We start from the raw sequence: 124,386 nt of genomic DNA, 5'->3' as shown, positions 1-124,386 counted from the left end.
CAAATGCTTGCAAAGTTGGCACTGTGGCCATCTTTAAAGGTGAGCTCTCTGAAAGCACACCAATGAAAAACACAGTCCTCGAAGACACGCCCCTTACTTAATGAATCTACTTAAATTAAAGCCCTGAACACACACGTGTGTCTAAAAACACACTGATTCCAGTTACGATGATAAGCGGTCTCATATATTTTATTTTATGCACAACGTGCTGCATCGGTGTGTGTGCATTTGTGTGTGTAAAGTATTACTATATGTGAAAATCAATAACGCAAATGTAATTGAGAACAAAGGAAGCTCATATTTTTGATTCTATAATCGAGAGTACCTATTGTAACTGTTGTCTGTGAGTGACCATAGTAGGTACTGTACGTGTAAAAAATAAAACTATTTTGTTCAAAGTTTGATTGTTTGCGCTTTTGTAAAGCAGACGGCCAACAAAAGGAGTCAGAGGATTAAAATCTGATTGCTTGCTCCTGTAGAAATGCAGCAGCTGGTCGACAAAAGGCCGGCCGAAGCCCCTCTTCAGGCACCGGCTTCAGATAAAACAAAGATTCTCTGAACATGACATCCTAACGTCCAAATGAGGATGTTTCTCAAAATAGCGTTATCATCTCAGCCATCAAATGTTTGGTAGTGCTCTGTGTCACATGCACATTGCTTCTTGTTTGTCCTGTCTTGTTTGTTGGCTCTCAGACAATGACGCTGCCGACCCGCTGTGCTGTCAGGGGACTTCATATCCGTCTGAAGAGGAAATGAGACGGCCCGATGGCTGCTGATGGAGCTCTTATCAGAGCTGCTGGACACAATATTAGTGATGGGGGATTGGACAGGCAAGGAGCCGATGAATGCGCAAGTCACATCTACAAATACAGAGTATTTTGATATATTAAGTGAAGATGGAAGTGGGGAAAGGGTTCAAAGCATTTTCAGAAGATGTGGTGAAGTCGAGGTGTTAGTGTATTCTTTGTCTTGAAGACAGTGTGGGTAAAATCAGTTTTTTTTAAAAAATATGTATATAATATTATACAATTAGTTTAGATTACAGAAAGCCGACTATTGCAAATGTTTTTGTTATAACATATGATCATTTTACAGCTTCTAAAAACAAAAAAACTTTCATCTGCTTTTGGCATCAACATTAGGGCTGTGTATCCAACACTAGATTTCACCAGCAGGTGGCGATAGAGGCCCATCAATAGAAAAATGATGGCGAATCACTGAAAGGAAACTGCCGAACTACGGTAATCACCCACGCAATAAAACAACAAAACATATTAAATTTAGAACATCTGCCTTTGAAACTGTGCAAACCTTATTATTAACATTACTAATCTCTACGTTTCCGTTCACAAATTATTAAATTAGTCTAACAAATGCTAGTTTACCTGTATTTTAGCAGAGTATTTTTCCTAAGACGAACATGCTGCAGATGAAGATGAGCCATGGGTGAGGGTTGCTCAAGGGCACAACTGAAGAGGGAATGATAGTGAAGCCTTTGATATCCTTTATCACTGTTAAAACATATCAGCGTCCCACTTTTAGGAATCTGATTTACTATAATTAAAGTATCTTTCTATTTTGAGGGTTTAGGGCAAGGATGTCAAACTCATTTTATATTTTGGTACAACCCATTTTGATCCTAAGTGGGACAGACCAGTGAAACTCTCCTGGCTGTTAGCGTAAAGAAGCTTAACTACACATTTAATCCCAGAGACATTTTAATATAAGAACACGAAACTCAGTTTGAGCAGTACATCTCAGTTTGTCTGCATGTGAAATAACTGTTGCTCTGGACCTAAACTGCAAGAAATAAATGTTCTGTTAGCTTATTGCACAAACTGTCATATAGTTATAAAACAGAACATTTGTAATAATTGACAGAATGACGTTTTTTAAACATGATTTTTTACAGTAAACCTACCGTAAAAACCAAACATTTCTATAGCACCTGGCGAAAAAAAACAGGCACTCTGTTATTTCATTGTATATCTATTACTTGTTTACTCTGACTTGTCATGGGGGAGCGCTTTATCAGTAGAAAAAGCCATAAAACTTATGAAATTATAAGCTTGTAAACATTTTTTATATTTTTGTTCTTTACATTTTCGAAAGCCGTGTGATGCATCAGATTGGAGTCTCTGACAGGCCCATTCTGGCCCCCGGGCGCTATGATAGACACTCGCTTTAGGGGAACTAACAAACTGGGAGGTTATAGTTTTGTGAATCGGCTCTAGGGGGCACTGCGCCATCACCACGATGGAAAGAGAGAGCAAGAGGGCAAAAGAGAGAGGGAGAGGGGGAGTAGAAAGGGTAGAGAAAGCGCTGATGCGAAAGGCTGATAGATTCCATTTCTATTTTACCTTTAATCCAACTGTGAAATTCATAACTAAAAGGCAGATTTTGTTCTTCTTCTCAGGTAGTTCTCTGAAAGGCCGTGTACTGCTGCATCAACTCTGAGTTTCATCATGGCACCTTTTAGCAAAAAAAACATGGCCAGGGGGCAGGAAAAAAATGTTGCTTGGTGTTTTATATTGATCTAGTCTGGATTTTATGGGGTGGGGAAGAAAAAAATAGAAACAGCGAAAAGGTTAAAAGCACGTTAAATGAAGTTACACTATCAAGCCTTAACTTTTCACCTAATGAGCCATGTGACAGCAGCTACATCAACTCCTGCTACATCAAAGGTAATTCTCCTAATTAACCCCAGACACATGCAGGGGGAATGCAAAGTTGCGTTTACAGGTTGCTGCAGCGATCAGGCAGAGCTCATCAAAAACACTAATGAATCTGTTAAGACTTAATGACAGCCATGCAGTCAAAAACAAGCAGAGACGCACACCTTTTTTTGTTTTGTTTTTCACTTTAAACATTTTATTACAGACAAAAGAAAACAAAGGAAGTAATTGTGACACAAAAAAGAAAAGAAAAAAGAATCTAATGCTGGTACATTAGCACCAACAGCAGTTTTTGAAAAAATATTATTCTAATAATCATGTAGTTTGATCATTAATAGTAATAATAATAATAATAATGATAATAATAATAATGCACCCTGATGAAAATAAGCCAAAATTTTACTTCATTTCATTTATAAATAGATGTGGAACCTGCAACCAAATTAAATAGAATGACCATATGATATTTAACAAAAACATAATGGGTTCTCTCATCACTGGCTTTAAAACTTTAAAAGAAGTATGTTTGGCAGGTTTATACACAAAATTAAAATATCTGTCCTGACGAGCAATCCTCTGAAACAAAATCCTGCTACAGTGAAAAAAAAAAGAAAATCTTAAAGAATTATTTTTCTTTACAGAAAAAAAAGATAAAGATGAGTTCAACACAATTCTAAAACACCTAATAAAACTAGTCAAAAACTTTAAAACCCACTGTTATGTTTTTTTTTCTTTTTTAACCTTTAGTAACATTTCACATTTAGCAACTTTTTTTTTTTTTTTTTGTTATTCACCTGTACAAGTGGTGCTGGGACTAAGGGGTGGCTGGGCGGGGTCACAGGTGTAGGGGAGGAGGGTGTGGTCTTTACTGACCTAGTAAGTAGGAGGAGCTAAAAGGAGAGGTTTCAATCTTTGACCTCTACAGTTCTGCAGCGTCCTGAGGCCATGTGAAGAGAGTGCGACACTCTCTACCGGAGCTCTGCCAGCTGTGGAGGAAATTGAGCATTTTGCAGTCTTTGCATTTCCCTCTTTATTTTGGAGAGATTTGAGACTGGTGAACACAGTTTCAACACGAGTTTTAGTGTGTGTATTCCCTCACTGAATCCGCCTGCACAGAAAAAAAAAAACAATTGGAAAAAAAAAGAAAAAGAAAAAGGCAAGGGACTGCAGCTAAATACACACATAAGAGGAATCCATTTTGGTGATATTTACAATCACGCTGTGATAAATAAAGGAAAGGATGAAGTCCTCTACTGAGGGCAAGGATGATTTACAAATGCGTTTGTGACTATACCTTCATTTTAAATGTCGCTTTGCTTTCACTCACTTCGGGTGTTTCAGTCTGTCCCGAAGAACATCCACCCCGATGGGGTGACTATATTCTATTTTCCTGCGTTAGCTTTTCTACCCAAGACCCTACACTTGGAGTATGCTTTGAGCATTTTAACTCCCCAAAACAAGGGCAGTCCATGGCAAACAGCGTAATGGAGCAAAGAGGAGTGGAATCATCTTTTAAAAAAAAATCTAGACAAAATGAGAAGATGTTTTTTTTCTTTCTTTTTCTTTTCTTTTTTTTTTTTGGTCTTCATTTCCAGTATGTTGGCATGAGCTTAAAACTCACTGCCCCCTCAAAAAATGGAAAGTTCACTGATAAGGAAAAAAAAAAAAAGCAAGAGAAGTGCCTCGGGCTTCTGGCCGATCTAAGTGCTTGGCAAATAGGTGAAGTTACTGTAGCAGTCTTTGGGATTTTCGAAATCCATCAGGAAAAAAAAGAGAGAGAGAGAGAAAGAGAAAAAAAATGGTGTAGAAGCAGATACATCGATGATGTTGTTGTTATGTTAGAAAGCTCCCTGGAGTCTGACATTTGGAGGTCTTTCAACTTCAAGTGAGGTAGAGAGGCTTGTCTCGAGCTCCCATGCCGCTGCTGCTGAGGAAAGAAAGAAAAACGGCGTTAATGTATGGCTGGATATACGTGTGAATACGGGGGTGTTATCCTATATTTCACTGGGAAAATGCTGAAGGATTGTTAAACATTTGTCACGGCGGGACTGGCATTAGAGAGCGGCTTCAGAACAAACATAAAAGCTGACGATGAAGCGCGCACATCAATAAGCGTGAAGCCAAAATTTGAAGATCACTTGTTACTTGAAATGTCAAACACAAAGTCTGTTCTCCAGTTATCTCTACTGACATACTGGAGACAACTTAGCTCCCTCCAAAACTACAAACTACAATGACTTGACACTGAGAGTAAAGGTTTAAGCAAACACCCAATATTACTTCAAAGACTGTCAAACATGATTTGACCTAGGCGTGATCCCGTTTGACATCCAGATGAATCAGCTCTAAATACAGGAGACGCCGACTTCCAGCTCAGCTGCCTCTCAAAGTAGCAACGCAGCGTTTCAGGTGTGAGACAAAACATTCTTCTCGTGCCTGCTCGGATATCTTGATTCAATAAGGCAACGTGTGCCGAGCGAAACAGGGGGAAACTTAATTGGATGTCACACTTTTTTCCAAGCTTGGTAATAGCATTGTTCTACTGCTGCATTACTCATTTCAATTTCAAGGAGATGCTTTGCTTTAGCAGGGAAATTGCAGTTTATGATTAATACTGTCTGAGTCTCTGAGTGTGAAAGTGAAGTGGTTTAGAGTAACTCATTTGGAAAATGAGTAACTGTCAGACAGCTGCTTAGTATTCTCAACAATCAAATGTCTTGGATTGCACTCACAGAGGGACACAGCTTTTTGTGTGTGTGTGTGTCTGACTCTGTAATTCCCGTAAGGAAAGAACTAATATACTAACAGCATAATATTGTAAGCGGTGCAAAGAGCTCACCTGCAATGGTTGGGTCCGCAGTCCCTGTTGCAGTACTCGCTATCCCAGTCGGGGTTCTGGCCGTGCACTGGATTGGGGGCCCCGGGAGACTGTGAGCCCCCAACACTGTTCTGGTAATCAGCTTGAATATGGGAGAAACCCTGCAGATAGCAGGAGAGGCGAGATGAGCACAGGATGTTACACGACTTCAGCTTTATGATGGCCAGCCATCAGAGTTTGCTGAGCCATGATACTGTATAAGGCTAAATGTTGCCACTGGTCTATATGAGTTGTTACGCATTCACATTTGGCCCCATTGCATTGACGAAATCACCCTTCTTAGTTTGGCAAGACACCCTGCTGCTGGAATGGAAACATTATGGACTCAGAGGGAAAGGAGAAAACAGTTTGATTGAGACTAAATGGGTCTTTTATGCGTTAAAAGAGGAATTGAGAACTCTTTATTAGAGAGCGAGGCTTTACTGGAAGTTTTTCCTCTTTAGAAAACAGCAGTAACCGATGAATAACTGTTGTTGATTTTATATTAAATCACAACGGGAGAAGCATTAGACGCTGAATATCTATGGAAGCTAATTAGGAAGTAAATAAAGGTGATGATATTTGTATATTTGTATGTGAAGTGAGTCTAGAGGAAACACAAATCCCTTTGGGGTTATATAAGGAATGGGCATCTGGTGGAAAATATCTGCCAAATGAAACATGCAGAGCTACTCGAGTGGCGACCCAACAATCGAGAAGCTGAAAGTAGCTCATGATGTCTGCTAGCATGTGTGTTGTTGATCATCTGTAGAAGAAGCATGCATAGTGAATTTTAATAACAGCTAGACCAACCTGTTGGCTGAGAGGAGGGGAATGCAGAGGTGCCTGGAGCCCCATTTGGTGCGAGATGATTGGTTGCGACTGCTGCATTCGGATTGGCTGGTTGAGCAGGGAGCTCTGATGCAGGGAGAGCTGAGCGTGCGGATGCAGAGGTGGGCTGATTTGGAAGGGTGCTGGGGGAGAGGCACTCATGCTGGGTGGGAGCATCTGGGACTGGCCGAGGGTCTGCGCCAGTGTGTGGCGGGGTGGCCCGCCGTAGCTCTGGAGGTCTGACAGGGGAAAGGAGCCCGGCGGGCCCAGGTACGGTGAGGAGGGCTGAGGGGGCACGCTGTACAGAGGCTGCTTGGGGGGCATCATGTGGGAGGACTGGCTGGTCTGCTGGGCACTTTTTGGTTCAGGGTCATTGTATGTCTGTGGATGAAAATACATCATATTAAGACAAGAAAGGCCCCATTAAGGACACTGCACTCATCAGCCAATATTCATCTGATAATAACACGTCTCCCTCATTCCTTTTAAAGCGAAACTTTTTTTTTTCCGTCATGCTCTGTATTGTTGAATAGGTTTTATTTTTTTTAAACTGCACGCATTGTTATGCTACAGGAAAGTGCCAGCAAGCAAACCAGGTCGTATCTGTTTCCTATCACAGCCACAGGGATATCCTGCTATTTTCCATCATACATTTTTGTTGGACTTACAGAGAATTATTTTTTAAAGCAATAGTTTGAGATCTTTGCTTCTTTGCTTTCTTTCTAAAATTTCGATGAGAAAAATCAACAGATCCATGCAGCTGTTTCCCCTGATCTAGTATTTATGCAAAGCTGAGCTAGCTTTCTTATTAAGCATGTAGGTATGTAATAAAGGCTTTTTCATCTAATTAGAACCTAAACAGGCTATCTCCTAAAGCGTTACATTTACTGCTGAATTATTTGTGGAAAGCTTGCACCCTTGCACAAATTACTTTCTTTATTGACTGAGGCTTTGTTTACTAAATCTCTACGAGGCTCCAGGCTGTGCGTAAAATATAATCTATATCAATATTCATAATGCGCAAAATATGAGAATAAACCCCTGCTGGATTTTTCTTTTAAGCATGCGACAGTTGTCACCTCTACACCCATGTAGAGGAGCTGACAGATGGGCAAAGATTGTACAGATTAAAAACAAAAAAATCGTAAACTTCACCAAAAAACCCCTCTGAATTTGACCTTTCCCAGGCTGGACAGTACCACACTGAGCAGGAGCAACACCCGTAAAACACCCCACCTCTATCTTCACCCCACCCTCTCCAGGCTCCTGTGATGAGCTGTCAGATTGCTCATCTCCAGCCATCAGTGTTGATTAGAAGGTAATGGAGCCCATTTGTATGAATAGAGCAAGGGGCCGAGGTAATGATCAATACACACCTTGACAGATAGATGGGAAAAGGAGTGGGACACACACACCCACACACACACGTGCACACACACACATACATATATGCAGGACCCCAGGCAGAGAAATGAGACTGTTTGCCTGCAGAACAAATGGAATGACAAAAGGAATCTTCACCACACTACATTGTGTGTTGTTAATACAAGACGGCACTAAACAATGCAATTCGCAGCCCTCCTCCTTGCCTTTCGTTATTCCCTGTGCTGCGTTGCTGGTTTATACAAACCGGCATCATTCATGGGGCAAAAAGGATGTCATAGATCTGAATTAGCGGGAAAGTGTCAGAGGTGGGAATAGCAGCAAAGCCCACAAATGCCTCTGTTGATTTGGATGTGCTTCCAGCTCTAGATGACGAGAGGAGGAACTAATGCAGGACACAGGTAAATTAATGATTGCTTATTTCCAAAGATACATACAGTACAGAGTATCTGATAGCCCACATAGCGCATAAGAGTTATTATATTGTCTTCTCTAAGCCGCATACACATTATGGCCATTATGGATGTGTGCTTTGACTGGCCGACCCCTCCCCCAACCCTTCACCCTATATCACCATACCAACTACAAACCCCTACCCCCACTGTGCACCCTATGGAAATCAAGTATTGTTCCAAATAGGGCCTGTACTTTTAGCATCACATGCCCCCCCCCCAACCACACTCTTTTTCACCACCACCAGCTCATACGAAAGAAGGTCCTCCCAGCCCATTAGCAAGTATTTTACATCCAATCCATCATCAGTCTTAGCCAGGGCCTGCGTGTCATAAGCGTTACCTTGGAAACCAGACTGGCTCGGTACGCGGCCAAGGCTTTCAGGTACTCTTTCTTAGCCGCCTCGGTTTTCCTCTTGTACCCCTGTGAAGAAATAAAATCAAAACAAGAGGCTTCAGGTGAGAGCAGAGTTTGACTCGCTCATAAACGTGCAGACACACACAGACACACACATCTGTCAATAAACACACACACACACGACTTTTTTTTAAAGGCAAACTCTAACACTCTCTTAAACACATCCTGCGCACATGAACATGCACGCACACACAAACATACACACACATACACATAAAAAGATGCTTAATGTTTCCCTTTCCATCAGAGCCAATGGTACAGAACACCTCTATTTCCTCATCACAGCACTAATACTCCCTCATCTCAATGTGTCTCTCTCTATTGTAGCGACACATCATTTCCATTCCAATCCACCTAGAGAAATGAACTGGAACTTCTCTCTCTCTGTCCCTTTAGCTCCACAATAACACTATCAGTACATTAGTGATAAACCAGAATGGTTGTTGTCATTTGGCACATTACGATGTGAGTTTTGTTTGAAACTGCCTTTCATATTGTCAGAGGGATGTACAAGCCTCTGATGTCATGTGTTTTCCAACAGACTGAAGTGTGTTTGCATGAAGAATGTGAGTTTGTGAGCGCACATGGACTTCTGCGTGTGTGCTGTTGTACAGGTATTTTCTGCCAGCATATATAGGTGTATATATATATATATATATATATATATATATATATATATATATATATGTAATGATGAGTGTCTGTGTAGGATGCAACACCATGATGGAAAATGGTGCTATTAACTATAAGGGCTATGAGGCAAAATGAGGCAAAATTATGTCTATTATGCAAAACAAAAAGAAAAGATAGAGAAAAATCCTTCTTAGTAGGAAAAAAATGTGTTTATATACTCTACTGTTGTTGCAGTACTGGAGCCGGTATGAACACATTTACTGATATCAAAATGATACTTTTCTAAATGTTTTGCACAAACACGTCTATTCATTCAGCAAAGGACCTGAAACTTTAATAATCTTAAAAGTTTTCTGAAAACAAGCCACAATGCAGGAACTTGAAATCTTTTTATGTGATTGATGTACACTGGTAAAGCACTAAGCTAGTCTAGAAGCTACACAGGAGCTTTGCAGAGCCCTGTCTGAACTCTTTTACATCCTTTCCTAAAATTACACTTTGTTCATCCCATGAAACAGACGATTTAATTAACAGCTAACAACTGCGATTTCTCTTGCAGGTGAAAACCCACGAAAACTAAAGTGATGGCCGTCTATATCTGTCATCAGTATTACTTCCCACCTATTACTGCTGAATTGAAACTAGAGATCATGTCGAATAGAGGAAAAAAAACAATAGATTGCTCCTCCTGGATAGCCAAGATGCCCTTCAGCTCAATCCAAGGATGAGTCGATAGTGGAGGGAGCTCACTAATTCTGTATTCTAGGCAGGATCAAAATAGAAGGCGAGAGATATAAATAAAGAGAGTGGAAATGAGAACTTCACACATTCCAGCTTGTCAGAGGGCCAATGAAGATACATATTGTGGAGGCTGGTGGGACAGAGGAAATGGGACACTACCTTGGCCTAGCGCTTTGTGGGAGGTTTTTTTTTTGGCAAAGATGAGTTTCAATTTTTCTGTTTTATTTCTGGAAAAGCCGTTTTCACTTTCTATGGACACTACACTGCTAAGATAGATGGCTTTGATAGTAATCACATTCACATGTGATTGCTTGCTTTTGCAGAGGTGCGCGAGCGCGTGAGTATGTGTGTATTTACCTCCTGCATAACATTATCAGTCCTAGACTCTTTAAATCTCCCCAGGCATGTTTATATTTTTCCCATACTGACCATTTCCTGCCTATAAAATGTCCTACTTTGTTAGTCTCAGACTGTTTTATGGCTGTTGTTGCAGAGAACACTCCCCCTCCCTCCGTTTCCTTCCCTTTGGTAGAATTAAATTTAGAAAGAAAATCATTTTAATGAGAGTCAGGGGAGTGGGGATAAACGGATGGATTATCTTTGGAAAGAGAAGAACTAGCTCATTAAGGTGAGCTGTATCTCACAGCAATGTTCTGGTAATTACACGGCAGATAATGCCAACGAAAGGCTGCCTGCCTCTGCTGCAGCACATGCGCCATCTACTGGAGCGACCGCAATCAAAATGTGTACGCGTGTTTGCGTCATTGCACACTGTGCGTGCTCCCATCTGGAAAGCTCATTTTGGTGCCTAGACTTTTGCACAGCATGTTGTTTTAAACCTTCTGCACCTACACGAAATAGTTTTTACCTGCTTCTGTTCTTCGCCTAGGCTGTCCCACATGGAGGCCACGATCTTGGACACGTCCCCGAAGGTAGCATTTGGGTTTTGGCCCTTGATGGCTGCTTGGGTGTCTCTGAAGAAGAGCGCATATGCAGACACGGGTTTCTGTGGCTCGTTGGGGTCCTTCTTCTTCTTCTTCTTTTGAGGTTTGGGTTTGGGCTTCATCATTTCTGCTGAGGGTCGCTTCTCACTGCTTATCTGAAGACAGAAGAAATGGATGGGGAGAAAGAGAGACAAGGAAACCGTCATAAATCACTTCATAATATCAGCTACCGCAGAAAGAAGTTTTATGTGCCCGATGCATTGGTTGGACAAGATACTCTAGTTTTTCCAGGGCATCATGTACAGTATATGTAGGTTATGCACAAACGTACAATTTTGCACAATTTTAGAGAAAGTTAGACTAAATTTCAGTAGCAACCAAAACGTGCCAAAAACGGCGGTACTTTTAGTGTCCACACTGATCTACACAGATTCTTGTGGGAAGCACAGTCAGGTGCTTAGCAGCACTGTTGCCTCACAGCATGGTCCTGGATTTGGATCCACCGACCAGCTGGGGCCTTTCTGTGTGGGCGTTGCATGTCTTCTCTCCAGGTAGGCATGGGTTAGGCTAATGAACAATTCTAGATTGGCCATAGCTGTGAATATATACTCTGCTTTTCACCCTATGACAGCTGAAGTGACCCCAAATTGGATAAAATTGAAAAAAAATTGCTGGTTAGATTCCTGTGTTATTTACTTTTCAGCATAAATAAAATACTGCCAGTGATACCTACTGATATAAATGTGAAAATCCCACATGACTTCCTTCTTGAACTATTAAGTCGAACCTTTTGCCTGTCTGGCAACCCGGATGCCAGCCTACCTAATAGTGTGACGACAACACCACATCAGCTTTTTACCTCTGAGGGGTAAACAGCTGTAAAAAGATGGTTTTGGTCTCTATAGCTAATTAGCCACTTAGCTGAGTGGGAGGATTTACAGTTCCACTCAACCTTGTGAACGTTAAGGTGTAAAGTTCAGGGTGTGTTCACTTTGACTGACAGGTGGAGGAAGGCAGACATCTACACCTCCACTAAACTCACTGAACTTGACCTCTTGCCTTGTTTGTGGTGCCTTTAGGATTTTAGATTTAAATGCAGCTATGTGATAAATACAGTAATCTTAGTTCCAGTTTAATTTAAGCAGGTTTGGGTTATAGGGACATTTCCCAGTAAGTTTGCAAAATGTCACTAGTTGCTTAAATTAATGGCTGCAGAATTAATAGATATTTTATATTTTCCTTTTTTCCTCCTTTTTAAAAAAAAAAAATGCTTCTTTCAAGTGTACCAGAAATAATGGCATGTTTTCAGGAAACCAGCAGAGAGGGAATTTTCCACACACCCAGTTTGTCAACAATAATACACTGCAATCTCTCGACATTTTCAGGAGGCAAAACTGTTCACATCTGTGTGATGTACTTGATCCAATACACATGAATACATTCTCATTTTCCATGCAGGGCTTTGACTGGGAGTCAAATCCAGGTCACCTGATGCTGGATGTGATTCTATATGGAAATTGCCTTCTTTACGGAGATGAACGGAGACGGGAGAGGGAGCCAGGAGAGAGAGGGAGAGAGAGACGGTGAAGAAAAAGTGATGGCTTGATGTTGCCATTAGTAGCAGTGAAACATCAGTTAACCTGATTTCCTGGTTGCTCTAAAGGCAGAAAAAAAACAATCTAATTTCCATCCATATCATAGAAATAATGACATGCGGAATATATGATGATATACATTGGTATTAAGTCAAATGAAAGATGCTGATGTGCACTCGTTGCGGTTGTCGGGTTACGCCGAGTTACTCAAACGTTGTTAAGAGCTCTGAGGGAAGTGACAGCGAATTCTTCTCTATTTTGGCAAACGCGCATCATCTCCAAGGCCAAGTTCCTGTTTAATCATGTTGCATTTTAAAAAAAACTTCTAACCATCTTTGAATGTTTGCTTTCATAATCCACTCATCCAGGGGTTTCAGTGGTAAAGCTCAGTGTGGGTGCAAACCGTGAAAAAAGATTTGTCCCCGCGTGAGTATCGAACAGCAACTTTAGGACATTTAAAGACGTTCATTTCCATTCAATGCATACTTATCACTAGATTAAGCAAAGGCCGTGTTTTCCCCTTTCACCGTCGATTGGAAAACAAGAAACGACTGCCTTTGAAAACTGCATTGTTTTTAGCGAGGCATTTGCCAAACAACATACTGTATTCCACACAGCATGAAATTAACTAATCAAAATTCAAGGTCCAGGAGCACATTTGGCAGCTAAGGAAAACTTCAAAATGGCCTTTGTGGTGTGAAATGAATGAATGTTCCCCATTCAGGATGATGTGAAAGTATTGCTTGTCTATTTCACAGCTTACAGGTAATATTCTTTTTTTCCCCCCCGTGCGTGTGTGTGCGGTTTCATTAAAAAATAATCATCCCTCACTTTTAGGCAATGAGGCAGAAGACAGGCATTTGAAACGACATCTGTTCCACCCAAGCCTTTGAAGTGAAAATAGAATAAACTGAAGGTAGAGCTAATGGAATGACAAAACATAAAAAAGAAGAAGAAGGCTAAATAATCGCCAGGAAAATTCACATGTATTCATACAGAGGAAAGAATGATGACACACAACAGCCCACAGCAGAATGCAATCAACCAGGAGAATAAAGGGCGTATTCTTTCATTTCTTTCTTTATTTCCACGTCTTATAATCAGAGATTCATGTTCTCAGCTCAAGTATATACAGTAAAAAGCTGACAGTGACTCTGAAAGATTAATAAAGATGGCTCACATACTTCTAAAGAGACAACAGTAAGTGAAAACTGCTCACTCTGCACAGTATTAATAATTTTCTCCCAGAAAAATAAGCAGGAAAAAAAAAATCACCCCCTCAGATGATTAATTTGTTCTCATCTTTCTTCAGCATGTTTCATCTAAATCTAATTGTGAAAGTGGTTTCCTTCATTTATGAGATTACCTTTATATATAAATATATATGTATTAAAAAAAACAACTTAATGTAAACTTCTCTGCAAAAAAGGCAATTTAACATCGGATCTTTTTTCTTCCTTAACAAAGTACCACAGAGAAACACTTTTATTAGAATATTAAACTAGGCCCACTGGCCTGTCATTTTGCCTGCTAAATAATCTTTTTGTTTTAATGCGCTCTGCCTGGTTTCCTCACACTCGAGCCCTGAACACCTATTAAGAGAAAACTCCACAGCTTTGACTTTATATTTAAGAAGACCAGTCTCATTAACCGACACAGTCTTCTGTAAAACGAAATATCTTTCAAATGAGAAAGTGAAAAAGTGATCGCAGCCATATTCATCACTATAGTTTTTTCTTTCTGGCCCTGCAAACTATCGACGCTGGATAAACACTTACCCACCACACAGCCAACTACACAATATCAAGCTTATTTTGCCGGGTTCTCTCGTGCAGGTGCAGTGAACAGTAATGATTATGACAGCTGTTGTTGTCAGTTGAGAAAAAGAGACAGTCACATCCCTTATTCATAATGCAACATCTCGTGGCTCCAGTGCATTCTGGTCTATTTTCTGATACTGTTACTGAGAAGACTGGTATCTTGTGCTCTTGCAAGATGGACTCTCTATGCAAAATGTCAAAACTTGAAACTCTTTTTATTATATGCTTACAACAGACAGATTTTAACGTGACTGATATTTGTTTCTTGTCTTGCATCACTGTTATTGTGCTAAAGCTAGCTTAACATATGATGCCATGTTATTTACCAATTTATTTAGCCATCATTTTTATTTTTTATCATTTTGAAACACAAAGGGAAATGCGAGGGAAAACTCAACCCCTCATAATCTGAAGCTGTAACTTTAGTTTAAACACAGGCCTTCTTGTTTAATAAGTATTCACATTTACAGTGCTGGATGGATTCAGTGCAGCCACAACAGTTAAATTCACTGCAGCAGTGCAGAGGTCTCCTTTGGCTTATCTTCTAATTGTAGCTTGCAAAGTAAATCACTCACATGTTTTACATAAAAATGTAAAACGTGTAAATAACAAACTGTGGAAAAAAGTACCAAAGCAAATCCACCTGTAACAATTTACCATGATGTCTTTGGCATTTACATATAAAATCCGGCATTCACATTACAGACAGGCCAGACCAGACAGGTTTATTTAAGTATTTCAGAAACTGTTGATCTACTGGGATTTTCCCACACAACCATCTCTAACGTTCACGGTAAATAGTCCAAAAAAATATCCGGTGGGCGAAAATGCCTCGTTGATGTCAGAGGTCGGAGGAGAACGGCCAGACTGCTTCAAGCTGATAATTCAAAACAAGCACTCTTCGCAACCAAGGCATGCAGAATCTCTGAAAGCACAACACATGGAATCTTGAAGCAGACGAGACCAAACCTGGACAGCAGAAGATTGGAAGACACTGACGAGTCTTAATTTCTGTCTTGTATCAACAGTTCAGTATGGTGGTAGTGGTGGTGTTAGGGATATTGTCTCAGCATGCTCTGGGCGTCTTAATATCAGCTGAGCATCACCTAAATGTCACTGTCAAGTATTATTGCTGACTATGTTCTTCCCTTTATGACCACAGTGTACCCATCTTCTGATGGCTGCTTCCAGCAGGATAATGGACAATGTCACAAAACTGGTTTGTTGATCATGACAGTGAATTCACTGCACTCAAGAGGCCACCGCAGTCACCAGATTTCAATCCAACAGAGCACCCTTGGGATAAAGAATAAAAGTAGCTCTGAAGGCAAAGGGAAGTTCAACCTGCAGGGTGTACCTAACAGATTGGCTGATGAGTGCGTTTAATAACATTTTTTTAAAGTTAAGTAATTGCCTGCCAATTTTCTCCATGCAAGAGGACACAATGCACATTCACAGAGCAGACATACACTGATGGTAAAAAAGCTTTTAAAGACTGCAATTAGGGGGTCGACCAGAAACAGCACGCGGATGTCTTAGGTAAAAAACATCGTGTACACAGCAGCAGAGACTAAATTTATTTCCAACACAGCTTTCTAGTTTACCAGGAAAAGATTGAACTATAGAGTCAGCCTTAGCTTGCTCATCCCATCAGCATTTCTGTTGTCTGAGAGCGAGAGAGATAGTGATGGAGAGAGAGAGAGCGAGAGAGATAGTGATGGAGAGAGAGAGCGAGAGAGATAGTGATGGAAAGAGAGAGAGAGAGAGATGGAAGGGGTGGTAGGTGAAGAGAGAGAGATAAGGAAAAGGAGGGGTAGCTGTGATTCTGAATGGACAGCACTGCACTGGCAAGACAAGATTAGAATTGACAGCCTGGTAACTGCGTCACTATCAAAACAGCAAAGAGAGAGAGAGAGAGAGAGGGGTGGAGGTGGATTTGGGGAATAGTGAAGAAAGTGAGATGCAAAAGAAAAGAAGAGTCGATCTAAAGAAAACAGAAGGAGTGGAAAGATATAGAAAGAAGAAGACTCGCAACGAGGACTGTGTGCACGCGCGGTGACTGACAAAGCTTAAGACAGATGAAAATTAGACAATAAAATCCGATAATAGCATGAGAGTGTATAAAAGTCTTTCTCCAATCACAGTCTTCTTATCATAGTCATTATCATATACAGTGAACAGCAAAGTGGAGAGTGCTGCATAATGTATCAGCTTTGAAAGGCCATAAAAACAAACAGGAACTACTCTAAGGTGATACAATGATGACTGTTACACAAAAGCAAATACTGGGCACAGCGCTAAATCAAAATGAATGCCATGCACTTGCAAAATCTACACACCTTGTTTCATAGATGCACACACACACACGCTATTGGTTTTGAGTGTGTTACACAGTTTGATCTACACAGTAGCTCAAAGAAGAAGAAGAAGATAAAAACCTATTTTTACATGCTTTTTTTTTTGCAGTGAGTGTGCAGTGGCCCGGAGAATGAGCAACAGACTATGAGAGGGTTTTTAAATCTGCAGTTTAAGAACATCAATCGAAAGCCGGTAGTGAAATAAGCTTTGGCCGAGGACTGTAAAAGCAGATTTAACAAGCCGACGTCTCAATAACAAATCATCTAACATTGTTTTCCCGATACAGATTAGCACCTTAATGTTATCTCCAGAATAAAGTACACTTTGAAAGAGGCAAGAAGTGCCGGATGAAGCAAAACTGAGGATGTGGCTATTTACTGGAAATCTGAACGTAAACTGTTTCTTCACCCATCTGCATCACAAATTCCCACAATGGAAAGAAATGCGACATCCCTAATGCGCGCACTACTTTCTGTCGTATTTTAAAGGTTCTCCAACACTTACGCTCTACACTTCTCAGTGATGATGCAGAACGATGACATATAAATGGCTGCAATCCCCAATTCACTTTTCATTGTACAATCAACTGCTGCGTTTTTGATACACAGGGAAGTAGCAAATGATGAAGCGATTGCAGATGCAATTTGCGTAAACTGTCTGTGACTGTTGTTCAAAGTGGTGATTGCAGAGTAATAGCAGATTAAACCCAACGGTTCGTTCTTCAACCTGCACTAACTATTTTTTTTCTTTTTTTTGATCACATGGGGGCAGCGGACACAAGCTGTAAACACAGCGAGTCTGAAGCAAACCGCTTTCCTCTTTCACACTTACAGGAAATGTGGCACAGCAACATTTTTCATTACTGGTGTTGCTCTAATGTCCATCTGACGAATTTCAATCCAACATTTCCTTGTTTTCCTCTCAGTTTGGCTCCTCACCAACTGCTATCTGGCTCTTTATTGGCTAACCTTGAATGTCTGGCTTTTGGTTTTGTGTAGGAAATGTGTGTTTATTGTTTTTTTTTTTGATTGTTTGTTTTGGAAAACACCTGAAATATGATTCACAGACCTGATGGGAGTAGAATGTGTAGATAATTCTCATTGAGTTCATTACCATGACCGACCACTATTACACACAAGTGCTTGTAGGATCCACTGTTAATAACCACAGCCTTAAATTTAATAAACAATGAAGGAAATTCAATAATATATTTAGATTGCACTACAGTGGAATACATCTTTCAGCAAAACAAACGCGGACCTCTTCACAGTAGCTCAGTGAAGAGCTGCACAGCTTAGTGTGGCGGTTGCAGACACTTAAGCCTTTCTGGGTTAATAAATAGATAAATAGTCACAGTTAAAGCACCAGTAGTGAGAATAATGTGATTTCAAGATGCTATATATAATTTCTTTTCCTGTAATTTTCACCACAAGCTGGAACTCAGGGCAATAAGACAAAAATGAGCTCTTATAGATGCTGTAGAAGTGCAAAAATCTATTGTGCCAAACATCTGTAACAGCAATTGTGTAAAACGTACGTAAAACATAAACAAGTCTTTGTTAAGTTTCTGTAATTTTGCAGTTTTTTTTTTAAATTTTTTATAACATGCTCTTAGTCATTATTTAGATATCATTTTCAGCTAGCATTTGAAAGTGCACCTGCACATGATGCAGTCAGCCCCGTTGTCTCAGAAAATGCTGGCAGGCAACATGAGAATGTAAACACATCTGAACGCGTCAGTCCTCTTTAAATTAAAAGTGACTGTAAATACCAGGACTGGCATCCAAAATTCCAGATGATCGTTAAACTTTTTTTTCCCACACAGGTTGAATGATACACAACATGTCATAGTCAACTTTGGATACAGGTTAACACAAATTCCTCTTATCTTACGCTACCAAACGCCGTGTTAGCCTGGTTTCTCTGTATTCCCCACATCCAGCTCAGGATGAAGACTTGATAGGTTAAAATATGTCTTAAAATATATGCAGTGCCCTCCTCATCTGGAAGCAATTACAGCTCTATGTCAGACTGCCCATCTGTAAGCAATAAGCAGGACTGCATGTCAAAGCCGCTGCAAAGATCTCTGAGTGGAACCAGGCACTCGTCCAGAGAGCAGCACTCATCAAATAAAAAATACAGCCTGGCCTAAACAATAATGAACCGGAAGTGCACATTCGTGATCTTGATCTAGGAGACATGAAAGGATGTTAGCAGAATCGTATAGACCTGATATATAGATATATACATATATCTATGTATATATAGATATATACATATATCTATATATACATAAAGAAGCCATTATGGAATTTGTATCCAGTTTTGGTACCATGCCATTACAAATACACAGGGTCATTATGATGGAGTATTTCTACAGTTTTGGGCTGCAATGTGGATTTGATTTCAACTAACATTCCTATTGCTGATACTTTAAATCCAAAGCCATTGCTGAACTAAGCTGCATGATTTATCTGACTCGGGAGAATGACTGACAGCTCTGAGAAACTCCTCCCTACAAGCTCTGCCTAACAGCACTGGACCTACTTAATCAGCCTAAATTGCAAAGTCGAGGCCCTTGTATTTGGTAATGTGGTGAAAACAGTGGCAAGTGAGAGCTAATTAGATTAACGGTAGTTTAACGAGCTGTTGGAGGGGCCCCCGCAGATTGGATTTTAATAAATAGTGGCAAAAGCATCTGCTATGCACTTCCTGGCTCTGCTGGCATCCTAATTGGCCCCAGTGGGTTGCTGTATCTCAGCGCTACACAGTGCAATTTAAGAGGAGAAAAAGGCAAAAGAAAAAAAAGCTTATCTTCTGTCCAGGTAAGTCTGGGGAACGAAATAAAAAATATATCTGTATGATTGCGTGGCTTCACAAGCGAGCTTTATCAGTGTTAATACAATGCTAATGCAGTTACTCGACTTTTATCACCACATCCACAAAATGTCAAAGCAGGAAGAGAGTGCATCTGCAAGTCCAAATAGAGCAGATTTGAACATATTCATCTTTTCCTATTGTTTGTTTTCGAGATGATATGTTCCCATGATGAGGTCTTTGTAGAGGCAACAGCACAGAAAGGAAAAAACAATTAATCAAACATGAATGAGCGACCGTAGCAGGGTTATTTCCATAGCAACAGCCTGAGGGGACAACTTGAACCCTTTAATGTGAGCTGGTGATGTCTCTTTGTAAACATCTGCGCAGCGGGGGGAGAAAGCCAATGAGAGAGCCTGGCAACAGAGGCATCACAGGGCAGCAACCTCTTGGTATCAATCGAAGTTTCCATTATCTAGAGCTGAAAGGACCAAAAAGTGCTCTAAAACATTGCATTTTGAAGCATTTGGAGTTGATAAGTGTCTTTGTACTTGTGCTGTTAAATGCACGAAAACACCTAGGTGTTTTTTTCAGAAAAGCGTCTGGCTGATTAAAAGAAAATATCTTATGCAAATGACAAGAAGAGAGTGATGTTACAAGGAATGAGTTAATTCTTGTAGACATAATTCACCTGGTTTAGCTGCTTGAAGAATCACTTGGATGGTTATCAAAGCCATTTATACAAACAGACTTTCTCAAAGTTGTGCCTCTTACACCAGCTAGAAATCACAGTCATAATCTCTCTCATAATCTCTCTTTGCACCCTGTAAGTGGTGGCCTCCAGCTGTGACCAACAACAGGCACCATACAAGTGCACAAACAGCTTTTATCAAGGGTTTGCTTTTTGTTGGCCGCAAAGGCACCAGACTAATTGTCATTTCACAATTCCCATTTAAAGCAGCGGGAATTATCAAAGCAATCTGCCTTCTTTGTCCACTGGTGGAATTAAAATGCACGAACGCAGTCTTTGAATTTACAAAAGTAACAAGACTAACAAGAGTAATGCATGAAATGGAAAGAAAAAGAGAGCCTCGTGTTCTGAAAGTAACTTGATTGCAGTCTAAAAATGACTTAAAGACCATAAGTATACAGTAGCAGAATAGTAATTCAGTCAACCACAAAGCTCTCAGCTTGTAAAGGGGTACGTGAACAGCCTATAGTTTTCAGCGGTTTATGCTTAAGTCAACAATCCTTCAACAAATCTTCAATCAGTTCTCAGTCAAATGCACAGAAGCAAAAATCACACGTTTTCAGAAGCAGCATAGTCAGAAACAGTCTTTAAAAGCTCTAGAAAAAGATTTGAATAAGGAGTTTTTTCCACTCTCCCAGGGCTCAAACAACTCATCAGAGACTGGGCTAAATGCGGAGCACGACAGCACGACTGCTGGCAGCGGCAGGTATCCGTAACCTTCTTACAAACGCTCTCGTCCCAGACCTCATTGGTTCCCTGGGCGAGAGTAATGGCTTCTTTGCGCTGGGCTGCGCAGTGCTATTGTAGAATCACAGAGCGGTTAATTGAAACAAATGACTCTAATAATGGGACATTATCCCCACAGGCTGGCTTTGCGGTGGGCCTAATTAGCGTCGCGGTGGTGGCGAGGACGAGTCACCACACTGATCCCCTCATAGGAAGGCCCTCTTTTAAGTGGCCAGCATGGGATTCTCTGACTTGTAACATGTAAGGGCGCCAGGCGGTAAACATAAACATGTTTAGTCAACCCTCGGGTCGCCCGAGGGCCCACTGTGCCAGGTGCAGCTTTTTTCCCCGCGCTCTGCTAACGCTACCTTCCTGACTGAGCGAGCTCGAAAGGTTTATGATCATTTTAATTTGTTTTATGATGATTAAACCCCCCAAAACAAAGACTTTTCTCTCTTTATCATACATATCTAAATAAACATATCACTTTTTTTATCTGATGACTGGTTCGGTGTCCGAATAATACATTGAACCTGTTCGATTCCCAAGCACAACAGGTGAAAATCAACACAATCTCACAATTTGCAGCATTTTTGCGTGATAACTGATTATGATTTCAAAATTGCTCCACTTAATAATTTTGTTGATTACGCTCCCCGATTAATCAACAAATCATTTCACCAATTATTATGATTATTTACAATTTTTCACACCGTCGCATGGCATCGCGCTCGCCTTCGGAGTGCCAACGGCCTGTAACTAATGTGACAACACGGGACACTGTTTCCCAGACGTATTTTCATCACCGCTGAAATCTGTTTTTGGCATTACTAATTGTTTACTCTTGTACACGATGATCCTAGAAAGTCAGATATAATGCAGTGTTCAAATCTCTGTGACCAAGCTGTTTTAAATATTCATTAGATGTAACAGTTGCCTAAGGTTATTTGAATTAGCGGCATGAATATTCATGAGCCCCAATGAATGTGCATTTGTTTTTAAAGCTCAATCCGTTAATGCCCGTCTTCATTACTGCATTTTGAACCCTGCATAATGAGCAGCGCAAAACAAAGCTTTACTTTTTTAAAAAGCCCGATTCTATTTTGAAGCCTACTTGTCTCGGTTTAAACGAAACGGGAATGCCCCACCAATTATCTTGCCGTCATTTCTTTTGACAGCTACAAGACACATTGTTCACCCCTGTTGTGGAGTGTAGCACTGAAGGGCATCTGTCTTTTTTTTCTTTCTTTTTTCCTCTCTCAATTTTTTTTTTTTTTTTTTGTGAAATAGAAAGCCGCAACAGAAAATATTTCTACTGTTCCAAAAGTGATTTATCTGGGAACGTCACCAAGATGTCATATCTATTCCAGTGAAAGGCAGCAGAGCAAGCGGGTCATATGAGATATGTCTTAAAAAAACTACGATGGAAAAAAGATGGCTGTTTCAATTTAAAAGGAAAAAAAATCCAGCTTCACTGAGCATGTCATGTCAAACCCAACTCCAAATATTGAGAAAATATTTTAGATAAATCTACTTAAATAGCGGACAAAGGAAAGACTGACACCTTGCACTTCACCCTAAGTACTCAACAAACAGATTCTACTATGAACACTTTCTGTAAACTCAGCATCTCCGAATATCCTAAATATCTCAAACATGACCGTGTGCACTTTATTTTAACTCACTTTGATCTCTTCGATAGCTCGATAGCTTCATCTTACATCCATGCACTCTCCACAACCACAGCTGTCAATACGATTTTTATGTCACCGCCCTAAAACAGTTGTGGCCTTTCCGTAGCCATCCTTGTCGCAAATGCCAAGCGGTGCAAGTGAATTTCTTTCTCCAGATTAAACAAAATCAAATTAAGCCAAGCCAACCTAACCTTGCAGCTTACTCTTCTACTTTTTCTGGAGACAAAGGCAAACAAAGACACACGCACATATATCTATATATACACGCACATGGTCAACACACACATATATACCGAGCACCCACATGCTGCACAAATAGTAGCAGGGTGCAAACACGATCTACTTATGATGTGAAGACACCTTCAACTGCACTAAAATAAGACCTTTTATTGGATGCACTGCATCTTAAAATTAATGCTTATGTTCAATCAAGATTGCTAAATATGAAAGTGAATGCTGAGCTTGCTGTAGTTTTCTATGCACAAGCCACCAAAAATGAACCGACCAACCAACCAAAACAACTCCGACTGACAACTTGTCCGTGATATCAACATCAACCTGTCAGCAGAGGGTTAAAACTGGCCTACTAGTCACACATCGCTGTGCCAGAGATATTAAACTAGAACCACATATTTATCAAAGCTCTACACAATTCCTGGCTGGAGTCATGTGGCTGGATGTGTGTAAGAAACTTGTGAAATTGGCCACTGTTTTTTTTTTTTTTTTTGGTGGCAGGGGTTTTCCTGCTCTGTAACTGGCCTCATTATACTAGTAATGAGACAGGGCCTCATGCTCTGTTTGAATATTTAAACACAGTGGCCCCCCCTCAAGGCTCCACGTTGGGGCCGCTGTACAAACTCCTCCTCGACCTCTCATTACCGCCTCCCAGCGAGGGTCCCTCTTGCTTTAATTTTTTTATATTTTTTTCAAAGAGACTGACCTTGCCTGCAACCCCCCCCCGCCTCCCCAGCCCCTCCTTCTCCCCTCCGCCACTGTGCCATCAGCCAGACCTGAATGATCAGGGCGCTTGTTGAACACGAGACCCCTGGGTGCCACCTCTCCACCAAGTGCCGGGATGGCAGAAATGCTGGCAGCTGAGGATGAGACAGGGATTCTCCCTCAGCAATGAGCATTCGCACGACAGCATGTTACATTTCACAGTATCCAGTCATCCAAGACTTGGCTCGGTTCAGAGAAGCTGACAGACTAGGTCAGCGGTGTGAGGAGGAGTTTTGAGAATGTAGGAGCTTCGCTGATAGACAGCTCTGTCTTTTATAACAGCAGTGTTGATGCTGCTTCTTGTTGGAGTTCCTGTAAAGGGTGTAATTTTAAGTCTAAGAAATGGGTCAAAACTGGCAGTTGAGAACTGCTATGATGAACAACACGCAACCGCAGCAAAAAGGATCAACTTCTGGATCACAGCTAAGTGCTGGATTTGACAGATGAAAATAAAAATGGAAAAAAACCCAAAACAAAACAAAAACATACATCAGTGAATCTGAAACATTCAATGCATCTATTTAACAGATTTTTTTTTTTGTTCCCTACATCCACTACGCATCTCGTTGATTCACCAGCTACTGTAATAGTTCAGCTGCCTGTGGAATCACAATTAGATGGAAAAAAGAAATTTGTCTGACTAAAGGAAGAAAAAAAAAAACAGGGCTTTTGAAGAGAAATGACTTCCGCGCGGACAGAAAGCTCAAGATTATTAATACAGACTACAGCTACAAGGACAAACTGATACAAAATTACTGTATGTGCCCATGCAGCACTGTGATGGTCAATCCACTGCTCTCAATCCTGTAATGATTTAACTCTGTTTGCTGTAGGATCGATGTGAGCTGAAAAAGCGAATCCCAAAGCAGCGAGAAGTTTACAGAGCTTTAGCCTTAGGCTAAATGTTGTACAAAAAACAGCAACAACATCCCTCGAGATGAAGCGTATCTGTTGCTCCAGCTGAGCTTGTACTTGTAGGAGGTTTTAAATGTGCAGTGAAGGATAGCTGTTACTGAAGAGAAGCGTATCCTTAAGGTAATGCTGTCGACTTTTTATTTGCTTCGGCGGCGGTGGTGAAAGAAGGCTGTTGAATGATTAGCGTTTTGGTTTTTCCCAGTTATCTCCTTCAATTTTGTGAGTTTATTGTAAGGTTTTTGTCAATACAATACAACAAAGGTAAAGGCTTGTCTCTTCATTGCTGCCCCTGGTTACACTGAGAGCTTATTTCTATCCACCCTTATTATTCTTTAAGCATGCAGCAGACATAAATTCAATCTTCCTTATTATACCTTTATCAGTATGAAATTAAGGTTAATTGACTTTGCTGGGGAAACATCAAATGAAACATCCCTAATGGAAGCAAAATGAAAATAACGTCATCTCCAATTGCGTTAAAATATTTCTCATATACAGCCTACTTTCCTATTCCTCAGCCTCAGAAATAAGCTCCTCTTGTCCCAGGAGATAATAAATGAATTGAATCCCCCCCTTCCCATTCCAACCCCACCACCACCACCACCACCCCTCCTCCTTCTTCCTTATCGGTCATCTATTTTTCCAGAGTAAGCTATTACTTGCTGGGGTTGCTAGGCAACAAGAAATATTAATAGCAGCTATTATTAGCCAGCCTCTGCTAGAGTAGTACTAAAATGTGGAAGTGGGAAACATGAATGTGTTACATAAATCTCTGGACCTTTCACAGTGTGTGCAAGTCTCTGTTTGTGCGGTGATTTATTACAATGACGGTTCATTTATGAGAAAAGGGGGTGTGAAATAAGAAAATGGAACATTACCCTGAAGGGCTATTTGAAAATAAATAATTGCAAAGGTGAAACAAAAGCTGTTTAAGAGGCAGGTACTCCCTCTTTGTTTGCTTCGAAATTGTTGCCGGCCAAAAAAAAGGGGGTTGGAGGCTTTATTGAACATACATACACGGACATAACATAAACTTTAAACGTGCTGTGCACACGCATTTGACGCAGGGTATGCGCTCTCATGTTAAAAGCTTGATCAACACTTTGTTTCGAGCGTTCACTCGCGCTAAAAAGCAGACAGACGTTCGAGCCAGCGGCATCGTCCTCCTGCACCCGAGCACATTCAGCAAAGTAGCCAGTGAATTGTGACCTAATCCTGAAGACTGGCTTTAATGGAGGCCTCAGCTACCACCCACGGAAAAAAAATAAGAGTCTGCATCTTATGCGGTTTGATTCTGAAAATCACATAAGACCTGATTAACGGGGGATAAATGCCACGGATGCTCACATTAAAGCATAAATATTCATGAGGGAGGCCACGGAGAAAAAAAAAGTAATATTTATGTCAGATGAAAGTATATAACGCTGAATAATTCACCACGCGGGCCATCTATAATTCATTTGATTCGATCCTATGATTAAAGCATTTGAATGTGTTCGCCGGGGGTGTTTACATGTTCAGTCTGAAGCATGTTTAACACGGGAGAAAGTCCCTTTAACTGAGGGGAAGAATGGAGGTCCTTGGCGTCCTTTTGAAATAAAAAAGTAGCTGACAAGGGATCCCCTCCCTCCTCCCCCACCCACTCATCCTTACCCCTCTCCTTTTTGGATTTGCTGATTGTAACGAAAGAAAACGCGCCACAATGAGTTTCTCCATCCCTTCTTGGCTCATTTTCGAGGCAATGAAATCTTTGACTTGCGCAGCTGTGCAGATATTAAAGAAGTTCTGCTGCAGTGGTCTCGGTGTTAAGGAAACAGCAGCTCTCTGTATTTATGCTTAGACTTTGGCCTTGCTCAGACTTCAGCGCTGCTTCCTTGGCCTCGAACCAAGTTAATTATGACTCTAATAGAAGAATGCTTTCCCATTACGAAAAAACATGATCAGCATGCAGAAGAGTTGGTTATTTTGTGGCCTTACAGTTTATATATGTTTATATTGTTCGATGCAGCACATAAAATCTTAAAAGGACTAGAACATGTAAAACCTTCAGACGAAATGCTCTCTATGCTGACTTGCTGGATACCTTCCAATCCTCTGACCACAAAGACTAATAGCCTGGCACAGCGCTTGACTTGCATGAGCAGAAAGTGCCACAGCTAAAAAGGTGGACAAAAAAAAAAAAGTACTCACCGAGTGCATAGGCCCAGACAGGAGGTGAGTTTCCTGACCCAGCATGTTGGACATCATGAGTGCGGGCAGCTCGGGGTAGGAGTAGGTGTTGAGCAAGCCATTGTGTGGCAGGGAGTGAAAGGGGTAACCTGACTCGTGCTCCATGAGGTGGAGCAAAGAAGGGTCGGCGTGGTTCGGCGGTGTGATGGGGGGGATCTCGTAGTCCTCATCCCCAGCTCCTCCTCCTCCGCCACCACTGCCGCCTCTGCCCTGACTGGAGTAGCTCTGAAAAAGCAGAAGAAAAGCAATCTGTTTTTTAGAAGAGCATGAAGAGGAAAGGGGAAGACAGGATCGTTTACTTATTTTGGGAACAAAGTCGCAATAAGACTTTCGTTTTTTCCCCCCTAGCACACAGTCTATCAACAAACACAAAGAAAAATGCAAGGACAGGTCTTGTCTATGGGCGATCCTTCCGCCCCGGAGCGCTTACGTACCTGCATGTCAAAGCAGTGTCATAGTTAGTTACAATATCAATAAAACCCTTTCAGTGCTATTAGAAAGCATTTGAATGGCAAAACAAACTTGAGTAATCATCCGGGGAAGGAAACAGCTAACAAAAGACGCTCCTGAGTAAATAAAAAGCTTCATAATTAGCTTTTAAATGCACCTGCTGATTTCTGTTGTTTCCATGTTGTTTGTGCAGACACTTCCAGACACCGCTGAACTGCGGCAGTCGATTCAGTGTGTTTTGCTGAAAATAAAATTAATTAGAAATGCAAATTTTTGTCGCACTTGCAAAAGTTAAAGAAATCATTCAACGCAAATGTACGCCGCAAATTAATTAGAGTTAGACAACAGATGTTGCACAGAATAATTCAGAAATCCTGACAGCTTTGAAGAAACAAACTGTCAGCCTGCACGCCTTTAAGATACAGTTAATCAAATTCATTACGTTGAAAAACGCCACTGACAGACAGTCACTTAGAGGCTATTTTATAAGCTTGTAATTATAATGCCAATCATATTTTTAGAAATGGAAGGAAAAAACTGGACTAGTCAAACCTCAGAGTCATTGTGAAATGTATGCAGAATATACCAAATGACCCCAGCAGTTAAAACAGCACAGATTTTACGGCACTAATAAGGTGATACATGAGAAATGTCTTTTCCAGGGCCTATCTTGACATAATATTGCGCTGAGAAATATGGTTTTGTGCTCTCAAAAAGCATACAGAGGGTATTCACCAGGGAGTGAAAAGCAATTTTGTCAGAGGCAATCTGATGCCAACTCCCCTTTATAATGACTGAAGAAAATTAATCATCACAAATAATATTCCACTGTCAGCCATTCAAGAGCTTTTTAATAGAATTTTTATTATTCATGTCTCGTGGTACACATCAACTAGTCCGTTCTGCAACATTTCAGAAATCAATTCAATATCATCTTCGTGTAGGCTGTCATCTCGCCTGCCAGTGCAGCAATTCATCTTGCAAACAAATACTTTTAGCAAACAAATGGCAAGAAATGTTGAGGAACAGCTACAATGTCCCCACTAGCAGAACTGGTGCTTGAAGATAGGATAAAAGTCTCATAATGTGAACTATCATTAGGGAGAAAATAATAATAATAAAAGGGAGTATGTTTACCATCAGGGGATGATGTGCTATTTTCTCTTTCTCACAACACTCGCTCGCATTGTTTGGCGCTTGCTTAGAAATATTATCGCTGACAATTTCTTTTCCCATGATAAAAGTTGTGCAAATGTCTGTTCCTTGTCTAACATTTATTATTGTTGTCATTTTTTATTACGCTTAACAGACAAATGCTGCCGATTAAATTTACTAAAAATACAAACAAAACTCACTTGACTACACACTGATCAGCGACAGCATTAAAGCTGCAGACAGGTAAAGTGAATGACACTGACTGTCTTGTTTCAATGCAATGCTCTGCTAAGAAACCTTGGGTCTTGGCATTCATGTGGATGTTACTGTGACATTTATCACCCACTTCGACGATTAAAAAAAACGCACCTAAGCTCATTACCCCAGGGTAAAAGCCCTCCCTGCACAACAATCCCCAAAGTGTTGATCCAGCCTACTCAGGACCCAACGTTGTGAGGGTATGTGCAAACAAGCCCGATTCATGAGACCCCACTGAGTCACAGCTGTTTCTGTTATTGTGCTAACCTTTATTTCACTGAAATTCTTGGATCTTTCTTAAAAAAATTGTTCTTGATTAATTAAAAATTGGAGAGTGTGGAGCATAAACTTTTCTTTTTTCGGGCTTTTGAAATATAGCGTTCAAGAAGAACTTTGAGAACAACAGGACTGCATCAAGAGATCAAACAGCAGTTTTTAGTGGAAGAGTCGAACCCTTTGGTGGTCTATCAGGCCAAGGGCATGACCGAGAGCGTTCTCGTTGGTTTTTTGGTTTTCAACATTCATGAAGCTGAGCAGTGTGAATTCAACTCCCAGGGTCAGACTGCCAGTGTAGCCCCACTTATAAAATGACTCTAGCACCTTCCACTGCAGCCTAATGCATATGGAATATTTAATACTGATACCGATATTCGGTGATTTAAAAAGTCGATATTCTGATACATCAGCCGATATTTTTTTCTTTCTGATACACGAAACACAAACAGATTTCCCTAATATTTATTACGCATAGTTATTTATTTACTTGTTTATGCTCTGGCCAACTCTACTCGGGGCAGCTGTATATACAGTAGTCTACAAGTTGGAAGATTGGTGGATCGATTCCTCAACTCTGGTTCGCAGGCCGAAGTATCCTTGAGCAAGATACCAAATCCCAAGTTACTCCTTATGTATCCATCGGAGTGTGTGAAAATGTTAGAAAGATATTAGGCACAGATAAAAGTGCTGTGTGGATGAATATGTGACTGGAACACTGACACTTGCAGTGGAAAGACACTATATGAGTACCTCTACATTTAACAACATGCAATGGTTTGTCCAACCATAACATGGTTGAAGGGTGTTTCTCCTGTGTCTTCATTATAATGTTTAATTTTTAATTTAACAGCTGTTATAAATACAATAATCTGCAAAATAGCTAATAGTAGCACACGAATGAATCAGTTGGGCTCCATTTTGTACTCCATACAGGGAGTGCGGAATTATTAGGCAAATGAGTATTTTGTCCACATCATCCTCTTCATGCATGTTGTCCTACTCCAAGCTGTATAGGCTCGAAAGCCTACTACCAATTAAGCATATTAGGTGATGTGCATCTCTGTAATGAGAAGGGGTGTGGTCTAATGACATCAACACCCTATATCAGGTGTGCATAATTATTAGGCAACGTCCTTTCCTTTGGCAAAATGGGTCAAAAGAAGGACTTGACAGGCTCAGAAAAGTCAAAAATAGTGAGATATCTTGCAGAGGGATGCAGCAGTCTCAAAATTGCAAAGCTTCTGAAGCGTGATCATCGAACAATCAAGCGTTTCATTCAAAATAGTCAACGGGGTCGCAAGAAGCGTGTGGAAAAACCAAGGCGCAGAATAACTGCCCACGAACTGAGAAAAGTCAAGCGTGCAGCTGCCAAGATGCCACTTGCCACCAGTTTGGCCATATTTCAGAGCTGCAACATCACTGGAGTGCCCAAAAGCACAAGGTGTGCAATACTCAGAGACATGGCCAAGGTAAGAAAGGCTGAAAGACGACCACCACTGAACAAGACACACAAGCTGAAACGTCAAGACTGGGCCAAGAAATATCTCAAGACTGGTTTTTCTAAGGTTTTATGGACTGATGAAATGAGAGTGAGTCTTGATGGGCCAGATGGATGGGCCCGTGGCTGGATTGGCAGAGAGCTCCAGTCCGACTCAGACGCCAGCAAGGTGGAGGTGGAGTACTGGTTTGGGCTGGTATCATCAAAGATGAGCTTGTGGGGCCTTTTCGGGTTGAGGATGGAGTCAAGCTCAACTCCCAGTCCTACTGCCAGTTTCTGGAAGACACCTTCTTCAAGCAGTGGTACAGGAAGAAGTCTGCATCCTTCAAGAAAAACATGATTTTCATGCAGGACAATGCTCCATCACACGCGTCCAAGTACTCCACAGCGTGGCTGGCAAGAAAGGGTATAAAAGAAGAAAAACTAATGACATGGCCACCTTGTTCACCTGATCTGAACCCCATTGAGAACCTGTGGTCCATCATCAAATGTGAGATTTACAAGGAGAGAAAACAGTACACCTCTCTGAACAGTGTCTGGGAGGCTGTGGTTGCTGCTGCACGCAATGTTGATGGTGAACAGATCAAAACACTGACAGAATCCATGGATGGCAGGCTTTTGAGTGTCCTTGCAAAGAAAGGTGGCTATATTGGTCGCTGATTTGTTTTTGTTTTGTTTTTGAATGTCAGAAATGTATATTTGTGAATGTGGAGATGTTATATTGGTTTCACTGGTAAAAATAAATAATTGAAATGGGTATATATTTGTTTTTTGTTAAGTTGCCTAATAATTATGCACAGTAATAGTCACCTGCACACACAGATATCCCCCTAAAATAGCTAAAACTAAAAACAAACTAAAAACTACTTCCAAAAACATTCAGCTTTGATATTAATGTGTTTTTTGGGTTCATTGAGAACATGGTTGTTGTTCAATAATAAAATTATTCCTCAAAAATACAACTTGCCTAATAATTCTGCACTCCCTGTATAGGATAATAATGTTGTGACTTATGGGTACATATACAGCATGGTGGTAATGGTCTGAGCATCCAAGCACAAAACTAAGGCTGGAGAGGTCACTAGAGAACAGGTTCTGACATGATGTGACATCTAAGAAAGAGCAGCATGGTGTTGTGGTCATTACCGTTGTTGTCTCACAGAAAGAAAGTCCTGGGTTCAAATCCAGGAGGCCTTTCTCTTTGGAGTTTGCAAGTTTCCACTAAGCTTGGATTCTCTCCAGGTGGTTTTCATGCACAGTCCAAAAACATGGGTTTGGTTGATCAGTGATTCTAAATTGTATATGGGTATTAATGGCCGTCTACCTTTGTGTCTAAACCCTGTGACAGACTGTCCAGGGTGTATGAGAGTTGAGACTGGCACCAGCCCCACCTACAACCCTGAGCTGGGTAAGCAGAAGAAAATGGGTGGATGAACACCAAAGTAAGTACAAGTAGCTACATTCTAATGCAAAAAGTGCAAAAACCAAACAAAGTGTCATTAACGCGCTTACTGTTGTTATTGTCCAGCCCTGCCAATGTATCATTAAAGTCTCAATCTTCATGTAAGGATGGAATTTGAGGCTTGTTTGGTATTAATGAGTAGCTGTCATCCTCAAGCCCCCCCAAAAGGTACATAAGAGGCATAGAGGTTAAACTATCGCCAATTAATTAACTTTTAGAAAGAAATTCAATTTACTTTACCTCATCAGTAACAAAAATATCTACTGTATGATTGTTCATATCAGGATGAGTAATGTGCCAGACACCACACTGATACTGAATAGTTAATACTGCTACTATACGATCTCTAAAACTGTGATCAGAGGTTTAGGGGATTTAAACAACTCAGGATTGGTACAATTTTACAGTGAAAAACACATCTTGCATTTGGGACATTTCTTCTTCGTAAGAAGAAACATTGCTGTTGTCATATATACTGTACGCCTGTACCAAGATTTGAATTCTGTCAAGGCTATTTTATGACTGTGCCTTCCATTGCTTTTTAAATGTTTTTTTTTTCTTTACAGCTTCTTATGATGCCCTTGGAGATAAGACACAGGACAAGGACATCACAAGTTTAACATTTTCCAACATGGATAAATAATTCATAAATATACTGTCTTTCAGGACAAGGAGAGGAGTGGATAAAAGAGAGACAGGTCAAAAAGAAACACCAAATGTTGATTCAGCCATCTCTCTCTCTCTAACCTTCACCCTCCTCTGTAGAGGTGAAATTTCAGCAAATCCGTCATTTTTGAAGACAAGGACATTACTTTGGATTCTATTGGTTCTTTTCTAATCTATCTTTATTCTTTGAGTTAAACATGATGGTACCAAATCTCTTTTGTACATCACTTGTGACTTGACATCAAAACACCTATTTTTCACATTCTATAACTAAGTTCACAGATGCGACTTGTGGCTCTTAAGTACCTATCATCATGCTTAAACCACTCCTTGTTTTTTTTGGAAAACAACTAGAATTACTGCCTTGTGGTTGTATGTCTTCTCCAACCAGTTGAGTTGCAGTTTCCATTCATGTCGATCCAGACTCTTATAATATATATAGTGAACAGAGGCAGAATGAAACAATAATTCAAGCCAGCCATTTGACTCTATCCGTGGCCACTCTGTTCACACAAACCACCAGACCGCTAATGTTGGAGGTTAAACCTATCTGTTGATGTAAAGGGGTACCGGACTAGTTATAAATCTGGCCTCTACATTCATCTGGGAGGAAACTTATCCAGAATACAAAATGCAAAAAACTTGGAGTGACCATCGAGCCTAACTGATGGTAGGTTTTATGGTCTGACTTCGAAAAGGTTTGCTATGGTTATGGGTACACCCACAGAAACTCACTAGGAATACAGCAGTCGTCCAGCACACACTCATAAACAGGGTGTGATTTATGAAAAAAAACTGGGTGTTTTTCCCTTACTAAAATAATTCAGGAACCAGAATGGTCCTCTGAAGCGTGTTAGACTGTTTATTATTGCTGCCAGTGTAACATTAACAAAGTAATTAGGAGTTCAGATCTTAAACATTTATCCACAGCATTTATAACAATGTTGTAATGTAGTTTTTAAAAAATTTAATTAATTTGCACAGCATCCTCAGTCTCACATTTTCTTCTTTAGACATATGGGATCCAATTAAACATAACAATACAGTTTAGCATGCCAGTATTAAATCTGTCTTCTACTTATCTTTTTCTGGACACTTGCTGCTTAAATTCAATATTTAATGCAAGATAATATTAAACATTTCTATTTTTAATAGGACAAAAAATGTTGCCAGTTGCAAATATTAAATAAGTATTCCGCTATGGTAGATTCATACATATCAGCGTTAGAAAACAATGTGCTTTATTACATTTACTGAGATCAGGAGCAGACTTTTGAAGTTGGAGAGGTAATGAATATATGAAAATGGCTTGTCTTTGTAACCTGCTCTACGGCATTTTGGACCTCAGGTTCTAATCCGTGAATGATGGTCGGGTTAAGATGAATCTTTTCTATCTAAAGTGCGGCTGATACCCTCTATTAGCTCATCTCAGGAGCTGCACCATTACTTGCGAAGACAACAAACCATGCATGTAATATCTTCAGAGATAGCCTTTATAACTGCAAGTTGTCACAGACAACAACACCTTCCCATAGCTGCAAGCTGCACAACTCAAATTTGTATGGAGTTCTGATGGAGATGACCAGTACAAAGGGAATACATCTAAAGGGTTTTTTTGTGAGTCTACTCATGCTTTAAATTCGGCTAACTTCTCTTTTAGTTAGCTAATGGTAGTTTTTATACTGAAACAACAGTGCTTAGGGGTTCAGTGGAAAGCTATAATCAAACAGATCGATCCCTTCAACAGCTCTCAAGGTCAAAGTATTTTTTTAAATTTTATTTGATTCTTGCTTGTGCTGCAGACTGTTTCAAGATATTGCGCTTCCCCCTTTAGAGTTAGCAGAACAGTAATTAATTGTTTTTTTCAGCAAAATAGTCACTGCCTTATGCAATGTTTTTAGCCTGAAAGCCTGTTAAACTTGTGTTTGCTTAGTTTATGCACACAGCAGATGCTGTTAAACTCTCAGTATACATGGCAATCTCAACACTGAAAATTTCACTTTTATGTGCAAACTTGCAGGTTAAAAATTCCGCAGCCAAACACCGTTCCAGTTTGTCAAGCAATCTTCAGTAATTAACTTATCATTAAACATAAATGTGTTAGTTGGCTTAACTTAAAGTTTTCTTTACCCAAATGGCTGAGAAGAGGAGATGAAGTCATTAGCTCGGCGATGGAATCATTTGTAGGTGTTTAGTTGAAGACGGCTCTTGCGGGAACAATAACATGTTAATCAAATACAGGAAAATGAAAATGTTGCACAGTACGCAGAGAGCCTGTCATGGCTGAAGAGAGGTGAACTGTCCAAAGCCAAGAGCGGCTTGTCTTGGATGGACTTTTCTATTAGCGTTTTAGCTGTCTTTCTTTTGATATTATCCACTTACTGCAATTAAGGAAACACTCGATGAATGAAATACTCAAGTTTAAGATCTTAACTGACAATGGTCGGCGGAAACCATAATCATCAACACTTTGAGACTTGGATTCAAAATTACACCAAAAGTAAAAGTTAAAATTGTGCAAGTGTTCCCTTATTTTTATTTTTAACAGAACACACATACATTACAAAACTCGATAACTTTGAATGAGTATAAAGCGTCCTATGGAAAGTCATTCAGCCATATGCTTCTTTGTTAAAAATGACAGAGCAGCACGGTTTTGGTGACAAACAACAGCTGGCCATGCATATATAACGGCTTTCACGTCCACCCTGTGTGGTCGAGATAGACGGGTGGCAATGCTAAATCTTTAAAATTCACCTTCAAAGATGAAACTTGCAGCACTGAGAAAGGGCAGAAATCAAACTCATCATCAATGTGTGTTTGAGCTAAAGCGTGCCACACAAGTGAACATTACAGCGGCAGTCTGCGGGGTCTACAGAGGCTATCTGACCTGGCTTTTAAACGCCAAGGAACTCCATTTGGGTGATGTATCAAGAAAAGCAGACAGCGAAGTACAATGGAAGGAGAATGGAATAGCAGACCCACCAGGTTGACTGACAGAAAGAAAGAACTGGGATAAGTGAAGTGTGTGTGTGGGGGGCTATTTCACCGCGTCCAATAGTAGCTCAGGGTCATAGGTAGCGTCCGTCACTAAAGGACAGGTGGGCTGTGGTAAGCTTCAACCAATCGCTAAAGAGTGAGCTAACCTCCTCCCTGCTCCCCTATGCACTGGTAATTCTCTCAAATGTCACATCAAAATGGATCTCATTTAGGTGGGTAAAAAGGACCTGACTCTCCATTGCAGATGTGGGTGGACCTGTACTAGATTGTACGTGAACTCTAAAAACACGGCCGCAAAGGAAGTATTTTGAAAAGGTGTGAAAAAGGGCCACGCGCTGCACATTTATGTCAGTTCGATTTAAGGGAAAAAACAACTCAGTTAAAGATGAAGGGTGATCTTTGTACTGCAACAGAGAGAAGCAGAAAATTCTTTAATGTTTGGACCAGGGCTGCAGTTCTTTTTCTTCATTTTTTTTTCCTGACAAAGGGCACAATACAGTGGGCTCAGCCACATTTCCTATTCTTATTCATTAGAGCGAATTGTATAAATAAATAAAATATGTTGTCTCGTAGTCACTCATCTTCCCCTAGGGAACATGGAAGCCTCAGTAATCACATATGGCACAATAGCTTGCCCATAATCCCCTTTATTTTTATTTTCATGATGTCACTCTCTTTAAGCCCCTTGCTTTATGAGTCGCAAACGGAGTGGAGAGGGGAGAAGAGGAGGAGCACAGAGGAGAGGAAAAAGCAAGGGAGGGGTGAAAACAAATGATGTGGATCCCTCATTGTTCTTTCTCTATGCCCTCATTCCAGTCAGGGCAATAAGAGAACATTGTGATTTACTGTCAGTGAAGCGCAAGAGTGCATCAGAGAGAATCCACTGCGGCAGGGGCCATTAAAATAGATTTAACTTCCCACAGTATTAGGCCAGATGTCTACACTTCTATTATATTTCAATCAGCCATGACCTTGGTCTCCATATGATGAGAAAGATCACTAGGAGAAAAGGGAAGAGAGAGTGGAAATACATGCAGAAAACCAATAGAAATATCAAACTACTTAGTCCCACTAAATCCCTGTGCTCCGTTGTGCTGCATATACTGAGAGAGAGGAGGAGAGAGGCCGGGACCAAAATAGAGCCAAGGTTTCAAGTTCTCTTAAAAGAGTGTATGAATCATTGAGTGCACTCTTGCTGCTGATAAGTTGCTGTTTTCGGGGAGTGCTGCCTTTCTGCGGGGTATGTACTGTACTATTTGAGGGAGTACACTAAAAAGAGTGTGACAGTGGATCGTTTAGACGTGCTTTAAAGCCTCCGATATCAAAAGATGATAGATTAAACTCTTCATATTCCAACAATGAAAATGTTGACTTTCTCACATCACTTTGGACTCCTTTTCTCGAACCATTTGTCATCCTGTCATCTACTCTAGACTCTGTTTATCTTTTTTTATTATTATTCTGAATGAAAATATATATCACTTATATCAGAGGCATCCTTCCATCCATTTCAGTCCTATGACAGCAGAGTAGAGGTCACTGCCCATTCTATTTCAGAGAGCAATGGTAATTGGACTTATTGGCTGACATGTACTGACCTACATAAAGAACTAACAATTCCTGGTTCCAACTGTATTTTACAATCCCTCCTAGCATGGGTGTGGATGTTGTGAGGATGTTCCTCTGATGTTTCTCCAGCATTGTTTTCAGATATCGACGCCCCAGCGCTGGTTCATAGCTGTTTTCCGCCTGAATTCAGGATACTGAAATTGTACGCTCTCTTGAAATTTAAATACACGCCGCGCAATATGTATCTCTACTTCGTTCTGCCGACCTTGCCAGCGGCTCTGTGCAGCTTTTAAAGAAGAAGTGAGATGCGTGTTGGCGTTTTCAGACCCTCAATTTTTATTTTTTCATCCTTTGTCTCAAATGTCCCCCTGTTTTTCATCTTGCTGGGGAAGAACGCAAGGATGGACGATAGAAAGACTGAAGTATAAGGGGAAGCTTGGTGGGGAGATAGAGCGTTGCGAAGTGAGAAGAGTTTGCAGTCATGGTGGTGGGGGTATAATGGTGCACTGTGAGTCACTATTAAGTAACGGTGCCTTTTCACATCAGCATCGCCCACATTGGGTGTTCGGTGCCAGGGTGTACTGAGGTATCTCTGACTCAGAGAGAAAGAAGGAGAGAGAGAGAGAAAGAAATATAGAGGTAGAGAAAATAGAGCGAGGGAGCGCTGGATCTATACCGAGCAAACAACATCTGGAGCTCGACTGACTGATTGACAAAATATCATCATGTTAGATGTTTTTAAGAGAGCTATCCACTTTTTTAATCTGGGAGAATACTGGAAATAAAACCTGGCAGCACCTCAGACTCAAAGCTCAATTAACTAATTGTTAAGATATAGTTCATTTATTTAACGTGATAATTAAAGTTATTTTTTTTTAATGTTGTTTATGGGGTTATGTGCCAGACTGCTTTTGATTTCATTTGAAAAAGCTAGACTTACTGTCTGGCTTCACATTTACTCAGCAGAAGTTATAACGGTATCAATCTTCTCATCTGACTCCAGCCAAGAAAGTGAATGAGCACATTTGCTAAAATGTTAATCCTTTAAGCTCTCTCAGAGAAGCGATATGCATACTTCCTAGCAAGCAATGCATTTGGACTAATTTCACTCAGAAAGCCTTCCTTTGCTACTTGATGAGGTTTTGCTATTCATCCTTTATACATTTATCTCAGAGAATTTCCATCTTCTCCCTGATCAAAATGAAGAAATGTCCACTTTAACCGTTCCCCACACTCTGTCCTTTTACAGTACTTCAAATACTTCTTTTATTGGTCAGCACTGATCCTGATGTGAATGTAGCTGCTGGCAATACAGCAAAAAGTGCAAGTGTGCATTTTATGAGTAAGGCTAAAACGTATCCGCAAGAATAAAATCCACATATCAGACACCTAACCTCATATACATTAATATGAAAGAGAAGGTTTTAAACAGGACTATAAATAGTCCTGTAAAAAACTAGGTACACCCCACAATTCAGTGGGTTGTAGGAACACGTTTAGCAGCAATAGCTTGGACTAATTGTTTTCTGTAAGACTTTATCACAGTCACACCTTTGTGGAGGAATTTTGGCCCACTCTTCTTTACACCGTATCTTAGTTTTTATTGAGGTTTACAGGTGTTAGTTGATGCACAACTCTCTCTATTCAGTCATTCTGTTGCAGAATTGCTGCTGTGCTTGCTATCATTGTCCTATTGCATGACCCAGTTTCAGCAAAGCCTCAGCTGTCAGACAGATGGCCTCACATTTGACTTGAGAATAATTTAGTATACAGAGCAATTCACGGTTAACACATTAATTGTAAAATGCCCCAGTCCAATGACTGCAAAGCATGCCCAAATCATCACCCCTCCACCACCATGCTTGACAGTTTGCTTGAGGTGTTTGTGCTAATATGGTGTCTTTGGTTTTTGCCAAATGGGGAGCTGTGAACTCTGGTCAAACACCTTCACTTTGGTCTCTTCTGCCAAAAGGGCGTTGTTCCATAAGTCTCGTAATTTGTTCGGATGCAAATCTAAGCCATGCTGTCATGTTTTTCTGTTGGTTTCTTTTTCGTTTTTTACAGACAAGACACTTTCTCCTGGCAAACCTTCCAAACAAGCCATACTTGTTCTGTTTTTTTCCAAATGTATTGAATTTTAGCGTTCAACATGATAACTGCAGCATTGCTTGCTGATTATCAGTTAATCAAGTGCAGTTGATTTCAACATCTGGCTGCTACTTACCTTCTCACTTTAGATGAACGCAGTAAGGGTGTACTTAGTCATCAATAGGATTGCATAGAGTCCTGTGAAAAGGTTCTTCTTTTTTAAAAAAAAAAAAAAAAGTTATTCATGTACTAAACTTACGTTCTGTGCTAAGGTAAATTTACTCATTTGATTGACTTTTGCATTACAAGTAATAAACAAATGTAGCATTTAACTTAAGTTTTAAGGTAGACAAAGCACTTTTATTTTTTAAAGAAAATACATTTTCTATACAAAAGAAAAGTGGTTTGAAATGCGATGTATAATAACTCTTTAACAAATTCCTTATTGACCAAACCATAAAGCCAACAAATTTTCACTCAGCTGAACTGAAGTGCATCCAAAGCGACTGCGGACGTACTAGTTTGTGCATATGAAGCTTAGTCAAATCCACATGTGTGAAAGCAATACAGTTTCGGGAGAAAGGCGCTGGGTGGAGTGGCAGACTTAAGAAATATACAAAAATAAACAGACTGAACTATAGCCTGAAAAAGAAGAATGAAGAGAAAAAAGAGCAAGTCTGCATCCAACAAGTTAGATTTCTATTCTGATCTCGACCATCAGCCACTGTTCTCCTAAAGTCAGCCAAATCAATAGAGACGCGCAGCTCAGCGAGACACCTTGAAGCCAAAAATGCAATGGCATAAACAGGCTGAAACTTGCTGCTTCTCCAAGGACTAGTGGCCCCAAAGCTTTGTCTTCTGCAATGGGATACAATGCAACAAGTATGCCCCCCCCCTCAACCCCATGCCACTGGCTCATTTTTTCCTTCTCTAATATTTCTCTAAATAAATTTTCCTTCCTATCTTCAGTTTTTTGGCTTCATCCTCAGCACGCACATATACACACATGGACTTCTTCACACAGACTCTTATTACACTTTAGGGCGAGGGGAGGTGTGCAAAAAATCTAGAGAAATATATACGAACGTAAAAGTCAGTGAAATCCTGCAGACTGATCGGGCTGATATGAATCCAAATCACGAGCACTTCTCTTTATACAAAATTAGAATTTGTGTTGGCGTGGGTGAAGGAAGCCATTTTGGTTTGGCTGTGATCGTTCCCATGCCGCTGTTACAGTGCTGCAAAAATATACAGTGCAACCAGCATTATTTTACATATACAAGGCTGATATTAGCACGCTGCCATTTTCATTATATTATTAAGACTGAAATTCAACAGTTTTTCTTTCTGAGTTGGGGTTTATTTTGCCTCCAGCAGAGATTGTCATATTTTTGTCACTTTCAGTTAACACAGAAGTTGCAGTAATTATTGTTCAAAACAACACTTTCACATTTCTGGGAAGGAAAAAAAAAGTGCTGATTTAGGAATTTCTGTAAACAATATTCACTTTTTTTACCCCAGTCAGAAAATTGGCTGATTGGCTCATTGTTTTTATAGCTGGGGAGTTAGCAGTCAATAAGCGCACACTAGACGTCCGTGTGTTTAACTGAAAGAAAAAAAAAAGAAGAAATGTGACATATGGCACGCTGGAGGTCTGGAGTCAGGAAAGTGATTTAAAACTCTTTATTGCTTACACAAACATGTTTTAGTTAATTGGTATAATTGAGATATTTCATAATCTTTATTTCTACAAACTATCGACTTAGCTTTGTGTGTGTGTGGGCAGATACAAGCAAAGCCAGTAAACATAATAACCCACCCACACTTTTGCTTATAAGCTGAAATCGCAACAGGAAAAACCACATGGAAAATATTAATGCCATCAAACTGCCCATGTGTGCAGTATGCATGCATATTTTGTACAGAGACCATACAGTATTTAAAGCCTTGAAAACATCTTGCTTGAGTGGACTGTGTCCAGGTGTACATTGAGCTGCCCCATCAAAACTGTTTCTGATTTGTGGTTTTCACTTTTAAAAAGCACAGAGATGTTATGTGTAATGCAATCTTCTGGCTGTGTTGGACTGTTACCTCAGTGTGTACGCCGTGGAAGACCCCAGACATGCAAACAAAGGAGTCTCTGTTCTGGCTACATGCACCTTTTTCACAGGCGCACATCATGTAAAGGCTTGGCTGGGTATCTTACTGCAGTGTTAAAACCTGCATTAAAGCTTATGGGCTTCTTTCACAAAAAAGCTTTACCAATTGTGAGGGTAGAGTATTTCTGAGCATTGTCGACAAGACCAAAGAATATCAGTCTCTACTGTGCTATTCACACAGAATAAATAGAAAAGAAGTAACAGGAAGCCCATATTTTTTTTACACGCACAGCTGGGGATTGGTTTAATCTTAGAAAGTAGGGAGAGCATTTTAAAAAGTTATATACTCCTTATGATTGGTGATTATTGTTTACGAATATACTGAATATATTTAATCTGGATTTCTTTATTACACAGTAATCACCGCTACAACCCAATGCAGAAAATCATATAAATTTATCATATATATACTTGAACCTCTAATTTGCCTGATTTCACTTCAAAAGAAAACCACATGTAACAAACCGCCGCACAGCTAATGCATAAGCGTCAATTGGGAAATGATTGACTTATATACACAGCGAGCGGTCAGAACAAATTTTGCAAAAAGAAAATGCAGACACATTCCCTGAATGTTATGGCTTTGAAGAAATACATGGGTTAACCTCTTCCGAAATCTCAGTATACGAATAAAATACTACACAACTCAGCTAAAATATAATGATTTGGACAGCCCTCGCAAAATTGTTAAGGGAAGCTTTTATGTAGTCAGACCAAAGAAAGCTTCCCTATTGAGAAATGCCAGTCAGGTAGTTCTCAGCAGGGGTTCATTTTTATGATTATTTTTGTTATTAGTAAGAAAATAGCCCAAAAAAGCTCAATGTATCATGTTTTTAGTGCTTGTATTACTTGATCATCAATCCAAGACCTAAAGATATTATCTATTAGGTGACAAAAGCAGCAAATATTTAACACTAATACGGGATTTAAGTAGTGGATGGTTGAGAGAGTGCAAGGGAGAGAGAAAATTCACACAATGGTCACACCTTTATTGTTTTTTTTTAGCATAATATAGTATATTAAATGTGCTAAAAAACCCTTTGCAACCATTAGCTCCTGAGCAAAAGGTGCACATCCTCTTTGAAATCTCACGTTTAATGGTCTCTATTAAAGGATCAGGCACCAAACAGTGAACTCTGTGTTCAGAGTGCTATTCAGAACTGGTGTGTAAGAGTCTATTTGACAGCACCGACAGAGCTGCAACTGACATGTTTTGAAAAGCCCAAATTGCCTTATCCACTAAGAAGGTATTTGTTGACACAACACTGCAGACCTGGAGTGGGTGTTGGTGATTGACATATGACCGCTGCAGCTAGGAAACTACAAAGCTGGACATTTATCCCAATTAGCACAAGCAAATGCATATAAGTGACATAATTAGGGCAGATTTGGAAATGCAGCTAACAACGATGGACGTCGAGGTCTCCGATGTGCGCCGTAAGTAGACAATAAGCTGCTAAAGCTCCTGCTCGACCTCTCACTATAGTTACTCAATCCCAACATCAAAGGAAAGGCAATCTTACGGCTATAGGATGATGGCGTGTGAATGCATGTGTGAGGGTTTTTTATGAGAACATGTGTGTACGGGTTTATGGGTATATATGTGGGTGTGTTTAAGAGCACGTACATATGTTCTTGTTCATCAAAAGGCCCAATTTAAATGTTACATCGTGAGACTAAGCACATTTTTAGAAAGTGAGGGCATTTTGCCGGATCTTTACTTCTTCAAAGGGCTGTCAGAGTAGAGGCATGTTTTGAGAGGGGTTGGTGTTATAAATACATTAACTTTTAAAGGGTCAGTTACACAATTTACAAAACAAGATTAAAAAAAAAATTAAAAGCAAACTTTGAAAAACAGATTAAAGCATCAATCTTAGATTATCTGGAATACCCAGGAAAAAGTTTTAGATGTATCTTGAACATCTGTCCGTTTTCCCAGGTGTTTGGCTGCTAGTCTATTCTTCACATCGCTTCCCCTTTCCCGTGTTGTAAAACTCAATGCTGACATCACTGCTCTAGTCCAATCATCTTTTCGCCCGCCTACTTCAAATCAATCTGTCTCCACTCTGCGTACTATAAATCTCACTGCTCATCTTTTATTATCCCATGTGGACTCTTTTGTGCACCCGGTCCTCCACCTCAAGCAAGCCAATCAGTGTATCATGTGTATCTTTACCAGCAGCAGCTAGATTGTGGTGGGATCCTGTCCGAGTTTCTAACACTGGATTCCATTCTGCTGTGATGGGCCATCAAAGTCTAATCGGCAAATTTGATAGTTGTATATCTTCTAATGATCTCTCCTCATTGAATTATGTTTTTATTACCTTTGTTTTTGGGAGCAGGATGTAGGTTACATCTCAAAGTCTAAACAGAGAAATCCTAAATCATGTCCATGTGCATGCTGCATCATGAAATTGGCAAAAAGGGGCGGGTCTCCCCTGAAATATTTGCAGACAAGCTGGTTTTTATTTCTGATGGAGTTTTCTGATTTCCCATGAGCCCCAATTGTTAGACCTCATTGCGCCTTCCTCTTTTTAAAAATCCGGGAAAATGCCTCTCTGCATCATAAAGGAATAGGCAAAAAGATATGTTTTGCAAAGTGGGTGAACTGACCCTTAATCTTGGGATAGTGGTTTAATAGTTATGATGGTTATGCTGATCCTTATGGGGGCAATGCATTATTTCAGTGTGCTTTCACAGTTACCGGCACTATGCCCATATTAGAAAGTGCACGATTTTCACACGACTGAAACTACACAGCTTCTTGCACGTGAGCTTATAACTTGTGAATTACTTTGTGTCAGAAAACGTGTCACTTCCTTTTACAGTAAACGAGTATGTTTATATGAAACAGTGTGTGCGTGTCTATGTCTGTGTGTGATTGAAGGTGTGTATGGATCCTGCTGTCCTTGGCCTGACTTATTTGGAAAAGCGCTAATTGATGTGGAGCTTCCACCTCATCGTGTTTTGTCAGGACATGAAGACCTTGCTGCTGGATCAACAAATCCTGGAGCTCTGAATTCTGCCATATGTCCAGCCATGTGTTCCCATCTACCAGCTGGGAGCACTCAGCACCGATCCTGTCTTATTCACTGAGTCTATGTGCGACTGGGACCATGATGCTCCAGAGTGGGACCAGAGATCCAACTAGCTTGTTATTGTAAACTATTACTGCTGCTTTGTCTGGTTCAGTGGGCTGACATGTTGCCGAAACTGTGAGGGCTTATGGATTAATCCATCAGACGTTAAATAGATATAAAAAAAAATTTAACTCTTAAGTTATTAAGAATCAAACCTTCCAATCATATATTTAATATTTAAATCTGATCTGAAACCTTGTGAAACACACTGACTGTCACATCAAATGATGGAAACATTTCTGATGCAGGCCTATGAGAAAGAAACTGGTGGACATAGTCATTTTTTATTAATGTTCAGAATTTCCACAGAGACAAAAGCATAACTTGGAAATGTGCCCACAACAGTGGCGGTAAAAAGGCGACACATCACTTTTGACTTGTGTTTTCCTCTCATGCTAACCACATGGTTTGTTTGTCCATTTTCCACTTTTCTTCACTGAGAAATGTGTACATTTCACATTTTCCAGTCTACACCCAAACATAACAATCCATAAACTCTTCTTGTTAAAGGGTGACATCAGCTTACTCAGACATTTATTTATTTAAGTCTGCAGGGCTTACAGGAAAAGACGTGGGCGATCTTACCTGGTTTGGTGACCGAAACTCTTGGTTATTGTCATTCATGTACATGTTGTCACCATCAAACTGTGAACAGAAAAAAGAAAAAAAGAAATAAACATTGTATGCAAGAAGAGGTTTTTTTTCTTTTTAAAAAAAGGGTGGTGGGTCTGTGAAAGAGGTACTAAAGAGGAAAAGCTCTTTACGGGTGGCCTGAAGTGTGAGACTAATGACTTTGTCACTTTGGTTAAACCTCGTGGTGGCATGGCAGCATGGGTAATTACTGTTTCGTCAGCGGGCCGGTAATTAGGCTACATGAGCAAAGTGACGAGAGATGGGCTTTTCCCTCTGGGCTGTGCTGTGTGTGTGCGAGAAAGAGAATGAGTGCGGGTGAATCTGTGAGTGCTTACTGTAGTAAAGTGTGCGTGGCTTAGAGGCTTGCACATGTGTGTTGGTGTGTGTGTGTGTGTGTGTGTAGCACAATGAGGGCATGCTGCGTCTTTAGATTTGAGCTAATCAGGCAATGAAGGATCGCTTGCTGCAGGTGCCGAAACATTGCTTGTCATGGGGTTAGGACTCACATAACAACAAATTACTTTTGACCCACGGGGATGCTGGGAAGCAACACTGGGTCACCATTTCAGAGTTTCATGCAACATGCTAGCCTTCATGTCTAGCATGTTACTGAGCTAAATTCCCCATCAACTATGAGTGCGCTACGAATAAAGAAAAAAACCACAGACGGATTCTGTTTTTAGCTCAAGCGGAAATAAGATTCAGCCGCCACAAACGGCTCGGTAACGGAACCTGTGTGCTGCCAAGGTGACTGAAAAGCTGTGACCACGTTAAGGAGAGCATCGTTGTGAAATGCTCTTGGCTTCCAAAGGCATCAAGGTTTGTCACCGCGCACTTGCGGCAAATAGAAAAAACCTTGACTGGAGCGGGTAGTGTTGCACGTGAACACACGTACACGTAGAAACTCAATGTGTCAAATAAAGCTCCCTTTTTTTTGTTTGTTGATGGAGGCCGTTCTTTGCAATATGACTGCGCAGTCGACTCGGGAACAGACAGGAGAAAAAACACGATCAAACTACACAGCGCTCCATGTCAAATTCCTCAGATGTGAAGATACGGGAGGCCCTTTTCATTTCGGGTGGTCTGCTTTGTGTCGGCAACGAAAGCGACCAAAGCCTTGAAAAATAGACACGCACTGGATATGAGTGGACGCAAATGGATCATAACATATACCTGCTCAAAAACAGTGACCAAATAAGTAGACTAATGGACGGAAATGGGCAGAATTCCTGAGGGGGAAATCTAATATCTGCGCTGGTAGACAGGAAAAAGTCGAAGCAAATGAGCGTGTGAGTGGTGAGAAAGAGAAATTACTGTACATTATTGTAGGAGAAAGGACGAGGGAATGAGTTCCTGCCTCGGGGCAATGCTTGGCTAACGATGCATACTGTGGAAACCCAGGCGAGGATTCACTTGGTTATTCTAATGATTAAATTCATACGAAAACATGAAACTGACACAAGAGGTGCATTTAAGCCTCGTTCACACCTGACATGATTAATCCAACATCACTGCACCAGCAGCTGGAAAATAAAAACCCTGACATCTCATCTTCACATTAAACTGATAATTGTTCAATGCCACACGCTAAAGCTGCTAATTTGCTTAATCAAGCATGCCGGTGTCTATCATCTGACCGAACTGCGGCGGGAAGTGACTGCCGCTCGCCGAGAGGGCCAAACTAATGTTGACCTTGGTGACATAGCTGCAATAAACTCTTCACTCCGCACATGAAAGCCTCTTGTCATCGCCTAACTGAGCAATTTCATTCCATTGAAATCCACTTTGATATCACTGGTGACATAAAGCCATTCCGAGAGCTTCTTCAGAATAAGATTCTCTCGGATAAAAAGCGACTGCGAACAATGGCATTTTCAACCCCGCGAACGCCGCCACGGCTCTCATTACAGCTAACTCTGCCACGTGAATTCTTCGAGAGCGAATCCTCGACGGCGTTTGTTTCTGCCCTGCTCTGAAGGAACAAATGAAGTGAGATAATGTTTATTTCCACCAATTACATCTATAATGCAATATTCACCAAAAAAAGGCTCAAACTGCCCAGAAAGGTCAACCATTTTGTGCTTCAACATGGCTGCCCACAGACTGCAATGTAAAGCTCTTTCCTCTTGCTCCTTTTGATAGCTCTCCTTAGCAGTTCCTCACTCTCCCACTTAATATGCCAATTTATCCTCGGCTCAATGCTATCAACTCTGCCATTACTCCACATATACACCGCAGAAATTCTCTCATTCCCCTTTCTCTTCATCTTTCCCCTTTCCCCTCAGTCTCTCCATCTTTCTTTCCACATCCTTCCTTTTTTCACAGTTTCTCATGTTCCCCTTGCTCCATTTTCCCCCCGTGTTTCTCATCCTCGACACCCTTTTCTCCATGTTGCAACCTCCTTACTTCCACTTCTCTGTCTCCCTGCCTACTCCTCTTTGCCCCATCTTTTCTCTCTTTCTTCACCGGGCCTTGGCATCACTTTCTCATCGGCAGTCTAATTGGGCATTCTGCCTGAGACAAGGGCCTCATTAAGCAGTAATTACACACATGTTGTTTTCGGCAAACATCTCTATTTGGATTGCTTTGCATGGTAATTGTTCAGCAGGGACCACTGCTCGCGATGTTTCCCTCCGTGGCACACGTGGTGCTGGTAGAGAGGAATAAAAACATGGAGAAGAAGGGAGGGGTAGAGAGAGCGAGAGAGGGGGGAAGGAGAGGGGGTGAGAACAGAGAAAAATAATAATAGGCTGTGGAAGAGAGACAAATTGAGAAATAAAGAATGCATACATGGGAGAGAAGGAGGATGAGTAACACAGAGGCAGAACAGAGGCAGCCTGAAAGGATGAAGGCAATGCTGAGGCAGTAAATGGAGAAAGACAATGAATAAATGACAAAAAAAAAGGAGGTAGACAGGTTCAGTGTGAAAAGAAAATGAGGTGGAGCTGTAGAGAGGGCATAAAAAAAGAGAGACACACAGAATGAGTAAATTAGGTAGAGAAGTGAGAAAGTAAAGACAGTGACAGAGAGAGACGGAGAGACAGAGTCCCAGAACTAGGTCATGCCGTGCAATCATCGAGCGTTTCAAAAATAATGAAGCCACAAGGTGGAAGTAATGCTAACTAGCATATCCAGGGAAAACATGTAATATTTACACAGTGGTAATGGGGCAATACAATGCTGGGATCTTTTTATCTTGGGAGTATATTTTTGAGACAGCTGATGACGGAATTGGAGGCAGAATTACAGAGTCCGCCGAGGATCGCGTTTGATTGACGGACAACACGAGACTTCTAGGAAACATCTGTTTGTGAAGAGGGGGGGGTGGAGTTCAACTGCTCTGGGTGTCTGTGTAACGCCCAAACTGCTCAGTGATTAGAGAGACAAATCACCTTGTAGTAATGAAAAATGTCAAAAGCTACAAAGCATCACGACAATTTGGCCGAATTTACACAACTGGACGTAATTATGTCAAATACACAATCACATGCCTGCTAATATTAGCGGCTGCGTTTATTTCAAGTTCGGTTCATTAAGCATTTTATTACAAGCCTGTCTCTATGGGCTGCAGGAATTGTGAAAAGTACATAAGTACATTTATGTTACTACTGGGCTGCAGGGCTGCCCCATGAGCACGAGCTCTTGCTTTTCTGCCGCAGGCACAACTCTTCGCGCTCGCTGAGTGGCAGTAGCACATTCAGCCGTCCGCACCGCAGCTGAGCCATTTTACTTCCTTTCAAGTGATCACTTTGCATGTAAATATATCCAAATTGGCATTATCTGTAACATAAGTGTATGGTAATTTTTGTCAGAGGACGTCAAGGTTATAAAACTCAGGATTTCAGCAGTGCAGAAGTGCATCTTGGAATCGGCTGCCTGTTAACGAGAGAGTCTTAATTGGTCACCTTCCTGTCATTATTTCACACTTGTTCCATTGTCTCATAAGCAGAAATATGTAAATGAGAAGAGCTTTATTGGAAATTTGCCTGTATGAAAATACAGCACAGAGAGTAGGAGAGACGCAAACAGCTGGCTGAACTAGCTAGAATGCAAATACGGTGCAGTGATGTCATGGATATGCTAAATGGCATTATCTGAACTGGCTTCCCAGTGAAAGTTAATGACACTTCCAGAAAATGGTGTGAGGCAGTACATTTGTCAAAAAGAGTAGGAAACCCCCGTCACATCTGGCATGTAACTTTTATTTAGTACTAAACATTTAGCCCACATAGTAGAAATGAGCAACATATATAGGTCATGTGTCACCGGTCAGTCACAAGAATATAAATAAATAAATAAATAAATAAATAAATACTGGGATATAATTAGTTTGAGGAATTTTATGCTACTTGTCTCTTTTTCCAGCTACACTTTTAAAGGGAAAATGTCTCATTCAGCTGACATACTAAGCTTTCATATGCAATACATTATATGAAATTATACATTACTAACCATGGGTACAGAATAAACTGCTCAAAACTTAATAAACTTATAGATTTACAACATTAGAACGATCTATGTCAGCTGTAAAGTTTTAATGTTGTTAAAATATGTATAAGTATAGATAACAACAAACCAATTATACAGTATAGACAAACATGAGAGATTTCCCCATTATTTCTTTCATTATGACAGCAGAACTGCATTATCATAGAACATTACGCCTACTGGGGTTTACCACCTTATTAAATATCACAGCACAACGCCAGTGGCCGCAGATACAATCAGATATCGGCGGAAACTTTGCACGTTTATGCAATCAACACCCTACAGACCTTTGTAATGTATGTAAAAGCATTCAGAACGGAAAAACTGTATAGAAACCCCCCCCCCCCTCATACATTATCATGTTAAAGAACAACCCGAAACAACTTTTTTTTTTTTTTACTTTTTCAGTTAATAAAAGAGAATCTATAAGCAGAATATGTAATATTTGTGACTTTAAAAGCCTTTGCCAGTACACCAAGTCTCTAAAAATAATTCTCTCACCGAGTGGAATTAATAAGCCCAGAACAGTACACAGCTATTCTGTGAAGAAAGGGGTGTGGTGGTGGTGGTGGTGGTGGTGAGGGCTCATGCAATATGTATGCCTGTTTGAGCACCCTTCTTCCTCATCTTCCCCCTCTTCTCTTTATTTCTTTTTTACATCCCTCTCCCCCTCTCTCTCTCTTCCTCTCTCTCTCTCTCTCTCCCTCTCTCTCACCAGTCCTCTGTTCAATTAAGCCGTAGGAACCTGAACCTGAGACAATGTGGCTCTGGATTTGATGTTGCCCGACTTGTCAGTGCTGGTTCAAAGCCACAAAGGATGACAGACAGAAAGACTAAAAAAGTAGAGGGAAACAGATGCAGAGGAAAGACAGAAAGAAAGAAAGAAAGTGCTGTAGATTTTCAGAGTTACATAGGAGGAGGAGAGAGAAACAGCGAAGAGAAAAGACACTATAGTAACAATTCTGGTGTTGCGCCACGCCCCAAGCAAACAATGAACATAGGCAAACAATGAACATGGCACACACACACACACATACACACAAAGACACACAAAGCCCATAAAAAGCACAGCCTGTGGCCATGGCGACACATGCTCTGTTGTCGTTAGATAAGGGAAACAGGGCCTCTTCCTGGGTGTGAGAGTTTGATCCTGCGCACACAGACACACACACTAAACACACTACACCCACACGTGCATGTGCAGAGTGAGCTGCAGCACCACTAGGGTCACATCCACAACGCCGCGCATCTTATGTACCCTCACCTTTATCACCTGCATGGTTCATTTTCATATGCAAAGCTCAGGCTATGTTTATCTGAACACACTGTGCTCTGGTCAGTGGAGCACACAGAGCATGGTCAGATATTGACACAACACACGGAGCAGCTTCTTGTATATCTCAGCTGATTTTGATGGAATTTTTTTGGGAGTTATATCTGGCTTGGTGCCATCTTACATAGTATTTGTTTACAGGACTGGAGAGCACGAATTGTTCTAGTGTTGCATTCCTCAAAGGAGAGTTTCAGAAGCATCACAAGACATGTTTGCTTACCTCTCCCACGGCTGCCGTTTAAGAAATATTTGGCTTTATTGTTACTGATTAAGCAATCCATCAACTCATAACTAGTCAAACAGCACGTGCTAGTGAAACACAATGAACCCTTCCCACCAGAAGCAACTTAAACACTCACACACGTACAAACACACACACACACGCACACACAGACACACACAAAGCTCCCATTCATCTACTCTGCAGTTGTACTGGAGCAACCACAAAACAGAAATAACAGTTAGCAGCAAAGGTGGTGAGAGGTGGGAAGGGAGATTGAGACTGCGCGGGGAGGAAGGGGTGTGGGGGGAGTGGGGAGGGTGGGGTAGGGTGGGGGTGGAGGTGGGTGGGGAGACAGGTCGGTTGATGCTAAATAAGGTTTTGTTTCCACCCTGAACTTGGGTTCACTGTGACTTGGTGAGTTTACGGCACGATAAAAATCTCAACGGCGATGATAATGTAGTTCACACCTTCTAATGGAAATATCAGGTTGACAGATTTTGAGAATGAAATTAAATTTTATGTTTTGCTTCTTTTTTTCCTGTTTTCTGTTTTCAAAAGTCAGATAAGATCTTTTTTTTTTGTTCCAAATGCAGGTACACAAGGCAAAACCAAACATAAGATAACCGTGCTGTGTCAAATAGAAGCTTACAGTACCTCGTGCTTGCATTTCCACTGTTGTATCTTAAAAAAGCCCATAATGAGCTAAGCATAAGCACTGGGGAATTTCCTATTTTTAAGATGTTTTGCTCATTTTATACATACAAGAAGCTTAATTTATCTGGTTACCTCATTAGGGTCATTGCCAATGCTTTTTGTAATGTTTCGTAGGGTTAGCAAAACTATAAAGTAGGTTTTTTTTAAGGTTAGAAAAAGAAATAGGTAAATGTTACGTGCATTCAGCTATTCAGCTTATGCTTACTGTTAGAGAAGGCTAACTCATTCTTACTGTATGGGAAATGAGGTTAACCATGATTCAGCTTTCTCTTCGGTATATCCTACGTTACCATACGTTCGTGCTAACACCCCAGCCTCTGCGTCTCTCTCTTTCTGTGCACCAGCCGCAGAGTTTCTGTGTCACAGAATTAGCGAGATTTAAACCTATGCAGCTGATCCGTCCTGGCCAAAAGGTATCCATCATGAGTGTGTCACTGCTTTTAAGTGGAAAATCTCATTTTAGTTCACGCTTATCTGAGAACGTGTCAGTTCTCAGAAAAACATTTTTCTTATTGTTTTGGTTTTTTGCTCATTCTCTCTCACGCCTCTCATCTGTGGTGCTTTCTTTCAGAGAAAATCATTCCTCCAGGAGTCAAGGAAGAACAAAATAGAGATAATGTTGCTACATACACTCACCCACTACACCTGTTCAACTGCTCATTAACACAAATATCCTATCAGCCGATCACACGGCAGCAACTCAAAGCATTTAGACATGTAGATGTGGTCAAAATGACCAGCTGAAGTTCAAACTGAGCATCAGAATTGGGATGAAAGGTGATTTAAGTGACTTTGAACATGGCATGGTCTGATTATTTCAGAAACCTACTCAACTTTGAAGCAAATGGCCTACAGCAGCAGAAGACCACACGGTCACCTAAGAATAGGAAACTGTAGCTACAATTTGCACGGACCATTTGACAATAGAAGAGTAGACAAATATTGCCTGGTTTGTTGCCTCCAGCGGTGGTTGGCACAGAATTTGGTGTGATCATGAAAGCATGGATCCATCCTCCTTTTAATCAACTGTCCAGGCACTTTCTGAGTCTTAGTACCTACTCAGCATCAATTCACTTCCCAGTCTACATGAGTATTATTGTTTACTATGTCCTTTGGTGCAAGTTTGTAGCTCAAAAGCCAACTGATTTTCTTTATAAACAAACCCGCAAGCATTCGCTCAAAGGACCACCTTGTTCGAGGAAGCATGTTTGTACTGTGTCAACGTCATGGTCAACGTATGGTTTGTTTGTGCACCGTTGTGGTTTGCATACACTCATTGTGAGCATGAGTGTCATGGCAATTTTGGGCTTTGAATGATGTCTTTGAACTCTTCTTTTTCTAGAATGGTATTATTGTACAGTACACATCTTTAATGACATGCACAAGTTCAAACTCATTTTAGATTTTCTATTAATTCTACAAGATCAAAAGTATACATGCAGGCTCACATACATATATACACCCCTACTAATATTTGGTCAAATGTCCCTTAGCAAGTTGTATCTCGACCGTATGCTTTTGGTATACATCAACAAGCTTCTGTCATAATTCCGACTGGAAATTTGACCGCTCTTCTTGGCAGAGTTCATTTAAATTAGTTGGTTTCCTGTCACAGACCCAGTCTACAAATCTTCAACAGGGCTGAGGTTGGGGCCTTGGGAAAATTAGCCGTATAGTATGGGGGCTATATGTATACATTAACCCTCTGTGGTTGAGAAAAAAAATCTAATTTATAGTCAATAAAGATGTATACTGTCCACAATTATTCTGTACTGTACAATCAAAGGAACAGTTAGAAATAATCAAGAACTCATTAAAAGCCAAAAATTACCAGGACGTTCATCCTGATGATGAGTGTATGTAAACCACAACTGTATTATGGGGGACGACGAGTGTACAACAAGTCAAGCAGTTAGCAAGTCAACTACCTGGCTAACTAATGCTTGCTATCCTTTTCAGTTGCTGAAGAAGCTAGCGGTCTCTCCTGTAAAAAAACAAACAAACAAAAGAATTTTTTTTTTGCAGACTTTACAGGAGCTACTAAAAAATGTGGTCGTTATTTCAACCATGATGTGTAGTAGTTGTTTTTCGACTTCCAGCATGTTGTCATGTCCCACTAAATGCTCCATCAGAGGGTAAACATGAAAAAGACCGGCAGATCAACCTGTAACAACATGCTCAGACTCGGAGTGGCAGTTCCAACTCCAGCAGACTTCATTTTAGCTGAAAGACAAAATTATTTAGGCTCTCACAAGTTATTTATATGATTTGTCTATCTAGAAAAGTACGCGGTCAGTATTCATAGATTTCTTATGCAAGCTGTTCAACTGCAGTTCCAACCAGTTTTGAGAAAAATAACCTTAAAGCAATACGTTAAACATTTATCCTTTTCAATGATTTCCACCCCTTGTATGAACCTTGATTAGTATCTGTCTGTCTGTTCAGTATATGTATCAGAGTGCAAAAGAGGTCACAGCCATGAAACGAGCCACGTGCAAGCGCATGTGCAGAGGTATAACAGAAGAATTCAAATGTCAGACCAAGGTGCCACCCACACGGCCTCCCTCAGCTTACTGTGGTAGCCTTCAACGGCCTGTCGGCTAACCAGTCCTGGGAAACACCTTCCTAGCATCAAGCACAACAGCATCACATGCAACTAGCAGCTAGCAGGTGCTGTAGTACTGTACTGCTATACTTAACAACGAGAGGGAAGTAGTTATCCCACCAGACTACCTGACATTCGCTGTCTGTGGTGGTGTGAATGTGTATTTGCACGTTTGTGCATGTGTGTGCACAGAATGCGTGTCCGTACAGTATGTGCATGTCACTAGGTGAGTCTTTGTCAGTGAGGTTTCTCTGGCAGCAGAAGAGGATGCAGAGCACAAGCCACTTTTAACTGACTGGGGTAAACAGTGATGAGAGAAGATAAAGGGCAGAGTGAATGTCACATTACCCCAGCCCTTTGCTTCTGCTCACCACAACATCAGATAACTGCTGCAGGAAAAAAAAGTCTGGTTTCCTCTAGCATATAATTGGTTATCTCATTGCGATCTACTGTTCTCTTGCCTCTGCACAGAATGAAATATAAAGAGCAAAGGGAGAAAAAAAATAGTCTAAAGTTTGACTGTTCAGTCAGTGACTAAAATAAATCATTACGAGCGTAGGAAAGGCATCAATCTATTTTCATGGTGGTTGCCACAGATTTAAACATTTAGCACAAAAAACAAATAAACAAAGAGAACACCTGACAATAAGGTGGTGTTGTGTTCGCTTTCAAGCAACCTTTTAGAATAGCACAAGCAACGCAACATAGACAGGTTAACACACAACACGTTGACTTGACTAGATAGGGAAGTAATATTGATTATCAGCAACAATATCTAACAACTTATTAGCTCAGAGTTAAGTAAACAGATAACATTTCATATGAAATGAAGCTATGCATTAAAAAAACAAGGTCTGTTAGAAAGAACTTTGGTATATTCTGTCAAAAAGACAGCTTTTGTTATAAAGAGCCTCATGAGATCTTTAAATAAAAAGTAAAGTTAAACTCTAAACATGTCAAAGGCACTTTATTTAGAGTTAATGTGTCTCTCTGGATGCGACCTGATCATAACATAACACATCACCATGTGACTTGATCATAACAACTACCGAGGCGTATTTCGCACCTTCTTCATGTTTTCACACATACCGTAATTAAGAAACTCCTGACATGATTTATAGATTCCAGTAAAATGGTTGCCTTTGAATAGAGACACTATAAATGATACATATGTGTTCACACATTTGTGTATAAAATATATATGTGAAGGTTCTCATAGGGAGCTCGACATAAATACGGAGAGCAATTTCATCTCAGTATAAAGCCTCCAGAACTGACCAGGGCCCAGGATAGAACCTTGAGGTACACTTTTCCAAATCAACCGGCTAGGGAAAAAATAAGGGGGCTTGGCTATCTCACCACAGCAGTGGGTAGTCTTTTCCTAGATGGATTGATGGCCGGAGAGGGGGCAGTGTGGAGCCTAACCCCTCGCTCACCCACACTGTACCGGGCCTGTGGTTAGAGAGAGCGAGAGAAAGAGAGAGACAGCGAACAGGAAAAAAAGAAGAGAAAGAGAAGACAAAAGCAGAGAAGGAAAGGAGACGACAGGGCTTTAGATTGCAAGGTACAAGCAGGGCATTTGTAAAGGGAACATGTCAAGCCCTCCCGCCCTCTGTCGTGAACCTTTCTCTCCTTCTCCCTTTCTCCGGTTGCCCTGCTCTTCCTCTAGTACGCCGCGCACGCGTGGAGGGGGAGGAGTAACGACATGAGAATTACACAGTGACATGCAGCGCTGTGCTACGGGAAGAATGGAGGTTAATGAGCTGACATACCCTCCACCTCGAACACGCCTCCTCCCCATGCCAACCTCCCTGCTCTCTTTCACACGCTGACAAGCATGTACACAAAAACCCCGGCAAGACAGTGAGGAGTGAAAGCTGGCAGCGAGACAAGTTTTGGTGCACCAAAGGAATGTGGCAAGAGCGCAGTTTACACTCTCTTCACATACAGTGCACACAGCTCACAGCTGTAGCTGGGTTATGAACAACTGTGAACGTGAGCTAATGTAATTTACATTAGAAATATGGCCTCAGCTAATGCAATCAAGAACTGGGAAGATGCAAGACTCGTTATGCATCAGAAATCAGAGGCATAAAAATATCTGGCAAAAAGTCGCTGTTAAAATTCCTACATTTGATCATACTTGTACTGTACTATACTATAGGTGAAGGGACGCCAACAGCAGAATGGAGGCAGCAAGTGAAGCAACAGGTCCACTTTGACATGCAAAATAATGTGAAATTTTAAAAAAAAAAAGTGGAGAAATTTAGCAGCGCTGAGACTCACATATATCTGGTATTATGAGGATTCATCCTCGCCTGGCTGTGAACGTATCTACCAGCGTGTCAAGAGCATTTATTTCTTCATTCATAACCCATAAAAAGTTACGCTGCTCATATAGCTAAAAGAAACATTCAACCACAAGTTTTACCAACTTGCTAAACACTACAAAATACAAATAGATAAAACAGCCGATTTATTAAGGGACAATTGTATTTCGTGTCCAGACCACAAACCAAAGGCTATACATATCATTCTCTTACTGCAAAGAGCTCAGACTTCTGTGAATAACTGATTAGGCCTTCAGATTCTCAACCATTTCTTGGTTGTCACGTGGTGATGTGTGGGTGTATAATATGTTAAATAAAACCTCAGTGGCCTTTAAGTTGCATCACCAGAAAACCAACACGCAAAGGTGACAATTTTTACCAGATAAGAGTCCATGGGTGCTCAAGTATGCACAGACACAAATAACACAGAGGGGTAAAAAAAAACAAAACCCAAAAAACAGCCGGCTTCAAAGGAACATTTCAGAAAAACTTTCAGCAAAGAAAAACTTAGCTGAACACCAAGTTCCTACAAGCACAGGTGAAATTCACACGACCACATCTAAAGATAGGTGCAGATGCACTGAAACACTGAAATTGTGCCAATTTTGTTTATTTTCCAAATCTGCAGTTGCCTAAACTGTGTATAGCCTGTTCATATGGCTCAATTTCATCCATCTATTGATTGGTTATAGGATGCTACCATTTAGGGATAGAGACAAAATGTCTCTGCATGCATCCTGCTGCAGTTGATGTGCCTTAATTACCTGAAACTAAATGAGTGAAAAGCACAAGAGTAACAAAACAGCGTCTAAGAAATGAAAGAACTTTAGCAAAAGCAGAAATAGAATTGATAATGATGCGGCGACACAGCTCCGCAGAGCTTGAAAACAATGGAAGATGGATGGTTAGTCATTAGCGCCCATTGTGAATCTTTCGAGTGAGTAATTTGTGGGAAGGCTTGTGCATTTTTAATAGTCTTAAACTGAAGAGCCCTAAGAACACAAACTCCATGAAATAATAACAGGCATTTCACCTTAGCACTATCCGAGCCTCTCAATTATTTACCACTAATGAATTGCCTTGGGCAACATTTTTCCTAAGTACAATATCAACCATCCCAGAGAGCCAGAATCAGCTCACTCAAATACTTAAATACATTTACTCAATTATGCTCACTGTCCCCGCAATTAAAGAGCCAAGAATGTCAAGCTGTTTTCTGCTTGCTGTCTCGTATGCTCTGATTCAGCTTTGATATTTCAGCAAAACTCTTCCCCCGGATAGCAATGATTAATTGATAAAAACATTTTCAGAGAAATTGCAACAACCAGGTTCGTGGCTTTTTCTCTGTTTTTGCATCTGTGGTGTGGGTGATGCTAAAAAAAAGCATGTTAGCTGTTAGCAGCGACATATCAGAAAAGCAGGCTAGCAGACACCATCTAAAACACCAGTTGCAATGGCGTACATATATGTAAGTGTTAGCAAGTGTTTATAAAAGCACATGCTTTATATCTGTTCACGTGGAGTGACAAACCGTGTTATGCTCTATTATTGCATTCAACATTTTTATCACCGCACGATCGGAGAAAAATCACACCCATGTTATTTCCACTATGTAACAGATCAGGTCAGGCCTGACTAGCTTTAGTCAATTCCATGCTCTCCAGCTGTAAGTCTCTGGCTGTAACTACGTCAGAGAAATTAATGCGCAAAGGATCCTGTTCCTAGACAGCTGGTAGTTGTAAATTCCTATCAGGGAATTAAAAAAATGTATAAATAAAAAAAAAAACACCAAAAAAAAGGAGGGAGCGAGAGAGTTTGAAAGAAAACATATACAATTTTCATTTCAACTGCTTTAGGGATTAAGGCTCAGGGCTCTAGAAAAAAACTGCATTAAAATAATCCACCATTTGCATGTTTTATCTCACAAAGGAGGCTCACATAGACACACATATGCAACAACCCCCACTCTCCCTCCCTACCGCCCTTTTCCTCCTCCCCCATTCTGTTTGAGCACACACACACACGTGCGCACATACACACACACACATCACACATGTACACGCTGCCATCATTAAACACACTCACACACACATCGAGATCAACCTGCTGCCATCTGCTCCACGCGCTCTGTACAATCCTTGCAGAATACATTATTCACTACAATACATCACATCACATTCCCTCAATGTCATAGCCTTGTGCTTGAGGAAGACTCTGTGTGTGTATGTGTGTTGCAAGTGTGTGTGTGTGTGTGTGCATGCGCGTGTGAGAGAGAGAGAGAGAAGATTTGCTCTGTTATACGGTAGAGTGGTAGAGAAAATTAAAGACAGTTTTATTTGGCTTTTAGGTGAAACAAGACTGACAGCAAAACTCGTGTCTGTTACTAGGCCAGATTAAAAATCCAGACAAGGATGTCAGTGTATGAAAGTGAAGGATAACAGCTACTGAGAAAGTGAGAGGAACTGACACATACAAGCAGGAGAAAGAGAGACAGAAGGCAGGAGTTTTTTTGTTACACACTAGGGTCTGCTTTCGTGAAGGACATTCCTCTCAGAGAGTTATCAGGTGTCAAAAGTATGATTTAGCATTTCTCCAAATGTAAGCACATTTTTCACAGTTCATTAATGTGTTGACATTATACTCTATATCCCTGTTTTTACTGAAGGGGAAGTCGGGGTCGTACTGCGCGGTTTTATTCGATGTGGAGCAACTTTTGGTTTCTGAACTTAGTGGAGAGGAAGAGAGCGAACACTGGAATAAAGCGGCATTTACCTAATGGTCCACCAGTGGAAAATGACGGCACACACGCACAGTAGCTTGGACTTCAAGTCTCAGAGATGACGTAGTTGTATTTGACTTTGAGCAAAGACTTGGAAGAATGAATTCATGTTGGGTTTAGTCTGTTTTTGTTATTTGTTAATAAGAAAAATCCCAGTTTTATGAATTTTTAATACAGCGAATCTGTATTTGAATTATTTACTTTACTCCAATTGCTTCACTTGATTTCATTTGAAAGATAAATACAGAAACATCGATTACTTTTTTTTTTTTTGCTTGTTTACATTTTTGTCTTTTCTCCCTATCGTTTCTTATGCGCAAACCATGAACATGTTAATGCATGTGTGTCGCTATGTGCGGTGGCAGAGCGGAGGGAGGGAACAGCTGGCAGGCCCACACTCGACCACGTATTGACCTGTTTTGCATTCACCTGTTATTCAACCTAATGTTTCCACTTGGCTCTGCTGCAGCTGAGCTACAATTAACCTCGCTGTGCGCGCAAGGGAAGGAAGTCTTGAGTAATTTTTTTTCAAAGCAGTTTGTCAAACTTCCCCAAATGTCATTCTGCCCACTGTCTTAAAATTAATGTTTTTTACTTTAACTTTCCCACTCTGAAGAGAAGAGAGGCGAGACATCTAACCCTTCTGAGATCTACAGTAGCTATAAATGTGGCCTATATTCACACAGCGCTAAATTCTTTTCACTTGATGCACGTAATCTGATTGCAGATAATTAGCCTCTGAAAATGTTACTTGCCTTTCTAAACCTCATGAATGACAGAAAACGCTGCTGCATCCAACCCTTCCCTTATCTGCTCTTCACTCGGCTACTCCGCCTCCTCTCGCTTTTTTCCCACCCTCCATTTCCCCCTCCCTCCTCTTTTCCCAGATGCCCTCTCAGCTCTTGCTTGTGTTTGGGCTGCAACTGCGAGGGGTCACTGCCTGCCTTGTCTCACACGTGGAGCACTGAGAACGTGTGTGTGTGTGTGTGTGAAAGAAAGACAGCACACACTTGTCTATGGATAATTATATGAATGAGAGCGTAAGAACATCAAAAAAAAAGAAAGAAAGAAAAAGAAGTGTGTAAGTGTGTGAATTTAGCCTGATGTGTGTGCAGTTGAGCCTGAGTGCCTTTCCCACTGTGTGTGTTTCAAAGTGTTTCAATGTGTGTGTGTGTGTGTGTGTGTGAGTGCGTGCGCCTTGCGAGCTCAGTGCCAGGTCTCTCTAATGAGTCTGTCAGGCGCTGTTAGCGACGGCGTGCTCCCCTGGCTCAGCGCACTCCTACAGACACACTGTGATTAGCCGGGCCAACGGCACGCCACCGGGCCAGATTAAACACTCACCACGCCGCCAGGGAACACACACACACACACACACACAGACACACACACACACACTCAGCACAGCACACATTAGAGCAAAGCATTACAGTTGCTCTCATAGACACCACACACAGACGTACTTAGATACACAGCTTCATCATCGTTGTTCCTATTAGTCTGCAACATGTACTTGCCCTCTAGAGCCAGGTGTGGATGCCACTGGAATTGAAAATTAATGTGAAATATAAACATAATACAAGCCACCTATGGCACAGGCAAGAACATGCTAGCATTTCATTAATCTCCGTGCTGCTATTGAATTCCTGTCTGCTGCTAATCTTGAACATCACTCAGAATTAAGGCCAACCCTTCTGGCTCCAGCAGCTTTCAACATCTTCATTAAAGCGACATAATTCACTAATTACAGGTAATTACCCTTTAATGAACAGTCCAGATGAATGAGCAGATATGCAGAGGAGGAGCAGCCACGAGGAGATATCCTTTTTCATTCCTCTAGGCCAAGAGCGGACTCTGAATGACCGGGTCCTACGACTTCGATCAGCGACAGCGGCCTAGTGAGAACAGGCTCAGCTGACACATGTACACACTGCGACCACTCGTAGAAATGTAGACACACCTGCACTTGGCAACGTCTGCTGGTCAAAGGTTGCAGATGAACTGTGCGCAGATGACTCAATTTGAACACATTTTTTCCAGTTTTCGTGTCTGTCCCTCAGTCTGCCCGTATACCTATGGAAATTTACCCCTACGAGTAGTTTAGCTGTTGTTTATCTGAAGCAAATGTCATCTCCAATCTACTATTTAATGTAACACATTTTAAAGGACTGCTGTGCTCTTGCTAAGTTGATTTTATAAAATCATTGGTTCTTATCCCATGCCGTCAAATACTGCTGCTCTGTCAGATGCTGAACAGATAAACACAAGGTGTCCTTGGAGTGGAAATATTAGACACTGGGAGATAAGGGTCCTCTTTTAAAGAGTGATAAAAATCTGCACTAGGATGTTAGAGTCACCCAAAAGGCTCACTTTATTTTTACTCAGTGATTTGCTTTATTTTCCCACTTTGCATCTATTTCTAACTAAACACTAAAAACTACTCAGCTAGGTTTGGGCAGTTTAGGTTTAGGAGGACAGGGTTTTAGCTGAATTATCCCCTTTTGCAATTTCAACCCTCTGCATTGAAAGTGACTATGTAAATGTTATGCCAAGGGCTCGTTTACAAGCGTTATGCATCAGTACCAGAATAACCTGAGGAGTTCGTTGCTCCAAAGCCAAAAGGACAACCTTGTGTGTATCTGTAAGTCGCCGGCACCGTATAATAGAGCAGAGTTCTGAATGGGCCAATTCAAGACAATGAAAGTGGCTGTTGGGTGACCTTATTAAAAACTCTTGTAAAATCGTACACTTTATAGTCACTTTACCCTTAAAGGATCTTTAAATTCACAAAGCAACACTATTTTCTTCCAGTGTCAAGCTCTACAACAGTGTGCAACTATGTTTGTGTCAATTGAATCACTGCAGACTAACCCTGTCATCGACCTGAGTGCGAAAAGCAGTGTTGAACCCAACATGAAATGTGGGTTTTCCCTGTGTCAATATTTAGCAGGACTATTACTGACACTGTTAAGAAGTGAGATGTATGACATATTTGAGGCTGTAATGTGTCTAAGTGGGCAGCTTTTCGAACAGTGAAGGTGTAGGAGGTGTAGACTGTAAAGTCAGAACAGAGCACTGCTCAATGTTCCTTTGTTGTTTAACTAGAGGAAACAAAATCTTTTTTTTCTTTCTGCCTCTCTCTCTCTGAAAAGGAACAAGCGAAAAATGAGATTGATCTAACAACTTGCCAACAGTTAAGTTTCTTATCTCGGGCTTGCAGAAGAAAGTCCCTACAAGAAGAATGTGCACCAATTTTCCTCTCTTTCTGATTCTTCTCCTCCCCCTCTTTTACCGTCTCTCGTGCCAAGTGGCCTATTTTTACCCCTCCATGTGGCATCTCAGGGTTTTCCTTGTCACCGCCACGTTTCCTGTCATCGTGTGTAGGTACAGTTGAACAGTGCAGTTACTGCAAAGGCCCTGACACTGACTGTTTCTCTGTCTTCTCAGATGTGGTCACAGATCTTTGTCTTCACATCCAATGCACTGCTGCCTTTTTTGTCTTTCACACCCTATAGTTTATTCATTTTGAAAAATCGCCTCTGTGCTGTGCTAGACTGTTCAGCTAAAGCAGGAATATTGGTCTTTATCCTCAATTTGTTTGCCATACATTCATTTTTCTATCGTTTATCTGAGTTTGGGTCATGGAAGCAGCAGTTTAGGCAAAGATGTTCAGACCTACCTCGTCCTCCTCCATCATCTGGGGGGACACCGAGGCCAAATCAGCCGAGAGATATAATCTCTCCAGTGTGTCCAGGGTCTGCCCTAGGCCTACTCCCAGTAGGAAAGCCTTTAAAACCCCTCACCTAGGAGGCATCAAGCAGGCACCCTAGCCAGAAAAATGAACTACCTCAGCTGGCTACTTTTAGTGTGAAGGTGTAGTGTTTCTGCGTTGAGACCCACCCGAATGCCTCTAAGGGAGTGCCCAGCTATCCTTTGGAGGAACCTCATTTTTAACGCTTGTATCCGAAATCTCATTTTTTAGTCTGTACCCAGAGCTCGTGGACATAGGCGATGTTACGCCTGTAGATTGACTAGTAAATAAATAACTTTGCCTTCACACTCAGCTCTCTATTTACCACAACAGACCACCAATCCATTTGTCCACTCCTCTCACTCAAGACACTTAAACTCCCCCACTTGCAGAAGCAACTCCTCCCTCCCTGACCCGGATTGAGCACTCCCCTTTTCCAGCTAAAGATCGTGATCTCAGACGTGGAAGTACTACAGAACCTAAATTCTTCGGTCTCAGGATTAGGATTAAAATATTTATATATTTAGATTATATTTAGACTATGAGGACCTTCTATCCTCATAGTCTAAAGCATGGGCCTATTTATCATATTGCCATATGCAACAACACAACACTGTGTGTTTCCTCTAGCAGAAATGTGCAGCATGTGATATACTGTACTGCGTGGCACAAAGGAATAATTGTGTTCTGGTCCTAGGAGAGTTGCAAGAGGAGAAATATCAACACAGGATGTATGGCTCCCAGCCTTATGAGACAATCCAGTTATGAGTGAGACCAGCTCATGGAGATTACAGCCATGTCCCAAAATACACAATATCCAGTGATTTGTAGACATTTACAGTGTACAAAGTGTCTAAACTGTTGGAAATTGCAGTCTCAAGAGTCGACCCATCAGTTATTTGGTTGATATGGTCTCATTCGAATAAGCAGTGGTTGGTCAACGGTCAGTGTTACTCTCACAAGGAGAAAAGTGCTACATCAACAACCTTTCAGGGTCGATCCATTGTTTTTGGAGGCAAGTGACTATGAGAAACTGGGTGTTTGTTTTTTAAATAGATTTTTAACTAATTGAAACCAGGTCAATGAAGCTGTTTTGTGTCTGCATTATGTTAAAGGAGATCACCAAAAAGTCAAACGTAAACTTTGTGACAGCTCAGATCACAGGAGCATCAGTTACAGCGAGACTAAGCTGGAAAATTTACAGTGTATCACGATGGGCATTCTGAAATGAAAGGCCCATTCATTTAATATAGGCTATCTGTGTTTTCTGTAGATCTTATCCATATGGGCACGTGGTTTCAGTATGCTGTTAGACAAGCAGGCTGCAATGATGACTTTGACACCAACAACAAATGTGCCTTGGGATAACATTTTGAAAGAATATAACTGATGCTGTGAATAACGTTTAAGTTGCAATGAATTTAGGTGAGCAGCTTTTTCGAACTGTGAACGTGCAGGAGGTGTTTGTTAATGTGATTTTCAGGATGTAAAAACTGCGCTGCCTGACCTTTATCAAAGCAGTCTTTTTTTGGCTTTCTTCTGTATTTTCTTAAGTCAGCCCATATCATGTCATACTTTTTGAAGCATTTTGATACCACCCACCTGAATAACTTTTCTCTCTCCAAGGCAATTAAATTTCAAACCATTCGAAATCAGATCCAGATGCACGTGAGCGACTAAATTTCCTCCACAAAACACAAATATACGTTATATACCGGTCAGACTCAAGATGGTAAACAATGAAATGCCAACAGACAGCCTGAAGTTAGCGGCCTTCTTTGTACTTCACGTCTCCTCTTGTGTGACACACACAGTGCCTCTTTTGTTCTGCCACTCACTGCTCGTGTTACAGTAGAGCTCTAATGCACACAGATCGATAGCATACTTTCCATTTCAACACGCTGAGCTGATGTTCGGACACACAGTTGGAATTGATCCGGTTCTGTCAACACGAAGTTTTAGGTCTGTATGTCTTCTTATGGAAAGTCTTTAAACGAAAAAAAAAAAAAAAGCTACAATTCACAACTTCACATCTGCTTACAGCTTAATGTTGACATCTACATTAGGCATTCAATAACGGCATTGCTGATGACATTTGGCAAGGTCGGTGGGGAAACAGAGCTGTGGAAACAACTCTACCCATCAACATCAAAACTGAACATGTGGCCCCCTCATATGAATAACATTTAAAAACAAAACAAAACCTTCTTTCCCACTCACAGAAATTTTATTATTGGAAGAAAAACACACTGAATCAAGTAAAACTTTTCCATAACAGCTGTGAATTGATATGACTATAAATACCCTAATAAAACCCTCAGTAAAGGCGTGTACACAAATCAGCCACAACGTTAAAACCATGTGCCTTTTTAGTGGTTTAGGTGATTTGCATCCAAACAGAAAAAAAAGTTGCTTTCAGAGGATCCCCCCTCACAGAGCAACTCTAACCCATATGGGCATGGTGGTTGGAGGTTGGATGCAACTCTTTTTTCTGGTGCATTCTGTGGAGGCTTGATCCATTGGAAGAGAGATCTGACACCTTGGCTGGGATTAAACCAAGTCTAAAGTCAGGATTAAACAGTGCTGTTAAAACCTGACTTTAGGTGGGTGGTACGGATCAAAAGTAGTATCCACATGAATGCCAGGGAGCAGTGTTTCACAAGAAAAAAAATGTATTCACTTCATCTGTTGGTGGTTTTAATGTTGTGACTGACAAGTGCAGATATATATATATATATATATATATTAAAACACACAAAAAACGCAACATTAACAACAAAAACCCTGGTTTCAGGTAACCTGTCTGAAAAAGAAAACAAAAACCAAACCAGCAAAGAAAAAGTCAATTTCCTTCCCCTACAAGACGTCCAACCCATGCTAGCAGGGTTTTTCTGTTGTTTTTTTTAACCACAAGTGAAAGGTGCAAAAACACCAAGCATATTTCAAGTAAGCTAAACTATTAACCTGTACTGGTAGTGTGCAAACTGCACACAGTCTGAAAATACTGTCTTCTGAAACCTTTGCTGGCAAGAAGGTAGATGTCAGGCTTGCTGCTTACACTCCAACATGTACACCCTGACAGACGGACTGCAAGATTATCAATATTGAGATCACGGTTATTTGTTATTCACTGATTTCTACTGACAAAAGTGTTTTTATTGTGTCATGTAAACGCCACGTTGCTTTTTAAATCCTTATGCAACAAAATCCGATGCATCTTGGAAGAAAAAAAAATGCACCAAAACGTAACAAGAAATCAACAGGGAACCGCCTTCACCTTTACTTGTGCTAAATTAAGAAATAAATCTTTAAAGACAAATAAGGTGTTTGTCAGGCCTAAGTTAACCTGTTTATTCACCTTCATGTGTACCTGCATGATGGACGTGAGCAAAACTTCTAAAGCCACTTTAAGAAAATAACTGCATGAGTGGATAACATATCTTTCATCCATTCAGTTGACCATTTTCTCAAAGCCTTTGTTGCTCTCTGAGAATTTATTTCTGGCCACATGCGAATGGTTAGTGGTCATTTGGTATTTCTGAAATGGATCGATACCCTGACGTGCTGTACAGGCTTTTATGAACATCTCAGCTCACGTTTGATGATTCACCTTAGCAACCACCGCATTGTTTTTCTTGGCCTTGCACGCATTCATTATACAGTTTGTGGTGTAACTTCAGGTAGTTGAATGAGTTAGATGTGTTGCTTTGCAGTTCACACAAAGACCTATGGACTCTGCATGTCATTTGCTCTCGGTTGACATCACTTGCAACAAATCTAAAGTATTTCCAAACAGCAGCTGATGATCCACTTCGAGGGACAAGCTGTTGACCTTCTGCTGTGCCTAACGTTTGGATTTTGCTGTATAAATCTATTTTTTTTTTATTAGTGTTACTCATCCAGACTAGTCAAGAAAACTTGCAGGGAAAGGTTATGATGCTCAGGCATCGATTTGCCTTTTCTTTGTGTTTTATTGTCAAATTTTCAATATTGCCCGATCATGTTCATTCAATTTTCAAAATTGTTCATGAGATAAACAATCTATTAATTTGAATAACTGCACAATCAACACATACCATATTACTGTACAGAAACAGAGGTGTTTATCCTAAGGTTTTGGGATAACTTAGTATGTTTCCTGTCTTTACATGTTATGTTACAAATAATTATTTGGGTGAAACACCTTCCTGGAATCAAAACTTAAATGTCAAAGCATGCCACGTACATTAACAAGTCGCCACAGGCTGTACAGCATGTCATTACACCTTTAGACTATTAAAATCTGTCTTTGAAGATCTCAGGTGGCTAATCTACACTGCTGTTTATTAAAAAAAAATAGCATCAGGAAACAAAAGAATGCTTGTCACTTCTTGGCTATAAATCATATAGTGGTCTTTTAAAATGATGCATTGTAGGAGGAAACACTTTAAATTTTTGAAGGTCTCTGCCCACACAACACAGTAGGTGCTTCTAAGACAAAGATAAAATGTTTTCGGTGATAACAACAAAGCAGCTTTTCTTGGTTCGATGAACCAAACCAGCAGTTTCTGAAAGGCAGAGATGGAGACAGAAACAGAGAAACAGAGAGCACTAATATCATTACCTTCTCTTCCTGGCATGAGAGAATATTCAACCAATAAAAAAAGAAAAAGGAAAGAACAAAAATCAATCGCACATCCCACCATTTCATTTTCCATGTAATTAAATCATTTAAATGTTATAAACAACATGTAAACTCCATCAATGACTTTGAGCCATTTGCATTTTTAATCAGGCCAGATTAATTCTAATAAGCGTGCTGGGCTAAGGCGATGACAGAGCAGGCCTATTGTGTGTCTGTCACACTCATTTAATTCTGTCATTATGTCCCATATCCTATTATGATAATTGGCTTTTTATTCTCAATCAACAACCAGCCAAGGCTATTAAGCAATAATCTCTGACTAGACCACATTTAACCTTAACCATGTTAGAAGTTTGCTACCTTAAAAACACGCGGCTGATAAAAGCGAAACACAAAAACAGCCTTAGGTTATTCAACCTGGCTAGTTGCTGTAAATGAAAAATGACTGTCAAGAAGCTGGATGTTGACACTTGGCATATGGTGTAAAGCAAACACATTAGACAGAGGAAATAGGTATCACCATCTTCCCCCTAGAAAGTAACTAAGCAGAGAAGACGAATGTGTCTGATGTGTTCAGCCATTTCCTTTGCTGTCTCTCTGGGGAGTCACTTGAAAACCAAATCTCTTAAAAAAAACCTGCAGTTTAATTGAACAACACCACTGCAAACAAACAGGGGGAGACTTTAGCCACGGAGAGAACCAGAAAGCCAAATATCCCAGATCTAAACCTTGAAACGAGCTCCAGAAAAATAAGCAACGGCAAAATATATGTCTTAACTGCATATATGTTCTAACTGCACTACTGTATAGCTCTGTGTAAATAATCATTCTGTACATACGATAATTTTTAATCCTACAACTGTTTACAACTTGCATAGTTCCCATTTCTGTATAGCTGTATATCTCAGATTTCTGTAAAGTTATTTATTTCATATTCTGTATAGTTTTTCATATTTATATCCTGTTCATATCCTGTACATAGCTTACAGCCTGTACACTACACTACAGCCTGTACATACCTATAGTTATAGAATATTCACAACATACTTCATACCGTGTACATTATAACATACCATAATAGACCCATTTCTGTAATATACTTACATATCTATATTATTGCTAATATATATTGTAATATATCTATATCACTAAAGCACTTCTGGATGGATGCAAACTGCATTTCGTTGCCCTGTACCTGTGCATGTGCAATGACAATAAAGTTGAATTCTATTCTATTCTATTCTATTCTATTAACGATTCACCGCTGACAGACTGATAGCAGCTGTAAGGCAGAGCAGTGGGATTTCTTTTACTCTTGAACTTCATTCATTATTCATTTAGTTCTGAGTGCTTCCTTAGTCCCCTTAAAAGGAGAACCAAATAAAAATTAAGTGTAATTTCTGGCACTTGTTGCTGGTAGAAGAAAAGCTCTCAAATTTTCTCAACTGTCTGTGAATTCATTTTGCCCTCATGACCAAATGCCGGATACGGTACTATAGCTGTTCTATAACATGTCTAGCACCACGGTCTCCTGAAACTACATGTTCTATACAATAGCATTGCCTTGCAGAGCAAAGAACACCAAAGGCCACAAATAATGTGGGGCATTCATGCAAATATGTAGGACAGAAAGTGCCAGTCACTTATAGTTACTACTCAGGACTTGAAGCAACCCACTTGTGGTCAGGTACATTTTCAGCCTAGTCACAATACTTCCTTGGTTAAGTTATGCTGCATTTCTTTGAAACAGTCAAACAGGAAATGTGCTTTTCAGCTGTCGTTGACAGTTATCTGGCGGCCACAATATAATTGTAGAGTAATTAACTGCAATCTACCATTCTGGGAAATGGCGAACATGGCGTCATCAAGGTTAACTCTTGCTTAAGATGGAAATTCATCTAAACCTGCTTAAATGATGAAAGTCTATTCATAATGTTTTTTTAAAGCTTGAAATTTCGGAAAGACATATGCATTTGTCATATTTTAGAACTCAGGTGTAATATTGACACGTACAGACATAAATATTAATGCTACAACATAATTTCTAATTATTTTTTATTATGTTATTACCCTTTTGCGTGACTGTTTTTAGGTATGCTACCTCTCAGTTATTTCCTATGTTCTTGTAATGTTATGTGTACCTGAGGTTGACTAACAAGCTTGGCTGACCTTTAAAAAAAAGTCAATTTATCATACTTACCCATATAGTATTGAACACTTTTATTTATCTATGATATTGTCATTGGTTTTGTCAGGGGGGCCAGCGTAACAATGGAAAAAGCTGCCGTCCAATCAGCGACTAAAACATTCACAGCAAACAATGCCAGGAAAGTGGTGGTGGTGGGGGGCTGGAAGGGCTTTGGTTCAACAGAAGCTGTGATGCAATTGACGGTTGGAACTTTAATGTTCACAGTGGCTTCTCTTTTCTTAACAAAATGCTTGTGCAGTCATCTCACTCATGTTCTTAATTCTAAAATTAGCCCTGGAGTACAGCAAGCTGTCGGTGCTGATTTAGTTAGACAGGTACAGCGAGAATGTATAAATTTTTTTCACAGGGGAGAAAAGTGCTTTTTGAGGTTTCAGTATGCCCCACTTTGCCTATATCCCTGCATTAGCGTCTTTTTGAGAAGCCACTTGACACCAGAAGAGATTTTTGAGAGATTTTCTCTAGTCCTGAAAGACAGATGCAAAAAAAACTAAAAAAAGCATGGCTCTTTTCAACAGCCCAATAACATGTGCTCTGCTTTATTAAACAATGAAAGTCACACTTTCCCAACTCTCACTCGTTACTACTGTGAGCTATAACGAGCCTAAACTCTCTGCACAGCCGTTTCACACTCCCACAAGCAAATTCGCTTTTACCGCCCTAATGACTTAATAGACCATTCCATTTCACAGCCAGACCTCATGAAAGTGCCGTATGGGCTCATCATTTACATTTTACTCACTATTTATCTGTAAAGAAGACTTCATAAGTTGACTTTTGAGTAAACATAAGGTGAGTGTTACTATGGGGACGCGGCGTGTTCCTCTGTGCTCCGTGGGACTGTGGTCTGTTCCATTGTGGCAAGAGACAACAGCTGTCTTTACCTTTGGCAGGCAAACAGACTCATTAAGGGCAGCCATGTTTGTTTTTGTGCCCGATACCTAGCCCTAAGCAAACACTGCCATATCTCCACTCCACAGCCCTTGCAGTCTCAACATTTCCTTCCCTATTGTGAAGGGAGGCCCTGGCATGTTGAGCTTGCTCTATGTTTTTCTTTTTTTTCTTTTTTCCCCCCCTACAAGCTTTAGCCAAGCTGCCAATTGCTCTCAAAGAATGCATGCTTAATTGAGAAATTTAGTCGAGGTTCGAGCTGATGAAATGCAGAAATGTAAGTAGTACACTGCAGAGATGCTATGAATGTTGTGTATGCGTTATATACATAATGTATGTCATTATACTGCCTGATATCATATCTTCTGGTATGTCACAAGAAAGCTTTCTTTGTTTGTTGTGCCGTAGACGTGATAAAGGCGTCATTATTTGGTCTGCTCACAGCTAACAGTAAAATCTGCAGTGAAAGGTTTCATTCGCATATTTTCTCCCCTCTCAGCAATGTCTGCGGCTTGAGTGACAAGGCAGGTTGAATTCATAACGCTTTGACAAAAATTCCATTTAAGAGGGAAAATGGCATTGAATGTCATTCCATTACTGCAGATGGCAAACATGGGAACACTTTAACCCAGAAGGCATTCACATTAACTTATACAAAACAGCAGAGAGACTCTTTTTTGGGGCGCTCTCTCCTAATATATGTACAGTACTGGCGTATTTCCAGCCAGAGCTTTTCAAGAGTAGTCCTCCAAAATGTACTCACTTATTTGATTTCATCCCTTTTCACCATTTGTCAAAGCCCAAAGTCACAATGCATTGTGAAATGACTTCTTAATGTGGAGTAATGAGGCTGTCATGGCAAAGCAGTCTCTGCTTGTTTGAGTTTGACTCATGTCGTAGATTCAATTAAATCAGCTGAAGTCAAGCTGGCCCCAGGCCAGATCGGTAATGCTTGACCTCATTCAAACAATGCTCAGACATATTGAAACAATAAGAGGAAGGGCCTTGAGTCAGTTGCAAAAGCAAACCCCACTAAAAAGCGATAAGGTAGAAAAATTACTGTGAAGTCACCAAAGTGTTTGAAAATGAAATAATCATGTAGGCATGCATCCTCGGGCCAGATCTGATGTATATTTTTGGATGTTGTTGGTGACAGACTTTTCACTTGTGTAAAATCTGACAGGACATGACGGCTGTTTTTGTATTTGGAGGCATGTGCTGTCATCAGAATCATGGATATAATGGATAAACGTCCATATGAAACATATTTAAAATAGAACAAACATAGAAATGTGGTAAACGCAATCTTAAGTTGTAAATAAAAGATAGAATATCTTTATCACCAAGTGTTCTGGTACTTCCTCCACCTGTAACTGAAAAGAAGATCGCTTTAGAGATAAACCCACCTAACAGGTTTTAAACACAGCTGGCCCATTTCTTCTTTTGGAGGTTTACTCGTCCTCAGAAGGCTAAACTGATTTATTTGGATGTTGAAATGCCTGGAATCTAAATCATGACACAAACACTCCCAAGGCTATGTAAACAACCTTTCCAGTTCCAATGCACACCCATGCTTTCTGAGCAATAACTTGAATGCCAAGGCAAGAAAGCATTTCTCACTTTTAAAGGGGTCTCCACTGTTACAGCTACTAAGAAGGGCGCTCCTCAACTTGTGCGGCTATCTTAGCCTCTGCTGTGAAAGCACACTCAATAATGTCACATTTAGCATTCCTCACATGCAAACGTAAAAGCACAGAACTGACAGTGATATCCTGAGGGCTATGTAGAATAAACAACAAAATGAGACAACAAAATCAAAAGGAAACATCTTGCTTTTCTCACTCTTGTTCCTCTATTTACTAGAGCAATAGCAGTTACAGTAAACAGAGCGCACAGTCACACACACACACACGCGCGCGCACACATTAACTGCGTCTCGTTAAGCGTCATTCCCTCTGGCCTTTATTCCATTAGAAATTAAAACTCGGGACAATTAGTGGCAGATTGGTCTCAGCTCAGTACGCCATAGTCGCACTCTCAAGGCTTCAAGATGACTTAATTACCGGTGTGTCTGAAAACTGTGAGATGGCAGCACACAGTGAATACCTGGAGCAACTGTCAGCCACAACAAGGTTGAATAAGTGAAGAATGAACTTCTGCTATACACCTGAGAGGAAAAAGAAAGGACAATCATCCAGAGACAGAAGAGATGATTGTGAGCTTAACGGAATAAAGACACTTTTTTGTTTTGCTACAATTTGAGACTTACTTTAGTTTAGCATGATGTGAGTTAAGCACTGAAAAATTACAAACTACATAGAAAATGCACAACCCCGATAGTCTTTGATTATTTCTTGGGATGCCTCATAAGGGAGGGAAAAGGTCAAATGTCGGTGAGTTTATATTTCTCTAGGCACTCATTTCCTTATATAGGACATTTGGTATTTCACTCTTGAGTATTAGTTTGTCCTTTCCTCTGGATGGAAAGCTTTACTCACTGACGGGAATTACCATTTGTGCACATATTCCTTATACACTGAATATCAGCTGGTCACTCTTTAAAGTAGCAGTGCAGGTGTGTTTCCATGCAGACACTTCAGTAGTGCAGGCAAACCTAAATTAAATATGTGTGTCTCCATACTGTATGTTTCTGTGGATGTGAATATAGAAAGTGAGATATTTTTCCAAAGCCATGAAGGAACATCAACAATAAACTGGGATTTTTTTTAATGTGCTTCATCACTCTCCTTATGACAAGGACACAAAGCACATTTTTCTGTAATTGAACCAACCCTAGTTTATGTAACGACTGACCGTTCTGCCCTTCAAGCTATAGTGAGACTGAAAGAGCGATTTGATCGCTACATGTACTTGCTCTTGTCATGTGACACCATGTCCCATTATATTGTGATGTTGTCTCAGGAGGAGAGGAAATGAAATGCCTTGAAGCTATGTGGGAAACGTGCGTGTGTGTGTGTCCACGAGCATGCACATGGTGGGGCTTCAGAAGAAAAAGTGAGCAAGTACGAGTCTATCTGACCCCGTGCATGTATCTGCGTGTGGTCCTGGTATCAACTTGGCCTTAAGTGTCTTAATTTTGGAACTTATCCATTCCTAATCATTGCCCATATTGGCAGTCTTTATGAACAGTTTCATCCAAAATGTATCAAATGATTCTGTGAGACTGGCATCACGATCCCACACTTTAGGCATCAAACACCATGTTAGCCTTTAAATAAATAATACTGACAAACAGAAGAATAATCTGATGCTTTGAGGCTCGTGGGAGGATACTAAAAATATTAAAGAATTATCACTAGCACGGGGTATATTGACGTTAAAACTCCAGCAAGACTGAAAACCAATACAATCTCTAACTTCGCCCATAGCACAGGTTAGAAAATTACAACGATTTAAAATGGATGTTTGTATAGTCAGGGAATATCTAAATGATCCTGTAACTGAGTCTAAAGTCAAGGTCAAAATTCTTTCAGACACAAACGTGCTTTGGTTTGACCCCTGGCTCAAAAGTCTAGATTCAATGTATCTCATGTTTACTTAATTTCACAGTTAAATAGCATTTCGTCTTCATTCACCTCTTTTCAATCACTTTGTGTTTATAAATCACTTTGCATTTAATTAGTTATCGTAAATCTCTTTCTCTCTTCCAGACTTTGTCTTTTGTCCCGTCTCCTTCCCCTCGAATGCCGGAGGTTTCTTCCTGTTAAAAGGGAGGTTTCCATTCCCAGTGTCACCAAATGCTTGCTCAAAGGGGGTCATCTAATTGGTACGGTTTTATCGTGCTTTGGCACAATATAAATTGAATTGAATAACGTGTCCTTCAACGTGTCTTGACACACTGGACTGCAGGGAGATTGCGGTCCTGTTGTAAAGTGTTGGTTTCTCAGTTTCTCCGATTTGCATTTACGCGTTCTTTCGCTTTGTTTTCACTAGATTTTTTTTTCTTTTGCTTTCACTCGCGGGTAGGGTTTAGGCATTAAAAGTACTTGCTTGGGCTTTGCAAAGAGACTGTGGTTTCAGTTAAAGTATGCAACGTTAACCCTGGTGTTTGAAAATTTAAGCTTAAGCCTAAACAGTGTCTTGAATGTGATGCCAAGGGTCCTGAAAAGCTGGAAGTAACCCGGTGCATCAGAACACTAACACCTTGTGTATATCTGTGAGATGCAGAAAGCTGTGACAAAACAGCAGTATTTGACACCCCAGCGTCTGTGTGTGTGTGAATGGACTGGCCTGACCTGGATAAATGATTATTAGTGAGCCCTCCTATTGTGGCTGTGCATATTAATAACTCGAGTGCAACACATGTGGGTAACCACACATTACTAAAGTACTGTGACTTATTTGGGGGTGATTATACTGTCATTTCTACTCACAGCGAAAAGATTTGACGAGTTTTTAGCACACTTTCTTTAGTCACTCATTGAGCGCATACTGTAGGATGAGGTTTTGCGAAGTGTCTGAGATACAGAGGCGATAAATGCATTTAGTTTCTATACAGAGGGTTTTATTTTGTTACTTTCATGTATTCTTAAATGTAATGGGGATTTTGAGCTCAAACCACAAGGCGTGAAAAAAAATATTGCAGGGGAAACACTGTATGAATTCATCTCAGAGTTTATAGTTTAAAGCTGCAGTTCTTCCTGTCTTTACCCCTGTACGGTTTCTTGAGTGTACGGTGGGGGCAGTAGATGCTTTTGATCTATACCAATAACAGAATCCGCGACTTTCTACCTGAAATATGTACAGCGTTTAATGACGGCTCTGTCAAGCTCTGTGTAAGACCAGCAATTATTTAACTGTGCGCATATCAAAACACTGTTTCAGTTCTAGAAATGGCAATAGATCTAGATAGTGGGGGGAAAACACTTCTGAGTTTTTAACAATGAGAAAACTGGGGACAACACGTGAAAAGAAATTTGTGGGATTTTTTTCCAACAAGCCACCGTGTCCGTTGAGAATTTCCTTGGTGTGCGTCTCTGTGTTCAAGGGATGTTGCATGAATGAGCATTCTGCATTTAGGATTCAAAAGAAAACAGCAGCTCCTGTCTGCATGAAAACCAGGGCTACGGTGCTCTGTATCAAGTGCCATTGTTTTGGTAATAGTAAACCTGGGGCACTTGCCAGGAGGCATTAGTCATTCATCTAACAAGTTCCACAAAGCAAACCACAAAGTGCTCTACTGTTGACTTCCTCCTATTGAATTCTAAGCACATAAGCACATTTTCAAGTCTCTTACAGCAAGGTAACTTTCGGATGACTAGCTACCTGAAATATGGCTGTTATGTTTGCTTATTTGTGCATTTCCTTGACAAGACGGCAGCTCTTATGGAAGCATGTAGGATTTTAGGAGCGTGAGGGAGAGAATGAAGGGAGAGAATGAAGGGAGAGAAGCAGCGAGGTGCCGGGTGAAAGGCGGATAGGAGGGGATTAGGGCGGAGTGCAATTATTCAGCAGGCCAGGCATACGACATGATCTCTAATTACCCACAAAGCAATGTGTAACCCAAGCCACAGATTAGGCTGCATTATCAGGCTTAATAAAACATGACCATCTCTCAGTTTCACTTGCTTTTCCTGCCCCGCTGCCACAAACACTTGTTTCTCGTTGTGACACTCGCTTTGCAAAGTTTGTAACCACACTGCACTTGTTGCTTTTTAAGTGCAGCAACAAATATATTAAAGTGCAAAAGCCCAACCAAGGCACGTGATATCTCAGGGTTTAAAAAAAGAAATCAATTAGAGCTAAAAGGTCCTTGACCCAAAGAAAAACACTTATTTATTGTGTTAGATGCAAGACACTAAAATACAATACTCACAAAATTACAAAACAAAATAATGAAGGAAGGCATTTCATTAAGAAAAGCATAGGGCAAAGAGGTTTTTATTAACATTTAGGTTGACCCACAATTTAAATCATCAAATTCCCCATCATTAGTGTAAAACTATTACACCATCCCTTGTAGGCCTTTAAACTTGGTTTTCAATACGTGAACTGGCTTTTTCGTTTTAACTTTAAAGGAAGTAGCTTTATGAGTTAAAAAAAAATTATATACTCTTAGGCATCAAACTACCCAAGAATATATAAAGTGGTTAAAATTAGCGCACCCTCTGAGCCAACAACACTTAAATCCCTTTCCCAGCTGCCATAGACGGCGAGGCGGGGTTCACCCTGTATGGGTCACCAGTCTATCACACGGCTAGCACACTCACATTTACACCAGCATGCATGTCTCTGGACTGCGGGAGGAAGCCGAAACACCTGGAGAGAACTCGTGCACGTACAGAGAGCATATGCAAACTTGAAACAGAAAGACCACAGCAGGACAGTGTATTCAAACCCAGCACCTTCATGCTGTGAGGCCACAGTGCTTACCACTGCGCCACTGTGCTGACCCTGCTTGTATTTCACTAGTAATGATCTGATAATAAGATAAGATAACATTGACTGGCTAGCATTCAGTGCAAAATGAGGTTAAGTTTATGTAGTTTAAGTACAAGGTACACTACCCCTGCTACTTTTGGGCAAAATGTTGAATTCTTTACTTGCATGTGAAAAACCCTGACTACATGTTCCACCAGCAATGTACATAAAAGCATGCAGGCATATGCATACACATATTCTTGCTTGGTTCACGTGGGTTGTGCCAGTAAGTGCTGCTTTAGGCTATGGTTTTTCACTACTGTCTACTGTGTTATTAACAATTCTATAAAAAGATCCGCTCAAGTTTCCCTTTCCTGTGTGTTAACAAGTTTGCTGAGCTGCTATGAGGTTGCTGAAGCCTAGCAAACATGCAGACAGTCCCCAATAGCAGCAACACCACTGACCATATGTCATAATTTCCAAAATCCTACTTTTCTATCCTCTGTTTGTTTTTCTTAGCGACATCACTCATCAGCATGGCTCACGGCCAGCATGAGACTAAATAGGTCGACAACACAAAGACAGGGCCTCTTTCTTTAGCCTTCCCTCCCTTTTCACAATCCACAAGCTTCCTCTGATCTGCCTACCCTCTTATTTCTTAAACGTCTATCTCTAGCCATTTCTTTTTCCATCACTCTATAGCAACTTTTCCCTTTTTCTCTATTTTAGGAAAATCCCATCCCATTACCTAAACGAAAAGCGCTGGAAAAAAAGCCACTAAAAAACTATTACCTCTGTACTTTCTGTTGTGCTTCGTTTTCTGTCCATTGTAAACGATCGTGGAGCTCATCATTAGCTCTTGAAGAGGAAGAATGAGCCACAGTTTGATTACCTCGGTGGCTCTATGGTCTGCTTACTGAATTGGACGCAGACGATTACAGCCTTGCACAGGCAATTATATCTGCCTGCTAAATATGTCACACATAATAAACACATGCTTCTGACAGACAAGGGACAAGAAGAAGTAGTCACAGTCGGGGGGAAAAGAGGAAAGAAAGTAAAGACATGATCACATGGGTTTATCAACCCGGTCTTCCTCAAGTGGAAACCTCTAACAGTCCAAATGACTGCATGCCAGTGAATTCAGGAAAGACAACAGTCGCTCAAATTATGCAAGCCAAAGATCTGCTAGTGAATGGCAACCCTGGAAGAACAAACATTCTTACAGATTATTTTTCCTCCCATGAGTGAGATAAATCCACACAGATGAGCCCCGCATTGAGGTCGAAATATCTCAAAATTCAAGCTTTACTTTAGAGAGTTTCTGATCATTTCAGTCTGCATGTACAATAATCTGAGGTAATCTGAGTTTGGACACTCTCCCTTCAGACCACAATAAGATCATGGTACTGACGCCAGGCTGGTAATATTTGTAAAGAATACTGAGTCAAAACAAGGGAGGGAAAGAGCCTTAAACCCCTGGCAAGGCACTTATATCATGGCCTATGGTGTTTGCACAGGACATACCTCAGGAAGCTGAGACAACTGAGAGTGTTTGTCCAGCTTTCAGCCTCCTCCATGCATACATAGGCAGAGCACATACAGCACAGTACATACATAAATCACATAATGTACATTTTGTTTATATGACCGTACATATTAACAGTAAATGTATCCAAGACTGTAGATCTGTACATTAGATACACACAGTAAATATGTAGAGTATTTACATATGCACTTACATGCAATGATTAAGTAAATACACACGAGCTTTAAATTGTGGTTAATCAAGCTATTAATTCATTATTTCAGCCAATTACGTCTTGGCGAGAACACGGGGAACAACAAAGATTTAACTGTCTTGCCCCAAAACACAAAGATATAAAGACAGGAGGAGCGGGAAATTGAACTGCCAACCCTGTGATTAGTGAGAGACCCACGCCACAGTCAGCCAAAGTCAAAAAGCAACATTTACACAACGTCACATTTACAGTGACGTAAAAGAAGGAAGACAAGTCCTTTTTCACACAACCAGAGAACAGAGGGATTGTTTTCTGGATGCACGACTTAACTGATTAAATACGTAAGTCTTTAATCATTTCAAGGGACATTTTTGCACTCCTTTACATTTTTTTCAGTGTAGCTTTTCCAGCTGAAACAGCTGCAAGTTTATTAAATATAAACCCACAATGAACTCTGTCACCAATACAGATAGACAAATAGAGCACTCCCCCACCCTACGCATCTTCTAAATGTGTTTTCAGCCATTAACAAACATAATCAACATTTAACTAAACACCCAGGGGCCTACTCTGCAGCAGGTGCTGGCTCTGTTTCTTTTTCTTTCTCCTTCTTCTGCCATAAGAATAAGAATAAGAATGCCATCGCATTGCCCCATGGGAAGGCCCGGGCAGACAAATGTAAGCACACTGCAGCGGGGCGGCTGGTCTTAATTATTGTAACAGACGCTGAGGGGGATGCACTGGTGCCCACCAACGAGAAAGTAGCTTAGTGCTGCCATTGCCAATAATTAGCACAGGGAACCCCCCCACCCCCACCCTCACCACTCACACAATCATACTGTGACACTCATAACCTAGATCAAACACAACGACTACATTTTAAGGGCCAAACCAAGAAACACGCGGCATTTTAAAGCCGTGTATCATCGTGTGTCTCATTTCCTTAATCTGTCAAAATCCATCCAAAACACAGCTGGCAAAAAAAGCAGAAAACAACCAATGCAGGCATCTTGCGTTTATTTGGGAAGAAGACTTGTCCAGCAAAGTCGCTTATGAAACAAAAAGATCATATGGCAAGAAATATCTGTGCCATACTCTGGGTCCTGTGACTCAGCCACTGTCAGAGCCAATTCCAGTTTTATTGAAATGATTTCAGATGGTTGGAATCCCTATTAAAACCTCCTCTGTGTGTCGGGGCAGGGAGAATATGATTTAGTAGCTGTTTTTGCTCTGCCCCTGTTCGCTGTGTGTCACCGGCCCTTACTGTGGTATGCATGGCCTTCCTCTGCACAGGGCTATGAAAGCAATTGTGATTGTGATTCTGTAGTCAGCAAAACGCTTGAATGGCCCCGAGTTAGCATGCACGGGCACACACACACACACACACACTCACAGTGTCCCCACACTGGGCCACTGATTACTTCAACCCATTTGACTCACGCTCATCCTTTGATTCTCCCTTTCTGCCTCTCTGTCACATACCACAGAGTTTATTACAACAGTGAAAACACTGCTCAACATGAGCAGGCACTACAGCCAGCATTACACGCATTGGCTAATTTGTCAGCCATCTTTAAGTACTTAAGTTATTAAAAATAGCCCCCAGTAGATTGAGGCAAAATGAACCGTAAATTCATGAACAGTGTTTATTCAAGAGCTTGTTTCAGTTGAGGATGATCAGTTGATGGAAGCTCGCTGACTATGTTAATGCAAAGTAATCAAACCTTTGCACAGCACAGACAAGGTAGTCCTATAATAAAAAATAAAACTGAGATAAGGCATTCAAATGGAGCGCATCATTCCCCAGCTTATCTGAGGCAGGGGAGACCACCAACTAACAAAGCCTGCTCTTCAGTTCTGCTCTATCTAACCAGATATCAGTTGTTGGGAGGATATATGAGCTGGGTGGGGCCTGAGTGTATAAACACAGGCCTTACTATCTCTGCACTCTATTGCTATATTGTAGGCAGCACCTCACTCCAGCTACAGCAGCAGCAGCGGCAGCAGAAGCAGCAGCAGTCAGCAATGTTTGATTAAGGTATTCAAATAAAGGAGCAGACACTGTGTTCCCATTTCACAGAGCAAACCAAAAGTGCTGGACAAACGAATAGCCGCAGTACAATTACAGTTGGACATGTTGTATACGACAAGATGTATCTGTTTACTTTCGGTGCTTACTACACTGCAAATTTGTGCACAGCATATATGAGTAATGTCTGTGCCGTGCAGTCTGTCAGGAAGCTGACAGCATTAAAAACACGGTACAGTTTCATATCACCATCAGAGCACAAAGCTTTTGTAATGGTATTATTTTGTGTGATTTCTCCCTGGCTGTGGGAGTTCACCCCAGTAATAACACAGACTCTCACAGTGAAATAAAGGGAGTATTGAAAGTACTGAGCTAGATATCTTCAAGGTTATTTATAGACCTTTGTGAATCACCTCAATCTGCACTTAAAGTACCTTCTCGGTGCATTTTTTTTGCTTTTATACCCTCTGTGTTTTTTCCACTGAACAATGGATCAGTAAACACAGCCTTACCACAAACTGATTTGGTTAGCAGATGATTCATGGTTTTTAATGGATAACTAAAGACAAACCACTGCTCCAAAACCTTGGAAAACTTTTCCTACCTGCAAAATGCGGACAACACCGCCAATTTAACAGAAGTGATTTATGCACTGTCATATTGGAAGATGTTACAGAAAGACTAAGAAACACCTGACCTAGAACATGCACCGAAACATGAATGAAACCAACGACGGCTCCAAATGAGCAACATCACAAAGGTCGAAAGCATGACAGGAGCACGTGTGCCCTGGAAGTCACAGAAAGTTGCTAATTACTCAAACTCAGCTTGTGTCCGCACACAGTATCCAAATTGAGTCAGCAGCAACAGCAGCACACAAAAAAAGAGGTTTGCAAATAAACAGCTAAAATACAAACACATGCTCATTTTATCCAATTAAACTCGTGCGTGACTCAGATTAACACCATTAATTTCACAGCGATAAAAGGAGAAATGTTTTCTCAGACTGTAAATTGCTTTTAAAAAAAAAGGGGGAAAAAAAGCAGCCATAGAAAAATAATGCTAAATCGCATCTGGTGTTTCTTTTTATTCAAATTATTTTGAATCTTTTCCAATAATAATAATCCCAACTGAATATATTTGAGCTAAACTGAAAGCCAACAAATCCACCAACAAATTCAACTACAAACCAAAATACCCGCGTGAATATGCAAAGTAAGCCCTTCAAAACAATTGACCTCAATGCTATGATTAGCCTTTTTTTTTGGCTCTGTGCGTAGCTTAAGAAAGAGACACGGGATGGGATTTGAAACTGGCCAACCAATTTTTGTCAGAGATGGTTAGCAGCAGGCAGATGTGATCTGTAGATAAAGTACCTACACAACAAATCTGATGTCTGTTTTATGCCGCAGTCGCTTTGACAAGTGCTTGAGGAAAGGAACTTGACCTTGTGCACTGTGTCAACAGGACACCAAATGATCCCTGCTGGGGCCTGCCTCATTTGCATTGCTAGTGAAGGTAGTTAGTGTTACACATGTGATGATAACAAATTATTCCTCCCCTGGTGGAAAGAAACCCAAGTAAAGGCAGTGAGGGGGATTTCAATAATTCAAATGAACACTTGTATTTTCAAGGGCCACCACACTTTATGTCTAAGTGACAATAGTTGGTTTCTCCTCTGCGAAAGCTCTTTATATCGTTTAATATCTCCTGGCTTTGTTTCCGAGATTCATGCAGTGCCTGGATATCAGCATATTCTTAGGATTATCCGCATGGTGGATGATCCCAATTCATTTGACCTACAAAAAAAGATAGCCTGTGCAGAGGAGACAGTTATATGGGCCCATTTTTGTGTCACAGGTGTATCGATAAAAGCTTTATATGGACCTTATTTGTGATCAAATGGGAGGCGCTTATAAAAACCAAGTCCAGTTTGCTTTATCTGTCTTTGACACTTGGGCGTTGTGTGATCAAACCTTAACAAAGATTACTGTTGTGCTTTTTTTGTTTATTTTTTGTATCTATGTATCTACACTTGATTACTGGAATGTCCCTGTTAGTTACAAAGATTTTCCATTGCCCACACAGTGAAAGTAAAACATCCCCAACTGTCTTTTGCATGATTTCCCTCATTGTCATACCTGAAAGCCGTGTTTTATTTGAGAAAGCCAAAGAGCTCCAAAGCACCGTTGCCTTATAAGAAGTATACAGCAGCAAGTCAGCATCCTGAGCCTGGTGATTTGTAATATTCCAAGCACGGTGAGTGAAAACAACAAACTCTTATTCAGTGATTGCAGATGACTGAGATGCTGTTAACACTAGCGGAAGCTGTAAATTAGGCAGTTTAAAAATTGTTTTGCTAGTACTTCCACGGGCCATATGTTCACTTTGCGGTACTTATTAGTACGTCACCTGTAATCTCTTCTTCCTTTGTGGTGTTTTTATCTCTCATGGCAGCTTTTCAGTTGAATACATTTGGAGTTCTAGTGTTTTTCCAGCTTCTGGATTTGTTTGTTTTTTTGTTTAGTCTTTTTTTTGTTGTTGTTTTTACACTGCTAAGTCTTTCTTTCATGGGCTGATTTATTTCTCTGCTTCGTAGTTTTGGAAAATGTCAAACAGCAAAATATTCATAATGTTGTTTTAAATGCCACCTGCTCCCTCACTCGGGTCAGTGCAGTTCACAAGGCTAAAGGCGCGGGTGTCAAAACTGAAGGAGAGAAGAGGGATACTTGTACAAGCCAGACTGTGGTTTCTCGTTGCAAAGTAATTAACGGTACATTACTGGCACGGATCCATTTAATCGCTGAACTCCCAGCGGAAAAACCATGTAAGCCATAAGAAATCATTGAGAGGGAAGATAATGTTGGATTCAGAGAGCAGAGCGGGGCAGTATGGATTCTATACAGTCCCTGGTATTCCACATCGGGTGGGACACTTAATGTTAGCTTTGCGCAAAATTCAACTGCAGTTTCACCGAGAAAACAACATAATAAACATGCTTGCAAAAGAAAAAAGAAAAGTTGTGCCGCACATAAAAGAAAACCACGAAAACAGAAAAGATTACAAGTTTAACTCTAAAGTAAGTAATATAAATTGTGACAGTCTTGCTCCGCACTAGATTAAAACCAGTGCACCCTGACCCAGGTGCGTTCGGAGCAAGTGGGCGCCTCTGTATAAAACGCCTCCAAAACACGCATTTTTATTGCGTGAACGTGCAGACAGACAGGTGAGACATCGTTTCAGTGCACGAGACTACACAAATAGTTATTTACCTTGTTCGTGTGATAATAGTCCAACGAGCTCAGGCAACTTGGATCAGTCGGTAGGGAGCATGAACCCACATTTGCCGGGGGCGCAGGATAAAATCTCACGTCCATCTCAGACTGTGCGAGACTGAAGGCATGAAATCACTTTCAGCGTCTTTGACGTACTATTGTCCTGGCAAACACAGCGCCAAAGCGGGAGAGACGAAAAGAAGTGAGGGAGTTTTACTCGGCGCACTCTTCCCTCCTATCCGTTCGCGGCCGAACTTCGGCACCAACTCTAAGTGATGCGCAGTCCTCCTCAGAGCCCCGCGCCGGGATGCGAAACACTCACTCACTCACTCAGTCACTCACTCAAAAGCGAGAGTACAAATTCACCGATAACACACGTGCTGGCAAAACAATGCAAACATCCAACTTAGATCCTGTCTTACTGGGTATTTCTAAAAGCTGAACAGCAGCCCGCAAACCTGCAGCCTGTCCTGTCCCGCCGCTCTCAGGACTCCATACAGGCTTTGTTATGGAGGTGCATATTCTTGCATTGGTTCCAGTACAGAAGTGGTTGGACTTCCCTCTGCCATGCGACCTCTGCCGATAATAAACGGGAAAGAGGAACGGAGGGAGAAGGGGGAGGGGAGATTGGTGGCTGCCTTGGCAACCGCTCTCCTTTCTGCAACTGCGCGCTTCTGATTAGCTGGAAATGTAGTAGTGTGCACGAACGTGCATTATAAAGCGCACTCTGCTTCCATCAGAGCTTCATAAAGGCTTCCATTTGGGTTATTGTGCCAAGGCGGATGGGAGGAGATTGCACAGTCTTTCTGTAGTTCGATCATGTTTTTTGTGTATTTTCATTTTTCATCTGCTTTAGACATTGTAAAGCTCCTTGAGCAACTTTATATATATATATATATATATATATATATATATATATATATATATATATATATATATATATATATATATATATACATATATATGCTGCGATCACTCCATTATAGCCTCCATTATAGCCTATATAAAGACCCATCACCCTCCAAAGCAGTACGAATGTACATGTATGCCCATCTTCTGATTTACTGTATTCGTTTTTTATTAAAGTTTTATACAGTTTTCGGTGTTGAAACAGGGATTAAAATGTTTATCTATGTAGGGTCTATATAGTGTTTTGCAAAAATATACCCAGAAACATTAAAAAGTAGACAACAATGCATTACAAAGATGCTGCCTTGTAGGTGTATAAGATATGGAGTGCTGAGAGTGGAATAAGTACAAGGAGGTTTAATCTTGTATTGCCACACAGTTGCAAATGTGTATGGAGACTAGCTAGGCTTGTGAGAGCTGTATCTGACAGCTCACTGAATGTGATGGATAGCACACCCTTGCCCTGTGATGTGCATGCACATTTGATGTTGAAATGGCCTATCCATGGGACCATTGTCTTTCAATCATGTCAAGGCAAAGTACAGAACAGAGCACATTTTCTGCTGCCTGGCGTTATTACTATGCCACAGTTTACAGCACAATCCATACACCGTGCCTGCACAGAAATGTTCTTCAGTCCTCTTGCTATGCTGTTCACTTTAAAGATACCTAATTTGATCTTTTTTGGGATGCATCTGCATTAAAACAGTGATAATCTGGACTCTTTATCAGTCTTTATAGTGCTGCAGACAGGCTTTCATTAGGTGAACCTGCATGTGAATAAGGGCGCATGTAACACAGAGGAAGGGTGTAATTGTTTTCACACAAACCGTGACAGCAGCATCTGCCCACTGCTGCAGTTCTTATGTTCCCAACCTTCTGAAATTCAAAAAGCCGGTCATTATTCCAGCAGGTCTATTATGCTGCAGTGCAACCTCTTTATTTAACAGTGAGGGCCCTACACTGGTAGGCACGTCCTGCCACGGCCCGGCACACAAAGGGTTAACCACATGGCTCTGTGCCATGGCTTCATGGGAATGGAATGTGGAGTGCTGTGTGTGCAGGGCTCCTTTCCCAGCATCCCTCACTGCCCAGGCGCATGCTAATGATCAGTATTATTGAAGCACAATTGATGGGCTAGCAACCAAACAAGAGAAACTAATTACTACTAAGGCTTTATTGTCCTTTAATTACCGAAGCTCTATGGCAATTAGTGCTGCACAAAGACACAGCCCTACTTTAATCTCAAATAAAATGTGATGCAGATGAAAAAATTTGGAAGATGAAAGGTAGATAAGATAATTTGGCTTTCGGTTCATTCTGCAGAAATGATGCCTGATTTGGGTAAAGCGTGGAACAACAAAAGAACTGCTGAGGACCGTGCTAATTTAAACTGAAAATCATCTCAAAACAGATTCAGCGTGTGATATTTCAGTGACCTTGGACAGCTAAATAGCCAAAAAATGTGGATGCTGAAAACCTGTTTCCAAGTTACTGTAGAAAATATTCAGGCAAGCCTCCAACACTTGAAGTCATTAAAATATGACTTACAAAGTTGCCGTTATGAAAAAGAACAGTGTCTTTGCAAAGTCACTCTTTAGCTGTGTTACACCTTTCTGAGCTACTTCTTTACTGAAAGAACTGTTCAGACCCAGCTTGGGCAGGGGAAAGTGAACCTGTGTAATATTTATAGTGGCTAGGACTCAATATGTAGCTATGCTCAATATCAGTTTATTCTCAAGGAGACTGTGACAAGATTTCAACTTGGGACAAGATAACTTCAAATTTGAAATTGTTCTCTTTGTTCTCACTTTGAGCAGTTGCTGAATACCCTCCCTCCCCCCTTCTGCATCAGACTTTTCACAGTTTCGAAAGTATCATATCCATTTTAAACATCTAAGCGGGTTCATGCATTGTTAAAGGAGTTTCAAAATTAGTGTAAAACATACAGTAAAGTGAAGCTACACGTGTCAGTGATAGCCTATACTAATTAAAACTAGAATTCATAAACAAAGTCACAGAGTCGAACAATATGCAATTTATCTGGAATTTGGCAATCTAGCTTCTCTGTCAACAATCATGCATACACAGCTGCTGATGAATTTCAGTTACAAAACTCTTAGCACACTGCAGAGTGCAACAAAATGTGGCAAAGAGGACAATAAATAGTTGCGATATGCACTAACAAGAAAATAATATATAAAGAAGCAGGCAGTATAGTAATTAGGTAGTAAGTCAGAGGTAAAGCTGGAATAAAAGGCACAAAAAAGTTATGGTAATGGTTATACAGTGTGTGTTTTTTCACCTCTTCAGCCTCATTGTGTTAGCAAACCAAGTAATCTATCTGTTGTTACTTATTACATTCTGATTCTTAACCAGCTTTTTAGTATTATTGAATTATCTCATTTTTTATCATTATTAGTTTATTTTTTACATTGACTTGCTCATAACTGCTACATAAAGCGACACACAAAAGAAGGAAATTGCACAATGTTTTTGTCACACAGAAAGCCGTGTGGGGGTAAATGTAGGTGATCTAAAAGAAGTGTGTTTAAAAGTTTTTTTCCAGTGATTATTTTGCATTGAATCTAAAACAAATTTACATGATATAAACTCACACGTTTCTTAGCAGGTAGCCCTTCACCTTATTTTAAATAAAGCAGCACATTAGCACTTTGCCCGTGTGACTACATGTATTTTTCAGGGGAATTTAAATTATTATAATTCTTTTATGTAATAAGATTAGAAATAAACATTCATTTGCATGCAGCTGAATGAATTATACCACATGAGAGCATGACTTCTAATTTCTTATTTTTTTTTCTTTTTCTTTTAAAAAAGTTAATTTGAGGTTGTTGGAATTTTTTTTTTTTTTAATCATTTAGATATAAGGAAACTGAAATAACAAGGAATGACCTACATGCCATTTTGTATAGGAAAGATTGTTCTGGTTTTGGTTTCATATGAACTTGTGTATATATGACAAACCCAGAGTAGTGCATGCTTTACTTGTACTAGTTAGTTCTGTTCATGAAAACTACGTACCTAATCGCAGATTTGTTAAGATATGTATCCATGTTATTGACACAAACAATATTAAAAAAAACTTCCCCTGCATTAACCAGGAAGGATTATTCTGTCATTTATGAGCATTAAATAAACCTTACAGTATATACAGCTTCTTCCAAAGAACACATTACCTACTCCCATACCTGCCTTGCCATCACTCCATAATAAATAACAGCAAATTCATGAATGCCTTCAGGGCACGTCCAGTTAAATTCATCTCAGGGCTAAGGGATACATTCAAAAGGTTGTTAGTTTACTGAGAATCATTTCATAAATTGTTAATGGACCTGTGTCATTACTCTTCTTTTAAAAGAAAGGAGTAGGAATATAAACAATTACTTTCCCTGGTGCTGTGAGTTTAACTATTATTTGCAACTCTGTCACCTGAGGAAAACCTAAGGGGAAACAGTTTGTCCAGGAGTGCTGACCTTTGACCCCTTTGTCAGGTTGCACCAACCTGGATTATTATAGTAGGGCATGGGAACCAGCAGTGTGTCCCGAGTGTGTCAACAACCTGATCTAAGTTTACAAACATTAGATAAAGTAAGATGTTAATAATTCATTTACAAAATAATGATGGGTAATTTTCCATCTGTCGCGAATATAACTTTAACCATGCATTATGAAACAGAAGAGATTAGAGGTGATGGTATATTGTCCACAGTGCAGCTCTGCAGACAAGGAGGTCATGACCTAGTTTCCCCAGAGGTCAGCTCCCACAGTCTGTTGCTGGACTTTAAGCCTTTAAAATCTGAACCACTAAAAGATTAAGTCCATGTGTGGTTTTTCCTGACTTACTTCATACAAGGAAAATGCTCACTCAATAACAGACACAGTGCCTGTAAATCTGAACTAGCAGCGAGGAAAATGCTGAGATATTACTTGACTGACATCATGTCCTCATTGTGTCATCCACCTTGCAAATCAGCCTGAAGCATAATTAAGGAAAATCACCACAGGGCTTACATGCATTGACTCTTGATTTGGTAAAAGAGACATGTATACCTTTTCCCCCTCTGCATGAATGGCTGCAGGAAGACAGAGAAGCTCAGTGAGAAAGAGAGCAGACTTGTCAGTCTGACCACGTTTCATTTAGCACTTAATTTCAAGGAAATTTAAGAGTCTTTTAATTGCCTATAGCATTTCAGCTCTCATTCTGGGTAAGAACATACTGTAAGTCTGCAGGAGCTTACTTCACTGTTTTTTCACATCATTAAAAAGGGCCAACAATGTCTGAATAAAAACAAAGAGTCCGTTATTTTGATTGCCTGTGTTTAGTATGCGCGATCACAGCAAGTCGGCGACATTCGATCAAGATTTTTATTTTTATGGACATATCTTATCTGATACATATGAGCGAGTGCATGTTTTGTGCACACGCAGGGAAACAGGACCTATTCTTACTTCTAATCAACGTGGCACACGGCATCATTTGACATCGAAAATTGTTTGTCGTTCAGGCGGAGATATTATGAGTCATTTCTATATAAAGAAATTCAAGCATCCAATCATGGTCCCTTTCAGATGAGCAATTAGGACTCTTTTTGAGTGCTCAAATTACATATGTTTTTATCAAGTGGGAGAAAAAAAAAGAAAGAAAAAAATAGGCTAATTTGGATTCATGCATCTTTTCATGCAGAAATAATAACTGATAAACACATTTTATTTTTCAGTCAGTGCATTTTTTTTTTTTTAATTTACGCAGAGTGTGCTAATATGTTATATTTGTATCATTTCATATCATATAACAGATACTGGTATCCCTAATTTATTTAGATCTGTATATGTATAATATGGAACAACCATAAATTTCTATAGAAGTAAGTAAGTAAGTAAAACAATAAATAACTAAATTTTTAATGCAGATTCTAGGTAATCTCTATCATGCACCGTAGTGAAGGAGTTCTTTTGTTTCCATGTTCCAGCCACTGATTAAATGAAGCATACTTGATCTTTATCTGGGTTGAAGTATGATGCTTGCACTGGCCTTATCCAGGTCCTGTAAGCTCTGAAATAAGAAAAACATCACAAATTTAAAGGACACGTCGAAATAGTTTCAGATTTTTATATTGTTTCGTGTATTTATTTATTTTTTTTATGTATAAAACATTTTACAAACTATAGCGCTTTTTAATAAAAACAGTGGTAGAAGTGACAATTTCAATTAGAATATATTGGTTTTAAGGTACTGTTTACTGGATGATCAGGAAATATTACAAATAATCAAAAAGAGATCCTGTTATTCACTGGATAATTGGAAAGTATTTCACTTATTTAGCCTAAATTATACAAGCTCTTCTTCTATGTTTTAGCTTTTAAATTGGGAAAAACTAGTACACCCAGTATGTCTTTGTAACGTTGCAGACTTAAAACACTAGAGTGGGAGGACTGCTTTAGCATCAAGCAGGATATGTTTTTGTTAGCAGGAGTTAAAATGTTCCTAGTGATTAAAACGATCATACAAGTGTCCATAAATTTAACTACAAAGCTATTTGTACTATAGCAGTTTATAGCAATCCTGTATTTTGTAGGTAACATATTTCTTCCCTATGAAACACTGACTACTCTAAATTGGCCTTGTTTGTTTTTATAGACAAAACATTTTGTCCAAAGGAACATTTTAAATCCACAGCTAAATTTTGACAGGAATTTGAATGAAAGAAGCTTGAATTATTATTCTACCCAACACACAAAACAGTTAGTCAGTTTAGCTCACAGTTCAAGGCTATGTTCCCAAAGCCTTCTCACGTCAGCCTTTTTAAACGGACAAAAATATTTTACTCCTACTCCGCAAGAAGATTCACGTAGAGAGAAATGACTGTAATTACAAAATATGCAGGAAAAAAATGGTAAAATGGTTAAATTCCTGAAAAGGTTACTGCTCATTCTGATGCCTCATTGCAATTATGCGTCACTGTACAATGCTTTAAGTCAAACCAAGGTTTTATTGCAGTGGACACACAATGGTGTGCTTTGTGTTGGCTAGCAAGCCAATCTGGACTATATTCTTGCTCAGTGTTTATGTGCTATTAAACCCCGCCATACCTTTTTGACAGCATTAAACACCTGGGTGATTTGAAAGAATCTGTTATGTAATTTTGACCTATTGTAGCGAAGGTGCCTGTAGGGAGGCCTGAGTGCCTTATCATGTCTAAACACACTTAGTAATGACAGAATGGAGCTCTGTCAGCCTGGTAGGAGCGGCATTGTTGCACACTGGAAAGCAGAATGGAGAACGTAGTTTGTCGGTGGATCCCTTGAGAGATTGTAGATTAGAGTTTTATCGATGCTACCTTGCAACAGGATGAAGATTTTCTTCCAAAGACAGACAGAGTTGAGTCAAAGTACGTGTACTGTATGGGTCTCTCTGTTGGACTTGACTGCCTGCATGAATAAAATATGGCTGTTGAACACACTGTTCAACACTCAGGGAACAACAATATCCTTTTAAGAGTAATTTCACTTAGGCTGTGTATCCTCACCAGCCTCACCCCTTCTTTATTCCTTTTTTTGCAGACACAAACAAACACAGAGACTCATATTTTCAAGGGTGAGAGAATGCTACATTGCCATTACCAGTGAACAGAGAGGCTAGGAGGAGGGAGAAGAAAGAGGGAGGGGGAGTAGGGTGGAGGGGTGGGATGGGATAAAATCCATCAGATTTGATGGCATGGTGATGTAGATAATGTTTTCTCTTTTTAGCTCAGCTCACAGAAAAGATGGCAGAACACAAGCACTTTCACTCTCTCACACTCTGTGTTTTGAATGAAAGGGAGCACAGTGTACCGAGTTTGTGCGTCTAACATGTCTCTTTGTGCACAAACACCGTGCCCTTATACCTATCCGAATGATTGCCCCACCATTATGTGATTTAATGGTGGAAAAACCTCCCACAAAAAACAAAACAACATATACTCTTAATCCCGCTACAGCACTCTGGCAGAGGAGCTGGGCTTATACTCTATGGTTTAAAAAAAAAGAAAGAAAAAAAAAAGAAACACAATTATCCAGTTTCTCATCTGTTTGCACAAATAGGGCAGAAAAGCCTTAAAAACTGCTCAACGCTACGGTAATTTGCTGCAGAGAAACATTGGAAAACAAATGTGTTCAGGAAATGTAGATGGGTTTTTAAGGTCTGAAAGCCACAGCTGCTTGGCAAGCAGGAACTGGCTCCTTTTGTCTTTTATCTTCTTCTGTAATGTGCACAGGTGCTGCTTAATTCAATTGGAGAACGTTGCCATGGTTTTACATTAATATATTTCCATGTTACCATTACGACTGTTGTCATGGAGATGATAGGACCTATTTGAACTGAAAGCAGTGATGGTTTTATGGGGGTTCTGCTCTCTCCCTCCTCTCTCTCTTTCTCTCTCTCTCTCTCTCTGTCTCACTCTCACTCTTTCACTTTTTTTCCCTCTTTCTCTCAGTCTCTCTCTTTCATTTGGTTGCTCCATGTCAGGTCACATGGTATGCAGCCAGATTTAAGGCTTGACTTCACTGTTCATTTCCCCCCTTTTTTACTGCTTCTAACTTAGCATTGCTGGAACAGAAGATGCATTGCAATCGTACCTGGCAACCAACACACCGAGGGATACAACACAGCTCTCATTTGCTCATACGGGACTTTCACAGCACAGTGTGCTTCTGCTGTGATGCAAAAATCATATCCAGTATTGTACTTATATGACAATGAAAAGAATTTTCACTTATGTTCCCACTGACTTTCATTACCATTGAACTCGTGTTGACTGAATGTCTTTTGAATCCCAAGAAAAATGCTTATATGTAAAAATAACCAGGCTAATCAGGCACAAAGGCTGGATTGCACTGGAAATGGAATTTGCTCAAAATCAAAACAACTGTATGCAATGCAGACATTTTTTTGAACATAGTCTACTACAAACATCTAATCGAGACACGGTTATTCCAATTAAAGTAATTGCACACTTTCATAAAATCAATACTGCTCCCTGGAACCGTAATTGCTTCTTTCAATCAATTTGATGCATTTTCTAGAACAAAAGGCAAAGCAGGGGTATTCAATTTACTCAAGCATACCAAAGTTGATGGAATGCTTGTATTGGCTATTAAGGCATTGCTTGTTTTCTTCTTCTTCGTAAGGATGCCAGTGGAATATCTTCAGAGGCAAGTTCAAAGTCACCTTGTTATCTCTGGATTTTGTCTTCGATACCACTGTAACTCATTATATCTGCAAGCACAAGAGGAGAAACATATTAGCACCCTGGTACCTTTCTGAAATGAGATGCAAAATGTGCCACAATATGCAGTAACTTTGTTGAAATCGACCTTAGTTTCTTAGTTTCAGTTAATGAATGTACTCACGCATAAACACACACACGGACACACGTACACAGGCTAACTTACACCTTGAAGGTCCAAATGAATACAGAGAAAATCTAACAAAAGCACCCATGAGAAACTGGGCTATACTGACAGCTTTGATCCATCAGCAAACCATGATGCAAAGCAAAGTCAAATGTGCCCTACTTTTCTTTGCATTGACTGAGCTCAAAACATTTTTCAGAATTTTTACACATACAGTATTTTAGGCTGCTCCTCCCTCAGCACTGTTTTGAAATGAAGCAAGTTAGAATTAGAAATGGGTTACAGTCTGTCTCTTCTTCTCACTCTATCTCGGTCTCGCACACAGACACACGCACGCACGCATACAGACATGCACGCGTGCACATACACGCACACACAGAGGGGAAAAGACAGAAAAACCCATGTTTAAGGCACTGCAATTTTTTTTTCCTTTTTCTGCATTTCATTCCCTCTTTTTTTCAGATAATGAAAAATGTCGGATATGAAACTCTGGACTTGCAGCGCAGCACCCAGCTTTCTGCTATTCTTATACAAACACAAAGTGACAAGATGGTTACTCTCTCTGCACACTGACAGTTCATTCCAGACTAGGAAAAATGTCAAAAATGTTTAGTCACGGCTGAGTGGACTTAATTACCATCCTCTAGGCTGCCTCAGAACTCAGTGCCACTAATGGTCCCGAGCTACAGATAAAATTCCATTTACAAGAATGTTTCAGCCACAAGATCTGATTTGGCCAATATGAAATATTTACTTTGATGTAATTAAAGTGACAATGCTTATCACCCATCCTGGCCCCCAAAAGAAGGGACTATCCCATTTAGATAAATATGAAAACAATGATTATTGGCCTTTTAGATCAAGTTGAGATTAAATTTAGCTTTTGCTGTGTCTGGAGATAATAACTGGAACAGTGTGAACTTTAATGAATTATTTGCATACACTGACAATCTTGGTCTTAACAAGGTTACTTACAGAGATAAAGCTGGCAATGTTTCGAGGAACCCTAAAGATAACTTATTTAAATTAACTTTTCATGAGAAAAATGTTTCTATAAAGTTTTATTTAACTTTATGTGTGTATCTTATAGCTTAAAGGTACATTACATATTTTAGTGTTACTCCTGTCACGTCGATTGACTTTAACATTTAGACCTATTGATATCTTCTGGTGATCTTCAGCAATGCTCTTGGACACAATTTTACTAATTCTCTTGGCTTTTAGAAAACTATGTGTACTTTCTGCCTTGATACAAGCAATATTTAAGATTTAAAGTGCAATCTTTATGACATGCTGCTCAGTCATGTATTAAGGTGCTACCTCATCACTGACAGAAAATGTGTGACTTGATTTATTCATTGCAACAGGAAATCTCAGTCAAACAACATCAAATGTTTATGTAAGTCTTAACCATAGGCTGAATGATAGCTGTAGACACAATGACCTCCCTGTTAGTTTGAGTCTCTTTTTGAGATTTAGCTTTATGGTCAATGGCAGCAGGAGTGACCACATTTGGACATTTGGAGTGTGGTCTACTAAGGTATTAGCTAAGGTTGATAAGACTGATTAGCAAGCAAATACATAGAATGTATGGGTGCACTGCACACATACAGAGATACCTGCTCTTTAGTGATTAAAGTAACATAAAACTAAAATACTTTAAAGTAAAGCTGAACATTTCAGAATGGGTAATTAGTTACTTTTGGAGCAAAGGCAGTTGGAAAAATTAGGCTAGTGACGAAGCGCCTACAAATCTGCATCGTCTCTGAAGGCCACCAGGTGGCGATAGCTTTTGCTGCGCAAAGGTTTTTGCTCCCCAGAAGACTATAAACTACAAACATTTTCGTCTTGGGGCTCAAATATTATATTCCTATTAACTGGTAAATTAAGTCTATTTTGTAAATGTTGATTTTTACGATGCTTTAATCAATTGTTACAGTTGTTACTCAAAAACAGTTCTAAGTTTTGTTTTTCTGCGTGCCTAGCATACAAACAACTGAAGAATGTTTGTAACACAAGAAACGGGAACTTGTAACTGGAATGTTATTACTGAATTTCGTTTAGTGTGTTACTCAAAAATGTAATGTGATTACAGTAATGAGATACTTTGGAATGTGTTCAACCCAGCACTGCTCGTCAAATCTGTTTTTTGCAACAAAGACGTCAACAGTGGAAATGCTCATCCAAAGGCTTCAAGCGGGACTTCAGAAACCAATGGGCGACGTCACAGAAGTCCATCTTTTATTCTGTCTGCCTGTTTCTGTCTGTCTGTTTGCCTCAAGTGGCCACTGAAGGAACTGCAGTTTTTTTGCACTTCATTTTGGATTTGTTATTCAGTTCTTGAGTTTGCATGGTTGTAACCCAAGCAAGACCTTTTATCTGGCCAAAACTACACACTGTAGTAAAGCTAGAATTAATTTTTAAAAAATAAAATAAAATAAAATACATTTTCTGTAGTATTAAAATACACACTTCATATATAGTTTCCCTGGTGGTAGCAAGGTGAGCCTACTCAAGACCCCATGTGGACATTGTGCCTATCTTTGTAATAACATTCATTTACAGTCATTTTCCGTGCTCTCTAATTTACCTATAATGCTGTCTAAACATAAAAATCGTTCATTTAGTTTTAATTTGTTTATGAGATATCTATCTCTGAGACTCCTGCCAACACAGCGGTAACATCATGGAATAATTATTAATAGATTAATATGCATATTTTAATCTGCTCACAGTGTAGTGCACTGTTTGGAAAGTTTGATACTTTTAAGCTGAGACCTCTGCAAATGAGACTGCATCCCTCACGTCAGTCCAATAAATAAATAACTAAATAATTTTCACTGAGATTCAGTCTCAACCAAAGTGTTGTGTTTGGCTGACTGTCAAACACAACACTATGTTTAATGCTAAAAACCACAAGAAGCTCCTGTTGTGACGCTCAAGCCTGAGCTGCTGTATGGGCCGTTGTACCTCTCCTCATCCTTCCCATCCATCATCAGAAAGTGAGTTCATGTGCATTGCTGCTAACATAATGTTCTTAAAAGGCTGGGAGAATGGCTCACCTAACATGCAAGATGGCACAATAAAGAAGAACCCACTGACATTAATGAAAATGTATACCATTTAAAACCAGTGGAGGCAATGGCTAAGTGGAAGACAGAGCATTATTTATTATTAATAAATGGCTGAGTGACTGGCTGTTGATGGCATGAGCTATTTTAATACCATCCCTGTATAGCCGATGGGCTTTGTTGCCATGTTTTTCTTCAGTTCCGTTGCTTGTTGGATTTGTCGGCTTGATATCTGGTATTTTTGGATAATTCATGTAACATGTCTGTGGCCAAAAATGAAGTCTTTTCATTGAAGATTACAGCGACAGATATTTTAAGATCTCTGAGTATCAAGAGCTACATCAATTTATTAGATACATTTAAGTTGAAACTTTTTTTTTTTAATTTAAGGCCATTTAAAAGGAACCAGTTAAAAGAGGCTCCAAGGTTGTAACTGACTGTGTGTATTAAAACTGCCATTGTAAGGTTTCTGGCAAAAGACTTAATAGCGCATTGATTTTTACATACAAATGTGCAGAATTGATGATTTTTATTCAGTAATAATATATAATGTTATTTATAAAAATACAAAATAATAAATGGCTTCTTATAAATCTTATACACTGAGGTATTTCAAGTCTTCCCCAGTCCTAGTTTTATAGCCCATATTTACATCAGTAAGACTAATATGCAAACCTCCCTCCTTACACCATCTTCATCCTCCCTTCATCCCTTCCACCCTGCTCTCCCCCCTCCCTCATCTCCCTCAGTTTGTAACCTGAATACAGTAGCGCAGTGGACCAATCGATCACAGGGAGTCCTTTTTTTTCTTCCCAGCAATTTTCCTCTGAGGAAAGGGGGAATAATGTGAGCTAACAGTGTGGAAAATCAATGCTCCACTGGCATAGAATAACTTGGAGTCTGGCTGGCAGAGAGTACCGGGCTCCATGAGGCCAGTTTGAGTGATAAAGCCACCCCACGTCCCTCCTCTCATCCTGCATGATATGCAGCTGCCCCTGCAGAGCTACACTCACTCTCAACAGTAGGTTAACAATTTTATTCCCCAAATCCTGCGGATTTATAAGGTGTACACTTACGCCATAGGGCTTTGAGTGCATAATGGATGTGCGAGTGTGGCTGTTGTTTTCCAGTGTTTTCCTATATGCTTTCTACACACCAGAGCTCTATGTAACCTATAACATGTAAATCACTTTGACCCGTTGGTGGCCCAGTCATTTCAAACCAATGCTGTGCAGCTATTCTTTGCTCAAAGCCAGAGAGCTTAAACCCCCCCCCCCCCCCCCCCCCCCCAAAACTTATAAAGATAAAAAAAAAGTACCGTGATGCCAAATTACGATACTGTTTATGCCAACAAATTTTTATTAGCATGCCAAATAAGTTGGGCTGATTTGCATAAATGATGTAGACATAAAAAAAACCTTTTAAGATTTAGTGGTTTAACGATATCTTTTATTCTAAACTTGGATAAAGAGCTGAATCACGCTAGAACCATCAGACAGTTTGAAATATGAAGATATTTTTCAGTCAGAAAAACTGATTTGTTTTTTTAAAGTAACCCCAACACTGGAAGAAAAATGAAAACATTTCAAACCAAATCAATATGCAGTGCTTGTGTAGAGACATTCACTGACATTCAGAACTCACTGTGTATGTACAAAGTTTGGGCACATGCAGAACTGCAGGATGCCATTGTTTCAGTTTGTGAAAAGGTTTCATAATCAACAAGAAACTGTTTGACACCCTGTCATTTTTCATAACAGTACTGCCACAGGTACACCGCAAAGTGTGCTTGTCTGCCTATATGTGTGTGTGTGTCCTTTCAGTGGTATGCAATCCTTTCTTAAGCAACCACCCACACTGACCCAGGCAGTCTCAAACCTGCTGATGTTGCTTTTAGTAAAGTTAGATAAGCTCAGAGAGAGAGAGAAAAAAAGATGAAATGTGACCTAAAACCAGATAGATAGGTAGACCTATCTATCTATCTATCTATCTATCTATCTATCTATCTATCTATCTATCTATCTATCTATCTATCTATCTATCTATCTATCTATCTATCTATCTATCTATCTATAAATAAATTGATTGCCAGGTAACAACACAAGTTTTAGTTCCACACGAAAGCTCATGCATATGATTTCCTTCAACACAACATAATTAAGAAAGTTGCTGGTCTCTTCATTAGGAACTGCATGTTGTAACAAAGGATGGATCCGCATGGGAGACACCAGTCACATCTCGTCTTGCCAATTACACTTTGCATGATTCCTCCCCCAAATTAGGATGAGCCAAGATGGAAAATGATTCTTGGCATGTCGTGGGCCCTAATTATCCATTGAACAAATGGAAATATCACTGATGTTGTGTTCTCAATCCAACCGTAGACAGAGAGCAACAAAGCACTCTGACAGTTTTTTGGCTTGCGGAATAAAAATGTAAGACTGCCGAAAGCAGCATGTTGCGATGAGCAGCCTGGGAGCTTAAATACATACCTTGTCATTAAAATTGTATATGTGGTCGATGCAGATTTCTAGCTTCATTTTTGGTCTGATTGGATAACTTGGTCTGATGATCACAAGACAAGGAGGTAATGAATGCTAAGCTCATTGGAGCTCAGAAGAGACAGCAACCTTGAAAAACAAATGGCACTGTATTGCAAGAAGTTTTTAATTGTGCTATTGTATCTGAAGAGCATAACTTGAATCCAGAATGTACTCCTGCGTGAACAGAGGGGAAAAAAACCCCACACACATACACACAACCTCTCAAACACAGACTGGGAGAAGAAAATATCACCCATCGAATTTCCAAGCATCACTTCTATAGCAAGACGCGAGCAGATCTCAGCAGCTACCTCCGAACACTTGTTATTCACAAATACACACCGCAATGAGACAAATATTATTTTAAAAGAAACTTTAGATATGTGGTGCATCTGCAAATTTGACTTTATAGGAATAGCAGTGAAATAACATTACCATAAGCTTGGTGCAATGCATGCATAATAGATTGTTGTTTTCACTCTGCATATGGTAGGAGCTGGATTCGCTTCAAAGTGCACCAAATTTGCATGATTCGATGTGAGGGATTCTGGGATTAGAGAACACCACTTCCTCCCCCCACCCTTCTTTCACTCAGCTATAGAAAGGTATCACATTCCCACAGATGGTGGGGAACATTGTGAAAATGCAGCCATTATGATACAAAAGAGCAAGCACAGGAAACTAAGAAAATAAAACAAAAAAAGCATTTTTTTTCTTTGTCATTTTTTATTTTGTGATGCATGTTTTTAATGAATATTAACAGGTTCCGGCATCAACTTTGTAATTTCTTTTTGTTCAGTTTTGAAGTAACATTTTGTCAAGATTTCTGAATACTCTGGTCAGAGATGAGATTTTTTTTTTACCTCTTCCTGCAAGTTTGGAAACTTTTAAGATGTTGTGATTGAAAAGGAAAGTGACAGCTCTTACATGTGCCAGAACAGACCAGCATCAACACATGACACATACACACACACACTTCTGTGCGGGTGCTTGTTGCTGACATTCCTCACCCTTGTCTACAATCACTTAAAAATGACAGAAAACAGAGAAAGCGAAAGAAAAGCCTGTTTGACTGTAGACAAGCCCCAGAGGCTGTTTCTGAACACTGTCTGGCAAACAAGAACAAAGTGATTCACAAAGCATTAACAGCACTCAGAGCTGTGGTATTTATGAAAAAGCAAATGGCACAAGAGAAACGAACTGCTTCCTTACAACACTTGTAAATTATTTTCTCTCTCTTCCTCTCTGTCTCTCTCTCTTTTTCACCTGCCTGTTGTCTTGTCTTGTGTGATTTTGGTGATACGCTTTCCTAAAAACACGAGGTAAAGGCGCATGTCAAAGGCGATGGGGGTGTTTAACCTCTTAAGCCCCAACGACCCCTGATACGGGGGCAAAAGGCAGGAGATCAGTTAGGCTTGGGGCTTAAGCGGTTAAGGTAGTGTGCACTTTTATGCAAATTGCATGTCCATCAGTGATGAGTAGTTCATCTTCTCACTGGATAACCTGATTATAATTTAGATCAGGGTGTCCATCTGTTAGGTGAACACCCACGCAAGGCATTATGCATATAGGATGAATGAAACCATGCATTCCCCCCCAGTTTCTCCCTTAGAGACAACGTGAGTGAAGGTAGGCAGAAGGAAGGGTTTATCTTTACTGGTCTCCTGCAGTTTTACCATCAATTCCTGTTCATTTTTGGAGATAACTGGATAGATTTGAGGGTGTAGTGTCCAAAACTGAATAAACTGTAATAAGTTTAAAACATGATCCTGACATCAACCATTTGCAGCAGATTTCTGTGCTGATGAATCCAAGCCAGCTGAGAGATATCATTAATATGTTCACCAGTCTGAGGACTGAATCATTTCTATATTAAAGACAAAGGTTTGTAGATGGTATTTTACAGCTCCTGAAATTTGCCACTGGCGAGTATCATGTTACAGTGACTGCAAAACACAGCAGACAGATTGGTTTGAAATTGAAAAGTCATCTACCAGAATTTTGTGCCCTGCATGTATTTGACTGGTTGATGGAATTACACCGCACTGGTAAGATCTTAGCATGTTTTAGTAAAGTTGGAACCCAACAACATGAGAACACAGGTGCCTAATAAATGAGAGGGCTGTCACTGGTCTAAACAGTGCATCAATGGGTCGGTGAGGCTGAGCAGGGGTGTAGCACAACATTCTGGGCCATATTTATAACTAGTCTCTGTGGGCACTCTTCCTATTATAATCAATAGCTCTCATGCATTTTTTGAAGTGATATTAAAAATAACTGAGCAAAGCTGTAGCGCTTATCAAGGTCACACCACATAAACAACAACACCCGGTGATGTCAGTGCAGTCTCACCAGTAGTCTACAATTATAGTGTGATTCTGTTCGTAGCGGTGGGAATCACACAGTACTCTTACTATACACAGGACACCTTAACAATGGCATCACTGTATAGTGATTCTGCTATTCTGTAATTCTTAAATGTAGTTACATCATGGAATATGTGAGAGAGAGTGAAGAAGAAAAACAACTAAAAAGGCATTCATTTACTGCATTATGGTGTCAGTGCGAGTGTATTATTATTATTTTCTTTAGCCAAGTCAATTCAGCTCAGTTTAATTCAGATTTATATGTAAATATATAAAACTAATCTTTCAAACACAAGCAACAACAGTGCCCTACAAGACCCTACAATACTTACACTACACAATATACTGATATTTTTTTAACCCCCAACTTTCACGCTGGTTAAATGAGGTTTGCAGCATTGTGCTCAAGGCAAAAAGACAAAAAAAAGTTTACATTTTTATTTGACTAATTGTTATTCCCTAGATACAAAATAATGTTAAAAACAAGTTCCCCCTTAGTTTGGTAACACCTGCACTGGAGAACTGCTTATAGTATTACTTTACCAGACTTCCCTATGTTTTTTTTTTGCAGTCTATTTCTTTTAAATACAATTTTCTTGTTTGAATAGTTCAAAAATATTTCAACTAAAAAGAAATATTATATATAAAAAAATGAAAATTTTCCATTTTAATTGGGTTACAATTGCTCTCCTTCTCAGCTCTTGAATCTGCCCTACTTTGAGCCCTTTGAAAATGAAGGTCCTCAAAAGAAGTAGAAAAAAAATCCCACAGGTCGCTTGACCAAGCAGCTTATTAAAACCTATTGTTGTATTAATAATTTCTGCTGCCCTTTTTTTCCCCTTCCTGATCTCTCTTGAAAAAGAGAGTTTTAATATCAATCAGACTTTTTTTTACCTGGACAAATAAAGGATACATATTTCAAAATTAAATGGCCTATAGCGGTTGTGTGAATGACTGTATGCAAAATTTGATTTTCACTCCTAGAAAACAGAGATTCTTCACATGCATTTAATGTTGTAAAAGACTTCATTTTAACTGATCCTGCCTTTAGATAATTTTTGCCTAAACCTAAGCAGATTTATTACAGTGTAATATAATATAACATTTTCAGACATAAGACTCTAACCCTGGTAAATGGTAGAAAGTTATGTGTGGTTGTGCCTTATTATATCACAAATAAAATCAATCAATTCATACCAAACTGGCTACGCTGCTGGTAAAAGTGATAAAAAGTGAGAAGTGTGCTCCAAAGCTGAATAGTTTCTACCACAAGGTTGGCGGCACCTCAGGCAGTTTGTTAATAACCTTTAGTTGCCATTTCATGAGCTCACTTTGACTGCATGCTTGGTAACATTCTTGATGGTTTGGTTTCTGAAACTCAGGGCAGAGTGTTTCATGATGTTAAGCTTTGCTGTGTTGCCAGATATAATGAATCTAGCTATCATGCAGAACTTCTGGCTGACTGCCTAGCTCACACCATCGTTAAACAATGTTTGCATGGTCACCTTTTTGTTTTCCATTAGTTTACTTCTCTCTCTCTCTCTGTTGTTTTTTGGTCCTCTGACTTCCCACTCTTGGGAAGAGACGTGGCTCTGTCATAGCGCACATCTGCAGTTGCTCAGCCTGATCGGCTACGTTCAGGAAAGAGTCCCAGTTTCCAGTGTAGGGGTGAACTAATTGAGTTGATGTTTTTGGTGTCTTTAAAACACTGCATTGTAAAAATTCAACAGTAAAGGACCTGTCCCAGCAACACTGAATAATTCACTGAGTGCTCTCAGCGGGGACTACTTCTTTGGAAGAAAGAGGCTCAGATCAAAACTGCACCACATGTTGCTTGAATCTCAGTCATAAATCTCAAAACCTGATTACCACTTGAAGTAAGTGTTTTTAATGCAACTTTGGAGACCTGACCTTTAAAAATCCAATTAACATCTGTGGTATAGCGCGTCCCTTTTTAACCACCGTGTGTCCACTGTTATGCTGGAATGTCTTTTTCCTGCTTTACTGATAGAACTTAGGCAGAGTTATTATCTGTAGTGCTTTGGATTAAAATTTGTTTGATCAGCAAACCAAGGATTTCCTTTTTTTCTTTTTCTTTTTTTTTCTTTTGCAAATCTACAGGTGACATATCTTCCATGAGTTTCAGGGATAATCTGGTTCTGTACAGAAAATAGTTTAATAAAAAATAAAATCTCCTCCCTGCAGGTGTACCTGAGTAGTTGACAGAAAAAGAGAGGAGCTGTTGAAGTGTGTCCTTCTGGCAGCTGGTGGAGGATCAAGTCTTGTGATGCCCCTGACCTAATATGGCTAGGTCTGGACTATCAGCTGAGAATCAGGTGCTTACTAAATATTTAGGAGGATAAAGACTTCCTGCTGGGCTGAAGCAGTCATCATAAGGCTTGGATCAGGCTTTCTTTTCCATCGCTGTTTCTCAGTCACACTCTGCATACAGCTCACCCGTGTGTCCTTGTTCTCTACCAGCGTTGTCTTCTGTTCCGCATATGATCACATCTACTGTCGGCATCCAAGAGATTTTGTGTGGGAAGTCTGGATTTTGTGTGGGAAGAAACATTTAAAAAACAAACAAAAAAAAAGGGTTTCAGTTCTCAGAGAGGACTTTGAGTTTTCTTTGAATGCTTCAGATGCGATTGGTATGAACCATGTTGATAATTTCCAGCAGTTAAATTTTCGTTGTCATTAAATAATATTAACAGAGGTAATTCCATATTTTAGTGCTGAAGAATATTGATTTCACACACTTTATCACTGATGGATGTCTTTGGCATGTAAACTGATTTTTTTGTATGTTAAATTAAGCATTTTGAGCCAAAATAAACCAAAAACTAACAATGAGGAGAGCTAAAATTTTACAGGCCCCATCGTATGATTACTGTTGTTTCAAAAAACAAAACATTTTGTAATTATCCATCATTTTGCATGTTTTCTGTCTCTTACAGAAGTGTGGCAAAATGACTGTTTACCTTCTCCTTTTAATTTCAAAAAATGATTCCTTGCACTATGTTTCTGCTACATACGCAAAACAGGCGCGCCTCCAGAATTTTTTCTCAGGGGTGGCCATATGGGGACCAACCCTGAAATAGCTGTGGTGGCACACTGAAAACAGAATTTCCAGGTTTATGATGCTCTTGTCAAATATATGTTACTTAAAAATATGGCAAAAATGAGTGAAAGAAAAGAATTGTATGCCTAGTTAATTTCCTGCTTTTAAAGCTGACATCACTGAAAATGGGTACATATGAAAAACAAATAACATTTTGAATTGATAATTATCTTTTATAAATAATAAGTAAATGCCTGAACTCATTGCACGATGTCTTCTCTTTTGGTCATGTTTGTTAAAATTATTACCAGCATGGGGCAGTCTTGCCAGGGTGGGCCACTGTTGGGTTCCAGCATTTTTTCTTGGGTGGGGGTCAGTGCCCCCCTTGGCCCCCAGCTTGAAGGTGCCCCTGAAGCAAAATTCAGTAACCATAAGTAACCTTGACCTACAAAAAATTCCTCTGAGGAACCACCCACTAAACAGGAAGCACATGGTTGTACAGTGTGCCCTTAGAAACTTGATGATGATGATTCAAATGATCCAAATCTAAAGAGTTTGTGTTTTTTTCCCCTAGCAGCGGGGTTACGGTATTTTTATTGTTACACTAACTTTCAATTTTAATATTCAGTTTAAATTATAGTGTACCCTACTGGCAAAAGTTCTAAACTTTGGTGTAGCCGCTGATTGCATTCATGTAAAACACAGCACAGCAAATTATGAATTTTTAACCATGAAGCAGGAAAATTATGTCAGGGTCTAGATACTCTTGAAACTGGGAACATGCACCATTAAGCATAAAGTTGTGGTTGCAATACAGCGCACATTATTCACATTGTCCGTGCTTGGTGATCATTTCAGCCTACACACATCAATACTCAGTCACTGTCACAGTACCCCCCTACAGTTAACAGGAAGTCATCTGATTTGTGCTTTGATATGGACAGATACAGAGCGAGCAGAAACAGGCAAAGCTGGTGAGAGACTGTGGATGACATGCCTCAAAGGCCACAATTGAATCTTGGCCGAGCAGGGACATTGCCTTGATTTGCTCATTCGATCATCTGACTTAGTAGGCAAACATATTAAACCTCTGTGTAACATTGATAAAAACCCAAGCCTGAAGACATCTACATGACCGTAATTACCCCCCCACCCACCCTGCCTGCTACTAGCTGTGTAGCACCCTAGCACAAAAGGTAAAAGGGCCCGATCATAGCTGCGTGCCATTTTTACTTTTTTTCTGAGCATGTAGCTGAATCCTTGCTGATTAAATTCTACCATAAATGCTTCTGCTCAATGAAATGCAAGCAATTAAAGTAAAAGCCTGATCAAATGGTGGCTCACCGTCAGTCAAATAAGGTGACATGTAATTGAAAATGCTGCCGTTCTCTTGCTCTCTACTGCCCCTGTAATATGAATCCGTTTAAAAACAGATCAAGTTTCCCTACTGCAGGGGAGTAGATGATACTTAATCAACTAATTGACACAACAAAGACCTTTTCAAATGTGTGCGTTCAGTAACATCTGGTCCTTCTCATGTTTAAGGCTAAATTATTTACCAGCCATAGAATTCAGTGTTTGGCATCCAAACTAGTAACAACTCAACATTTCAGCTACTGATGTGAGTGTCAGGCAGCAAAGGTTAAAAGGTTAAACTGAAGTAAACCAAAGTAAAGACCCTGGTAGTACAGCTGATGTAAAATACAACTTCACTTTGTAAGTGTGATAATAAACATGCTGGCACCTTCTGCAAAACTGATCTTTGCGACAAAAAGAAGAAAAGGCCAAAGACTTTGTTTCATTGATCGGCTATAGTATTAAACGTTATTACTCGTCAGGCTTTGCAGATCAAAGGTAATTATTCATAATTCACCTTTCCAAAATCCGGTGGTGTCGCTCTGCACTACAACAGGAGCAAAGAACACAGAATACAATTTAATGGATTACCATTTTTCCTGTGCTTTATGACACAATGACACAATTACCTTAAAGCTTATTTTCAAGGCGGGCAAAAGAGGATTGGGTGACAGAAAAATAAGGCGACTAATACTCCCAGCTGCATTTAACTCTGACAAACTTACAGGCTCAAGGCATTAACTGTTACCTACTCGTTTGTGTCGTGCTGCAGAGAGTGGGAAGGGCCTTGCATGCTGTAGCTACAGGTCATTGTTGGCCCACAGATGAACTAAGTGACAATAATTGAGTTAAGAGGGGAAACAAATGATGTCACGAGCGCATGAAGTGGAACGAGTCGACTGATTTATTTTTCAAAACAATACATGCCAAAGCAAATCAGTTTTATTAGGAGGTATACGGGGGTGGGGAGTCAAACTGTAGCTTTAATTCACTCAGCTTCAGTGTAGCTCCAGCATAAGCAAAAAGTTTCTTTATGCGTGATTGTAGGAAGGCAAAGATTGCAAAATGAGAGAGTGAATACTTAAGAGGCAGGAATACGATTATCTGTGACTTTTACTTAAGCATGGCATCATTATCTGCACATCTTTTAAAAAGAAAGTTAATTTTTTATGCCAAGCATGCTCTTTTAGAATATTACCTTCTATTATTGTATTGTTACTGATGCCTTAACATTAATCAGGTCCAGATGTTTTTCTATTAATTAATCAATGTTCTTGAGCTGTAGTTCTCCAGGTTTCCTTTGGAAATGCTTTTTCACTCTTTTGACCATTTCAATGGGAATGTTTTTTGAATGAATCACTCAAGTATAAAAAAGGCACCTAGCTTAAGGGTTAAACCAGCATTGTGTCAACCCATAACAGATAAATTAGCATAAAATTAACTCTAAATTCTACTTTTAGGCTGTTACTACCATTTGTAAAATGCATTATTTGTTCCCCACAGAAAGTGCCGAAGATTACACAGTTTGACAAGCATCAGCGAGTATTTTTGGAAATATTTTTGAATCCCAAAGAGCTCTTAGATGAAAACTTGGCCTATCTCAGCAAGTGCACCCTTAAAAAATACAAGGAAACTGGACAATTGGAAGACAATAGAACACATTGCAGGCCATCTCCTGTTCACTGAAGCCTCATCAGAAATGATCTCAAGGTGGCTGTCAAGAAGCCATTCTTAAGGAAGGAAACAATGAGAAACAGTTGTGGTACTGGATGGTAAATCAGCAACAGGTCTTATGGAGTGATGAATCCAAATTAGTATGTATATGGAGGAGGTCAGGAGAGAAGTACAACAGTGCGTGTCTACAACCATCATCATTGTAAAACACGGCGGAGGCTCTGTCATGGTTAGTAGTTGCATTTCAGCCAGTGGTGTTGAGGATCTTGTCAAAAATAAAGAGATTGTGAATGCAGCAAAGTTAGATTTCGATCCACCATGCAGTACCACCTGGAAAGCATCTGATTGACAATGGCTTAATTTTTCAGCATGTCAGTAATCCCGAAACAACTACCATATATCTGGACTGAAAAAAAAGAAAACCTCAAACATAATGGTAGACTGTCTCTATCAGTCATAGATTGAACTCATGACAGAAGTCATTTTGACAGAGAACAAAACAAAAGGCAGTAAATATCCAAAGAAGAGCTTTGAATGTCTTTCAGGAAGCCCGAAGAACTATTCCTGAAGACTACTTAAAGAAATTACAAGAAAGTTTACCTAAGAAAGTTCAGGCTGTGTTGAAGAATGAAGGTGGTTATGCCAAATACTGACTTCTAAGCTTGTTACAATGTTTCCATGTATTTATTTATTTATTTATGTAATTCCATTTATGTTTGCACATGTTTCAAAAAAAAAAAAATGCTGCACCTATTTCCAGTTTTCCTAGCAAGACTTTTGCTCAAGACTTTTGCACAGTGTGGTATATTATCCTATCTTCCCTGCATCACTAAGTCTGATTCTGGTAACTGTGCTGAGATTAACTTAGTTTACTTCATATACTGTGTGTTTTCATGGTGATCAGACAACGTGACCGCTGTTTCAGGAAATACAACAGACACAGTGCACACTCTTTCTAAATACACTAATATACAGCACAGGTTGATGGTGTCACAGCATCATCTGAAAGAAGAGCACTAATGATGTGAAATAGGACTGAAGGACATGTTGAGTTGTTGACATTCAGCTGCAGGAAACTCAGTCCACTCCAGCGATGGGGGGAAAAAAACAGAGGAATGATTAAAGTGATAAAGGTTCTGTCTGCTCTTGTGCTTTATCTGACTGATAACTTCACAGAAGAGATACTAATTGCGCTCAGGATGAAAGTGGCCACAATTATATCCATATAATGGCACAGATGCATCCATTTCAAAGAGAGGTTGCAACTTCATATGAAGTTTGGCTGATGAAGCGCGAGTGTAGGGCTTTTTGTTCCTGCATGTTTACATTTGACTGTTTGAGATTTCACATGCAACTATTTTGGTTTTATGAATTTGTATGCAACAATGATTTAATTTAGGTCATTGACGCTTTTTCTATATATGTCTGTAACGATCTAAAAAGCCTATCAACTTTTGGGATTTTGCACATCTGGGATTTAAAAAAAAAAACGAATGAAAATTTTGAAATATATTTTGAAAGGTCAACTGCTACACGTCAGTCATGGTTGTTTTCACAGCTGAAGGGGATGTTTACCTTCCAACATCAGTTTAAACCGGATCTAATCACTTCTGTTGAAATTTTAGGCTGCACCACATTAAAAAAAAAGAAGCTATTGCCCCAGTTTTAGTGCGTCAACAGTCACAGGCATGCTGCAGTGGTAACTACTGTGAAAAGTTTTCCTGTCTGTAGGAGTGCGGTAAGGCTCTTCTTGTACTCAGGTAAAATATGACTCACAATCCCAGATGACTCATGTGGTGAGCTGAAGTCACACCAAGGTTTGCAATATACAGGATGGGTATAGTTTTGACAAGATTGGAGCTTCTTCCTTTTGTTCTACTTTTTAACTCTTGTCTGGGGGATGGCTGTGTTGGGTGGTGGGTGTATGTGTGTAAGACTCGCTTATCTCTGGAAAAGCTTGATATGAATAACTGTGCAGAAGAAACTAGAAAGTCTGTTAAATATGCATTTAACAGCAACAAGAAATACAGACAGTTAAACTAGCTTAAAGGGATATTGTAGCTTTAGATATCACAGCAAATGATGCGCTGTGAATGCACCCCAAATGCCTGGGGCCAGCACAGTGACTAATGCATTTAGCTGTGATTAAACAGGCTATACTGTATATTTAATGTGAAAACTGGTCACATTTTCCAAGAAATAAAAGGAAAAACATGGGGGAAAAGGGTAGTTATATAACTAATATTTATAACTATTATTTTGGGTCTACCTAAAAAAAAAATTGATGTATTCTCTTTAAAATTCATCAAATAGCTCACACCCTTTAAAATGCTCTTACTTACTCTTACTTTTGTTTTCAGGGCAGGGTGTTACAGGAAAAGGGCGATACACTAACTTGTTATTTACTTGTTATTGTGGACTAAGCTGTTTCCATTGTTTGTCACAATGCAATCACACAGAAGAACAAAGGGATGCCATCTAAAACAGGCTTGAGCTCAGGAAAATGTATGGCCAGCACAAAAGGTACCCTAATTGTGTGCTGCAGCTAAACACACACACACACACACACACACACAAATATGTGAGCACACGCCACAATTTAAAAAGAAATGAATGCATTAGTGTTTCTTTGCACTTTTCCAACGCTGCAGTTTCTGGGTCACAGCAGGGGGAAGAAAAGAGCCGTGTATAACTGCATTTAATACATTAAATTTATAATTTTTCATGGACACATGCATACCCTGTAAAAGCATTGCATTGTGGTGTCAAAAACACCCTATGCCACCCTATGGCTTATTACTCACAAGCCATCCCTGTGTGCAACGGTTTGTTACAATTCAGATTTGGTAACTGAATATCAGACAGCCGCATATACGTGACGCTTCTTCTGTTCTTTTAAAAGGAACTATAAATGCTCATTTTATTTGAGATGATGTTACACTTCTTCACAGAAGCAGAAGTTGGAAGTTCTGGTCAGTCTCATATTCCCATGAGCACGAGCAGAAAGGACATCAGATCCCGGCGTTGACACTGGATTCTCTCACTGATGTTTACGAGGTAACGGAAACAATCCCGATGCCATAGTTGTAGAAACTCATTCCTTCTGTGTTTTCGGGTCAGTGGCTTTCATTAAATGTAATGGGGTGGCAGTAAATTATGAATGAAGAACCACTCTGTGGGCGAAGAGGATGATGCAGATTATTCATCCCTGCTTCCTTCGATGCCACTTCTCAGCAGAGGGATTTCACGCCAAAGGGATGAGGACTGTATTACTCAGTAGTGTAAAGTAAGTAGATTACAGGCTGCAGACAGCGACTGGTATCACCATCTGGATTATGGTGCGGATCAGGGGGTCCCCAAACTTTTTTATAATGTCAAAGACTACTATCGATATACGGTGGATTCAATCTTCAGTTGTTTAATCTGAAAAAACTTCTCCTGAGGGCTTTCTTTTAGTCACTGTTGAATCACTAATGTGTGTGTATTTCCAATGTATTTATGTAACTTTTGATCTTTGACCGAATATATTTTGGGGGGTTTTCTTTTAAGACAGGCTTCTGATCAAAGTGACGGTTCAGTTTACAGAAAAACGGGAAGGCTATGCTTTGCTTAAAGATGATGATAATAATGATGTGTGGGTGGAGGAGCTGAAACAGCCTGGGAGTGATGGCGATGGAGAGAACAATCAGACGGACAGAGGATCCTGAACTTCACCATTACTTCCTTCCTCCTTACTTCCTCTGTTCGCCATGACTACAAGCAAGCTTAGCAGGAGAATAAATGTTTTTAATTTACTTTTAAAACACAGCCGTGTCTGGCAGTTTATGGGCCCTAGGCTAAATATCAGCAGCGTGGCAGGGAAGAATGATTGCTGCTGATCATGCAGTATGCAGGCTGCTGATGACTTTATCGGAACAGATCAAGTTATGGATGATTAATTTAGAAACTGAATCAATGCTTGCCGTTGGCTTCATCGGAGGCCTTGCTGACCTTACAAACCTTCATTATGTAGTGCGAGGCGACATGCTAAAGCCACTTCCCCCCTTCCCAGCATCATCGCTTTTTAGCAAATTATCTTGGAATTTCCTTTAATTTCCTAGATGAACTATGCTTCCTTTTTCATTTGACTTTATTTACCTTTGTCCAGCTTACTGAAGTCACATGTGTCTGTCCCAATTCCCGATCTCATGATTATAAAATGTTATCAGTGAGCAGCCAGCTGCGCACGACCCGGATAGGAAACACTGATGTGATCTTGAGTGTTAAAAAGATACCATACTGTTTCCTGTCTGCTGTCTGGCAGAGGTATAGGTGGAGAGCAAACCACATGCAGAAGGAGAGAAGAGTAGGGAGGGGCCCCTAGAGGAGAAATGAGGTTGGGCTCTGACGAGGAGGAATAGTGAAAAGAGAGGAAGAGAAGGGGGGGAAGCAGAGGGTGGGGTAAAGAGGAAAGGGGTGGATTGAGAGGAAGGGGGAGAAAAGAGGGGAACCGATATTGGGGGGGAAAAGGTAAGGTGAGGAGGGGGAGAAGGGTGCTTAGAGGGGTCTAACTCTGGCATAAAAGTAAATTCAAATACATTATTCATGGATCTCTGTGTCAAAATATCATTTACGTGTGCTGTGTTGACTCATGGCTCGTAAAATGAGAAGGACATGAAAAGAAAGAAAAGGAGGAAGGAAATAAACAACTCAGGAGGCTTTCTCTATTCTTGGCCAGAAATAAAGAAAAATAATAATAATAATAATAAAAGGAACCTCAGTGCAGTCGCCTCAACTTATTAGGCATCAATAATTTATCGTACCCTTTGTTTACTATTCTTTATCCATGTAATAAGCAGCACCCCTTGTCAGCTGAAGTCTCAAATGTGTTGTCAGAGTTTCTAGGTTTGAAAGGGACGTTGTATTTGCGAATGTTGCATAAACAATATAAAGAAGAATAAAATAATATTATTTAGGACTGTAAAACTTGGCAAACGAAGCCACGGATTTGTGAGGGTGGCAATTTTAAAATCAACCATACTCGCCCTCTCAATACATTTTTGAGTCTTCAATCATCTGATTAAAATATGGGCCAGCTGTTTGTGAGGTTTGTTTTTTTTTCTTCCCCCCACATTTTAATTTTCTGGATTTCCTGTATAATGAGTGCTGCTGCTGCTGCTACTGTAACCATCATCAACCTTCCAGTTGATACAGTACACCAACACCACAGCAGCCCCTACAGGTACACAGCGGCGCTGCCATCAGCTCCAGTCAGGTTTAATTACAGTAATAGAGGTTTCCAAACTGCAGGTTGATTGCAAGATAAATTCAAAAGGTCACGAGACGATTAACGGGATAGGGAAGCAGACAAAACCTTTATACTGCACAAAATTAAATTCACGATTCCGGGCGCTTCTATTAATCTTTGCTTGTGAATTACTGGCTAATTTTACCTCTTTAGACATCTAAAAATAATTCAAATGCAGGGCAGGAAAATAAACTTGCACATTAAAATAAAAAAACAGAAAAGAAAAAATCTCTTTGTAGGTCGTGAATGACGTACGACCAAAACAATGGGCCACAAATACTTTGTTGTAAAGGTTTTTAAAAAAAAGAAGCTAAGATCTTGTTTTGGTGATTAAGTGTAAAGGAGAAAAATCCAAGAACAACTGGGCTTCGTTTTCTGTGTGGACAATAAATACAACCTTGTATTCTGATATAATAGAATGAAAATGAATAAAACAATGTTCCACAGACTTTTCCTCTGATTTCTTCTCTTCTTACCCCAGGTTTTCGTACACATGTGTGCCTATACACACACACACACATATATATGTATATACATACACATGCAGTATATATATATATATATATATGTGTGTGTATGGGGGGATGTGGGTGTATCCACTGATGGTAGGGGCACATATGACCTGCTCCACTTTTATTTTGATTTATAAGGCTAGTAGAGAGCATCATCACAGAATCGCTTCATCTTCTCTCCTTTATTACATCGCATTTGTTTTCATTTTACTCCCAAGGCCTGGCTGAATACATTACAGATATCCCATGGGGCCGTGGGGGCCAGCATCTTCACCACAGGAGACAATGGGATGACGGGAAGGGATTTGCGAGCATGCTTCATCATTACAGGCATTAGTTTTATTTTGACTTCAAAACACTATCTGAGGGATTATCATTATTCTTGGTATTAGCACAGCAAGCGGACACGTGGGTCAAACACATTGATCGTAATAAGAAAAGTAATTATTTGTCAAGCCTGCTGGCAATAATTGGAGACATTAGTGTCAGGTGTCCGTCAGAGAGGCCAGCGCTAAAGAGCTAAATTCTGTTTCTAATCAGAAAATGATGCTTTACATGCTCACCTGAAATTTCCCCTTTCATTTGGAGCTCTTCAGTGTGTGCTTTTACCTGACTTTTGGTGAGTCAGGGTCCAACCCCTCACACCCCACAACCCCCAATTCTTCTCGCTCATTCAAGACTTTTCTTCTTCTTCTTCTTTTAAGCCCGGGGGTAAAGTGGGAGACAAAATCTGATTCACTGGGAGTGGGACATTACAGTGGAGATAATATGGCAATTGGGTTTAGCATAGAGAGGTCAATGGCAGGTTAATGCACAATGCAATACATCATTCAGTAGCAGATCTTAGAGGGGAGGGGCCTAGAGGTCAAGAGGTGGCTCCGAGTCTTGTTTTGGGGCACAAGAGCACAAGATGAGTTGAATTATGTCCATTTATCACGTTTGTCATATGATTTTGTCATGATGCTGGAGATAGGAAACCTAGGTTGTACAAGCTTTTTATATCTTTGTTACTACATCAACATTTGCTTTAATAGTTCATGAAACAGGTCCATATTTAATTTCAGAAAGCTAGACATCCTTAAAAAAATAAAAAAATAAAATTCTCCCCGTCCACGTTGTGCATATATCAATTTGCTGTTGTTCATAGCTACATGGCCACATCTATAAGCCTGTGTTTGAGGACAGTAGAAAAGGAATAATACGGCCATAAACGTGGGCAGATGACCTTATTTGAAGCTCTCACAACTCCAGTCATCACCACCGTCACCTGCTCGATTACAGTCGCACCGAACCATCCTTTTTTCCACCTCATTCACACGTTCAACATTCACAGCCAGCAGTGAAACTGATAGCATCTACATCATTTCAAGGACATACAATAACACCCACCAGCCAAGCCTTGTTACATGAATACATAGAGGAAAGGTTTCCAGCAACACTATTCCATGATTGAATTCCCAAGGACGAGAGGAAGAGGGAAAACATTGGAGGAATAAAAGGGGAAGCAATGGAGAGGAAAGGAGGTTCGGATGGCTGAGAATGCAAGGGTGAAACATACCTCAATTTTCTTTTAATAAAACCAATTTATGAAAATACTTATTTCTAACCTTGTTTATGGGTTTGAAACATGCATGTGCAAAAGTATTCAGCATACAAACCTTTCAAACTGTCCAGTATTCCACACAACATTTGAAACCAGCTGACAGTAAGAACAAATGTCAGATCTTGAAAAGCCCACCGATGAAATCCCACTGGCTACTAAGCTTGCTATAGGCATGACGGCTGGACATGTAAATTGCATGGCCTTTCCACTCCTGGGGGTAAAATTAGTCTACTCTCTACTCACTGCACCCCGTATAATAACCCATATATAATATCTCTCCTTGTTTGAGGATTCAGGGGATGCCTGTCAATCATCTCAAAGGAACACAGAATATATTTACATAGTTATACCACAGTGCAGCATCTCAGAGACACTGACAAGAAATATTGTCTGAATAATGCCATTTTTATGAACAAGATTTATGACACTATCAGATTTCCTGATTTTGATCTAAACATTAAAGCAATCTAATGAAACACTTAATCTTGGCTATTGTTAGGAAGTGATCCATCTTAAGCAGCAATTATGTTTCACTAATAAACTTATTTGACTGGAGGATGATTAAAAAAAAAAGGTTTCGTTTGCTGAGATCCTCGAATGGAGACAGCCACCCAGAGGATAAAAGAGGTACTACAGTTCATGCATGTCTATTACTCTAATACCAAACTATTCCTGTGCATGTCTGCCTGCACTGCCATGCACTTTAAGGAATCACTATTACTTTAAAAGCATTTGTCAAAACCTTTATCGCCATATTTCATATCAACAGAGGTTCTTTTTCCTATTAAGTAAACCAGTTATGACAGATCCTTTCTTTAACTGTTATTACAGCCCATCTGTGGCCTGCAGGATGCTCACCAGCTACTAAGGCTTCCTGTTTACAGCCCTCTTCCTGTTACTGCGATGGCCGAAATGTCACTAAAACCGCTGACAGAGCTGCTCACACCGCAAGAGCCTCGCTATATAATACTTAGTTAAAACACTTTGGGAAGCATTTCACATCATTTAGGTTGTGCTTGTTAATACTTTACTTAACATTAATGCTCCTTTTATTTGTACTTTTTAGATCATTTATTTAGATCAGATTGTTCATTTGATTTTAGTTTCAACTACTTTTTCTTTTTTTCAGTTTCATTTTTATTGTGTAACATGCATTTCAGTATCTGTTTAGTGCTATTTGGAGGAAAGATTTAAGAACTTAAAACAGGTATTGCAATACAGTTTATTCACTATCGTGTCAACATAAAACCTCCACACATGCATAATACTAAATAGGATTCTGTGCATTTTATTTATATATATATATTTTTTTTAAGGGAAAGAGTTTTGAAAAGGACCACACCCACCCTAAACAGTAACTTTAGAACTCTTTCATCCAAACAATAAAAATATAAAATTATTATTTTGTTCTCATTTACAAAACTGAGTTCAAAACATATCATAATTTAAGGATTATGACAGAATTTCTTCTCCAATGATAAAACGACAAACAGCTTTAAATTGATTTGAATGGAAAATTTCCAAGAGACCCTCTTAAAGTTACTTCTATATCTTTATAAATTATAAAAATACTGGCATCTGCCAGTGCTACCCCCTCAGCCTCCTAGTAGACACACCTATTATATTTCAAAATCCTACATCGCCTTGTTCTCAAGTTTTTGCAATCACAAGATTTTCAGAACACTTGACCTCTGACCTTTAAGGGGGAAGATACTGAGATTCAACGATTTTCTAGTAGATACACCTATGGTATCAATTTGATACCATACTTCGCCTTGTTGTCGAGTTACAGCAAAAAACATAAAGCAAACCACAATAAAAAAATCCAAATATGATTGATATGCTTTTCGGGTTTTTTCCTGTTTTTGGTTTTTACACTGATACCCACACAGATGAGAAGCGTGAAATGCATAATATGCAGTTATAATAATATTGTTGCTCAACGAGGATTTAAAGCTAATACATGTCAGGCAACAATTACAGTGAAAACTCTCCTGAGCAACTTTATTAAAAAGCAGATGGTAATAGCAGTAATTTCATTCTAAAATATTTCATATATTTCCATTCATTACAAATACAAAAAAACAAACAAAACAAAAAACAACTCCAGAGATGTTAAACTCAATGTTATCAGTGTAAAATTAAAGCAGCTTTGCATCCTTCATTCAGTCACAACAGTGCACATTGAGATGTAGGGGAAATAAAAAACAAACAAACAAAAAGCATTGTTTATTTATCAGTCTTTATTTATGAAAATAGCTTTTTTTTTAAAAAAATGCATTTGTACAAATACAACAGGAGTGAAAGTTTCTTATTGACTACATCTCATTGTTCCCATGTCGTTTTTGTTATCAGATGTATTCACACTTCGTCATTTCAGGCACATTGAAGACAAAACCAAAGACACTGTATAACGGTGGATACAAAACCTGTATTTAATACCATGTGCAAATGGCTAAAGTCTTACTGCTGATCGTCTTTGTGACTAAAGCACAAATACCTTAAACAGCGGGTCCTTGGAGAACAGAAAAAAAAAAAGTGTAAAAAAAAGAGGAAAAAAATGCCTGGAATTGTGTGACTTTGCAGACTAAAATAAAACTATAAATAGTAAATAAAGCACTGATTGTAGCAAGTACTCATCTCTGAACAGAGTCCAGTATTTACTTTCAGTGTATGGCAATCTCTTATTAAACGAAAAAGTGAGTCCGCCTTGTCTATCTTGAGTCTGTCTTTATGGTTGATATGAAATGAGTACGATTTTTTTACATTTGTAAAAATGCTTATTCTTTTTAAAATGTCTTTGAAACATTCATTACTATCACCTCTGTGCCTTTGGTAGAGACTAGAGGAATCAATGTGGAAGAGAGACTCGGGTATCCCTGATGGTTGGTGTGTGGAGAAAAGTGTCCGGGCACCATCCACCAGCACACGCTCACACTCACCGGCATCAGAACACTGCCAAGGTTAAATTTAATTGGGGAAAATGCATACCTTTAATATCCCACACTTTCCCCAAATGTAAACACGAGTTAAACATCTTGTAAAGTGCTCAGTTTAAACTAGTACCATTCAAATATTCCTCATGAAGAGACATTCACTGCATTAGCGTGAAAAGCACTAATGTGATTTTAAATATTTAGACGGCTTAGATTTTTTTACAAAATCGATTCACTTCTTCAGCTACCAAGTCAAATCTCCTTTTAGATAATGCCCCCTTGAAAATATGTAATAAAAATATCGTATTGACACTAGCACAGGCATTTTTTGTTTTTTTACAAACCCCCCCAAATTTTCCCTCGTCCAAAATCTGACTTGATATATACACATGTACCTCCCAGCCAAAGAAGAACCTGCTAACACATCAAACGTAGACACCGTCCTGAGCAGAAATGTAGTGGAAGCTCCCTTTCATTATTACTCTTTTAACAAGGATAATTTGGATTCTATATATAATATATATTCATTACTTCTACACAGATTTTTCCCTGTAGATGAAGACAGACATCGTACCATTTCTTATACCGGGTCACTGCTTTTAGAGCTCTCCTCCGCCCCTTTGGCAGAGGCTAGAGGAATCAATGGGGAAGTGAGATTCAGGTATCCCTGCTCTGAAGGTTGGTGTATGGTGAAAGGTGTCCGGGTGCCATCTGCCAGCACACCATCGTCCACCTTCACCCGACAGATTGCATCCAGGACGCCCAGTTTGTTACCAGAACCTGACGTCAAACTGATGACAAACCACAGATGATATGAAAATTGCCCAAATTACAAATATCAATCAATATTTTAGGTCAGCAAGCTGTTCTCTTAAAATTGTCTTACCTTAGTGCAGACGTATGTAGGATGCTGTCAGTGAGAGCATCAGTGGGAAGCATTTTTCTGGCATTCTGTTGATCATTTAAAATGTATTAGCAAGCATGCCAACATGTTTTTTTTAATACAGTGAGATGAGAAACATTTTTACAGTCTTTTATTCTTCTTTTATTAAAAAACAAAAACAAAAAAAAACACCAGTCATGTAGTGAAATGGCAATCCTGTCATTTTTAATATGAGTATAGAAAAATTTCGCAAAAACATAAAGATGTATAAAGAGCTACCTCCATGCTGTAGAGTGACTGGACATTCCTCAGAGCACGCTCTAAAGAACTGACTTGATTGGAGAGTTTCAAGGTTTCGTCCTGCAGTTGTTTGTTTTCCACTTCTAAGAGGTTAACCCTTGAACACAATAATGTTCACAGCATTCACTCACAACTTCACAATCATTTTTCCAACATATCCTTTACATCTTTAGTCACAAAAACATTCAGGCTAACAACTAAAAAACATGATTCTGTTGTGTTAAATACTAAATATAAAGCTTTCCAAACATCTCAATATATGTACAAGTAAATGTGATTTCTTAGCACTGTATTATTCAACTAATCAAGTTAACAAATAGTATTTTATACCTCTGGTTGAAATAATTAAAAGAGTAATATTCATACTGTTCTGCATCATGTACATGTGTAAACAGTGACTGAGGATACCTATATTGGACTGTTGAGGCGGTCTTCGTGGCCTTGCTGCCCATCTCCTCGGCCTCAATTATCTTCTGCACCAGTTCCCTCTTCTCCTCCAAAAGCTTCTCATTGACTTCCATCACTAACTGGATCCTCTCTTTGTCCTATCACAATTCAGAAGACAAGAGAAAAATGAATGAAAACAGATTTTGAAGAACACTTTTCTACAGTGCTTCACATCTCTTCAGGAATATTTAGGAGTCAGCGTTCTGCTTCGTGTGTGACCTTCTGAGAAAGCATGGAAGCAAGCTCGAGATCATTCTCCAGTTTCTGGATGGTGCTGTCTCTCTGTTCGGTTGCCTTTAGAAACACCAGCTTGGCCTGACGCAGTTTGGTCTTGTGTTGACTCTGTTTTTCATTGTACTTTCTGGTTGGTGGAGCAGAGGCGATTGAGAGCAAGAAAGGCAAAAGGTTAATGTAACCTAATTACCATTTACTTTATTTTATATTATGGTTGTTAGATGCATCTAACCTGACATGCACGTCGAGTTGGAGGAGAACCTGCTGCAGCTCATCCTGCAGTCCTTTACAATCCTGCTGACTGGCCAACAGCTCCTCCTGCAGCTTTTGACGTGACGCCTGACTGTCCTTTCCCTACAGAACATATACATTTCAACAGATATTACAAGTGCATAAAATGTACAATCGTGCTAAACACAGTGAAGCGCTGACAGCAAACTTCTTGCAATATGATAGATTTTTTTTTGTATATCTGTCAGCAATTAAGCAATCTTAAATAATGTACTTAATAGGTTAAATGTGCCCTGTATAGCAGCTTACTGTCAAAACTGAGTACGCATTCCTCTGAAAAACTTTCTGGTTTGCAGCAAAGGATTGAAATCTTAGCTCGAAAACAGAGGAAGTGACAGAAGATACATACTGCGCAAACAATGTTTGATATGGGCTGTCAGCAGGGCGCCTTAAAAAACAAACAAACAAGACACTTAATAACACACTCCTTTTAAGGCGTGTAGCAAACTTGGAATGGGTGTATGTTTTGACTGTCACTTTTCAGGGAAAGCTTTCAGTTCAATGAGACCTCAAGTGCCACAGCAGATCTTAGGAAGCACGGTACACCATTCCTCACCTCCTCTCTAGCATTGCTAAGCTCAGCCTCCAGGACGGATAGACGGGTGTCCAGCTGCTGGACACGGTGGCTGAGCTCTGCATTTGTCCTGGTCAATGAGGCCTCCTTATGCCTCAAGGAGCGAACCTGCTGCTGCAGCTCCTCCTCGCGCTGTTCTAACAGCTTCCTGAGAGGAGACCAGAAGAAGAAGAAGAAGAAGAAAAAAAAAAAGACTATTCAAAGCTCTTAAAAAGCAGGTGAAGAAAAAGGACAGTGTCAGCTGTGCTGCACTTTGTGGAACCTGGTGATGTGCTCTTCCTGCTGCTGGGCTCTCAGAGCTAACAAGGCGTCAGATAGATCCCTGCTTTCCCTCTCCAAGCGGTTGGTCTCGCCTGCACGAGCTTCCTCCACACGCAGCTGGTGCTGGACAGACTTAAGCTGCTGTTGTAGTTCCAGGACCTTCCAAACCACAACAGAACCACAGGTTTTGCTCAAAAACACAAGCTCCTAACTTTACACCCATCAACAAAATATGTCAGGATTTCCTTATGATGTCAAACAAACAAAAAAATACTCCACAATGTTCGCAAATAATGTTGACTGCAACCGCTTCTTCATCTTACTCAATGTTCAGAAAAGCATTAACTTCATTTGCTTAGGACCAAAACATGTCATAGACTGGATATTCCATTAAGCGCTCAGTATGGTGTCACTGGTTATTTCACTGATAAGAACAACTACAGCAAGAATAACATAACTGTTGAATAAAACCACTTGGAGCCTTTAATAACAGTTGACACACTGACAAACCAGGCGATCCAGATTTCACACCGGACTAGAGCCTTTACAGTTATGCTAACCTTCTTGTCAGCAGCGATGAGTCGTGCCCTCTCAGCCTGGAGGTCCCCCTGCAGACTAGTAGTGGCATTGCGGTTTGCGGAGCTACGAGCCAGTTCCAGCTCCAATTGCCTGATTTTCTGCTGCTGATGTTCACACTCGGCCGCCTGACCAGTGACTTTCTGCTCCATCTGTACCAGCTTTGTCTGAACCTGCTTCAGTTCTGCACTAAGCTGAGAAAACATGTGGGAGGACAGCAGATGTAAAAAAACAACAAAAAAAAAAAAAAAGATGTTGAGTGTTCATTTACATGTTGATTGCAGTTACACATTTGTTCATAAGTTAATATAAGTATCTAGTAGCTCAAGTGAGGGTTGTCCACACAGAAAGTGATCTGCATGTCGCGCATCACCTTGCTGCTGATGGTTGGTTGATAACGGAGATTTCAGGTTATGGTTGCCTAAGTAACACTCCTATGTAGTTACCAGTTTCACATGTCAATCTACAGTATTATTTGCTAACACAGTAGTCACTTCATTTGTGGTTATTTTTCCCATCATCGCTTTAAAATCATCCAGCGGTCTTTGGCCGTCATGTTGCTGTGAATCGCTTCCTATTTAGACATCTCTTAACAGTGGAATGAAGATGAGGAAGTGCTAAGTAAATTAAGTGATAAACAGAGGGTTTCAGGGAATACTCACCTTGAGTTTTTCCTGATCCAGCAGCGTGTTGTGTCTCTTCAGGTCCAAGTTCTTCTCTTTCTCATAGCGTAACTCTTTCTCCGCTGAGGTAAACAGGCTCTGGGCCCTCTGCAGGTCTTGCTTCATTTGTTTAGCTTCTTCTGTCTTCTGCTTCAGCACCGAATCTTGGGACTAAAGATGGACACAGTGTCAGTGTTCATGTTTATGCTGATTTAGCAAATGAACAGAGATAGTCAAATGTCCCCAAGTAAAATGTGGCTGTCGCACAACTGGCCCTTCTGTAATTTTAATGGAACATTAGTGAAAGAAGGCCATCTGAAGCTTCTGTGTTAATGATGAAAATAATTACGACATTATTACTTTTATCATTATTATTACTACAATACAAAAGAGAGGTAGACTGCCATAAAATTCCGGCTTTCTGTCTTTCAGTAAGATTGCTGAAGTTGCTAATCAATAAGAATATTAAGATGTCAGCTGCTTAAAGCATAAAGGCTAATGCAGCTGCTACAGTATGACAATTATAGCAATAAAGAGCCAGTTACATAATAAACATACAGAATAGATTTTTGTTTTTCATATGTACCTTAATATGTGCCTGGGCTTCATTGACCTGAGCCTCGAGGGCCATTTTGTGCTCAAGACCCTGCTGCCGCTCCTTCTCTAGCTTATTCTGTAGATCACTCAGCTCCTGCCCCAAAGAAGACAGTGAAAACATTTATATCCATCTTCTATAGTTCTGGCATAAGAAATACCCTATTTACCCTAACCCACCTAAAGAAACCAATCCAGTTACCTGAGCCACGCACTCTTCTCTGCGGTTTTCCACTGGACTGACTCTAGGTTCAAAATGAGCTATGTGCAGTTCAGGCTTCTGGCTGCTGCCAAGCACTTCCTTCGTGGTGGATAGTTGGTCTTGGTGCCACTGAAGCTGCTTAACGAGGCGCTGGATCTCCAGCTCCAATCTCTCCTGTTTGCCCTCTGCTGCTAGCTTCTCCTGAACACTAGAGCTTAGCCTGGCCTGTAGCTCTGCAGTCTGCATCCGCTCAGAAGCCATCTCATCTCTGGGAAATATTCACATATATGCAAAGTAAGTAAGCTACAATGTTCCAGTCTTATCTCATCACTGACTATGAAAAAAGGGACAAGTAACAACTGAGGCAGGGATATCAGTTCTCATCCAACAATGATCCACTTCAATCCACATCTCATAAATACCATACATGTACTATATATTATTTGAATTTCCCAAATATGCAATGAATAAAATATCTTATCTTATTGTAGGACTGGAACTAAAAAACAACCTCAGGCTGTTGTGTGCTGTCTGGAGGCTGCTAAGTTCAGCAGTAAGCCGGTCAGCTTGTTCCTGCAGCTGGCTGACGTGTAGCATGTTTTCCTTCATCTCTTCTTGGGTCTGCTTACTGTCTTTGTAGCACTGCAGCTCTCCCTGGAGTCTGCTATAGGCACGCTCCATCTGGGAGACCTGACAGCCACAGAGTTAAAGACAGTAAGGCGATGAGAAACTCAAGTTGGGGGGTGTAAATGTCAAACTAATGCATGCTATAAATTCATACTGACATATTTATACTGACACGTAATGTACAGCCCTGCACGAAAGTCTTGTAAAATAAGTACATTATTTGGAGAATAGTTAATAAATGTACTTCTAATTTTCAGTGTCAGAAATACCTTATGTTAATGCTAAGAGTCTGAAGTTTGTTTAATATGCTATAATTTTGTATTACCTAATAATCATGAACCAGTCGATTTGAAGCTGGAAAATCTTTTGTTTCATATGATAACCAGTGGAATTCTAGTCAAGAAATGTTCTCTTTTTAATAGAGTAAATACAAAGAACACAA

General features: G+C 40.0%; 2 protein-coding genes across 16 annotated transcripts in view; both read right to left on the bottom strand.

Annotated features, from left to right (window-relative positions):
* Positions 1–3,397: 3,397 nt before the first annotated feature.
* Positions 3,398–85,223, bottom strand: LOC120743879 (TOX high mobility group box family member 2-like). 7 transcript variants are annotated; one of them, XM_040047850.1, is made up of 10 exons: positions 84,558–85,223; positions 55,915–56,007; positions 45,145–45,204; positions 27,446–27,529; positions 26,800–27,063; positions 10,859–11,089; positions 8,542–8,622; positions 6,346–6,744; positions 5,515–5,654; positions 3,398–4,602 (listed from the first exon to the last, which is right to left on the bottom strand). In XM_040047850.1, exons 1-10 carry the CDS (start codon positions 84,660–84,662, stop codon positions 4,557–4,559), a joined length of 1,503 nt encoding a protein of 500 aa, XP_039903784.1. In that variant the 5' UTR covers positions 84,663–85,223; the 3' UTR covers positions 3,398–4,556. The 7 variants fall into 7 exon arrangements, with proteins under 7 accessions (XP_039903784.1, XP_039903785.1, XP_039903786.1 ...); XM_040047851.1 differs by having other exon boundaries at positions 3,398–4,599; XM_040047852.1 differs by lacking the exon at positions 27,446–27,529.
* A 32,358-nt stretch (positions 85,224–117,581) lies between these two features.
* ccdc30 (coiled-coil domain containing 30) overlaps positions 117,582–124,386 on the bottom strand; it is a 14,955-nt gene continuing 8,150 nt past the window's right edge. For 6 of the 9 annotated variants that reach the window (XM_040047741.1, XM_040047744.1, XM_040047745.1 and 3 more), the window contains 13 exons: positions 123,829–124,007; positions 123,318–123,585; positions 123,108–123,212; positions 122,522–122,692; positions 121,844–122,053; positions 121,285–121,442; positions 121,005–121,170; positions 120,390–120,511; positions 120,143–120,284; positions 119,885–120,021; positions 119,456–119,573; positions 119,180–119,244; positions 117,582–119,084 (listed from right to left, as the gene is read on the bottom strand). In XM_040047741.1, the coding sequence (XP_039903675.1) occupies positions 118,874–119,084; positions 119,180–119,244; positions 119,456–119,573; positions 119,885–120,021; positions 120,143–120,284; positions 120,390–120,511; positions 121,005–121,170; positions 121,285–121,442; positions 121,844–122,053; positions 122,522–122,692; positions 123,108–123,212; positions 123,318–123,585; positions 123,829–124,007 (2,052 nt within the window). In that variant the 3' untranslated portion in view covers positions 117,582–118,873. Of the gene's footprint in view, positions 119,085–119,179; positions 119,245–119,455; positions 119,574–119,884; positions 120,022–120,142; positions 120,285–120,389; positions 120,512–120,797; positions 121,171–121,284; positions 121,443–121,843; positions 122,054–122,521; positions 122,693–123,107; positions 123,213–123,317; positions 123,586–123,828; positions 124,008–124,386 lie in introns of those variants that run through there. The other 3 variants (XM_040047743.1, XM_040047748.1, XR_005698271.1) reach the window with 3 other exon arrangements.

This window comes from Simochromis diagramma, unplaced genomic scaffold (genome assembly GCF_900408965.1).
Source record: "Simochromis diagramma unplaced genomic scaffold, fSimDia1.1 OVJJ01000387.1, whole genome shotgun sequence".
NCBI classification, from domain to species: domain Eukaryota; kingdom Metazoa; phylum Chordata; class Actinopteri; order Cichliformes; family Cichlidae; genus Simochromis; species Simochromis diagramma.
Note: the sequence above shows the minus strand (reverse complement) of the source record. Positions and strands in the feature narration are given on the sequence as shown.

Coding starts and splice junctions, on each gene's coding strand:
- LOC120743879 (XM_040047850.1), bottom strand. CDS start 84,662: ATGGACGTGAGATTTTATCCTGCGCCCCCGGCAAATGTGGGTTCATGC. Junction 56,008..84,557: donor ACTATTATCACACGAACAAG/GTAAATAACTAT, acceptor CTCTAACCACAG/GCCCGGTACAGTGTGGGTGA. Junction 11,090..26,799: donor TGTCTGGGCCTATGCACTCG/GTGAGTACTTTT, acceptor TTCTGTCTTCAG/ATAAGCAGTGAGAAGCGACC.